General features: G+C 36.0%; 16 protein-coding genes and 2 pseudogenes across 25 annotated transcripts in view; 15 read left to right on the top strand and 3 right to left on the bottom strand.

Moving 5' to 3' along the window:
- The first annotated feature begins 2,725 nt into the window (after positions 1-2,725).
- On the top strand, positions 2,726-3,139 carry LOC125210389. Its single transcript, XM_048109948.1, has one exon. The coding sequence runs from the start codon at positions 2,726-2,728 to the stop codon at positions 3,137-3,139; it is 414 nt and encodes a 137-aa protein (XP_047965905.1).
- Positions 2,989-3,841, top strand: LOC125210798. The gene is made up of 2 exons (XM_048110393.1): positions 2,989-3,533; positions 3,641-3,841. Exons 1-2 carry the CDS (start codon positions 3,140-3,142, stop codon positions 3,667-3,669), a joined length of 423 nt encoding a protein of 140 aa, XP_047966350.1. The 5' UTR covers positions 2,989-3,139; the 3' UTR covers positions 3,670-3,841.
- A 4,542-nt stretch (positions 3,842-8,383) lies between these two features.
- On the top strand, positions 8,384-12,543 carry LOC125215931 (ABC transporter E family member 2-like). Its single transcript, XM_048117514.1, has 12 exons — positions 8,384-8,454; positions 8,560-8,679; positions 9,135-9,220; positions 9,291-9,388; positions 9,454-9,571; positions 9,665-9,754; positions 10,549-10,853; positions 10,929-11,124; positions 11,198-11,383; positions 11,461-11,730; positions 11,824-12,069; positions 12,138-12,543. Exons 2-12 carry the CDS (start codon positions 8,574-8,576, stop codon positions 12,255-12,257), a joined length of 1,821 nt encoding a protein of 606 aa, XP_047973471.1. The 5' UTR covers positions 8,384-8,454; positions 8,560-8,573; the 3' UTR covers positions 12,258-12,543.
- Positions 12,544-14,994: 2,451 nt separating this feature from the next.
- On the top strand, positions 14,995-16,732 carry LOC125216455. 2 transcript variants are annotated; one of them, XM_048118166.1, is made up of 2 exons: positions 14,995-15,113; positions 15,689-16,732. In XM_048118166.1, the coding sequence occupies exon 2, from the start codon at positions 15,703-15,705 to the stop codon at positions 16,495-16,497; it is 795 nt and encodes a 264-aa protein (XP_047974123.1). In that variant the 5' UTR covers positions 14,995-15,113; positions 15,689-15,702; the 3' UTR covers positions 16,498-16,732. The 2 variants fall into 2 exon arrangements, with proteins under 2 accessions (XP_047974123.1, XP_047974124.1); XM_048118167.1 differs by having other exon boundaries at positions 15,012-15,113; positions 15,748-16,732.
- Positions 16,733-18,627: 1,895 nt separating this feature from the next.
- Positions 18,628-21,964, top strand: LOC125214864 (bifunctional UDP-glucose 4-epimerase and UDP-xylose 4-epimerase 1-like). 6 transcript variants are annotated; one of them, XM_048116059.1, is made up of 10 exons: positions 18,645-18,988; positions 19,103-19,152; positions 19,246-19,381; positions 19,826-19,927; positions 20,027-20,254; positions 20,497-20,578; positions 20,693-20,775; positions 20,872-20,963; positions 21,048-21,160; positions 21,351-21,423. In XM_048116059.1, the coding sequence occupies exons 1-9, from the start codon at positions 18,797-18,799 to the stop codon at positions 21,130-21,132; spliced, it is 1,050 nt and encodes a 349-aa protein (XP_047972016.1). In that variant the 5' UTR covers positions 18,645-18,796; the 3' UTR covers positions 21,133-21,160; positions 21,351-21,423. The 6 variants fall into 6 exon arrangements, with proteins under 6 accessions (XP_047972018.1, XP_047972016.1, XP_047972015.1 ...); XM_048116058.1 differs by lacking the exon at positions 21,351-21,423 and adding an exon at positions 21,820-21,919 and having other exon boundaries at positions 18,646-18,988; XM_048116057.1 differs by lacking the exon at positions 21,351-21,423 and adding an exon at positions 21,826-21,964 and having other exon boundaries at positions 18,647-18,988.
- Positions 21,795-22,874, top strand: LOC125210388 (CASP-like protein 4A4). The gene is made up of 3 exons (XM_048109947.1): positions 21,795-22,030; positions 22,437-22,572; positions 22,678-22,874. The coding sequence occupies exons 1-3, from the start codon at positions 21,795-21,797 to the stop codon at positions 22,861-22,863; spliced, it is 558 nt and encodes a 185-aa protein (XP_047965904.1). The 3' UTR covers positions 22,864-22,874.
- A 283-nt stretch (positions 22,875-23,157) lies between these two features.
- LOC125214863 (pentatricopeptide repeat-containing protein At5g46580, chloroplastic) lies at positions 23,158-25,519 on the bottom strand. The gene has a single exon (XM_048116055.1). The coding sequence runs from the start codon at positions 25,443-25,445 to the stop codon at positions 23,307-23,309; it is 2,139 nt and encodes a 712-aa protein (XP_047972012.1). The 5' UTR covers positions 25,446-25,519; the 3' UTR covers positions 23,158-23,306.
- Positions 25,520-26,364: 845 nt separating this feature from the next.
- Positions 26,365-28,055, top strand: LOC125211121 (60S ribosomal protein L24-like). Its single transcript, XM_048110818.1, has 5 exons — positions 26,365-26,478; positions 27,094-27,169; positions 27,268-27,369; positions 27,462-27,610; positions 27,730-28,055. The coding sequence occupies exons 1-5, from the start codon at positions 26,468-26,470 to the stop codon at positions 27,881-27,883; spliced, it is 492 nt and encodes a 163-aa protein (XP_047966775.1). The 5' UTR covers positions 26,365-26,467; the 3' UTR covers positions 27,884-28,055.
- Positions 28,056-33,202: 5,147 nt separating this feature from the next.
- LOC125214544 (RHOMBOID-like protein 2) lies at positions 33,203-36,170 on the top strand. Its single transcript, XM_048115617.1, has 5 exons — positions 33,203-33,681; positions 34,807-34,970; positions 35,125-35,288; positions 35,476-35,726; positions 35,833-36,170. The coding sequence occupies exons 1-5, from the start codon at positions 33,389-33,391 to the stop codon at positions 35,942-35,944; spliced, it is 984 nt and encodes a 327-aa protein (XP_047971574.1). The 5' UTR covers positions 33,203-33,388; the 3' UTR covers positions 35,945-36,170.
- A 168-nt stretch (positions 36,171-36,338) lies between these two features.
- On the bottom strand, positions 36,339-41,175 carry LOC125214543 (ankyrin repeat-containing protein NPR4-like). 2 transcript variants are annotated; one of them, XM_048115615.1, is made up of 4 exons: positions 40,551-41,175; positions 37,570-37,965; positions 36,864-37,052; positions 36,339-36,802 (listed from the first exon to the last, which is right to left on the bottom strand). In XM_048115615.1, exons 1-4 carry the CDS (start codon positions 41,121-41,123, stop codon positions 36,524-36,526), a joined length of 1,437 nt encoding a protein of 478 aa, XP_047971572.1. In that variant the 5' UTR covers positions 41,124-41,175; the 3' UTR covers positions 36,339-36,523. The 2 variants fall into 2 exon arrangements, with proteins under 2 accessions (XP_047971572.1, XP_047971573.1); XM_048115616.1 differs by lacking the exons at positions 36,339-36,802; positions 36,864-37,052; positions 37,570-37,965 and adding an exon at positions 38,337-39,223.
- Positions 41,176-50,588: 9,413 nt separating this feature from the next.
- On the top strand, positions 50,589-52,829 carry LOC125216559 (annotated as a pseudogene).
- Positions 52,830-53,266: 437 nt separating this feature from the next.
- Positions 53,267-59,446, bottom strand: LOC125216408 (phosphatidylinositol glycan anchor biosynthesis class U protein-like). 2 transcript variants are annotated; one of them, XM_048118108.1, is made up of 15 exons: positions 59,244-59,446; positions 58,804-59,010; positions 58,656-58,703; positions 58,490-58,550; positions 58,350-58,382; positions 57,431-57,555; positions 57,196-57,330; positions 56,778-56,854; positions 56,426-56,682; positions 55,821-55,877; positions 55,556-55,724; positions 54,323-54,380; positions 54,142-54,227; positions 53,978-54,034; positions 53,267-53,548 (listed from the first exon to the last, which is right to left on the bottom strand). In XM_048118108.1, exons 2-15 carry the CDS (start codon positions 58,964-58,966, stop codon positions 53,471-53,473), a joined length of 1,404 nt encoding a protein of 467 aa, XP_047974065.1. In that variant the 5' UTR covers positions 58,967-59,010; positions 59,244-59,446; the 3' UTR covers positions 53,267-53,470. The 2 variants fall into 2 exon arrangements, with proteins under 2 accessions (XP_047974065.1, XP_047974066.1); XM_048118109.1 differs by lacking the exon at positions 59,244-59,446 and having other exon boundaries at positions 57,431-57,535; positions 58,804-58,897.
- A 148-nt stretch (positions 59,447-59,594) lies between these two features.
- LOC125211986 lies at positions 59,595-63,589 on the top strand (annotated as a pseudogene).
- A 5,185-nt stretch (positions 63,590-68,774) lies between these two features.
- LOC125213404 (scarecrow-like protein 28) lies at positions 68,775-92,739 on the top strand. Its single transcript, XM_048113930.1, has 2 exons — positions 68,775-68,859; positions 90,549-92,739. The coding sequence occupies exons 1-2, from the start codon at positions 68,850-68,852 to the stop codon at positions 92,444-92,446; spliced, it is 1,908 nt and encodes a 635-aa protein (XP_047969887.1). The 5' UTR covers positions 68,775-68,849; the 3' UTR covers positions 92,447-92,739.
- Positions 68,850-71,059, top strand: LOC125213407 (scarecrow-like protein 28). Its single transcript, XM_048113931.1, has one exon. It carries the CDS (start codon positions 68,850-68,852, stop codon positions 70,749-70,751), a length of 1,902 nt encoding a protein of 633 aa, XP_047969888.1. The 3' UTR covers positions 70,752-71,059.
- Positions 92,740-105,765: 13,026 nt separating the features above from the next.
- LOC125214942 (F-box protein PP2-A12-like) lies at positions 105,766-107,838 on the top strand. Its single transcript, XM_048116180.1, has 3 exons — positions 105,766-106,212; positions 106,359-106,477; positions 107,171-107,838. Exons 1-3 carry the CDS (start codon positions 105,892-105,894, stop codon positions 107,589-107,591), a joined length of 861 nt encoding a protein of 286 aa, XP_047972137.1. The 5' UTR covers positions 105,766-105,891; the 3' UTR covers positions 107,592-107,838.
- Positions 107,839-110,479: 2,641 nt separating this feature from the next.
- Positions 110,480-114,380, top strand: LOC125212344 (lysophospholipid acyltransferase 1-like). Of its 2 annotated transcripts, none has more exons than XR_007174652.1 (8): positions 110,480-110,810; positions 111,145-111,200; positions 112,056-112,276; positions 112,364-112,772; positions 113,166-113,251; positions 113,758-113,821; positions 113,916-114,018; positions 114,113-114,321. XR_007174652.1 is itself a non-coding variant. In XM_048112478.1 (8 exons), exons 1-8 carry the CDS (start codon positions 110,512-110,514, stop codon positions 114,251-114,253), a joined length of 1,389 nt encoding a protein of 462 aa, XP_047968435.1. In that variant the 5' UTR covers positions 110,480-110,511; the 3' UTR covers positions 114,254-114,380. The 2 variants fall into 2 exon arrangements, 1 of the variants encoding a protein (XP_047968435.1); XM_048112478.1 differs by having other exon boundaries at positions 113,906-114,018; positions 114,113-114,380.
- Positions 114,381-115,794: 1,414 nt separating this feature from the next.
- Positions 115,795-128,686, top strand: part of LOC125213889 (transportin-1-like) — a 13,821-nt gene continuing 929 nt past the window's right edge. Inside the window, exons 1-28 of the mRNA XM_048114674.1 lie at positions 115,795-116,174; positions 116,822-117,109; positions 117,578-117,667; positions 117,772-117,849; positions 117,947-118,027; positions 118,551-118,601; positions 118,774-118,859; positions 119,673-119,739; positions 119,826-119,882; positions 119,992-120,021; positions 120,103-120,162; positions 121,723-121,836; positions 122,402-122,515; positions 124,219-124,317; positions 124,696-124,821; positions 124,954-125,028; positions 125,209-125,280; positions 125,376-125,486; positions 125,620-125,703; positions 126,117-126,224; positions 126,616-126,717; positions 126,812-126,874; positions 126,962-127,036; positions 127,574-127,645; positions 127,788-127,912; positions 128,297-128,348; positions 128,437-128,505; positions 128,581-128,640. Of these exons, the coding sequence (XP_047970631.1) occupies positions 115,986-116,174; positions 116,822-117,109; positions 117,578-117,667; positions 117,772-117,849; positions 117,947-118,027; positions 118,551-118,601; positions 118,774-118,859; positions 119,673-119,739; positions 119,826-119,882; positions 119,992-120,021; positions 120,103-120,162; positions 121,723-121,836; positions 122,402-122,515; positions 124,219-124,317; positions 124,696-124,821; positions 124,954-125,028; positions 125,209-125,280; positions 125,376-125,486; positions 125,620-125,703; positions 126,117-126,224; positions 126,616-126,717; positions 126,812-126,874; positions 126,962-127,036; positions 127,574-127,645; positions 127,788-127,912; positions 128,297-128,348; positions 128,437-128,505; positions 128,581-128,640 (2,598 nt within the window). The 5' untranslated portion in view covers positions 115,795-115,985. The remainder of the gene's footprint in view (positions 116,175-116,821; positions 117,110-117,577; positions 117,668-117,771; positions 117,850-117,946; positions 118,028-118,550; positions 118,602-118,773; positions 118,860-119,672; positions 119,740-119,825; positions 119,883-119,991; positions 120,022-120,102; positions 120,163-121,722; positions 121,837-122,401; positions 122,516-124,218; positions 124,318-124,695; positions 124,822-124,953; positions 125,029-125,208; positions 125,281-125,375; positions 125,487-125,619; positions 125,704-126,116; positions 126,225-126,615; positions 126,718-126,811; positions 126,875-126,961; positions 127,037-127,573; positions 127,646-127,787; positions 127,913-128,296; positions 128,349-128,436; positions 128,506-128,580; positions 128,641-128,686) is intronic.

Below are 128,686 nucleotides of genomic sequence, written 5' to 3'. Positions count from 1 at the left end.
TTTGCGTTCTAGCATGCAATTATCTGTTTAACATGTGAATTGATTAATCGCATAATCGGTCAAATAGATCCGTATCTGATTTATTTGTTTTGTACAAGTCTTCCGCTGTGCAAGGGGCACCAAACCCCAGCAGGTTTCACATTCCACTAACTCACTTCCTCACATTTTATTATAATACCAATATAAAAAAAGTGGATTCCCTATTCCATTAATTTTTTCAATCTACTATTCTTTACATTTCTTATCTTAAAACCCGTAATCATAATAAGAGTAACTCTTATTATGGGACGAAGTGAGTATTTTTTATTATATCTAGCCAACCAAATAATGTTCCTATCTTGATTATTATCTTAAAGTTTTCCTTAGAAGTTTTCTTTTCTTCACTATCTCGTGTTATTTTATCATCTATATTCGATGTCATCCCTTCCTTGATTGCTTATGTTGCATGTCCACTATATCCGGTTGAACTGTTGTTGCTCTCAGAATACACAAATTCAGCTTTACACAATTTGAAAACAGTCGTTATGCGATTTGATTTTATTGGGATCGTGAGGCGCGGTCCCAAGGAATTGAGAGGTTGGGTGCAAAAAAAAATTGGACCAATAGGTCTTAACGCGGATTGTGGTGACTTTGAAATCATAGGTTCAAATCCCATCACCTGTTGAGAGACTTTCGGTCTTAATTTACAAGCTCAGTTGAGCAGATTCTGCCAAAGACGGGTTCAGTAACTTGTGAACAAACCAAAAAAATATTTATTGGATAAATAGTTTCTTAAAAAAATTATTTTTATGAAGAGTGAATATTTCCTTTATTCAATTTCAACAGAATAATAAACATTCCTGAGAAACAAAGCAACAGACAATTCGGATATTTTTACTCAAATTCTCACACTGACTCATCATCCACGCGACACGTTTTTTATTTAAATCCCAAATCCTGCAACATCACAAATTATACACACACTAAAAAGGCGCGAGCTTGTTTGATCATATCACAAAATGGGTACGAAAGAAAGGATTTTGGTGACTGGGGGCGCTGGCTTTATCGGCTCACACACGGTGGTGCAGCTGTTCAGAGAGGGCTTCAAGGTCTCTGTTTTAGACAACCTCGACAATGCCGTCGAAGAAGCACTTGACAGAGTCAGGCAGTTGGTCGGCCCCCAACTCTCCAAGAATCTCGATTTTCATTTGTTATATTCTAAGTTGCTTTTGAGAAAATAGAGTACTCCCTCCGTCCCAAGATATTAGACTCGTATACCATTTTGGGATGTCGCTGTTAGAATTTTTGGGCTTCCACATGACTAATTTAATGTGTATGGCTATCTTTCAGTTGCCCAATTAAAGTGATCCATTAAAGATTAAAGTTTGGGCTAAAGTGTATTTATTTTGTTATGGAAATAAGTGTTGATACCATATGGGATTTTCTATTTGATGAGGGACCGAATAGAAAATAAAGGGGTTTATATTTAATATAAATATAAGCTAGGATTATGGTCCCCAGACGTCAGAAGAACATTCGATATCTCTGTATTCTCTCGGCAGACTATCGCGAAGAACGTCTCTGATCGTTTGGAAGATCCATAGCCGCTGCAAAGCAATTCGGCCGTTCTATTCGCCGTTCTATACGATATGGATCAAGGTACGCTTCCGCTTTACAGTTTGTGCTCCTTCTCCGTTGTTCTCGGTTAATCATCATATAGAGCTTTAAGTAATTGTTCACTCGATTATTTTAACAAGTGGTATCAGAGTCACTCTATTGATGATTCTCTGAGAATTGGGAAAAGGGAATTATGGTTTTTTCGATTTTAAAATTAAAATCATGCGGCTGTTTTTATTGTTTCATTGTCTGTGATTCAATCTGTTTTTTCGTATGAGTCGAATTAATTTTGGATCAAGGTACAATGTTTCTGTTATCGTTGCACATTCTGAATCGTTAATTGTAAATTACATGTCGCAAATTTGGTTTTCATATTAGAGTTACGGAATTGAATTGTTGTTATTGTTTTGCTCGTGTTTCAAAGCATGTTTTGATTGTGGATTGCTATGGCCGAGAATCTTTTTCAATTATGTGCAACTCTGCCTTATTAAAATATTGCAACAAATTGATTCTTTCCTTTTGTTGTGTATTAAGAATATTGTCGTATCTTATGTTAAAGGAATTAAAAATAATAATAATAATAATAATAATAATTGATTCGGTTTCTCAATTTTTTGAATAACTAAATGGGAATTAAGAATTCTTTCGAGAGTTCGACTAAGGTTTCTTAATTCAAATTTGTTTTGGTGCATCTCATGTTCCTTTATGTATTTTACTAATATCCAAAATAGATTAGTCGAAACATGACGTTGCCAAAGTAACCTTTCTTGTCTAGACTTCCTTATTGCGAATATTAGGACGGTGAAGTGTGTGTGTATTTTCAATGCGGATATTAGTCGGCCCAAAGGAAGATCATTATTTGGCACGAGGTACACACATACCTGTGGTGGTAAATACGTGACAATTATCCGGTTTATCGTGTAAGTAGTGTGATGCCCAAAGGTGGACATTGCTTGACATGATTTTATTGTCAGTGTTTGATCACTACAAAGAGGTTGCCACTTACAAGTTTATATTACTGTCCAAAGACTTGATTTAAATGTTGTGCCGGTACCTCGAGATGTTACCTTCTTATTTGAATTTTATGATGTGAGCATGACGGTTAATTTGGTTTTGTTTCTCTGTAGTTATGACGTCTTCTGCTACTGTGTCTACCAACGTGCAAAACATACCTATGTTGAATGGGTCTAATTTCAAGGATTGGAAGGAAACCCTTCTGATCACTTTGGGCTGCATGGATCTTGACCTCGCGTTAAGGACTGAGAAACCCGCCCCTCTTACGGATGTAAGTACCGCTGATCTTAAGCGGGACTTTGAGAGGTGGGAACGCTCGAATCGCGTGAGTCTTATGATCATCAAGCGCAGCATCCCAAAGGCCTTTCGGGGCACGGCTTCTGAGGATATTGCTAATGCTAGTGAATACCTTGCCAAAATTGAGGAGCGTTTTGCTAAAAACGAAAAGTCCGAGACAAGTACGCTTCTGGCAAACTTGATCTCAATGAAGTATAAGGGCAAGGGCAACATAAGGGAGTACATCATGTAGATGTCTCATATTGCTTCAAACTTGAAGGCGCACAAACTTGAAGTCCCTGAGGACTTACTTGTGCATTTGGTGTTACTCTCTCTTCCTACACAATTCAGTCAATTTAAGGTCAGTTATAACTGTCAGAAGGAGAAGTGGTCTCTTAATGAGCTCATTTCATACTGTGTACAAGAAGAGGAGAGATTGAAGCAAGACAGAGTTGAGGTTGCTCAACTGGCTACTAGCTCAAGCAATAAGGGAAAGGGCTTAAAGAGAAAGCCTATTGAGAATGCTGCTGTGGACAAGGGACCATCACAAAAGAAGCAACATAAGGAAAGTGGTTGCTACTTCTGTGGGAAGTCTGATCATATGAAGAAGAATTGTGCCAAGTACACCGCCTGGCGTGCTAAGAAAGGTATGATTCTTGCTTTGGTCTGTTCTGAAGTTAATCTAGCTTCAGTCCCTAGTGATATTTGGTGGGTAGATTCTGGTGCTACTACTCACATAAGTTTATCAATGCAGGGCTGTCTGAGCTGCCGAAAGCCAACTGATGGTGAAAGATACATCTATGTGGGAGATGGCAAGTCGGTGGAAGTAGAAGCTATTGGGCATTTTAGATTGTTGTTAAAGACTGGAATTTTTCTGGATTTGAAAGATACTTTTATTGTACCGTCATTTAGACGGAATTTGGTTTCTATTTCTGCATTGGACAAATTTGGTTTTTCTTGTTCATTCGGGAATCTTAAGTTTACTCTTTCAAATAATTCAGGTATTATGGGCACTGGTTCTTTAAGTGCATATGACAATCTTTACATGCTTGATTCTGTTACTTCATATTCAGAAGCCTTACATGTTGAATCAAAGGGGACTAAGCGGAAATTAAATAATGAAAATTCGGCAAACTTATGGCACAAGCGCTTAGGTCATATCTCAAAATCAAGAATTGAGAGACTTGTGTCAGATGGTATATTAAACACACTAAATTTTTCAGATCTTGATGTGTGTGTTCAATGTATCAAAGGAAAACAGACCAAACATAAGAAATTAGGTGCCAATAGAGCTACAGACGTCTTAGAATTGATACATACGGATATTTGTGGTCCATTCCCTTCGGCTTCTTGGAATGGTCAACAATATTTTATATCATTCATAGACGACTATTCTCGTTATGGGTACCTATATTTAATTCATGAAAAGTCTGAGGCTCTTGACAAGTTCAAAATATTCAAGGCTGAAGTTGAGCTCCAACTCAACAAAAGCATTAAGAAAGTCAAATCTGATCGTGGTGGTGAATACTACGGCAGAAATGACGGCTCAGGTGAACAACGTCAAGGACCTTTTGCTCTCTATTTGGAAGAGTGTGGGATCGTCCCTCAGTACACTATGCCGGGGTCGCCTAGCATGAATGGTGTAGCTGAAAGACGAAATAGAACTCTTAAAGATATGGTGAGGAGTATGATTTCTCATTCCTCCTTACCCCAATCACTTTGGGGAGAAGCATTAAAGACTGCAGCATATATTCTCAATAGGGTACCAACTAAAGCAGCTGCTAAAACACCTTATGAGCTTTGGACTGGGCGAAAGCCTAGACTAAGTCACACTCACATTTGGGGATGTCCAACTGAAGCTAGGCCTTACAAGCCAAATGAAAAGAAATTGGACTCCAAAACAGTGAGCAGCTACTTTATTGGTTATTCAGAAAAGTCAAGGGGTTACAAATTTTATGATCCCACCACAAGAACAATTTTCGAGACGGGAAATGCGGTGTTCTTTGAGGATGTTGAGTTTGGGGGGAAAATGCAATAAGGGACATCACTTTTGAGGAGGAATCTATAACAATTCCTACCACTGCTTCTGACAATGCTCAGATTTCTATTCTTGACATTGAAGAAGAAGCAGATCAAGAACCTCAAGAAAATGATGTTATAAATGCACGACTCCAAGTTGATAATCTCAATGAGGACCAACATCATGTTGATGAGATTATTCAAGTTCAACCTCAACAACCTCAAGAACCAATGCCAATAAGGAGATCCACTAGAGAAAGGAGAAATGCCATTCCGGATGATTATGTGGTTTTTCTCACTGAAAATGAGGATAATATTGGTTTGAAAAACAATGACCCTGTCACTGTTGCTCAAGCAATGAAGGATCCTCAGTTTGAAAAGTGGACTCAAGCCTTAGATGAGGAATATAAGTCAATGCTATTTAATGACGTTTGGGATATTTACCCATTACCTGAAGGTGTGAAACCCATTGGTTGCAAATGGATTTTTAAGACCAAAAGAGATTCAAAAGGTAATGTGGATAAATATAAGGCACGTCTTGTAGCTAAAGGCTTTACTCAGAAGGAAGGTATTGATTATAAAGAGACTTTCTCTCCGGTTTCTTCGAAAGACTCATTTAGAATAATCATGGCATTAGTAGCACATTTTAATCTTGAGCTGCATCAGATGGATGTTAAGACAGCGTTTCTCAATGGTGAACTTGAGGAAACGATTTATATGGAGCAACCAGAAGGTTTTGTTGTCGGAGACCCAAAGAAAATGGTTTGCAGACTAAAGAAATCCATCTATGGGCTCAAGCAGGCCTCTCGTCAATGGTACCATAAATTTCATGAAGCGGTTCTCTCATTCGGTTTCGAGAAGAATGTTATTGATGATTGTGTGTATCACATGTTCAGTGGGAGCAGATGCATCTTCTTGGTATTATATGTCGATGACATATTGATTGCCACAAATGATAAGGAAATGTTGCACGATACCAAGAATTTTCTCTCAAAGAAATTTGAGATAGAAGATCTTGGGGAAGCCTTTTTTGTATTAGGGATCGAGATTCACCGAGATCGCTCTCGTGATATTCTACGATTGTCACAAAAGGGATATATTGAAAAAGTGCTAAAAAGGTTTGAGATGCATGGCTGCAAGCCTCTAGACACCCCTGTGGCTAAAGGAGACAAGTTTAGTCTTGCTCAATGCCCTAGAACAAGTCTTGAGATTAATGAGATGCAAAAGTTTCCATATGCTTCGGCTATTGGAAGTCTCATGTATGCCCAAGTATGTACTAGACTCGATTTGGCTTTTATTGTTAACATGTTGGGAAGGTATCTCAGTAACCCCGGAATGGATCATTGGAAAGCAGCAAAACGGGTTATGAGATATTTGCAGAGAACAAAAGATTGCATGCTCACATACAGAAAATCAGATCATTTGGAGATCATTGGGTATTCTGATTCTGATTTTGCTGGATGCCAAGATAGTAGGAGATCCACCTCGGGTTATGTATTTCTGCTGGCTGGAGGAGCCATATCGTGGAGAAGTGCTAAGCAGACACTTGTGGCACCTTCCACTATGGCAGCAGAATTCGTAGCTTGTTATGAGGCATCTTGTCATGGGTTATTGCTGCGAAATTTTGTCACTGGGCTGCGTATTATTCAAGGAGTTGAAAGACCACTTAAGTTGTATTGTGACAATAACTCAGCAGTGCAATACTCCAACAACAATAGGAGCTCTGCTAAGTCAAAGCATATTGAGATAAAGTTCCTAGTTGTAAAAGAAAGGGTTCAGAGTGGACAAATTTCTATAGAGCATATAGGAACAGATTTGATGATTGCAGATCCGCTTACTAAGGGACTACCACCTAAGGTCTTTCATGGGCATGTAGCCCGTATGGGTGTTTTATCATTTGAGGACACTTCCGTTTAGTGGGAGTAGTTAATTTTGTTAATGCTCTATATTGTGTTTAAACATGTTGTAGAACTCATGTTATTTTCTGCAGAAATAAAGTACTCCCTCCGTCCCGGCTAAGATGACACATTGCTTAGCCGGCACGGGGTTTTAGGAGTTATTGGTTAAAGTGTTTAATTGGAGAGAGGGAAGGTGGGTGTAAGTATTAAAGTAGAGAGATAAAGAAAGATGGATATTTTAATAGGAGTGAGAAAAAGTGGTTGAGTGTATTAATTGGAGAGAGAAAGTTACCAAAAAAGGAAATGTGTCATCTTAGTTGGGACAAACTAAAAAGGAAAACGTGTCATCTTAAGCGGGACGGAGGGAGTATTATGTTTTGTCCATTACTTGTGTAATTTGGTTTTAGTGTGATCTCACTTTGGGAGGACCAGTTGGAAATAGACATGTATGATCACCTTGCATGAAATTTCCATGCTACACTCCATAATTGATCTGTTGTTGATTATATTTGCATATGTGATTACTGATGGGTTTAATCATGAAAAAATATGGTGACTGCCCCTTTAGTCCTATGTCGATATGGTTGATAATGAGATTGTTCGGAAATACACTATGTGATAGCATTTTGAGCGCTCATTCGGTTTGTACACATTTATTTGGTGTCATGTGTTGCCCAAGTGGGAGATTGTTAGAATTTTTGGGCTTCCACATGACTAATTTAATGTGTATGGCTATCTTTCAGTTGTCCAATTAAAGTGATCCATTAAAGATTAAAATTTGGGCTAAAGTGTATTTATTTTGTTATGGAAATAAGTGTAGATACCATATGGGATTTTCTATTTGATGAGGGACCGAATAGAAAATAAAGGGGTTTATATTTAATATAAATATAAGCTAGGGTTATGGTCCCCAGACGTCAGAAGAACATTCGATATCTCTGTATTCTCTCGGCAGACTATCGCGAAGAACGTCTCTGATCGTTTGGAAGATCCATAGCCGCTGCAAAGCAATTCGGCCGTTCTATTCACCGTTCTATACGATATGGATCAAGGTACGCTTCCGCTTTACAGTTTGTGCTCCTTCTCCATTGTTCTCGGTTAATCATCATAGAGAGCTTTAAGTAATTGTTCACTCGATTATTCTAACAGTCGCAACATATTTGAGCTACTTCTATTTATGGTAAAAATTTACTTTATTACCAACTCCACTTACACCATAAACAACACATGCTAAATTATTGTGCCAAAAGAAGTGGGTCTAATATGTTGGAGGGAGTATGTTTTAATTTTTATTCAATGTCAAGATTTTTTCTGATAAAGATACTGCTTTTTGGATGATTTGTCTTGAATGCAGGGGATATTAAGGAATGTGGACGATTTGGAGAAATCAGGGTTATTTTGGTCTTGGCAGCCAATAATGAATTAAAAAAAAATCAGCCCAAATGCAAAACTGGGGTAACTCAAAAGGGACACAATTAGGTGGGCCATACCCATACCCATAACCATGCATATCAGGCAAGTTTCAATTCTCTTCGTTTCCCCCAAAGGTAACGGAAGACGTCCTCAGTTAGTAGGAGTAGTACAAAATAAAATCAAAGGAAAGGATTTCTCATTCCCTCTTGGAACCCTAGCGCCGCCTCCCGATTCGCAGGTGATGATGTTATACTTTTTTCTATGCCAATATATAATATATACGTACATGATCTTCCATTCATGTTTTTGTTTTATTTTAATTTGAAGTTTAAATCTCTACTAGTTGAATAAAGAGATATGGCCGATCAGAAATTGACGCGTATCGCCATAGTGAGCTCCGACAAGTGCAAGCCTAAGAAATGTCGTCAGGAGTGCAAAAAGAGCTGCCCTGTAGTCAAAACAGGTCAAAACCCCAAATCCTGTTTTTATGGAGGAGTTTATTTTGTAAAATTTTGATCGATTTGTGAAATACTGCTATATGGTTTATTTTGTCGTTAATTTGATCTCAAGTATTATTTGGTCATGAACTATGTTTGTTTGAGAAGAATAAAATTACTACTAATATGCATAACAAAATAATGCACCCATCGGAGATGTAGGCATGAACTGGTGTTTCTTATTCGTAGGATGAAATACTGTTGTGAATTGATACCAGTTGATTGCAGCGTGACTAAGTCTTACCATCAACCCCATTCTGCGTTGTTAATATCAGCAACCACTGAATTTCTTGTTTTCCAAACTTAGATACGTTGTATATTTTATATTGATTCACTGATTGTCCCATCATATGGAATTTTTTATTTTATTTTCTGTTTTAGGATTTTACAACTTTTTATACATACTGCTGTGTTCATCCAGGTAAACTTTGCATCGAAGTGACTTCTGCATCCAAGATAGCTTTCCTCTCAGAGGAGTTGTGTATTGGATGTGGTATCTGTGTGAAGGTTTGTCCAGTATCATAGAAATGAAATTCAAGTTTTTGTGTCTCATTAATTCTTGTGCATGCTCTTCCAGAAATGCCCATTTGAAGCAATTCAGATTATTAATCTACCAAAAGACTTGGACAAGGATACAACCCATCGTTATGGTCCTAACACCTTTAAATTGCATAGGTTGGTTCAACCACAATTTCATTGTGTGTTTTTGTTGCTTTCTAACTTTTACAACATTTTCACAGATTACCTGTACCGAGACCTGGGCAAGTTCTGGGCCTGGTGGGAACTAATGGCATTGGAAAATCTACTGCACTTAAAGTTTTGGCCGGGAAGTTGAAACCTAACTTGGGACGCTTTAATGTGACTATCTTTTGCAATTCAGCTAGCCTTGAATTTTCCTGAGGAGGTTAACATGTTCCTTGACTTTTCCTCTCTATGTCTATTTTTTTGCAGAATCCTCCTGATTGGCAAGAAATTTTAACTTATTTTAGAGGGTCTGAACTGCAAAATTACTTCACCCGTATTCTTGAAGATAATTTGAAGGTTTTAGCTCTGATAATGATGTTGCTAGAATGCTTGCATAGTGTTGGCTTCTTAATTCTTATTCATTCTTGCAATTCTTATAATTTTCAATGTTAAGGTATATTTCATCTAGATTTCAGCAGCTATAGTTCTCTTGATTAAGTGAACCACCAAGTTGCATGGCATTGATATCCCATTACTTCAATATAACTGTTAAAAGAGAATATTGTTGAGGTTCTTCTGATTGTTGGAGGTTTTTAGATCGTGACAACTTTTTGGCTTTAACATCATGCTCAAGTTCTGTCTGCATTTTATTAAATAAATATCTCTATATTCTTTTGTTGGGTGTTAATATATTTGGTTTAGAGGAAAGTGCTTTGTTATCATAAGCTTGAATACGAAATGACCTACATTGTATGCTTAGCTTATCTTAAATTTTAAGTCTTTAATCTTCATTTAATGACATAACAATGGAGATGGAATTTTATTTGCCTTAAGTAACTAAGGTAGCAGGGATTTTCTTATCATAAGATTGTGTATGAAATTATACATCGACCTAGCATTGTATCCTTAGCTCATCTTAAATTTTAATTTTTTAATCTCTTTTATTGACATATTTAGATATTTTTGTATGAAGTAACTGAGATAGCAGGTGATACTAATAAATGCAAATGCAATAATAGCTCGACTACCATGAAACTTAATCCATCTGTCCCACTCCCACTCTGTTTTTTATTTGTCAACCGTTGTTATTTTCCATGTTTTTACTTCTCTAGTTTATTCATCTGTCATATTTGTGATGCATTTATTCTCAGGCAATCATCAAGCCCCAGTATGTCGATCACATTCCTAAAATTGTTCAAGGAAACGTTGGGAAAGTTCTTTCTGAGAAAGACGAGAGGGATATGAAACAAGAACTTGCTGCTGACCTTAATTTGATTCAGGTTATGGACCGTAATGTGGGAGATCTATCAGGTGGAGAGCTTCAGAGGTTTGCAATAGCTGTTGCTGTTGTACAGAATGCAGATATTTACATGTTTGATGAGCCATCAAGTTATCTTGATGTTAAACAAAGACTAAAAGCTGCTCAAGTTATTAGATCATTGCTTCGACCTAATAGGTAGTGGTGTTCACTTTTTCTGTTAACTATCCAAGTATGAAAATTTTACTCAGTTACTATCATCTTTGTTTTCAGCTATGTGATCGTGGTAGAGCATGATCTTAGTGTGCTTGATTATTTGTCGGACTTCATATGCTGCCTTTATGGGAGACCTGGTGTATATGGGGTAGTTACTCTTCCATTCTCTGTTAGAGAAGGAATTAATATTTTCCTGGCTGGATTTGTTCCAACCGAAAATCTTAGGTTTAGAGATGAATCTCTTACATTTAAGGTAAGTCCTATATTTTTTTGCAGTATTTAGGCAACTGAGATGCCATTTTTCAAAAATGTACTTCTCCTTGCAGGTTGTAGAGACTCCACAAGAAAGTACGGAGGAAATTGAAACATATGCAAGATACAAGTATCCAACCATGACTAAGACTCAGGGAAACTTCAGGCTCAAGGCAGTGGAGGGTGAATTCACCGATTCACAAATTATCGTGATGCTCGGAGAAAATGGGACAGGAAAGACAACCTTCATACGGATGCTGGTACGTTTTTTGTATAGTTTATTTACTTTTAAAAAACATGTTCATTTATGCTGAACCGTTCTCCTTCCAAATGTTAGGCTGGCCACTTGAAGCCTGATTCAGTAGAAGGATCTGATGTTGAAATTCCTGAGTTCAATGTCTCTTACAAGCCACAGACAATCAGTCCTAAATTTAAGGGTAGCGTGAGAATGCTGTTGATTTCAAAAATTCGTGATTCTTACATGCATCCTCAGTTTGTATCGGATGTGATTAAACCTCTATTGATTGAACAATTGATGGATGAAGAGGTTGTGAATCTTTCTGGTGGAGAATTGCAGAGGGTTGCCCTCACTATTTGTCTTGGAAAGGTGAGGTCCTGTCTTATCCATATATTTACTTTGGATACTATTCTGGTGTGTTGCTTCTCATTTACCCTTGGTTTTGTTTTGGTACGGCTGCAGCCAGCTGATATATATTTGATAGATGAACCAAGTGCCTTTCTTGACTCAGAGCAGCGCATTGTTGCTTCAAAAGTCATAAAGAGATTCATACTTCATGCGAAGAAGACTGCATTTGTTGTGGAGCATGATTTCATCATGGCAACATACCTTGCTGATAGGGTGATTGTGTATGAGGGAAAGCCATCCATTGACTGTGTTGCCAATTCACCTCAATCACTGCTGACGGGAATGAACCTCTTCTTATCTGTAAGCCACATCACATCTATATTCACAAAATTCTTCCATAATGTAACCCAATTTCTTTCGTTATGTAGCACCTGGATATCACATTCAGAAGGGACCCCACAAATTTCCGGCCTAGAATCAACAAACTCGAGTCAACCAAGGATCGAGAGCAGAAGTCCGCTGGATCTTACTATTATTTGGATGACTAATTTGCAAAAATATGCTGGTTACCACATTCGAGCACCTGAGGAGTGGTGTATGCTTATACGGTTTTTTTTTCAAAAGTTACAGATTAACAAAAGTTCCAGATTAACAGTCAGAGGTTGTTTTAAGTCCAATATCGTGGGGAATAGATATGTTGCTGTTCTCGTCTTGATTTCAACTCTTTGGAAATAGTGTTTACTGTTTACTAAATACTAACTACCTATTTTCTTATACAAGCCAACAATTTGCTCATGCAAATTGGACTCCTCTAATAGTAGAAGAGATTTCACAGTTTTTGTTTGTGGTATCCAACTATATCGTTTGTTTTTAGTCATTAGTTTTTTTGGATTACTGTGTCAAATTGTGTTAGGGTTTAAGATGAACTAGTACTCTAATTAGCCAACTAGTGGTTTGAATGGAAGTAGGCATGTATTGTTGAACAATGGATATATAGTAGGAGTAAAAGAAATAAGCCTAGTTGGAGTAATAGGTTCTTGGACGTGCCAAGATGAATGAGATAATAAGTTATAGTAGTCTTATTTCTCAATGAATCAAACATTACACAGACTTCCAATTTATAGAATACATTACTAGACTCAATAAAGATAAAAATTGTATAAAGATAGCTAATGAAAATGCAGATACGCTAAATCAAATAAAATTAATAAGACATGTTGGAGATTATTATGATGTGATCTTGGGCGAGATTTAGTAGCTCGAGGGTCCTATCAACTTCACCATATTAAAAAAAACATCTTATCCTCAAGGTGGCATATATCGTTGTTGGATATTTGTGCTAATCCATCGAGTTGATCATGCAAAATGAGACCATCTTTTGACAGATGTAGAGTGTATGCTAAATTTAATTTCATGGTATGATATAATTGAACTTTCCATAGTTTGGGCATGTTTATGTTTTAATTTATTTCAAATAACAACGTTTAGGAAATTCGTTTGTGTTCGGTATGCTAGAATTACCACTCTCAATATCTTGAATGTCTTCAAAATAATGGTATGATTTTATTAATTCTGTCATAGTATGAGCATGCATGTTTAGGTTGAAATTAGAGTTTCCGTTTGGTTGTTAGTTTTATAAACATGACTAATGGTATTAGATACATTTATTTAGTAATACTGCCCCCGTTCCATTTTAGGAGTCTCATTTGAGTTCGGCACAAATTTTAAGAAATGTAAAGGAAAGTTGTGAAAAATATAGTAGAATGTGGGTCCTACTTTTATACATTAATTTTGTAATAAAATGTGAATGGAAAAATGTTATTGGAATGTGAGGCCTATTCCTATATATAGAATATTCTAACCGGGACTTCTAAAGTGGGATACCTAAAAATGGTAAACTGCGAATGCTAGAGTGGTACGAATGGAGTATTTGATATGTGTGTGTCTTGTTTGTATGAAAGAGTGGGCGAGAGATGCAATTGAATTGATTACAATTTAAAGGGTAATTTAGTAGTAATACAAATTAATTTCGTTCAATTCTTTTATTTTATTTATAGTTATTAAACATATGAATAAAATCAGTTATCTTGTGTATATCAAGCAAGAGAATTGTCTGTCCATTCTTATACATTTATTCCTACATTCAATCAATTCAACTCTTATTTGAATTATTTCATTTTATTATGCCAACTTTAGATTTAAATGTGGAAATGAAATTATAATAAACTAATACTATAATCTGAATTCAGTTTGCACAGCCGACCTAAAAATCTAAAATTTGTAGAAAATTCAAACTGATCCTAACCGAAAAATCCGACACATATTATGAATATTGATTTGGTTCGGACAGAATATTCAGATTTCAAGTATTTTACAAATTGTTTGCAATACAACATCATCTCCTTTCAACGTTCCAGCTAAAAGACCAAATTTTATATCGCGGCAGAAATGTGTTATAACTGAGAAATTACCGATTATCTCTATTTTAAAAAGTATCTAAAAAGACAAATAAACACCTTTGGTCCAATTTACCGATAGGGACCAAATCATTTTTAAAAAAAATCTAAAATTGAAATTGCCATTTTTCCCAAACACGCGTCAAAAAGAGATTATGGAGCGAAATTTCATCGAAAATTCTTCTATTGCCGACCAAGCAGATATTAATTAGATCAATTGACATTGATCACATTATATTCATTTACATAGAAATTACAATAGAAATTTCTGATGCACGCATATGTGTATACATTATACACTCTACAAATAAAGATAAAAGTAATAGTGTCTATCCAAATACGACTAGGATCAAAGTAGGCAACATATATCGTCTATTGTTTAAAACTCAATTAGGTACGATGAAATTGAGAGAAATGCTAATTTATTAAATTTATATAATGGGATGTGTTTTAATTATGGGTTATTTTGAATGTCTTGTTAAAATAGTATAAAAAATATTAAAACATGTTAACAAATTGGTAATTATTAAATTCAATAAAGATAAAATATTGATTTATATATAATGTGACTAAGATTAATTAAATCGGAAGTCATCAATCAAGTAGTACCAAACCACGCCATGGTATACGTATACATAAATCTGTTACCAAAGTCGTGGCTAATCTACAATTGACAATTGTTTTATAAATTTATTGGATTAAGTTAAGTCTTGCTAACCAAGTTTCATGAAATTAGTACATATAATTTGAGAAATTATGTAGTTGACAGTCTTTAATTTGACGCGTTTATATAAATCTATATAAACTCGAACACATTCTAAACTTTGATACAGCATTGGAGATTTAATTATGATCACAGATGTTATTTACAAATATAGTTCTTATCACCCAATACTCTACATTGAAGTAGGCTGACCTGCGCTGAGAAACATCTTCAAATCAACACAGGTAATTTAAAGTTTTTTTTTTTCCACATATTACTCAGTTTAATGTTTAATAGGAAAAGTTTGGCCTAATCTCAAATACTACATATTTTCCGTCTGTATCTTACAACCGTTGATTTCAATTAACTATGTAAATATCTATCTCCAGAAAAAAAAAATCGTTACCGGATGACAAGTTTGAGTAGGATGCGCTTATTGAAGAATATGTAATTGCAAATTTTAATTATAAAAAATCAAACACAAAGCAACATCTTTGAACTTTTTGGAATTAGGGAATATTTAAATTCACATGTATCTCCACGTCAAGCCATGTCCCTCAAATTCAGGAGAACCGTCTAAAAAATTATATAGATGTAAATATGTTTATTTGTCTTGTGTGTTTGGGATATAGGTATTATGTTTACAAATACTAGGTTGAATGTTTACTAAGCATTCTATTTGATCCAAATAAGAACTACTAGTAATTAACTAAATTGGATTTACCCACTTGATATTACTTATTTTGTTATCATTATCGTTACAATTTTATCCAAATAGTTTATTTAGTTTGATTGAGCAATCTATTTTTATGGTGTGTAGACCAAAGAAATCTGATGCAATCTAGTGGTATATTATACCATGAAATTTGTGTAAATCAGACGTATCACAATTGCAACATGTCGATTGTGAGAAGCAGCTATCACGACTGCTACGACCACTATGAGTTGAAAGACTACAACAAGTTATTCAAATGCGACGGCTGCAGGATGAAAGGCTTCGGCCCGCGATACCACTGCACTGCATGTGGTTGCGAGCTTCACAAAGAGTGCAGACACCCAAAGTCCACCATTCACCATGACTACTTCGGGGGCTCCACTTTCACCTTCCGTCGCGAACCCTACACCAAACTCGTCAGCCATAACCGTCGTGAATTTTCCAAATGTTGTGACGCTTGTGGAAAGGACGTATGCGGCTTCAGCTACCGCTGCGAGGAAAATGACAAAGACTTGCACCCCTGCTGTGCCAACCTTGAGGAGAAGCTGCTCATCGACAACACCATTTTCGATCTTCAGTCCGATGTTTCCTCAAAGTGCATCCGATGCAAGAAGAAGAAGATCACTGACGGAGCAAGAGACGTACGAGGGTGGTCATACGTCTCAAGCTGCGGTAAGTACCATTTCCATGTGTATTGCATGGCTGAATTGGTGCACGATGCATGCATGAGGTATGGCGTAGTTGGACCGGAAACTGGTGAGTTGGCTAGATCTAGCAGAGGCAGAGGGAGTCGTGCTCAAAAGATGCTTCAGATGATCAAATCGGTCGTCAAAATCATTTTGTCGGCTCTTTTGGGAGATCCTACCATGCTTATTTCCAATGTCATTGTTGAATTGGTGTCACGTAGTTTCTAGGGCTATTGATTCATCTGGCGTCGAGTAGTGGACAAAAAATGAGACATGATGGGTTTGAGTGATTACAACTATTTTTCTATGTTGTGTTATTTGAAATAGTTATCCAAGACTTTTAGATTTGGAGGCTTTTCTGATTTTCCTAAACTATTTTGCTTGTACAGTGGTGTGGATTGTAATGAACAATTATCATTCGTATTGTATAGTTTTTCAATAGAAGCCATATTTATGTAGAAGTTTATCTAATTATTGCATGTATTACATATATCAATCGTTGTGTTATACTTCAGCAGGGAGACTTTGTTCCAACTTAACAAGTGGCAATCACTAACACTGGGAAAATTTTCTTGCTCTGGCAAAGACTTCATAGCCTCAATTTAGGATGACATGGGAGGTGTTGTATACCATGGATCTTTTATAGGCATTGCAAATTTAAAAAAAGAAAAGAAAAGAACATAGTCTTTACATCGTGGGTAACAAACTCATACTGCTTATCGGTTATTGCCATTATGGATGCCAACGTCGCTAGAATTAGGAACAACAACAAAAAAGTGGATTTATTACAAGATGTGTAGATGTACTGTCAGGATTGTCAGCGTCGGCAGCAGTATTAATTTGATATTGTATTGTCCGCTTTGGGTCAAGCCCACACGGATTTGTTTTTAGGTTACTTCCCAAAAAGCCTCAAACTAATTGGGATTTGACAGAATTATATACACCTTCCAATTTCCCTCAAATTTCCGATGTGAGATATGTTTGTCTTCAACAGTAACAGAAAGAGAAACACCATCACGGAGAATGATAATGTTATTGGGAACATTATCGTCAACAGATTCTACACCCTCGAATAAATATTTTTTATTATCTAACTAACCAAACAACATCCGCATCTTGATTATTATCTTAAAGTTTTTCCTGAAAAGTTTTCTTTACTTTACTTGTGTTATTTTATCATCTATATTACTCCCTTCCTTGACTAATTATGTTGCACCTCCACTACATCCTGTTGAACTATTGTTTCTCTCACAATACACAAATTCAGCTTAACACACCATTTGGGTGCGGCAGCATGGTTGTCTGTACAGTGTTGAAAAGATAAGGGCAAACTGCCTTAAAAGTTATGAACTTTTGCCAAATTCCAATTTTTCCCACGAACTAAAAAATTGGCGTATAATGTCATGAACTTTATGCCCACCACCAGCTCCACCGCCGCCACCTAGCCCACTACCATAACCTCCCCCAAGTCCACCACCAGCTCAGCCCCCGCCACCTAGCCCTCCAGCAGCACCTCCCCCAAGCCCTCCGCCGCCACCAAACGTGTCTATCTCAAGCCTCCTACCATCAGCAAACAACCCCTCCATTTCTCAAGCCTCCTACCATCGGCAAAGCAAACAACCCCACCAACAATATCATAGCAAACACCCCTCCATTTCTCAAACTCCTCTCCATTGCCACCACAATTAAAAATGAAACGATTAACTATTGATGTGTTTGTTATGCTCCAATAAAAGCTTCCATTCTATTTATGAATTTGCCTTCTACTTGACCTTTCCTTTTTCCGACCCCCTCTTTCCCGTTTCTCACTTTCTTCAAATTCCGGCAGCGGAGCTTCCTCTGCCGGCGACAGAGGCGGCTTCGGAGTTGGGATTCATCAAACCCAAATCTTTGTAAAATCTCCTGCTCGATCTTCCGTCCCTCAAAGCTGCCACCGGTTCTACCGGAAAATTTTTACCACCACAATGGGTCTACACATAATACGATGTCGTTTTAGTTGTAGAAAACGACATCATTTTAAGAATTTTCGGCGATCTCCACATCATTTTCAGGCTTGCCACGTAAGCTAGTTTTCAACCGGAAAACTACAGGGTCGGGTCAAATGGGAAATACAAGCAACCCGGTAAAGTTCGTGACATTATACGTCAACTTTTTAGTTCGTAAGAAAAATCAGAATTTGGCAAAAGTTCATGATTTTTAAGACAGTTTGCCCAAAATATAAATAGTTTCTTAAAAAAAATATTTTTTTATGAAGAGTTGATATTTCCTTTATCAATTTCAACTTATTACTAATTGTGTCATATGATAGCTGATAAAGGACATTCCGGAGAAACAAAGCAACTATCGATTCGGTATAACTTTATCCGGAATTCCTCTTTTTACTCAAACTCTCATCTCTCTATCTTTTGATTGACGCTGACTCATCATCTACACGACACGCTTTTCTATTTAAATCCCAAATCCTGGAGCATCAAGATAGGCACGCACACACTAAAAAAGGCGCGAGCTTGTTTGATCATATCACAAAATGGGTACGAAAGAAAGGATTTTGGTGACTGGGGGCGCTGGCTTTATCGGCTCACACACGGTGGTGCAGCTGCTCAGAGAGGGCTTCAAGGTCTCTGTTTTAGACAACCTCGACAATGCCGTCGAAGAAGCACTTGACAGAGTCAGGCAGTTGGTCGGCCCCCAACTCTCCAAGAATCTCGATTTCCATTTGGTATATTCCAAGTTGCTTTTTAGAAAAATAATGTTTTATTTTATTCAGTATCAAGATTTTTTTTTTCTTTTCTGATTTTGATATTGGGTTTTGGATTATTTGTCTTGATTGCAGGGGGATATTAGGAATGTGGACGATTTGGAGAAATTGTTTTCTGAGAGCAAGTAATTATACATTTACTTGGTTTATTTACTTTTTTGTACTAGTATTTTCTAATGTGTTGTGTGTATGATTGGAAGTTTTAAACTTTATGGTAGATTAGATGCAGTGATCCATTTTGCTGGGCTTAAAGCTGTTGGTGAGAGTGTTGCTAATCCTATGAGATATTTCGACAACAATTTGGTTGGATCTATCAATTTATACAAAGTCATGGCAAAGTATAACTGTAAGAAGGTATGTTGTTCTTAAATCTTGTGAGATACTATTAGTTACAAAACTGGTGAAATAGTATTCCATCTTTAAAGAAGGTTTGGTGTAATGTCAGCTTCAAGTAAAGTACATGATTCATTAGCAGTTGTAATGTGCTTTGTTAGGCAAAGATATGGTGATCTGTCTATCTTGATAATGCTGACATGATCTACTTGGGGATTGTCAGTTTGGTGGATTAGACATGTAACATTACTTAGTCTTATGATATGTTGTTGGGTTAGATGGATTCGTCCCACTCGGGACAATGCCGCGTAGGATTGGTCATGTCTTATGAGTCTTGGTCTTTCCTGTGACAAAATCAACAATGGTCGTACTTACAAGTTTGCTTTCAGCATATAGCTATATGACTATGAATGAGCTTATCTTTTCTCATGCCACTGTTGACATAAGAAATGATCTTTTATGTAGTTGGTGTTCTCCTCGTCTGCAACAGTTTATGGTCAGCCTGAAAAAATTCCTTGTGTTGAAGACTTCGAGTTGAAGGCTATGAATCCTTATGGTCGCACAAAGGTTTGCCTCTTGAGACCACTAGTGATTTCACGATTAGGTCTTGAGAAAATGTTGTTTGAGTTGAGTCCTAAATGAAACATTTTCTTGTTTTTTCATTAGCTCTTTCTTGAAGAAATTGCTCGAGATCTACAGAAGGCAGACCAGAAATGGAGAATAATTTTACTCAGATACTTCAACCCGGTTGGGGCCCACGAGAGTGGCATGCTTGGAGAGGACCCTAAGGGAATCCCCAATAATCTTATGCCTTATATAACACAAGTGGCTGTTGGTAGATTGCCTGAGCTAAATGTTTATGGGCACGATTATCCCACACCTGATGGTAGCGCGGTATGTAGGATAATCTAATGTAGTATGGGATGTTAACTGCATTTCTTGATTTTAAAAGTTTTCGTATGTGATCCACCGCGTACATTTTTTAGTACAAAAAACTCAAACTCTTTAGAATATACTGTACATCTTTAGGGTATCTATGGAAGGTTGTAAAACTGCAGTGCCGCGTGTTTATTTTGACCTTCTGTTGCACTTATTTTGATTCCAAGATATTATGTTTGATAGTTTCTCCTTAACAGATCCGAGACTACATCCATGTTATGGATTTGGCAGACGGCCATGTGGTTGCACTCGAGAAGCTTCTGCAGAGCAATGGCATAGGTGAATACACTAGTTTATCCATATAACAAACAACCACATATTGCAAGATATATTTTGGCATTCAAAATTCCACTTCACCTTATTGATTCATCCAACACGTGTTTTATATTTGAGGTTGCGTTGCCTACAACTTGGGGACTGGCCGTGGCACATCCGTTCTTGAAATGGTGGCAGCTTTCGAGAGGGCATCGGGCAAGGTAAATGTATATCCTGCCCTTTCCTTTGGAAAACATGAAACATGCTATACGTGCTAGACTAGTTTATATACTCGGAACACTTTCCGCTTCTTACAGAAACTTCCTATTAAACTCTGTCCAAGACGACCGGGAGATGCAACAGCTGTTTATGCATCAACAGATAAAGCTGAGAAAGAGCTTGGTTGGAAGTAAGTACCTTCTCTTAGATGTTCACATATAAATTTGCTAGCCATTTTGATCTCTAATCCTATTTTTCTCCACGTATTTTTTAGGGCGAAATATGGCATCGATGAAATGTGTAGGGACCAATGGAAATGGGCAAGCCAGAATCCATGGGGATACAAATCCAAGCCTTGATCTGAAGCCAACAAGGAGGTTCTGCTAAGTAAGCTCTCGGCCTGCAGTCACGCGTCGTGTCTTTTGAAAAGATTCTCTACATTTTACTACGTCCAAGCTTATCGTATTTTGTATGTTGTATTTTATAATTTTGCATAAGATGAAAAGAAAAAATCCAAACTAATAAATAGTCATTCATTCGCACAATAAATTGTAACACCTTTTTCTTGATTTCTCAGGTTGATAGGTTGATTATTGTATTAATAATTAGTAATGCAACTGGGGGAATATTCTCTCTTTTTTAGTAGATTAGTCAAGCCTACTTTACTCTAAAATTTATAGCAGCAACTATTGATCACCAACTAGTAAAAAATGAACTACAAGCTAAAAATCATTTGTCACAGGTTTACATCAAGTCAATAATTTTAATTCCCTCAATACTTTGCACAGTACTCTAAATCAGCATATGGAAAATATAACCAATCTTTAAAATGTTTTGTATTTGCAGCGTTGACTGTGTTGTTAAACTAATGAGTCATGATTGCCAAATTGTGTAATACTAATAGAATAGGAAGTATGTTAGATAAGAAAGTCTGCTACAAAGCTTTGTTTAAGAAAAGAGCAGGTAAGCATAGGAAACAAAATGGAAGAAGGCATGGTGCAGTTATAGAGTGTGGGGATCAATGTCTGGTGTTACATTCTCTCCAGTTGCAGGCTACTCACCGGCACAGCCTCCTTTGCCAACCCCGTCTCCATTCTCATTCTCCGTGGCCTCAACCAGGTGGAGCTCCAGACCTCCAGTGCAGACCGCAAGTCTCCTCCTTAGGTTTCTCGCTCTCCTCTTCTCCTTTGGCTCTGCTTTTGCCCTGGTCGCACTGCCATCAACAAATTCAAAGCTCAAGAAATACCCTGAATTACTGTAAGTTGATTCAGGACACAGAGATACGAGGTTATTTGCCTCAAAATACATGAATTTTCGGCTGTTTTGGTTTCACACATGAATTGCGAAACTTGTCCGTGAACATACCAACCTAACTATACTTTGAATTTTTGGATTTTCAACACATCAAAATGAAAATCTTGATTTTTCCATGTTGCTGCTGTGTCTGTTTCGATTTGGAATTAAAAAAAAAATCGAAAGTATGAGTAATGTTTATAAGTTCATATGCAGAACCTAAAAATGTAGAATTTGTGTAAATTGGAACAAACTTTAAAGTTCATATGCAAAGCTAAACAGCCCAATATTCTTGTAGTTTGAAGTGATTATTGCCCTAATAGCTAAAGATATGGATTTTGACATGAATTATGTGGCTTACTGTGCATAGGTACTGCTTCACTGCAAACATTTTATCAGTGATATATGCAGCCTGTCAAATCTTCAAAAATATATGTGATATAGCTCACAGAGGCATATGCATCTCAGACAAGGCATCTGACTACATCAGCTTCTTTTTTGATCAGGTATCACTTTTATTAATATACTTGCAAAATAGAAATTGGTTGTGTATTTGAAGGCAACTATTCGTTGCTGTTGTTGTTATGAATGGTTGTAATGTGATGTATCAGTTGGCAGGATATGTGCTTGTTTCAGCATCTTCAGTTGCGGTGCCATCAATCAAACAGATGGAAATTGGAAGTTCAGTTTGGAATGCTTCGGTTGCCTCCGTGTGCTTGTCTTTCGCTTCTTTTATAGTTTATGTACTTGCTGCCTTCCTCTCAGGCTACAAGCTTTGTAAGAGAATTATGTGGTGAATCTTGATCTATTAAGAAGACCCACTAACAACATTCACCTAAATCCATAAAACAGTAACAAGACATGGTTTTATGAGCAAGACAAGTAGATTTCTGCCATAGGTATAGTTGAACTCCCCAAATTTCTCGACTTTTCTTTTGCTTCCATCCTCTATGATATGAACTCTACATTTCACAAATTAAAAAATGCTCATTTAGAAAGATATGCCATCATTTTGCTGCGGATATTACTCTCATGATAATAAGTTCTAACAGCAACAAAGGACTAGTATAGGCTCTAACAACAGTTGCAAGTAACAAAAACTAAAGTGAGACATGTAGTCTCAATATTACTTTCAAATATCAATTTGCCCCATGACAAAGGCCACAACAAAGTAAAGCCAGCTACAAAGAAAAGTATACAATGTCCAAAACTCTTGCAATTGGCGCCTAGGCAACTGCACTCATGCTGTGGTCGCAGACGAGGGTGCTCTTGATTGCAGCCACAACACCAAATCTTCCCGTGTAGCAGTGAACAAACCGGCCTTCCCCTCACTCTCTGTGAAAGGAGCCGCAAGCTTCTCCACATGGGAGGCGAAGGCGCTCCCCAAACCTTGAGAGAACTTGTGGTTCCCTGACCCCGTGTTGGCAGAGAACAACGCAGGCAAACTCTCCTTGCGCTGCACAATCTTAGCCAGACTACTCATCCACTCCTCCAACGCGGTGTGAGCAGCTCCAACTGACAGTGACCGAACATTCAACCGCCATTCATCCTCAGTCTTGGTGTGCAAACCGGGATACAAACCGTACAAAGTCCCTAAGTAGAGAAGCTCATGAGCTCTCTCATGGTGGTTCCTATTCCTACATATGTCAATCAAACAGTTGCAAAACGGCCTCCTCGCCTCAACAGCCGTGCTGCTCAATATCCGCTTGAACTCTTCCTTCAGAGCATCAAAGTCAGTGCTCTCATCGCCACTGAGCACCTTTACAAACGCAGACAACGTCTTGTTTGCTCGTTCCAAACAAGCAAGAACCTTACTGTCATCCTTGCCATCGCAGTAGGACACAACAGAGAGCAAGCAACCACACAACCTATCATCTGGCCTCACTCCATTCTCCACAGCAAACTCAAATACATTCACCAAGTCATCAATCCTCTTCGCCCGCCCCAAGCACTGGATCAAACAAGTGCACCCCATCACATTGAGCTGCACACCAGCCTCAGACATCTCCCTAAACAAGATCATGGCCTTATCAACATTGCCTCCACTCCCATATATGTTAAGCATGGCAGTGTAACTCCAGCTATCTGGCTTGCACTTCTCCAACCCTTTCATGTCCTCAAAAAGCTTCTCCGCCTCCTCCACGAGCCCGAGATCAGCACACATGCTTAGCAACGTGTTGTACAAGATGAAATCCACAGGCCATCCATTCAACCTCATCCTCTCCCAAAGCTGCAATGCATCCTTAGCCCACCTAGCCTTACCATATATCTTGATCAAGGCCGTAAGCGTCTTCTCGTTCGGGGAAACACCCGATTCAACCATCTCCTCAAACAAACTCCTGGCCAAACCAGGCTTGCCAGCCTTACCAAGAGCCTCGAGCAAAGAATTGTAAACAACCAAATTAGGTTGAATCCCTAGAGACTTCATCTCTTGCAGAACATACTTGATCCCATCATAATCCCCTGCCTCACCAAACATCTTCGCCAAAACAGCAAAAGCTATTTCATCAGGCTTCCACCCGCTAGCTCTACCTCGCTCATACAAGCTCATCACCTCCTCCACCTTCCCCAATTTAGCATACACATCCAACACAGCGGAATAAGTGACCTCATCAGGCATCAGCCCAGTTTTATACATTCTCTCAAACCACTCCACAGCTTTATCAAAAAGATTGCACCTTTTTGCACAAGTGATAATGGTGGAATACGTGATGTTGTCAAGAGGGATTTCCTTCTCAACCATCTCAAGAGCAAGACCCTCAATGTGCTGAAATTGGCGGCCAAACCTCAAAGATTTCATTGTGACATTGTAAAAGATGGTTTCCATTGGAAATGCGTTTTGAGCTTTTACCCAATCGAAGAAAAGTAGGGTCTTTTGCCATGGCCGCAAGCTGTTGAGCACTAATAGGGCGTTTTCTCTCGTGGGCGAATGAGGGATTCCCTCAATTACAGCGGAGAATTGGGATTCCTCGCAATCGTTCAATTTCTTGGCGAAGTTTCTGAGGTCCTTGATTTGGGGATTGTGCGAGTAAGGAGAGGAGCGTTTGTGGCGCTGGAGAGAGAGGACGGAGGGTCTGGACTTGGTGGGATTAACCCAAGTGGATTTGGGCTTGGATAGGAGCTGGGCTTCGTTGGGTTGGTCGGAGAGAATGGTGGTGGACAAAGGTTTGAGCTGGTCGGCTAGGGATGGGCTTTGCTGCTCGCCGGCGACGGCGGAGGGCGGCGGAGGAGCTCTCTTGGATGCGGCGCATGAAATGGGACATCTTTTCTTGGCGGGAAGACGAAGTGGGGAGGCGAAATGGAGCGGGCAGCGGCGGCGGTGGTGGTTATGGGAGGAGAGATATGGTGAGAGAGGTGGTGCTGAGAGATTAGTAGCCATTGAAATGGCTTCTCCTCCAACCTTATCTCAATTCTATAAACTATATGGAGTACTGGAGTAGTATTGTTTTGTTTTCGGCTAAGTTACCTTATAATCAAAACGCAATATTTAAAGTGGAACATACACACTAGTTTTAACAGTCAAAATCTCTTCTTACCGTCGGAGATGGAAATTGTTGGGCTCCAAATTGTTCAACAGCTCCCACTCGGCACTCCCTCCATCTATAGATACTCTCTCGTCCGCCGTTAGGAGGCACAAATTTTAAAAAATGTTAATAAAAATGGGTGGAAAAAAGTTAGTGAAATTGTAACTAAAAAAAAAAAATTTAGTGAAATAGGGGTCTCACTCGTATATATTAGCTTTAAATTAAATGTGAGTGGAATGAGTTAGTGGAAGGTGGAACTCTATTATCATTTATGGTAAAAATGAACCGAGACTCCTATTCGCGGACGGACTAAAATGGAAAAAAACGTAACTCTTATTCACGGACAGAGGGAGTATCTCATAATTGACCGAGTTTTAAAAAATTATTTATAAAAAAGTTTAATAGAAAAAATTAATGCAACGAGTGGATTTTATTTTTATAATTAAATTTTAAAAGAAAATGTGTTTGAAATGAATTAAAGGAATGGAGAATTTTTATAGTGAAACTGAAACGGAGGGTGTATATTTTAAAGATTGTTAGTAGATTAAAAAAAAATCGTAGCTTGTCGATTTAATTTAATTTAGGCAGCTTCTGTTGATTTGATTGGCTTCGAAATAAAGCCGTATCATTTCCGGCATGTAAAGATTATTATTGAAGTTGGACATAGCCAGGCCGATGGTTTGGGCTGGGGAAGATTGGTTTTACCGGTATTTTCCGAATGGGCCGTACAGATTATGATGCCTTGTTTTTGAAATGGGCTTTGCTTTTCGAGCCCATTTCGCTGCAACGCCTTATATTGCTGTTTGGCATTTAGGGTTTCTGGCATTTCTACAACACCCTAAACAAAACCTCCCGCGCCGAGCAACATTTTGCAGCCATGGTTCTCAAGTAAGTCGTAATTTTTGTATGATATCTGCTTCTTAGCTTTTCCTTGCATCCTTCACTCAATCCAAATCTGCTTCTCGAACTTATTCAACCTGTAGATGCTTTTAGGGATTGCTTCCGTTTAATTTTTTGTTTCTAGGGATTGCTTCTGTAACCTATTCAACCTGTAGATGCTTTTTAGCTTTCCATCGCCATTTCGGATGTAGATTTAGAAGTTTGTCAAATTTGGCTTCAGTGCTCTGTACATTTCAATTTCAATTTCAATTTGTATTTATTTTCCCACTGCTGGATAATTGCTGGTTAGTTACCTCTGGCTTTGAGAGTTGCAGGATCTAATTCAAGTATTTTACTCGTTTAACCTTAAAATATTGTTTCTGGCCATTTTGTTTGAGTTTGCCTTGGATATGTTGTTTACATTCTGCTGTATAACCTTGGTTCTGAGATAAATAGACTGCTGTGGGAGATTGAGGAATTTAACTATTTGACTCTCCAAATTTATTTGTGATGTCTTCTTTTTACCTTGCATATGATGCATTTGTTAGATGTGGCATTTTTCCACAGCATGCTGTATTATACCGGTTGAGTATTGATTTATTTACATCTGGTCTTGGTTGTTAGGACGGAGCTTTGCCGTTTTAGCGGTGCCAAGATATATCCTGGAAGGGGAATCAGGTTTATCCGATCGGATTCTCAGGTAGGATGACCTCATTGCTAGCGATTGCATTTTCCTGTGCCTTATTATTTACACCTCATCTTGTTAGGAATTGTGAGATGAGTTTGCTGTTGTTGTAGGTGTTCCTCTTTGTTAACTCAAAATGCAAGAGGTACTTCCACAATCGCCTGAGGCCTGCTAAGCTTTCTTGGACCGCTATGTACAGGAAACAACATAAAAAGGTGAATTACATTATTGATATACTATCTATCATTCAACAAAATTTTATTTGACAGTTTTTATTGATTTTATATTGTTTTTGTCATTGGCTTAGGATGCTGCTGCTGAAGCTGTGAAGAAGAGGCGTCGTACCAACAAGAAGCCCTACTCAAGGTCTATTGTTGGTGCCACCTTAGAGGTCATTCAGAAAAAACGAGCTGAGAAACCTGAGGTCCGTGATGCTGCACGTGAAGCTGCTCTACGGTATGAGATTCAATGGAATTCTGTAAATTTAAACCCGAATGCCAAAATATCACTCTACTTACCCTATTGTGAATAGGTTGATGTTTTTGGTTAATGATTAAGCCTGTTTGGTATATCAGTGAAATTAAGGAAAGAATCAAGAAAACCAAAGATGAGAAGAAGGCAAAGAAGGCTGAAGTTATGTCCAAGCAAAAGACTTCCGGAAAGGCCAACGTACCCAAGGGAGCAGCACCCAAGGGCCCAAAGATTGGAGGTGGCGGCGGCAAGCGTTGAAAAGTTTTTGCTGCTGATATGTTATAGGCATAACGAACACAAATGGTTATAAGCCGTTGCTGTTGTGTGCTGTTTTTTGTTTCGAGCTTACGAGTTATTGTACGCCCTTGAACATGATACTGTGAGGCTATTAGACTTTGTTTGCGTTATAAATAGCATTAATTTTTCTTAAGTTCGGTTACACATTTTACTTGTGTTTCAGAGGTTGCAAAATTAATTCAATTGCTATCAATATTCATTTGCGCATTGCTAGCCTTTTTCACATCGCAATTTATACCTCAAATTTTGATTAGGCTGCTCATTCTTGATAAATATTACTATTTCGCATTGAGTTGGATTTTGGTAGGTCATGGGTAGTAAGGCTGGGCTAATCAAAATAGTTTGGTTTTGATTGTTTGAAGATTGATGCAGTGAAAATCTACTTGGATGTATTTATAGCTAAATCAAGTTTGACTTTGATATTATTCTGTATATTAGTTTCTGGCATTCTTGATACTAGTATGTTTTTGTGTAGTACTATTAGTTATTGACGACAAAATTTAATTACTAAAATCTTGGTTTTAAAAAAAAGGATCTTCAGTAAATACTACTCCCCTCATATAGCAGTAGTGTCATTTTATCATTTTGGTACGTTCTATATTAGAGGAATCAATTATTTTTCTTAAAAGTCTAACACTTTTTCTTTTACTTACTTTACTCTTTCTTACTTTATTTTTATCTTCATCTCTCTACTTTTTTCATTTCCTACTTTATTTTTCAATTACTTAACTCCCTTAATACAATTTTTCTTAAATCGCATGTAAAAAAGAAATGTTACCATTACTATGGAATGAAGGGAGTATAATTCACCAGCGAGTAAGAACATTTAGTTTTTTGTTGAAAAAGAGGATATTTTACCAGAAAAGCCCTCTTTGTTAAAAAAAATGATATTTTGGCAAAATGCACAGCTAAGGAATGTTGTGCGGATCCACACCCTTTATTGATTTTCACATACTTGTATTATACTCCCTCCGTCCACGAATAGGAGTCCCATTTATTTTCGGCACGAGTTTTAAGAAATGTTAAGAAAAGTGAGTGAAAGAAAGTTAGTGGAATATGGACCCCACTTGTATATATTAGTTTTAAATGATATGTAAGTGGAATGAATTGGTAAAATGTGGGACCTTTTACCATTTATAGAAATAATGAACCGGGACTCCTATTCGCGGACGGACCAAAATGGCAAAACGAAACTCATATTCGCGTACAGAGGGAGTATTTTTTATATATAAAAATGAATAGTTTGGATCTAATAGCATCTCCTGTTATGCATTTTGCCATAAAATAATCCCAATCAGAAAGGGGTTACATATTTCACTGAATTAGTGACAGCCCAAGTCCATAAATTTTTAGAAGCACGCTATGAGCAATTAACTTTCTCATAAATTTTGACCAATTAACCTACAACTAATAAGGAGGCATGGTCAAACCATTGGTATATTATTTTAGTGCTTTGATGACTAATTCTTAGAGAGATAGTATTATATCCATCAGCAAAATTATCGCAAGAGGGATAAAAATAATAAATAAAACAAGTGATTGTAGAATACAATATCACAAACTAGCCACTAACGTATAATATTACTCCCTCCGTCCTATAATAGGAGCCATATTTAGTTATGACACGAATTTTAATCAATGTAGAGAAGAGTGGATTGAATAAGTTAGTGGAATATAAGTCTCACTTATATTTTACTAGTAGTTTTAGATTAAAATATGAGTGAAATAAATTGGTGGAATGTAGGGCCTACTTATAATTTATGGAAAAAGTGAAATAGAAATCTGAATGTAGGACGGACTGAAGTGACAATATAGGATTTTTATTATGGGATGGAGGGAGTAATATGTAGTAAAAAATTGTGGGTAAGCAAAATAAAATAAAGAGAATAACATACACCATTTGTTTTCTCAGCTAACAATAAGGTAAACTGTTACAGTTGAAGACAATGGCACACCAAATTCCACCTTTCCAACCGGAACACAATGTAAAACAAATAGTAAATCTGATGCAATATCGCAGTCATACACCCCATTATAGCTGTCCGCATTGAGCTGTTCAAACTTCCAAATCCATTTTAATTCTCTCTTAGATTACAAGAAAATATTAGTATAACAACGCAAGAAAACGTCCTCCTTTTTGGCAACCAGGCAACAAAAATAGCTATACGATGTGAGGTGTATATTGAGTAAATTGTGTTTGATTGAAAATATTGTGGTTATATCCATACTTAAAAACAGATGTATAAATTATTGTTGATGTGATGTAAACTTTAGATTAAATAATTACTATAAATCGCAATAGAAGTATAGAACACATCCATACATTTTGTTGTAAATTCTACTTCCTCCGTCCCATGATAAGTGACTTATATTCCTTTTTGGGGTGTCCCACTATAAGCGATCTATTTCCATTTTTAGCAAAAAGTCATCTCTCTTACTTTATTCTCCACCTACTTTATTCTCTCTTCTCTCCTCTACTTTTCCCTCTCTCATACTTTACTCTCTCCACTTTAACTTATTTAAATATCATTCCTTAAATCCTGTGCCCAAAAGAAGTAGGTCACTTATCTTGGGACGGAGGGAGTATTAAGTTTAGTAGTACTACTAGACTTAAATTTTGTTGTAAATTCTATATGTGATTATATGAACTCATTTTACTATATACATTTAGTAATTATGATTTTTTTTTCCACTAACCGTTAATATATAGAAAATAGGGGTGATTTTCTATTATTCTTAAACTATCGTCAAATTTTGATTTTGCATACCACCTTTAAATTACGCATATAAATAACTTCTAGACTATTAATTAGTTTTGATTTTGCAACAAATCAAAATTGTGGCTCTAATATGGCTTAATATAAATCATAATTCTAAATGAAATTATTTAATCTAATGTATTACAATGTCGTTCGTTGCTCAAAATGTGACATTATTTTGGTTGCATCCAATAGTACCATGTGTAAGTCATCGGGCTATGTTATTTTTTATTAGTTGCAAAACTAGAAGAAATTGATAGTTTGGTTGAAAAATTAAAACAAATCGACAGTTTTGTAATTTATAGGCGGCTTTAAAATGGATGTGCAAAATCAGAATATGATGAAAATGCAGTAAACTAACATGCAAATTACTCTAAAAATAAACTTAGCAATACTCCATAAGACCTGGTAATAAATTATAATCTATTAAAGTTTTGACCATGTGAACGCTAGTTGGATTCATTGTTGCCAATTGTTTCCTTATCAATTATCGATTTTTAAATATTGTTCTAAACTTACGCAGAGGTTACGATGAATACAATCAGGGCAACGACATACATTTAGATCCTAGTTTTTACAAAATTTGCAAATAAAACCCACAACCTTCCATTCCATATCCAATATCAATATATTTAAAACTTGATAGACTGCCTGATCTGGCTAAAATTGAGGTTTTGATTGCCGTCCAGGCAATTGTAACACATTCATATATATACACAAATAAAAAATACCCCCAATTGTCACTTTTGTAGACTTTGGTTTACCATTGCAAAATTACAGTTTTTTTATAAATACTTACTACTAGTATAATTTTGTTGTAATCCTCATAGACATATTGTGCTTACTAAATTCCAACAATAATTGGATAAAACTTTGTATAGTCATTGTTAGCTATCCGGATTATTGGTTACATGACTCTTTCACGATATTTATTTAGAAATGACTTGCCTTTTACTAATACTCCTACTTTACCATACACCAATTACGTGGATTAAAAAAATTCAATTTGATATTCTATTTACTGGGTTTGACAACACTTGGTATCATATATGATACTAAAGGATTATATACAATCGCATGTATCTTCTCATAAGATTTGAATATACAGATAAAAACAGCAATAATTAATACCTTGAAAGTTAATGTATTTACAAACAATTACTCCACATTTTTATTAAACCAATGAATTTTTGCCAACAAACAACTTTGATATAATTAGTACTAATAGAATATACTTAGTAGTGTTATTAAGCTATACCATACTGGTTGTATATTAGATGAATCACACCGAGTGGTTTGGTATAAATGTTGTCATAGATATTAGAATAAATATTATATCCACATTTTAATTAGCCGCCAAGAGATGGCTAATAAAAGTGTGCACTCAGCTGCATAACAATTGATTGCTTTAATATGTTGCTCGATGGTTTTTTTTTGCTCGAGATGATTTACTGATCCCACTTCTACGGTTATGATTGATTTATTATTAGATATAAGAGTACACTGCAAAATACTAGAATCAAACTTTAGTACTACTATGATGGAACAAGAAGAGAAGATGGTATGTGATTACTATTTTTTATTCTTTTTCTTTGTTTAGTAAGTAATAATGAATTTAAGATGCATATATCAATTATACAAAATGTGTTCAAGAATTACTAAAGCAAAATGAAAAATAATACTAGTAAAATTATCGAGGCATATTTTTCTTAATTTCAAATTTATCCTAATAAAAGAAAGGATAAAAATAATTGGGAACTTTTATTATGCTTTAATCGTTTTATCTCATTTTTTCACCAATAATATATACCCATACGTATTAAACAATATATTCATAGGATAAAAGTGTCTCACAAAATAAAATTTCTTTCAATTTTCGGCTGTCCCATAAAAATAACACAAAGCTTGAAGGCTAAGCAAATTATTTTTTGAATTTTCTTTTACAAATTAATTATTTTTCCCTCTACCAAATTAGGGTTTCCTTTTTATTAATTTCCTTGAAGTTTTATTTCCTTAAGTTTTATATTTTCATAAGTTTATGATTTTCCATTACCTATATAAAGGCTTCATTGTTGGAGTTTCTATACTGTGGAGTTAAACTCAATTAGAGTTCTTTATTACTACAGTTCAATCATTTACTACGCGTTTCTGCATCACTTCTATTTTTGGTAACTCATTTTTTGTGAAACTCATTTTTCACCAGCAATACTCCAATTATTTTTTCTTTTCCATTTCCATTTTATTTTACTAATTCTGCATTAAAAGTCATATCGTCCCAAAAGTTTTATATCCTTTTTAAATGTTTCACTTTAATTAATATATTTCTTAAAAAAAATTATAATATAAAAATTAGTGGGAAATTTAAAATGTGATAGATAAGTAAAACGAAACCGTGGAGAATGGGTAAATGAACAGTAGTTAAAAGAGGTAAATTCGCGTGTCTCTCTCTGGCAATCTCCATCAAACAATATTCAAATGATAACCAAACATCTGTTAAAGACAATGGCACCGTTCTCCACCTCAACTGCAATGCCTACGCGTTTTCAATCCAAAAACTCTTCCATAAGTAACACAGCCCCACCCACCTCTCTCTCCTCTCTCCAACACAAACTTCATTTATTGCAATTACAAGCTCCAATCCAATTGTGACATTTATAGCTGCAGGCCTTGGATTTACAGTAGATCAACTAGCTAGGGATAGAGAAGAATGATTGGGAATGGAGATCCAGAGAGGGGAGCGCCCAGGAAGCATCGCAACCAGAACTACTACGCTGGCGGAGTTGGAACCTACGACCTGGACTCTCACGACTCCTACTGGACTTCCTGGCTCGTTCCGCTGATCGTTCTGGCCAACGTCGCCATGTTCGTGGTGATCATGTTCGTCAATAATTGCCCCAAGAATCACGACGGCCTCCATGGAGATTGCGTTGCCAAGTTCCTCCGCCGCCTCTCCTTTCAGCCCCTCCGCCAAAACCCTCTCTTCGGCCCCTCTTCCTCTACGTAATCCCTCCTTTTCCCTCTTCTATTTCTTCTATTCTGTTTTCATTGCCTTTTTTTTAATTTGAATTTTTAGTGATTAATTTGTTGCCTTTCGTTTGATTTGGGATTAATTTGTGATCTCAATTTTGGTTGTGATGTGATATTTCCTTCATAGGTCCTCAATAATCAAGTTTCATTTGTGTGTGTTTATAATTCTGTGGCTATTAATTAGCGGATAAAGTTTTGAAGCTCATAAAATGGAGAACCTATCTTTAGCAATTTATGATTGTGATTGTGACAAGATTTTGATTCAAAAATTAGGATTAATATTATTTCTAATTCCGTCAACACAAGAGTTAGATTCTACTATGTCTTATATAAATAAGACAATATTAACAAAGAACTAACAATGGCTCAACCTCTGTCCATCTAAGAGTCCAAGTCGTCTAAACGTTCAGTTCCTGCCAGGATGATTATAGCTCAAGTTGTAAATCCTTGGGTGCCATTTTAGGATTGATGCTATTATGTGCCTGAGTTATGTCTGCTTTCTTCTTCTAGCTTTGCTGGCAACTAAGCTGATCGTTGGGACCTCAACGCCAAAGGTCTTAATTTTAGTACAGAAGGAAGATCTTTTTGTTCTTTTTTTTGGAAGAGCTAGTCCTTATAGGTATGACATACAGATGGTCTCCTTAAAGGGTCAATCGCTGGCATTTAAAGTAAATAAACACTGTCTATACTTTTGAATGTATACAGACACTCTGACCTAGCATCTTCATTAGCAAAATATCCTTTGTGTCCTCCTTTTAGGATGTCCTTGTTAATTTATACTAATATTTTCACATGAGCTATAAAATCTAGGAACTTTCTTTTCCATTGGTTTTCTTGCTAAGTTTTGTAATTGACATAAGAGAGCTCTCCGATGCATAATTATTGTAAAGATTCTTACTTTTCTTCTTTACGATATAAGGAGCTAATCGGTACTGTTAAAAATAGTTCCTTTAATATCTGAAAGTGCATGATTTTCATTGCAATCATTTAACTTGTAGTGATTCTCGTATATTATCATATAGCTTCTGTCTAAGTTTTTATGTGAAATTAGAGATGGATGTTTGAAAGCACTTTTTTAAATAACTGTCTCTTATGCAGACTGGAAAAACTTGGAGCGCTTGAGTGGGACAAGATAGTGCACCAGAATCAAGCATGGAGGCTCTTTACGTGCATCTGGCTGCATGCTGGTGTAATTCATTTACTTGCGAACATGCTGAGCTTGGTGTTCATTGGAATTCGCCTAGAGCAGCAATTTGGATTTTGTAAGAATTTAAGTTCATTCGTGGAAAAAAGTTCAAAATAGTTTTTCAGAATTCGTAAATCATGTTATTTGGATGTCCTTTTGTAAACATTCATTTTCTTTTCCTTCTCAATATCACAATCTCACATTTAGATTTCTCGCTCGTGTTTATGCAGTGCGTGTAGGGGTGATTTACCTGTTGTCAGGTATTGGTGGAAGCATTCTATCTTCCCTTTTCATCCGTAATAACATCTCCGTAGGAGCCTCCGGTGCTCTGTTTGGACTTCTTGGAGCAATGTTATCGGAGTTATTTACTAACTGGACTATATATACAAACAAGGTAAGTTCTGCTAACCATTATAAGTATATCATTTTCGAGAGACACCACACAAAGAAAAAAGACCATAATCTTATGATTGAATACTGAATGTCATATTTTATAAAGAAAACATTATTTATTCATGATAATCCTATAAGAGGGATTTTGAATTCCATAACAACTAAACAAAACCTATTTGTTTGAACAGGCTGCAGCTCTTTTTACTCTGATTGTCATCATTGCAATCAACTTGGCTGTTGGAATTCTTCCACATGTCGACAACTTTGCACATATTGGAGGCTTTCTTTCTGGTTTCCTCCTCGGGTTTATACTCCTTGCCCGTCCCCAGTTTGGTTGGTTGGAAGGCCGGAATCGCCCAGCTGATACCCGACTGAAGTCCAAATACACAGTCTACCAATATGTTTTCTGGATTATTGCTACTATTTTGTTGATTGTTGGGTGAGATTTCCCTCCATCTTATGCTTGATCTGCCTAGACATATACTTGCTGTATCATATGAAATAAAATGACTGATCTTTGCTGTTAATTCGCTCGAATTCTGTAGATTTACAGTGGGATTGGTGATGCTGTTCAAAGGTGAAAATGCGAACGACAAATGCAGCTGGTGTCATTACCTTAGCTGCGTGCCTACATCAAGATGGAGCTGCGACAACTGATCCGGATTTCTCAACCGGCTGCTTTTTTAATATATTTTTTGCCTTTATTCGACTCACTTCACTTCATAGTGTTCATCGTATAAAATTATGGTTTGTTTGTTTAATTTTATCCATTCATATTTGTTACATTTGTGTACATGCATAGTAGTAATTAACATCCACGAGACTAATGATATTACTCTTTTTGAACATATGGAGAATGTTAATGTTGTGTTTTTTTCCTTCATTTATTTAGTTCCTTGTTGAATCAAGAGAATGTTAATGTTAATAGAGGTTCGTTTTAGACTTGTAGTGATGTTTCTTTATTTCCTTTTGACTTCTCTGCTTTCAGTCCTAAATACAACTATAGGTCCTACAACAAACTCAACAACTAAATAGCAAAAACGTGAAATAAAATATGTTAACAATTTATGATAATGAGCCTTCAATCATTATCTTAAAGTTGTTGTGTTTGTTGAGTTGTTATCCCAAATGCTGCATTCTCCCAAGATTTCTACTTTTAGCCAAAATTTCAAAATCCTATCTTCTTGTCACCATTATTACCCATATCAATGTTCATATAACCTTGTAAGGCCCTGCTCAGGGAGCTCTTGGCAGGCGTGGACAGCGCCCTCTTGGAGCTCCCGTTCCGTTGGCATCTAGGCCTAATGTTAGGGAACGCAGGGATGTACTCGACCACGTGGTATGGTCGGAGCTGTGGCTTGGTTGAGACGAGTGGATGACTGTTCTGCCTACCGGGTTCGTGTTTGGCCTTCCTGTGTCAACTTGTACAACCTTGTCGCTCTGGTCCCATGGCGCCTTCTCGCCTTTTCTCCGCTGCATTTTGACACCGGCCAGCATTGCATGATCTGCTTTCTCCTGTTAGATAGATATTCAATACATTTGATAACTCAAAGGCAACTCTTATTAGATATCTCACTGTGTGGTTGAAGTGGGAGGGCTTTGTGCTTTCCTCAATGAGAAGTCGGCCAACCCGTGCCCTTGCTTGGGCGCGCACAAGGGCCTGCAGCTGTCGTAACTTGTCAACGTTCCGCTTCCGCAAAATGTGGCCTCTCACGACCGCTTGGAGCTTAACCAACGCTCTTAGCGCCCGTAGAGCTCTCCTCGACTGTGGATGTTCCAAAATTGGCTTGATTAGTAACAATATTTGGTGAAAAAGAGTGATAGATGTGAAATGGACCATGCTTGTATGATTATATTTGAGGTTGTTAAGAGTTAAAACACCAAATTCTAAATGTTTAACTAGACATTTCACCATTTGCAATTTACAATCCAGTGAAGATGGAGTCTCAAATAAGATGAGAAAAGCTATATGGAATTATAAAATTGACTGTTTCATGTGTCATTTTTCGACTCTCCAATAAACTAAATTCTGCTTTTGGAACTAATTAACTAGGCATTGAAAAAACTAGTAAATAGATGCATGCATTAAGAGAAGTACAACTAAAGCTATGAAAATAACTAGAAAAGCATCACAAAATTTACCATTTCTTCCTCTCTATTTAATTCCAAAAGGCAATGAAAATAGGGATATGGAAGATTATAACGATTCCAATCGACATTATGCTTCTTTGCAATAACATAAAACAAAATTACATACAACATGGAGAGAGAGAGGAGATTACGAGATAAGCACGAAAATGGGATTGAATCACAACAGCCGCTCTCTCCTCCGGGCACGAATAAGCGACGCCGTTTTGGGCACCATGCGCGGCGGTGGCACGGTCGAATCCTCCACCGCTGGTGAGCTGGGCTACTGCGGCGGCGGCATGGGCGGCAGCGACGGCAGCCTCGGCGACGGCGGCGGTGGCGGTGGCGAGGGCAATGACCTGCCTACTAGTCTCATCGTCGTCGACGTAGCCGCCGGGAACGACGGCGTGGTGGTGGGATCGGCGGCAGTGTTTCCCCTTGGGAAAGCTCCATTTCTTCTTGGAGGGCGGATTCTGAGATGGGGCGGCGGTGGGGTCGGGCTTCTTGAAGCTGAGTAGGCCTCGGAACCATTTGGAGGCTCTGCCCATTTTCTGTTAGAGATGGCGGAGGATGGTGAATCGGAGAGCGACGTGAATTAGTCAAGAAGTTTGATAGAAACATGGGATTAGCAAAGAATTTTATTTTATAGACTCATTTAATAATTTTGGATACTGAAAATAGGAGTTATAGTTTGTATCCTTCATTTTCGTAAAATTTAGTTTTCTCTTCATTTTCCCTATCTATTGATCTCTTCAATTTTTCCATTTAAGTCACTTAGTACATGATATGGTATATCACACTACTACATGTAGTGCCAAGGTGCCCACAAATTTGATATAGTTGATTCATCAATTAAAATTGTTATCTACAAACTTTTTTACATCTCAATTAGAACTTCCTATAACTCGTTTCGTCTATTTCATATAATCCAGCTCTCCTAATTCTCATGTCAACCACATCATCCAATAAGAATTCACTCATCGTTTGAATAAAGCATACATATTAATATCACACACATACACAGTCTACACAATGAGATCAAAAATTCTCCGGTGGTGGAGAAGCCGACCTCGGAAACCATCGGGGAATAAAATCTCCGGAGCGACGATCTGACAGCTCGAAAATCCAATAAAAGCCACGTAGAATGAAATTATCCGCCGTAAGATCTTGCTGCCGCCGCTTCTTACTCTTCCACGACAAATACATTTGCCGTACAACGCCATACATCGATATGAACCCATTGACACTGTTGGACACCGAATTAACTACGTTGATAACTTTGGCCAGAGACTGCGCTTTCCTATTGGAAGAAATCACCGTTATCGCAGCTCCATAGCTCACCGCAATCGAAGCCAACGACACCCACATCGCGTACAACACGATTATATACAGATAAATATTCTCCGACGGGAGTCCGGTGGTGATGAGGACGATTGTGACGAGAGATGAAATGAATGCGGTGGTGTTCGCACGCACGAAGTCTTTGTATACTTTGGGGTGAGTGGATGCCATCACGGCTTCCCCGGCTTTGTGCGATGGTGTGTCGCCCTGCCACACGCCGCCCGGGGGGCTGATGGCTGCCTGGAAGGCCATGGTGGCGATCAAGACCACCACCACCATCGTCGTGTCGGTGAGCTTTGGGAGGGCGTCGAGCAACGATTGAGTCGACAAGCTTGTGAGCATTTTCTTCATTTCCATGTAGTTGGTTGTGTCTCGAGGGCTCTCCTCCAAGATATCCAGTGCTGTTTTTCCCATGGAATTAAGTGTTAGCTTCTGAATTTTGTTGCTTCTCACCAAGTATTGTATTATCTGAGATTTTGGATAAAGTTAAGTAAGGCCAAGTATATAAATATTAGACATGCATAAACCGAATCGAATTGGCGATTCGATTCATAACCCGGAATTGGAACCCAAAGTGGCGGTTCAAACCGGGGGACAGTTCGGCGGTTCTGACGGTTCGATTCAGGTCAAGAATTTGAGAAACCGGAACCGGTGGTTCAACTGTTCAAGTAGGTTTTTCGGCTAGATCCTGGGCTTTTCAGGTGTAGTATTGCAAAAAAGTGGTCAGAAATTGCTGGTTTTCACTGAACCACCGGTTCAGCCTTAAACTGCCGGTTCCGGTGGTAAATATGATTTTTCCCAATTTTGTCTCCTATAAATACCCCATTCCGCATCATTTCTACTCACCCCATTCTTGTGTTGACAATGATTTTCTTCTCAATCTCTATTTTCTACTCTCATTCTCATCATACTTCAATTTCAATGTGTTCTTCTTGAAATTTACAAGTATATTTAAATTTATTGTTTAAGACTTCAAGTCTTTTGTAAATTGTAGTTGTTGTAACTTGTAGTATCGTTTAAATTTATATATAAAAAAATTACTTTCATCGTTATTGTTTGAATTTTATTTACGCACATTTCATAGATAAATAAAGACTAAAATGCAAAAAAAAAGGAATTGAACCGCTGCCAGAACCGGCGATTTTTTAAACTGGAACCGGAACCGCCTGAACCCTTGTCGGGCCGGTTCAAGTTCAACGATTTTCTGAACCGCGTTCGAAACCGGCGGGTTTTGAACTGTGTGCATGACTAATAAATAGTATGATCCAGTGTTTGATTAGTAATGTTTGGAGATTGAAGAAATTTGAATTACTATCCAAGCATTATTAAAATAATAGTATGTCAATGGATCAAATGTATCATATCCTTTAGACTAATTAAAACAACATATTAATACACTTGTCATATTACACATCAATATGTCAACTTTGTATTGAATCAATAATATTTTTTACATATTTTAATTTATCCATCTAAAAACAATACTCGTTCATGAACTGATCCAATAAAAAAAACTAAAAACACTTACTTCCTCGTTCCCCATTTTTAGTCAACGTTTGTCATTTTGCCATGTCCCCATTTATTGTACACTTTCATTTTTTACCATAAATATTAAGTAGATCACATTCCACTAAATCATTCGCTCACAATTTATTTGTATTATAAAATAAGTATAAAAGTGAAACTCACGTTCCACTAACTTTTCGATCAATTTTCTTTTATATTTTTTAAAATCCACACTCAACACAAAGGACTAAAAATGAAGAACGTAGGTAGTAGAATCAGTGAAAATTACCTCAAGTTGATTAGACCTAACAGCCAAATGCAAGAGTGTGTCCCCATCATCATCCTTTGCACAAACAAGATCTCCCAACTTGTCCGCCAAAACCTTCAACGCCTCAATCTGCCGATGCTTCACGCACAAATGCAACACGGTCTGCCCGCGGCGCACTCTCTCCATAGCCGGAAACGAGTCCACTCGAAGCAGCTCCTTCACCATCTCAACATGCCCTTTCACGGCAGCCACATGAACCGGGTTCATGCCTTGATCATCGCGCCACCAGCACATCTCCAGGGCCACCGTGATCAATCTTGCGGCGATCCCGAGGCTTCCCCGCGCTGCCGCCATGTGGAGAGGCGACGACTTTTGGGAGTCTGGATTTCGTGCTAGCTGTGGATATCGCCTTGTTATCTCTTCGACGATGGCTTCTTGTTCAGACATGGTGGCTATGTGAAGGAGATTTCTTGAATATGGAAATGAGAGTTGATGAATAAGGATTGGATCTTGCTGGAGTAATTCTCTTAGAGTTGTTATGTCGCCTTTTGATGCTGCTTCCTCGAGTTTCTTTTCTATTGATTCTTTAACCATTTTTTGTTTGATCTTCTTGTTTCAAAAGTTAAAACCAAACAAGCATGTATAATTTGTAAAAGACCAACATGATCTCTCTCTCTCAGGAAACTTGTTACGACAGATGAAATATTTAAACAAAAATTGATATGGCATGTTTCATCAAGAAAATTTAATTAAATAATAATTTTGACCGAAATTTGATAAATCAACTTAATTAATCTATTTGGAAATTACTGAGGTTTAAGTTCATTTGTATATTATTTTAATATGTTATCGAGATGGATTACGGCCCAAATGGCGATGTTAGAATTTGAGGTGATTCAATCCGCTAAAATCACTTACCAAAACGTCATTTTCGATTGTAATTGCAAAAAATTTTATTTGAATGTGAGACAAATTTAATCTGCTTAATACTTGGTTTCATAAGCAAATAATACAATTAAACTACAAGGTCATTCATTGTGACCACGCGGATATTTTGAGTTTATATCAAATGCATAATTATTTAGCTTCTTCTTCTTCTTTTTTTCTTATAATTCACCCCACAGTCTATAAATACTCTCCATAGTTTAATACTTCATTCCATCATCATCGATTCCATTAATTGAAATTTCTCTTTCCAAGAAATACACCATTCCATCATCATCGATTCCATTACTATTCAACTTGAAGTTTGGAGCAAGGCATGACTGAAAACGAAGACTTCAAGATTCACTCATTTGGAGTTCTTCTTATGATTGTTTTCATGTTTTCTTTCATTACTAAGGATTTTTGTTACTTTGTCTATTATCACTAGTACGTAGAATTCTAGGGATTTGAAAGTAACTATTTATGTTTATTTAATATTCCATCCGTCCTTTTATAAGTGAGATGTTTCTTTTCGGCTGTTGTTTTGCGAAAATAATAATAAATAGTTAGAGAGAAGAGAAAGTAAAGTAAGAGAATAATGTACATAGTATATATGACTTTCTTCTATATTATTCTCTCTCTTACTTTTTTTTGGTTTGGCCACAGATGTACTGAACACCATCTTTGATGGAATTCGACTAATCCTACTCGACTGGGCTTGCAGATTACTTTATCTCCACTTTAACTATTTATTAACATCTTCGCAAAACAACGGCCGAAAAGAAACGCCTCACTTATAGTGGGACAGAGGGAGTATTAGTTTTGGTATCCAAGACTTAATTGATTTCGTCCAATTCCGTATGTTAATGCTTCTATTGAGTGACACTACTTATGTATGATTTAATGGTATGTGGGGGAATCGAGAGAGTATTCATATGTTAAATTGGAATTTATGACACTATAGTTAATATCTCCAAAAGGGTATACCTAATAGTGGGGGCTTTTTTAAGAGTCTAATTAATATGTTGGGAGCTATTGGTTAAGATTGTCAACCTTAATGCTAGTAATCAACGTTGTTCGGTCAACGGCAGTAATTATGTGACTCGCACTAATAACCCAGAAATTATTATTTGGATATCATAACTATGTTATAAATAGATCAAAGTAATGAAATCATATCTATGGAATTCTCTTATCTCTTCTCAAACTCTTTTTATAACGGTTGTTACTTGAATTGTTTACTTGCTATTTACTTTCATTAGTTAAAACCAATCAAAACCTCATTTCTCCATATAGTAGATGATATTGAGCATTTGATAGCAAGTCTGTAATCTTATTCCTCGTATTCGATCACCCAACACTATCCTTTAATTGTACTAGATCAACACTATATACTTACATTTATTTTTTATACTAATAGAAAGTGCATCAAAGATTCAAGGTTAAGTACCGGCACCGCGTAGAGAAGGCACGAGCCACGTTGGTCCTTTGGAGGATCAAAAGGTATTCCTAATTGTCACATTAAATTTTCTTGAATTATGTGCATTATATGTAATGTACCTAGATCTATTAATTTACATGAAAACAGATTAAACTACATAATCACCTAATAGATCTGATCAGGGACCCGTTTGTTAATTCGCAATTCTTGTTGCGCAACCCAAACACATTCATCATTTATTACTGGATATTGGAGCATGTTAAGAGAAGCAAAGAGTCCAGTAGAGCTGCCCAAGGTTTACCGAACCGGCGGTTAAAACCGAAATCGTGAATTTTAGAACCGTGGTTCGGTTCAGGTTCCAAATTTTTCGAACCGAAACCGCGACCGAACCGGCGGTTTCACGGTTCCGAACCGCCAACGCAATGATAAATTTAAACATAGTTAATCCTTATATTAAAACTATACTCCATTAAATAAAACATTGCTGAATGATCCGGTTTATGAGTTTTATACTCTTATATAAATAACTTTCATTTTTAGATTTGGTAATATCCGTAGAAACAATAATGTGGGACAAAATTTTGTAGCAAAAATAACTTTATAATACTATTTGGTAAAATTGGATGGTAAAAACATAAGATAAAAGATAATAAAATAAAAATAACTAAATTACAAGATGGAGTCTATGTTGTATGGTTTATGGTAATAACTTTTAATACTATTTCCGATTTTATTAATTAACACATTTTTTTACGTATGGAATCTATGGAGTATGGATAATTATTAATAAATATTTATCCAACATTTTAAAATAAACTTAGAAGAATTGATTACTTTAAATAAAGTATAATAAATTAACATTGGTTAATGTTGTAGTCTTCAAAATTGATTAGTTGAGTCTTCAAAATTGATTGGTTGACGGTGGGCGATGGCTGCACTATTCAAAATTGATTGCATAAAACACCATTTCTTTTATTTTTATTTATTTATTTATTTATTCTTAAATGTTGATTTTAAATTCAAATTGGATCTCATTTCTCTCTATTTTTATCTATATTAAATACTCCTCTCTATCATTACTTACACTCACCTCATTTTAGTGTTAACAACTCAATTTAAACTATCCATTTCCTTGTTCCAATTTATTTTATAATTTCAAACTATATGGCAAAAAAAAATTAACGGAAAAAACCGTGAAACCGCGAAACCGAACCTAAACCGCTACGAACCGTCCAAAAACCGGCGGTTCCGAACCGAAACCGAAACCACCGGTTTTCGAACCGAAACCGAAACCGTGAAACAGCCTCACGGTTCGGTTCCGGTTCCATATTTCCCAAAACCGGAACCGGCGGTTCCGAACCGAAACCGTCGGTTTATGAACCGTGGGCAGGTCTAGAGTCCAGATTCATCCCTTCATATTTTGTATATAACTCTCCCGTCCCCAATTAACAGTCCACTTTTGTTATTTTCGTTCGTCCCCTATTAGTTGTCCACTTGTACTTTTATCATAAATGGTAAGTAGGCTCCACACCACTAACTTATTTCATTCACATTTTATTATAAAACCAATAAATAAAAGTGAGACTCTTATTCCACTAACTTTTTTAACATACTTTCCTTAAATTTCTGTAAACCTGTGCCGGAATGAAATTAGACAATTAATGGAGGACGGAGGAAGTAGTTGTTATTTTATCTAGACTTCTGAATTTGAATTTTGTTACTTTGTCTATAGGTTACTAATATATATAAATTTTAGGGATTGAGAGTAACTCATGTTTAAAATTCTGATTTTTGATATCCAAAGACTATATTTACTTTGTTTAATTATATGGGATAATGTTTATAGTTGTTGGACAAACAATATATGTATACTTAGATGACATGTGGGGAATCGATTATCGATCTACATATTAATCTTGAATTGACAACATTATAATTATTATTTAAAAAAAGATAGATCTAAGACCAGTGGCAATATAAGGATTCAACTAATTTATTTGAAGTTATTAGCTAAGATTAACGATAAGTTAGTAATCTACGTTCACATAATACACGTACGCATTATATTTCAAAGCTTGTTATATTTCGTGCTCTATTTATATGTGTGTTTGAAAAGTCGATGATATTTTGGCAATATTGTATGTTTGAAAAGTCGATGAAATTATATACAATCGCGTAACCTTTTAAATTACTATTTCTTTTTGATGATTGGTTAGTGGAATTGACATATGAAGCATCGCAAGTCATAGCATTTAAATAATAGTCCAACACATAGTTGACTTGATAGTTGCCAACTTGCCACGCACATCTGCTTAATTGTATATTTACTGGAGCAATATTAACACTAATAGTACTATTATTATCCATAGTTAAACTGATACTCTCTCCACTAATAGTACTATTATTATCCATAGTTAAACTATACACTCTCTACATAATAAAAGTTGAGTCATACTTTTTATACGGACTAGTACTATTAATGATGTGGAGTCATTCTCCTACCACTACTTATATTCTTTTATCTCTTTTATTTTACCAATTACTCCGTACTACTTATTAAAATTCGTGCCAAATCAAATGTTTATAATACCTTTTTAGCGTGGAGGGAGTAATTTTCTTTGTAACTGAATACCTCTGGTCAATAGACTTAAGATTGGTAGCTTCCTAACATGTGAGATTTTCAGATTTTTCATAAAGAACAAGAAATTGAAAAAAATTATTAAGTCAATATTCCAACGAAACTTAAGTGATCTTGTCGATAGTTTAAAATATCTTCTACAAATTGAATTTAAATATATACTTATAATATTTTTCCTTGATTAGATATTACTAACCATTAAAACGCTGAATGTGCAATGCCTAAACAAATCTTTGAAAAGGAATTCTCCAATTTTCAAAACTTCCAAATTCTGTTGTAATAACACTTTAGGTGCAACAACTTTTGTCTTGATTTTGTGCTTGTTCTAGGAGCGTTCTTGCATGAATTAATGTTTTAAAACGGTATAATTACTTTATAGATGTACTTAGATTACTAGCTTTAGCTTTCCTTAATCTATTATAGGGAAGATATAACCTTTATGTTTATTTAGATTTTGTGCGAGTATTGCATGGGGCCCCCACTCCAGTGTAAACACTGATATGGTACTCTCTCTGTTCCATTAGAAATGAAATTTTTTCCTTTTTAGTTTGTCCCATTATAAATGAAACGTTTCCTAAAATGAAAACATCTCTATCTCTAATTTTTCATATCTTACTTTACTCTCTCTTCATTAACTCACTAAACAACATTATATTAAAACTAGTGTCGATTCCCAAATGTTGCATATTTAATGGGACGGAGGGAGTATTTAATTATTGCCAATTTTCTTTAAATACACTACATTAGTTTCCCATTAAATATATTAATCCCTTCGTCTACCATTAAATATCTCAATTTACGAGTATTCACTATAAAGTACTCCCTCTATTCCTTAAATTTAGTCATATTTTTTTATTTCCGTCTGCCCTATAAAATTTGTCATATTTCATTTTTTACCATTTTTAGTAGTGAACTTCATATTCCACCAACTAATTTCAACTCACATTTTATTATAAACTAATATACTACCCCATCCCACAATAAGATTCATATTTTGTCATTTAGGTCCGTCTCATAATAAGAGTCTCATTTCACTTTTACCATAAATCCGCTAACTCACTTCACTCACATTCTATCAATATAAAAAAGTGGATCTTATGTCCCACTAATTTTTCTAACCCACTATTTTTTACGGTTCTTAAAACACATGTCCACATAAAAGGTGACTCCTAATGTGCGTGGGACGGAGATAGTATAAAAGTATGACCCACTCGCCACTAACTTTTTCAATTCACTTTCCATTACATTTCTTAAAATCTGTACTTGGTCAAAGAGCAACAAAAAGGAGGGAGTATTCAATTCAATTTTAGATAAATTTTCTCAATTAATAAAATTATTATTACAAAAGGCGAAATTCATATTCGATTGCCATAATTACTTATAACAAACTCAAATAATTTTTTCAAATTTACACGAATCCAAATAAAACCTATGGAGTACTGTATTGACGAGAGGAGTGAATATTAATTAACATGTTTTTGCTTAGCTTTAGTGGACCACTATATGCAATAATGCAATGACATTGCGATTGTGTGCTCTGAATATTTGAAGAAGTCAAATAAAAGTAGTACCGCCGCTACCTATTCCTTGTTCTATTATTCGTCAAATAAACCATTAAATTCGATTGAATTTTACTCGATTTTATATTTTCAAAATTGGAAAAGTACTCCATTGTCAAATTTGAACAATCTGATTCAATTTCATCCAAAATTTTCCAGTAGAATGTGTACAAAATTTAATTGCATGTCTACAAATTTTAAAGATGCGGTGGTGGTGTACATGTGTACTTACAGAAAAAAAAATCTCGCTAAGAACATTTTTTGTGCTATTAAAGACGCTAATTTGTGTGTCTATTTATACCACCAGTGCTTCATACAATATTGTACTAATTGTTGTGTCTCAGTTAAAATTATGGGACACAAATAGAAGTGTCCTAAAATAAACAAAAGATTAAGATAATTTACCCTTAACTTAAGAACGTTTTCTTTTGTATCCTAAATTATGGTTATTTTTAAAAAAAATTCAAATGCTAGTAATTAGGTCTCAATTTTTGTATCCATAAAAGATAAATTTTTGTAGTGATTAATTAATAGTCATTTAAATTATAAGGTATAATTAAATTTGGGTATGTTCCATAAGAATTTCAAATTATGGAAGATTAAATTACGATATTTAATTTTTTTTCCATTCTCTGAAATACTCAAAACAATGTTTTTCATTAAAATAAGTATATATTTTTTCTTTTACATTCTATTTTTCAAATAAAATATATAAACCTTTCCGTCCTTTCTCTCACTTGCCTCAAGGCTCAAAGTCTCAAACTATCTCCTCTAATTTGCCATCCAACACAATCAACAGAGAAGAAAGAGATGTGAAGGTGATAGATACAAATACAGATACATGCAGGCAAAGTAAGAAAAGAAAAGTCAAAGAAAATAAAATGAGAAAATAGCATTACTAGATGACGACGTTATGTACTCATAGATATTTGTGGTTACCCAATCTAAATATACAAGTTCTTACCAAGAAATTTGGTCTTGATACTTCTCATCGCAATTGGTACACATGTGAAGATCTTAAATCACTATGATTCTATGAATGCGTCGAAAACATTATTGTGTTGGTGATCTTGAAATGAATGACTCAAAAATATGATAATTTTAAAATATTTAAATATTTAATTACTCCAAATTAAGCGCGTGGTTGGGCTTCGGTTCGATATTATGGGTTTAAGTTAGAGCATAAATTTGGTTTGTTTTAATTACAGAGAAAATTAATAGCACTACAATTTGCTTTGAAAACGTACTGCAACGTCCAAAATGATCTACCCTATTTAATTGGCGTGGAATAATGATCTACCCTAAATCTTAGACTCTTAGGTGATACTTTATAGTATACTAGATAAGGGCATAATACTAGAAATATAAAAGCGTGAGAAAACCAAAACATCCAAAATGACGAAATAAAAGTAGTAGGACTGTAGGAGTATGTGTTAATATTAAAAAGCTAAAAATGAGTATGATTTTAATTTTTTTATCCCCCACAGGCCACACACCCTTCAAGTATTCTCAATTGCAAATTAATGACTTTCAGTTATTTACTTGCATGAAAGAATATTCCCACAAATTCGTGGTTTTAGTTATACTTACTATGAGTTTATGAATATGGTTAGTTATGAATTAATTGAACATATTAGCTATAATTCAAAACTTTAGTCTTTATATATTATCAATTGTGGATTAGTATTTCTTAGTTGTGAATTACTAATTCACAATTGAGAATGGCTCATAATTTTGAATACGCTCATTCGAAAATAAATTGTTTTTTTGTTTATAATTCACCATCCAAATATTTTCGGTTGGTACCTTGCACAATATTTTTATTTTATTTTTTTCATTTGTAGATAATTTTTACCTTTATTATATAATGAATAGATAGTTTTAGATTTTCATTTCTAGAAATACATATACTCCATACTAAAAGTTTTTCTTTATTGTTGATATCACAGTTAAAACTAGATTGACGCAAATGGAAGTACTAGTAAAACAAAAGGTTAAGAAAATTTGTCTCCAACTAAAGGACATTTTCTTTTACGTCATATATTGTAGTAGTTTTTCGAAATTTTTCAATGCAAATATTTGTGTTTCTCTTTTATATTATAGGATAAGTTTTTTTTAAGTGATAATATAAAATATACGTGACATTGATCTAAAATATACCTGTGAATTGTGATATCTCAAATTTGATTTCCTTCAAAATACAAGCCCAAGAGTATAAAACAAAGAACCAATACACATTATATTACATAAATATTTTTGTGTAATTTTATATAGTACCTCAGCTGATGAAATTACTGGACTACATTTACAATATTTATCAATTTACCAAATTTTAAAATGAAAGATATTTAGGAATATACTATATGGGTAGTGATAAAATGCAAACTTATATATTGTACAAACTCAAAACTCCTCAACACAGCTTCAACACAGTTTCAACACAATATCAACACAGCATCAATCATTGACTACCGTTGAAATTCTGTTGATATTTTCTTGTTGATGTTTTTTTATGATCTATTGATATTTTTTAATGATCTAGATCATAGTTTTGAGTTTGTACCATATTTAAAGTTTTCATATGATCACATTCCTATATTATAGAGTCACATTTTTCTAACTCTTATGTTGTAGTAACATATAAGTATATACGTACATCTGATATTAAATTTTCATTGTGCGTAGACGTAAGTAACACAGAAAAGTCTGACATGAAATGAAGTAAACCCAATCAATAGTTGTCCGACAAGTAAACCCAATTTGACTCGCCTATGAAACTGAAGCACATGTTTTAAATTTTTTTTTGTTCTTTTATACAGTAAGTCTTTTTATTATTTTAACAATAATTTAAAACAATATTAACCATACTATACTAGTTTAACACTTTTTAAAATATTGTACATAATTAATTTGTGGAATCTACTAAAGCTAAATAAATTACACAAAATAAACAACTAAACTAGCTACTCTTTGTTCACTTTTGTCATTTTCGTCTGTCACTCAATAATTATCCATTTTCACTTTTTACTATAAATAGAAATAGGTTGCACATTCTACTAACTAATTGCACCTATATTTTATTATATACAAAAGAGGGATCCATATTCCATTAACTTTTTCAACTCACTTCCCATTACATTTCTTAATCATATCAAAACCAAAGTGGACAATTATCAAGGGACGGAGGGAGTATACTTGTATAAAATAAAATTAAAGAGATTTCGCAAGGCTTTCTCCTCTCTTTTTATTGACTAAATTTTATTCTCAACTTAAAATTTCCATTCTTTTTCTAATTTCTCTGACTGCCTTACGTGGGGTCAAGAGGTGGAGTTGCCGTCCATCGGCATCCGATTATGGAGCTTCCCAGCAGCACTTGTGGACCGGCAGTAGGGTTGCCGACCCCACCTGGGTCCTTCGTCAACATACTAGCTTGCACAATTTTTTTTCTATTTAAGGAGGTTCTTCTTGCATATGATCACATAACCTCAACTCGCAAGCTTGTTTCTCCAACAAAATAGGATAAAAAATGGTATTCCTTCCTATATTCATATCCGTGGTGGTGATCCTCATTGCAAAGTGGGTTCACAGATGGTGCCATCCCAAATGCAACGGCACACTCCCACCGGGCTCAATGGGATGGCCGCTTCTCGGGGAGACTCTCCACTTCCTCACTTCAACCACCTCCCTCGACATCCCTCCCTTCATCCGTCAAAGGATGAAAAAGTAATCAATCATCCATAAACCTTTAATTAAATTATACATTATACTTTTTTTAGTTATGTGAACTTATACATGCATATAATAGGTATGGAGCTATATTCAAGACGAGTTTGGTTGGGGAGGGTGTGATCGTGTCGACCGACGCAGATCTCAACTACTTCATCTTTCAGAAAGAGGGAGTGTTGTTCGAGAGCTGGTATCCCTACACATTCACCCAAATCTTCGGAACAAAAGCCTAGCCAATCTGCATGGCTCCGTATTCAAGTACCTCAAGAACATGGTGCTCAGTTTAGTCGGCCCCGAAAGCCTCATGACCATGCTTCCAGAAGTCGAGGCAACCTCCAATCGCTACTTGAGAATGTGGTCAACCCAAGACACTGTTGATCTCAAGGAAACCACAGCTCAGGTACAGTCAATTTTGAGAATTACTATTCAAAAAGAGAGAATAAAATGTACACTAATAATTAATTTATTTTAATTTGCAGATGATATTTGATCTGACTGGGAAAAAGCTCATCAGTTATGACTCACAAAAATCGAGTGAAGACTTGAGGGGATACTTCGAAGCTTTCATAAAGGGATTGATCTCCTTTCCCCTCAACTTTCCTGGAACACCTTTCCACCGATGCTTACAAGTATATATACATATATATCATTTTTAATAATTTTATCTACTAATTTTGCAACACCTAATTAATTAAGCCATGTTCATAAATTTGATCAGGGAAGAAAGAAGGCGATGAAGATGCTGAAGGATATGCTTGAAGAAAGACGACAAAGGCCGCGACAAACACAGAGTGATTTCTTCGATTATGTGTTGAAAGAGGTGGAGCGAAAGGATACGATGCTTACAGAGGATATTGCTTTGGATTTGATGTTCGTGATGCTCTTCGCCAGCTATGAAACTACCTCGGTGGCGCTCACTTTAGCTATCAAATATCTATCCGAACATCCCTCTTTTCTACAACAATTAACGGTCACTACTAATTTCTTATTACATTTTTTTTATCCCTATAAATGCATAGTACTAATTTTAATTTGGGACGTCGCATTGCAGGAAGAACACGAGGCAATCATAAAAAGGAGAGAGAATCCAGATTCGGGACTAACATGGAGTGAATACAAATCAATGAAATTCACATTTCAGGTGAATATATATTTCAATCTATATATCATAAAATACCATTGAAATTGAATATTTGATGACGATGTGTAGTTTTGCTTGCATGCAGATCATTAATGAAACTGTGAGGCTGGCTAATATTGCTCCTGTGATTTTCAGAAAAGCATTGAAAGACATTAAATTTAAAGGTTAGAATTATAGTATTAATTGTGTGTAATTAAAAAGTTAGTAGTCCATTAAAATTGACCCTAACTATATATGATTTGCAGAGTATACAATACCGGCAGGTTGGGCTGTTATGGTATGCCCTCCAACCGTTCACTTAGACCCAAGCACATACAAACATCCACTCGAATTCAATCCATCGCGATGGGAGGCAAGTCGAGCAACTTCGTTTTCAAATTTCAACCATGCAAATTGTAACTATAAATTGAAGCATGTAGAGTGAGACGAAGGGAGTACTATAATATATTGTTTGAACGATGTAGGGAGTAGACACACACGTGGCATCGAGGAAGTTCATGGTGTTCGGAGGCGGGTTGAGAGTGTGCGTGGGAGCGGATTTCGCGAAGCTACAGATGGCCGTGTTTCTCCATTGCTTGGTCACAAAATACAAGTAATTAATACTAATTAATAAATCATTTCAATTAATTTGGTGAAATCGTATTAATGTATATATGATATGCAGGTGGAAAGCAATCAAAGGAGGGGAGATTGTTCGAAGTCCTGGTTTGCAGTTTCCAAATGGATATCACATCCAAGTCTCTCAAATTTAGATCATAAACAGAGGGCAATTCTATTTCTATGGAGTATTATAATACTAATCGAATAAGTAAAGTATAAGTGTGTGGTAAATGGGTGCTCTCATTAATTCGATCAGTTTATTTATTTTCTAAATAGTGGATTCAGAAAATGTAGTATGAGTGATTCATTCCGCTCAACGGAAGTCAAATGGTTTTTTTTTTTAAATTGGAAAAACACTCTTAGAAAAATATGGCTATAAAAGGAAATCATACATGTTCAAAAAAATGTGAGCATGTTGGCTTGATTTGGCTAGCTAAAACTTAAAAGTCAATAGTTTAGTTTAGGAACAAAGCGGAAAATAAAATGCTAATAATTCTTTATTATAAAAAATACAGAAAAATATTTAGTCAGAAAAATATTTAGTTGATGCTAGTTAACATTTTACAATTTTAATGTGAAAGAAATCCGTAGCAAGTAGTAGTAGTATTAGTATATTATGCCTTGTACCAAAAGACAAATTTTTATGTTAACAGAGTAAAAAAAAATAAAGAATATAACAAAAAATCACGTTAAGAATAAGATGCAATATAGAACACAAAAAATACTGTTAGTATTTTAGGATAAATAATATGAGCAACATCGCGTGCAGAACTATGATACAAGTAACCCACCTAACAGATTTAGCACTAGCAAACTTCCCGCAGTTGCACAAGTGAACATCTTCAAACCATCACAACATTTTAACCAATTACCTCGTTGTAAAAGTCCTTTTAACTAAAGCCGACAGCCATGTTAAACCTTGTTGCATAACTTTCTGATCTTCCTGTCATGGTTTAACATAGCACTCACACTCTCAACTACCAGAATGATCTGCAAAATGCAGAAACAAATAAATATAGGAGGGAGATGTGAATGTAGAAAATCTAATGATTTCATCTTAAATGGTTCTATGGAAATGGAACTTGTGAAAATTCCGTATTGTAAAATCCTAAGTAGATTTATACCAATGTAATCTTTCATTTATATTCATTAAGCCACTCTAATACATCACCAAAAGTGAAAAAGGTGAGACCAATTTGCAAGAATTGGCTAACTGGAGAAACTTAATCCACCAGTCATGTGATTCAAATATGGTTGTTTTTAAAAAGTGTATTACTCGTAAAATTGCTGCGGTAATCACTGAAAATTTTCCGAATGGATCAAGAGGAAAAAGAATATACAGATACATTTCTTCTCGTGTTCAAAAAATGATGTATGTTCATTAATCATTACCAAGAAACAATATTGATAAGTAATTACCTGGAAACAAGCATATCCGATTGCAGTCGCAAAGTAAAAGTTTGCATTCCCAGTCCCCTGCATTGTATAACAAGTTAATAACAAGCAGAGACACTTAATTTGCAAGTACATGATATTATGCCCAATTCCCAGGAAAAGGTTATGCAATATCCATCTGCACGTACCCTCCAAATCCATAGGTTGTGCATTACAGGGCTGAGAAGAGAGATCCCAACATATCCACAAAAGAGGAAGAACGTAAACTGCATCTCTGTGCCCAAATGATTTTTAGATGTCAGTTCATGGTAAGGAAGCTCACAATCAAACTTCACATGAAAGTGCATCCAGAGAAAGAGGGCAACTAACCTTCTAACTCATTAACAAATAGCACCAGTAAACTCAAATATAAAGCCGAGTCCCCAACCTAGATAAAGCAGAAGTAAAACAAGATATTAATATTAGTCAATAATTGTGACTCAAACGATAAATGAGGATTCCTAAGTATCAGTCGAACACATCAACAGAGAAACCAAAACAATGCTAGGTTTAAATTTAACCATCACTTAAGTCTTTAAATCCTTGTCCAACCAACTATTTCTCCTTGTTCATCCTTATTCAACTGACTGCAACTAATCTAAGATTAATTTTGCACCTCAATACCTAGTTTTCAGTCAGTAGCACAACTGAACTAAACTGCAGCAACGAGCAGTTGCACCAATTGAGATTGGGATTTACTAGTACCTGCTCCTTTAGATATTCTTTAAAACTAGAATTCAACTCAATGTATCATTAGCTGGTTCCAATCAACAAAATCTGTCATAAACTGATGGAGCATTCTAAACATGTAAACAGCAGAATTGCAAGAACGTTTGAATGCATGGCTTCAAGTACGGGAATTTCAGTCCTATCTGAATATCATTCTCTTATTCATACAATTTCTGGCACTATAAGTTTTTCCAAGAGTGAGGATCCTGCATCCTAGATAGTTCGCTTTTCTCCATGCTGTGTAGCAAGATTCATAAGAACATTTAACTCCTAACTCAATTAATGGACTGTATGAATATCTTATATGTCTAACTATATACATAAAAAAGAGTAGTCATCAATTATCGGGCATAATTCTTGTTTGGGCATGGAGAAAACTGGGAGTGGTTATTGGTTTTATTTTCCTTCAATAGTAACAAAAAGTAACAGATGCTGGTTCCATTTTCTTTTTGAAAACTCAGAAGTAAACACTAAATAAATAGTTGTTCAAACATCAAAGCATAATTTATACAAGCAAAAAAGATACTCCATCCCCAAAGAATATGCACTTTGGGTTCGGCACGGGTTTTAATGTAAAATTGGTAAAGTAAGAGAGAGGTAGAGAGAAAAAGTAATTAAAGTATTGTTAGTGGAGAATGAGTCCCACCACATTAGAGAGAAAAGAGTAACCAAAATTAGAAAGTGCATATTCTTATGGGATGGACTAAAGAGGAAAGAGTGCATAATCTTGTGGGACGGAGGGAGTAATAAACAGAGAATTGGTCATAAAATAATGTCCGCACTAAAAATAGAAACATTTAGATTCTATGAATTAGATAAAATGGGAAAGCTCACCGATGGATAAGATTTTAGCATTGAAGAGACTGCCAAGTAAAGAAAAGCCAAAAAACATGGCCTGTGATTTAGCCGTATAGCTAACGGCAATATCATGAATAGGATGTTCACATGAAAAACTATCAGGAAAAAATTCCTGAAAAAATCAAACACTTCCGCAAAGAAGTACCTGCAGTAAAGATGCAAATGTGTTATGGAAGTTTGGAAAAAAACAAACTGCTACGCAATGCACATTTGACAAACAAAACACTCACTCAGAACTCACCATAAGACACCAATATTTGGAGACAAATCCTCAATGGCAAGAATAAATCCATATGTCCTGCAAAATGGCACCGGCAGTAATCAATGAGTTCGAGAAAATAGATAGGCCAACATATCAAATCTTAGGTCTTCAGTGGACAATGATGAGAGAAAAAAAAAAAAGCAAATATATAACAAAGTATAATCAACAAAATCCAATAGGTAAAGCACATTCAATTAAATATTGCAAAGATCAAAGAAATTATTTCAACCACAGCTAAGCAAAGGGGGTAGGGAAGGGGTCAAATTCTGCCAATACTTCCAATACAGTTAGGTAAGAGTCCAAGTAAAAGTAACAAGTTGAGAAATCATAATATGTCATTCGCTATACTATCAGGAAACACATGGACCACAACAGAGATCCTGAATAGATATTCAGGTAGATGTTACATAAAGATGTGGGCTTCTTGGGGATGACCAGTTATCAGTTGATGCTTGTGTTGAGAACATTTGACGCGCATGCATGGCATAAAGCATAGCTACTATTTCATGTTGATACTCCTAAATAATGCTAAACCAAAACAAAAATTTTAACCATAATAATATGTATTTACATGCAATGTTTACCTCTTAAACATCTCCCCAAGACCACCATACTCTTTCATAGAGATGGCACACATAATTAACACATAGGAAGTCCATACAAATGCCCAGAAGAAGAAGATGACAACTCTCCACCAAGAGAAATTTGTTTTAGAGAATTTATCATTCAGTGACTTGAGTTCAGCATGATCGGCTGATCTCTTTTCTCCACCTTTTAGATTACTCTGCGCAAAAAGTTTTCTTGGGGGTGCATCAAGACCATAACCCAACAAAAAAACCACCTAAATGGGAGCAAAATCAGTGAACGTTCTTTAGCATTTGTCTGTGCTAAAAAATTACCGCTAGCTAAATAATAAATTTCTGCCCCAACACATACCGGAATCACTAGAACTATGGGATACAGAGACAAATGTGATGATACAACCCACCCAAAAGCTGCCAATGGTACTAATCCTGCATATATCAAAAGCAAACATATAATATAATCCACATTACGTCAAAACTTAATAATGGTGTTTATTTTTAAATTTTGGTTTATCGTACAACAATAGTAAATGTGAAGTGTACTGAATGAGGTCAACCAACGTAACACATACAAATTGAAATTTGGGACACAATCAAAGAGTTGTATAGTATTACTACTAAAGTGGAGTACTAATTAAGCCTTTCATGACAATATACATAAGACAGCCTCGAAAGCTTTACAGAAATCGCAAAATAAATGTGTAGCAGTTTAAAATTATTAATATCCTAGATCATGAATGCAGAAAGAAGACAGGTTGCTCACTTCATACCTGCAGATGCTCCATAAAGTGACATGACAACAAACATATTTTCTATAGCTGAAGTATTGAAACCAATGCAAGAGACGATTGTGAAAGGGTTCCACAAATACACAAGGGCAGCAACATCACCAGATGGCACAGCCTCTATAAACAAAATTTAAAAAATAAAGTAATTTTTATTAGTTTCTGGATGTGCTATTGAAAAAACTTAAATGATCAATACAATGGCAGCGTGTTCAGTTACCATCGCCTTTGAACAGCTTATCAAGGCCCAATGCTTTCCAATTGTGAAGATGTGATCTTACAAGACTGGTCCCAGTTGCACGAATAAGGATTGCGCTGATAAAATCTGCAACCACAGAAACCAGACTGTATCCAAAAGTGTGTTGATTTTTTACTGAGCTTAATGATATTCGCACAAAAAAATCCAAATACAGGATGTGAAATTGGCACAGTTTCGGTTGCGAAGAAAGAAGATGAAGACGTGCAGTACATGCTGCATGAATTCTACATCTGGTAGCCCAACCCCATCCACACAAGAAAAGGCAAACTAATTTGACATAGTTGTGTGGGTAATAATAGTTTTACATTACAATTGTCAGAGAGCCACTTCCGAGTGAAGGATCATGTGGCATTTTAAGTGATGAACCAGAAAGATGAAGGGTGGAGCATTGTAGCATGGTGTGACATAATTGTGTTGGCATGGAGAAATAACATACTCCCTCTGTACCACAAGAGTATGCAGTCTTTCCTTTTTAATCCGTCCTACAAGAGCATGCACTTTTAAATTTTGGAACACTTTTCTCTCTATTGAGTGGGACCATTCTCCATCAACAATACTTTAATTACTTTTTTTTACTTTTTATCTCTTTCTTACTTTACTAATTGTGCATCAACACCTATGCCCAACCAAAAGTGCATACTCTTGTGGGACGGAGGGAGTATCTATTCTATCACCAGTAAATAAAAGCTCCACTTGATTCCTCTGAAACTGCTCAGAAAGATGCAATGCATCAGAATCACCAATGATCCTAACTAGCATTCTAAGTATTTCTGATAGAATTAGAAAGTACAGGTTACAGCCATGTGTGACAAAACATGACTGCTTTACAGAGTGGACCATAAGCCAGAGAGAGAGAGAGAAATTGATAGGAAGCCAATACCTGCATAACAGTTCACTAGATAGCCCTCCAATTCTGCATCACGCAATTGAATAATCACTAAAATGACTCAACATTGATGATCAAGTCAAGCATGAAGTTATTCAAAGTCTGTTCAATACAAAAATTAAGGGGGTGATTACTTTTTAACAGTAAGAGGCCCAAGAATCGAGAGCAACAAAGGCGACCCATGGTACATTGAACCTGTTTATCACACCCATAAGAGTAGTCTTACCACAATAAAAATCCAAAACAAAACAAAATATAAGTTCATATACAAATGCAAGCACAAGATGAACTATCACAAACCAGAATAAGGAGACATTGACAATTGCTTTAGCCAGTAGCCTTCCGCCACTACAAGAAAAAAATAAATTTGAATCGAACTTATTACAGATATAGTAACATCACATACATGTAGGCAGCTAATACAGAGAGATAGTGAGAGAGGAAATACGGCGGCGGAGGCTGGTGAGCGGAGTGGAGACTTCGGGGCGTGAAGAGAGGTTGAGATTTTTGGAAAAATAAGTTAAAATTAGTCTGAATAATACAGAAGCAATCGCCCATTTCCAAAACCCTAATTTGTTTCTCCAACTTCCAGTTGTGCTTCTGTCCTCCATCGATTTATTCTTGGAAAAAGCTTCTACTTTCCTCAGATCAGGGCCTGCAACAGTGATTTCTGCTAATGTCGATAATTGTCGAATTGATTGAGAACCAGAGATATATAATTTTATATGTATGCAAAACTGGTGAACATAAATTTTGTGCCCAAAAAAGTGGAGCAAATCCTAAACTTCCAATTTTAGTCTTCTTAACAATTCAACCATGCCAGATTACATATTGCTAGATCGATCGAAGCTCACTATCTGTTTCCATATTGAAGAAATATAATTTTACCAAGCGGATGTTGTTCGACTGAAACGGAGAGAGGCGGCGGCCTCGCAGTCGCTGGTCTCCGTCGAAATGGAGAGGTGCGGCGTGAAATGGATGGGAGGGAGAGGGAGAGGGAGAGTGAAGTGGGATGGTCCGATTGGGAAGGAGAGTGAAGTGGGATGGTCCGATTGCAGAGGTGGCTGAGGCGGGCTCTCGCACCAAATCAATTCCAACAATTTGAATTTAATTTAATTTTTTCAGAGTGAAACAGAAGCGTACAGATGGACCTACAAGAAAATTTAATTCCCATATTACCCCTCGTTCTGTGCAAAAGGTCAGCTCAGTCTCCACAATTACACAATTGCTGAATATCTGCAGCATATTTCTACTAAAATTTGCCAAATAAATTAACTTATCACTCACAAAATTAATTCACTTCTCAGTTCTCACGCAAACTCCGATTCCATTCTCCTCGAATTTACAAGAAGTGATCGGGTAAATGGCTACTGATCAAGGAGCTATTGAAACGTTCATGAGCATTACCGGAGCCGATGAAACCACCGCTATGCAGAAGCTTGAGGTGGTTTTTAGCATAAATTAGTGCCATAATTTATTTTCTATTCTTCTGTTGATTCGATAATATTGTTTATGCTCTTCATTTTCTTTCTGAAAATGTTATGTGTGATCGCAATATGTGGCGTTGTTGGATTGCAAGCTACGGGAACATATATGTATGTGTGTAAATATATTGGTAGCATATTAGGGGCTTCTTGGTATGATGGAATGGAATGAGGAGGGAATGGAATGGAGATGGGAATGGAATGAAGATGGGAATATTCATGTGCTTGGTGAATGTAAGGTTTATAAATGGAATGGAATTGTTATTCCTTGATTGATTTCATTCCTATGTTGTACAAAATAATATATGAATGGAATGGAATGAAATATGAATAAAATTAAAATGTTGATTCTATAAAAAAAATATTTATTCAAAAATATTTTTGTCAATATTTTGGATCATATAAATTTGTACGACACACGTAATTGAGTGTGTGCATATGTGGTGTATGTATGTGTTGAAGTGTGTGTGTGTATGTGGTGGTGTGTGTGCGTGCGTGCGTATTTGTTGCTGTGTGTGTGTTGTTGTGTGTGTTGTGTGCTGTGTGTGTTGCTGCGTGTGTGTGTGTTGTGCGTGTTGTGTGTATGAGTTGCTCTGTGTGTGTGTGTGGTGTTGTGTGTTCTGTGTGTTTTGCTGTGTTGCTGTGTATGTGTTGTGTGTGAGTTGTTGTGTGAGTTGTTGTGTGTGTGTGTGTGTTTTGCTATGTGTTGCTGTGTGTGTGTTGCTGTGTGTGTGTGTACTTGTTGTTGTGTGTTGTTGGGAGGGAGGGGGGTGAAATAGAGTGGAATGGAATGGCCATTCCTTAGCTAAATGGAAGGAATGACTATTCCCATGTGGAATGGAATGGTGATTCCAAGTGGAATGGTCATTCTTATGGAAATAAAATACCAAGTAAAGGAATGGAATGGAGGTAGGAATGCCATTCCATTCCACCATACCAAGTAGCTCCTTAGGGTTTTCTTTTGTTCAGATTTTGTTTTGTGAAATTTAGTAAATGAGTTATAGGGAAACTCACGTGCTAAAATTTTGTTTCTGTGTCGGTGGGGGAGCAGTTTCGTATTGAGATTGGATTTTACTGACTAAAGATGTATTTTGTTCGAATTAATCAAACCTTTTGTACTCGCAAAGCCACGTTTTGGTGGTGGTGATGGTTTATGTGGGACGAAAAACATTGAATAAGGTTTGGCAGTGATGAGACTTTTATTTTGTTTTAAACTAATCATTATGAGATGATTTTGTGGAATAATTTAGACTCTTACACAAGGATTTGTAACTTGCTAGTTACTTATATGAAAACCAGCATTCTTCTTTTATGCTAAAGCATGGTGTGTTTGGTATGCATCATGCAGTGAAATAAACAAAGTTCTGAAATAAGTTCTTGATAGGAAATTAGCAAATAGTACCTCATTCGTTAAGTTTTTTTTGCTTGAACTAGTTTGTCTCATCACATAAATACTCTAGTAGTTTTAGACACCAAAACCTAGGAGTCAACAAGGCAATGAATTTAAGTTTATGGCATCTACTATGGAAAAATAATGGAGCAGTTGAAAAATCAGTGCAGATGATGCAGTTTATTTTTAAAGTTTGTTCCTATTCAGGAAGAAAATTCTGACGATGATGAAACCTAGAATACATGGATTAAGGACATGCGCATGTTGATAACGAGAAGATCCATCTCCTGACTCCCCCTTCTGCTCATGCGCGCCACAGACTGATAATATCTTGAAGCAACCATGTTTCTTAAACAATAGCTATTTCCTAATATATCATTTTAGTTTAGTCAAATGTCTGAGGGCTAAATGTCTAATTGCTTGGTTGATCAATGTCTCATCCTAGCTACTTCACCATCTCTGTTATTATATTTGGTGAAGCTTGATTCAGTTCTATAAAAGGCTCAGATGCTGGGGTTTGCCCCCTCCCCCATCAAACCCACCACATTAGCTAATGTGTATGTGATGGCCGATCAATATCCTCCTGGCCTCAAACTAGGAGATTAGTATTTTTCATTAGCTACTATCATGGGGAAGTTCAAATTATTGATCAAAAATCTATGTCTGATAGAAGGTATTCCCTCTACAGCCGAGCCATCAACCTACTATCTACTTCTTGGTAGAAAATAAGTTTTTTTTACATTTTTAATCTCCAATGATAAGTCGCCTCATCTTTCAAATCATTCTTTCAGAGTTTAAGTGAGTTATTTCATTTTTCCATAAAGGTTTAAATTATTTGTTCAAGGAAATTTTGTTTTTATATTTGGTTGTTTCTCACTTACAATATTGTTGGATGCCAATTATCTGACTGTTTGTTATTTCTAAGTCATTTTTGTTTCACTCTTCTATCTTGGTAGAGCAGGAGCATCTGGGCAACCTCAATGAAGCTGTCAATGCCCATTTTGCAGAAGGGGACAGAAACTTGTTAGTGGCTCCACCTTGGTTCGTTGTATCTCTTGTATTCTTTCGTTCTGTTTGGTTGAAGATACTTAAAAGCTAAAAGTTAGTATGGGTCATTATGGTCAAGGTAATTGCTTACTTTGTCTGCATACAGAACTCAACAGACATCTTTTACGTCTTCTCGAACTGAAGGCATGCATATTGATGCTCCTATGTCATTTGAGTCCAATAGACCTCGACCTTCCTTATTACCATTTGGGAGAGACTTAAATCCATTCTCACTCCTTGATCCCAACTTCAATAGAAATACTTATGACAGAGGTGATGCTTCAAATCGAACACCCTTTGTCTCACATCCAAGAGAGGTGAGGGAGATCCCAATCGAGGTGAAAGATGAGACTGGTGCTACTGGTCGTTCTGTTGGTGCTCCCACATTGAAGATGTAACTGGATCTACGCACGAACATATGCAGAAGTACGTGGAACAGTCATAATAGATGATGAAGATGATGACAAACCCTTTTCCAATTTTACCACCTACACATGCTACCACACATGGGATTGGATATAGCTCCAGGTTTTCTGAACCAAGTGCTCCAACAACTGTTTCCTCATTATGGAAATGATGTAGAGGAAGAAATGATACGTGCTTCCATTGAGGCTTCCAAGCAGGAAGCTGGATTGTCAAGTCAGGTAGGTACCTTATTATGAAATACTTTTAGTCAATGCTAGCCATCCATTCTGATACAGGATTCTAAAGACCCTGCTCCTGTGCTGACACAGTCCCACCCAGAAGATGCTGAGTTTGCAGATGTCGTTTCCTTACCATTGCTGGTTTTCTCTTCTTCTGTCTGCTATATTTTTCTAACCCTGTTGCTGCTCAGTTAATGGAAAATTGGTACTAGACTGCAGAGCGGGAAAAAGCTCTGAGGGAATGAGAGGGGAAGGCTTTACCCTCAAGAGAAGTTCAGATATCAGGGACGTCAGATAGGAGAGGGATATTATCTGCAAATGGGAGGTGAGCCTGTTCTGTGTCAATGTGGTTGACAAACTACAGTTTGCATGAGACCGACTACATGTTAAGATTTTGCTCATGATAAAAAATTTATTGCCTGGAGTCAGATAAGCTATTAGTATCTGCAGGCAATCTCAATTGGAGGTCAGAAGCACAACTTTGCCAGATGAAGCTGAGGATGTGGAAGATCTACCACTGGTCAGACCTAGGAGGAGATGTGTGTCTTCAGCCCGTATCGATACTGACGAACATAGTGAAGACGTTGACGATACACCACCTTCGAGTCCTCCACCAGAAAATAATGTTCTCGGCCCCACCAAATTAGAAGTGAATTCCCATCTGATGAGGTTACTTCTTTTTTAATAAAATTTATAACTCTTTAACTCATATCTTCATTTCATCTCCAATGGAATAGCATGTATATTAGGAATCCAGTACAAGGGGATTCATGTCTTATACCGGATTAAACTTTCAATTCATAAATACATAACCACGTTCTCTCAGTAAGTGGTGTAAATACTAAACTACACATAGCAACATAACACTGCTCTAATAAATTAAATTAGACAACATTGACAATTTGGTGGTATGAAGTGCTTATTTCCTGAAGGATGCATGTCTTCTTATTGTCCAGAAAAAAGAGAGACAATTAGCTGCAAAAGAGGCATCGATCCTTCCCGGGGAACCAACTCCGGATGATGAGAATGTCGTTACCCTCCTTGTGCGGATGCCTGATGGAAATAGGCGGGGGCGACGTTTTCTCAAGTCAGACAAGCTACAGGTAATACGTTAGTGGAAACGTATATCTGCTCTCCTAGGCTAAAATATATAAGTGTTAGATGCAGACACATTTCCACATCTTGATGTGTATATAAATAATATAACTACTCTTAAATATTTTAATTACCAAAAAGGAATTTTATCAGCATAAAATGAGGTTTAAATCCACTATTTATTGGTTTATATTTAAATTTAGGTTTGGGAGGTAGCAAACCACGTATTTAAATTGAAGTGGTCATTTTGGATTCGTGTAATCCATAATATTTGTTTACTCTTCTCTTGGTGTGCCTTACTTAAGGTCATGCATGGTGGGAATAAAATGGTTAAAACCACTACACATACCCATTCATGTGTATACGCTTCATTTTATTCAATGTTCTTTTCCCTTTCGGGAAAGTTTGTCGTATTCCTTTTCGGGTTGTATAAAAAAAATTAATTATTAATTTATAACATCAAAATAATAATATTAATATTGATTAATAATAATTGTATAAAGAGTGAGGAGAATGAGAGAAGATATTATAATACTATCACTTTTGATACTAGGTTTGTCAATGTCTAAAATATCATTTATGACACAAATGGAAAAATGAATTTGTTTAGAGGGTATTTCGGGGTGAAAATTGTATCAGGTACCAAATATGTGATTTATAGGTATCAAAAACGATATAAAATAAAGATCAGTTATCATTTATATGCGAAAGTAAAAGATCATGTACCATTTATGTAGTTCACTCTAGGATTTAACCACTCTATCACTAGATCGGCTCACACACACACACATGATTTCTACGTATGGGATGGGTATCAGTTTTGAGCCTTGTGGGCTCTTTCATTTCGTATCACCACTCATATCTTGGGCCACCTGTGGTTTTCTAAGTTGAGGCTGTCTCCCATCTCACTTGCTTGGAAATTTTGTTGTTGGAATAATGATCTTTTTTTAGGCACTCACTCTTTCTCTTTTTGTGCTTCCCATTTATGATTTCTTCTGAAATGCATGTTATCTAATGGAGTACTAAGATTTGCATTTGACATTTTAATTTTATTTCAATTCATTGGAAGGCTATAATTGTGGGCATCGATTTTTGACTTAATTAATCAATCATCCGATGTCTTGACTTTTTTTTAAATATTTATAACTTATGGGATGAATTTCAATATTCAAAAAATATGTCATAATATATGAAATAGAGTGAACTACAAATATGGTCCCTGGAGTATGGGTTTATCTCGCTCATAGTCTCTGGACTTTAAAAATATCACCAGACATCCCTGGACTAAGGGTTTATCTCGAAAATGGTCTTTTTTCACTATTTTCGGTTGAAAATACCCTTTTGCGGGGTTTTATGGGGTTTTGGTAATTTGATCTTTTTATACTTTTAACATTTTAAATCTAATATTATTTCAGTTATGTTAAATCTGATATTATTTCAAATTTATCATTCTTCTTCCTTTTTATCATCATTCACTTTGTTTCTTTATTTCAATATTAGATTTAATTTTACAAAATTAAATTTTAAATTTTAATTTTTAAATATCAATAAATTTTTTAAATTATAAAAATTATTACTCCGTAAATAACAAAAATTAATAGTCATAATCAATATTTAATAGTGTCTAATATTTAATCAATAAGGTATGATAACGCCTTAGTTTTAATCAATATTTAATAGCTTTAATCATAAACAGATCATATAACACAATTTATTCTGAAATAAATATGCATCTAATGTAAAACTAATATAATTTTTGTTTATTAATTTGAAAACAATCAAAATTTACTAGAAAATTTCAACAAAAATACTCCTATATAAAAATTTTAGTCAACTTCATAATATTCAATCACAAACAATTATAATAACCGTACGAAGGCTAAATAGAATAGCTCTTATTTTTGAGATAAACCCTTAGTCCAGGGATGTCTGACGATATTTTTAAAGTCTAGGAAGTTAATTCTTTTTATTATAATTATAAGCGGAAGAAGTGAAAGGTTTTGAAAGAAATTAACTTCTATTTTTCTACTAGAAATATATGTTATTTCATAGCTTATAATCATCACATTTCTTTCTTTTTCTCATAACATTCTTTGTTGAATATTTTGTAGAGATTTGATCTGATTTTAGATACTCTCTCAACTCTCTATCAATAATAGTTTAATATGAAATTTGTTTTTTATGTCATGATTTTTATTATATAATAATAATGTTTGTTTACATTCTCAATTTTTCATATTTAATTTTGTTACTTTAATACTATCTAAATCATTCAGTTATTTTTATTATTATTATTATTTATTTTGCATGCCTATTTTTAAAATTTGTTGTTATTAAGTGTGTTGTATATAACACAATAGTCATAAGTTTATCTGAATTGGTCTAATATTAATTTAAAATCTATTTATTTACATTATACAACTAATTCTAATATGAGTATTATTTTTTATTATTATGTTATGTTTATTTGAGCATTAAATTAATGTTATAACTATTATAATTGGAATCTTTAGTTATAGGCGGTGTAAGTTGATTCATTTTTTCTTCGTAGACCTTAATTAAATGATGTTTCAAATGTCCCTATTTATGTATTGTGAACCAGAGCTCTTCAAATTTTTAAAATTTGTTATTTTATTTATAATTTTTATATATTGATATAGTACTAAAACTAACTATTTTATACAACAATGAACTCAATATACTTATTAATTTATTAATATTAGAGCATAAAAATCTAAGTTGCACCAAACTTTATAGTTAGACTAATTATGCTAATATTAAACGAATATAAACACATTGACTCATTATAAAAAATCCCAAAAAAAAGTAAATGAAAACTAATAAAAACTAATGTAGGGACGTTGGGCCATGTGTCGGAGGATAAAGTAACAAAACTGAATAACCCAATTAGTAAGGTGAGACAAGAAAAAACAGTTAATAATAACATATTTAACCGTGGGAGTGCCAAATCAATCAAGAATTACATAAATAAAAAAGAGAACAAGAGTATAAAAAGGACGAAATCTAGGAGAAGATCCTCTGCTATGTCTCAACCACAGCAGAGGCTGCTGTGCACCAAATACGGCAGCGTTTCATTGCCAATTCATCTTCAATTTCATTTTTATTGTATAGGTTGGTCACTGTTCGCTGTCTTTTTTCATTTAGTTTTCTATTTTTTTTGTTTCTTTACTTATTTATTCCCTCAATAAGGTTATTATGTCATGGGAATAAAATTAGGTGTCGCGCCCAAAAATTAATTAAAATTCGAACTTTACTGTACCTTTATTTACTTGTAAAATAATTGGGAAAGTTCAAACTTTATAAATGAATACCTTTAAATGTCTACATTTATATAAATACAATTCAGAATAAAATATCTAATCCTAAATAATCAATTTAAAATTTTGAGTGATTATAATTTAAAAGATAGTGTTATACTAATAAGCTGCAAAATTAGAAGGAAAAAAACATGCGGTGATGAGCATAATATTCTTTATCCAATTGATCATTTATAGGAAGAATAGTTGCACCAATTTATTATTGTAGTCGATTATTGATGTCTGTGCAATAAAATGAAACAATGGGGAAAAAGGTGATAAGAAAAATAAGAAAAGAAATAAAAGAAGTTGCAACTAAATTTTTATAAGAACTTTATAACTTACTTGAAGAATATTTGAGAAGCAGATTTTAAACAATAAAAGTAGTAGTATATGATAATAATGGGAAAAGATGATTTATTCAATAAAAAAAGAAGAATTGGCAATGAAACGCTGCCGTATTTGGTGCACAGGTCAGATCCTCCCCCCGAAATCTGAACGGTCAAGTTCCCAAAAAGCGAGTGAGAGAGGGCGCACGTGTGACACCACCTGACTTCCCCCCAAAAACATTTTCAACGGTCATATTTCACCGACATCTTAACGGTCACATTTCTCACCCATTTCCCACCGTGGATCCAAGGTAAACGCAGCTGAGTTGAATAGTTGAGTATATAAAAGCTCAGTTGCGATTGGCTTTATGGCTTTTTGGGTAGTGGGTGGGGTCTTGATAAACCATTGATTTCTGCCAAGACATGATGACCCTTTTGTTTCTTTTCTTTCATGCTTGATTCAATTTATTTATGACTTCCTGAAAATTGCGGGGTTTCGTTTGAGGGGGGGCGGGTTGAATTGAAATTGGCATGGGCGGTTTGAAGGCCGTGTTTGGAAGCATTGATCATCATTCGTTCTCTGTGTTTCTCAGCTGCAAAATTGATTGGAGATGCGAATGCTGCGTTACTGCTTTCTTGCTTGGTCTCATGGAAAATCGCGTTTCATGCGAATGAGTTTTCAGCTTTGAATGTCGAGGAATCCGATTCTTATTTTTCTTTTCTTTTCCTAGATAGGATTGAATGTTGAATTCTTTGATTCTTTGATTTGGTTGTTTTTCTATTTGTTTATCAAAAATTCTTTCGATTCTTTGCTGCACATATCATTTAATCATCTTTCAGCATTCATATAGGACATATAAGGCATTTATAAACACACACACTGACACGATTTGTTTAGACATCGGATTCCCATTTTTTCCTTCTTTCTTGGTTTTTTTTAAATTTCCTTGAAACTCACACACACTCACTATAGCACACATTGTTCTGTTTCTCTTGATTTCTCCTCATATAATACAATTCTCTTGGCATATAAAATAGTGAATGTAAATTTTTCTCATAGTTTGGGAAGTATAGGATCATAGAGAAACATAGAGAGGAAATTTCTGATAAAAAGGGTGAGTGTATTAGGAGTTTAGACAAGGGAGAAAGGAAAAAAGCAAAGGAACTGGAGGTTTTAGGGTGTGAAGAATGTTGGCTGGTTGTTCTTCTACATTGTTGTCACCAAGGCATAGATTGAGGAGTGAAGCATCTGCACAGTTTCAAGCTTGCCATATCCCTGCCATGAGCACACAGAGGTTGGATTTGCCATGTAGCTTCGGGCGGAAAGAAGCGTCACGGCCACAGCCAGTTAGGCAGGTTGGGATTTCAGTTGATAAGGGTATTGAGTCCAAGAGTTCTCTGAGGCAGAACATCAAGCTCCCTCCTGTTGCAGCAGAGAGAGGGGGTGAGTTTTGGGGGAGGAGTAAGAAGAGATATGCAGCTACAGATGAAGGGAGTACTTACATGGGCAGAGTGAAGAAGAGGAAAAGTGGCAATGGGGAATCTGTGGAAGAATCAGGTCAGTTTATGAGCAGTGATGATTACTGGTTACATGTTGCTACACCTCAGGTGCCTTTCTCTCTCTCATGCTCAGGTGAGGAGAGAGACGAGAGGGGGTGCTTCGACCCGCCTCCTCTCCCGCCTTTGTCGAACATCCCTTGGTTTGATTCTGTTGTGACTGAGGTTACTGATTCAGGGATGTCTAAGGATGTGCATCCTCACAGGGAGGTCTCAGCCTCGGGTTCTTCGAGCACTTCATCGGGTAGTCACAGCCTGGCTCTTGGGTTGGGCAGTAGTAACCCCACGCTCGAGCGTGAGGCCGCTGGCAATGGCTCGTCTTCTCGCAATCCGAGCGAGGTTGTGGCGGGGCACAATGGGAGTAGCCAAAGGGAGCATGAGTGTGTCGAGTTGATCAACTTAGTTGTGGCTTGTGTTGAGCAAATAGGCTCCAAGAACATTGCTGCAGTCAGCCATTGCCTTGCTAGGCTCGGCGAGCTTGCCTCCCCGCGAGGATCCCCTCTACACCGCCTCATCGCCTACTTCACCGAGGCCTTGGCCCTGCGCGTTGCAAGGCTATGGCCTCAAGTGTTCCACATCACGCCTCCTCGTGAGCTTGAGCACGTAGATGATGATGCGTTGAGGGTCTTAAATCAAGTGAGCCCGATCACCAAATTCGTGCATTTTACTTGCAATGAGATCCTGCTGAGGGCGTTGGAAGGGAAGGACAGGGTTCACATCATTGATTTTGACATCAAGCAAGGGCTACAGTGGCCTAGTTTGTTCCAGAGCTTGGCTTCTAGAGCAAGCCCTCCGAGCCACGTGAGGATCACAGGCATTGGTGAGTCGAAGCAGGAGCTGATGGAGACAGGGGATAGGCTAGCCGGTTTTGCTGAGGCGTTTAATCTCCCCTTTCAGTTCCATCCAGTGGTTGATAGGCTAGAGGATGTGAGGCTTTGGATGCTTCATGTGAAGGAGAAGGAGACAGTGGTGGCGAACTGCGTGTTTCAGCTGCATAAGATGCTATACGAAGGCAGCGCGTTGAGAGAGTTTTTGGGGTTGATCAGAAGCAGCAATGCTCAAGTGGTTGTAATGGCAGAGCAGGAAGCAGCACACAATGAGGCAACTTTGGATGCGAGGCTTTTCAATTCACTCAAGTACTACTCGGCCGTGTTTGACTCCATTGATTCGAGCCTCCCCTTGGAGAGTCCGGCAAGGATGAAGATGGAAGAGATGTTCGGGCGGGAGATAAGGAACATCATAGGTTGTGAGGGGCGACAACGGTTTGAGAGGCACGAGAAGTTTGACAAGTGGCAGCAGCTGATGGAGCAAGGAGGGTTTCGTTGCGTTGGAGTTAGTGAAAGAGAGCTGCTTCAAGGGCAGATGATGTTGAAGATGTACTCTTCTAACCACAATTATAGGGTGGAAGTGCAGCAAGGGTCGTCCTCGTCCTTGTCTCTGACCCTGAGCTGGTCGGATCAGCCTCTTTACGCTGTGTCAGCGTGGGCTCCGGTTAATGGTGGTGGAGGCTCGTCGTCGTTGTTGCCTCGTTGATGGTGGTCGTTGCCATCAGTCATTATTTTGAACAGAAATAGATACGATCTATTCTTTGTAGGTAGAGAAGTGGTATTGATCATTCTTTCATTTGTTGCAGATATCATTTGTTTTGAGGTAGCCAAGAGATATACTATAATTTCATAAATAGGTTTGTAGTTGTCTTTTGGTTTATATTCTTTGATTCTTTTCTGTGTCTGTTGAGTTTAGTGATCGATGTATTTTCTTTCAAGATTATTGAAGCTGTCATAATGTATTATTAGCATGAGTTATTTGATTAATGAACAAGTTCTATGTTGGTTTCTTCATTTGAATACTTGATTGTTTTACCTTGTAGATTAATTACTTGCCTCTCGATATCCTTATTTATTGTGCAGTTTATATTTATTGTTAGTATAAATTTCTGATTTTACCTCTTAGGATATTATCAGGCGAATATTTCAGTAATTATAGGTACTAAAGCCTATCAATAATGAAGAAACATGGAGTGATGCTAATAGATAAAATATGAAAGTCTATAAGCCTATAAGCAAATAGCATGACATTAGTCATAGATTGCACCTTCCAAAATTACAGAATCCGTGTTCAAATGCGAAGTCAAGAATTTAATAACTGTGGACTTTTAGGTCGGTGTTGTCAAAAGTAATTATAGTATTTGCAGTAGGATTTACATGAGAGAGATAAATGAATTAGAAGAACGGTGATGAAAATTAGGGATAGATAAGTGATTGTTTAGTAAAGTAATATATCAGTGTCGAAAGAATTGACAAGAACGGTGATGAAAATTAGGGATAGATAAGTGATTGTTTAGTAAAGTAATATATCAGTGTCGAAAGAATTGACAATATCGAGAAAAATAAAAGTGAGGCTTCTATATTTTCTTTAGAATAAAGAATATAGCAGCTTTTAAAGAATTAAATAAAAAAGATTAGGACAAATTAACATAATTATAATTGTGGGCGTTCAAACGAGACACCAAAATATAAGTATCATTTCTCGCATTATATTCATTTGAGTCACATAATATGATATATCATGTCAAAATATGATGTAACAAAACTTCCATTATAAAATAACAAAGTCTTTTTTTTTTCATACATGTGTAGATAATGCATCAAAGATCAATTTGTGTCTTTTATCTAGTCAAATTGATAATTGGTGCGTTCTCATCGACACCTTCGTCGTCAACTATTTTATCATACTTATGTGTTGCATTGGATGCTGTAATAAGATAAGCTATTTATTATCTATGGAGTGAACTGGACATTGGACTATGGGTTTATCTCGCTCATAAGTCTTTGGACTTTAAAAATATCGCAAGACATCCTTGGACTATGGGTTTATCTCAAATTTGGTCATTTTGCTATTTTTTTATACGAAAATATTCTTTTGAGCATTTGGGCAATTTGGTCTTTTTACACTTTTAATATTTTAAATCTGATATTATTTCAGTGATGTACTATATCTAATATTATTTCAATTTTATCGTTCTTCTTCCCTTTTCTCATCTTTTACTTTGTTTCTTTATTTCAATATTAGATTTAATTTTATAAAATTAAATTTTAAATTTAGATTTTTAAATATCAATAAATTTGTTTAGTTAAAACTATTAATTCATGGACACTATAAATATTGATTAAAACTATTAATTTTTGTTATTTAATATAATATTCAGCTGAATTGAAGAAGCACAGAAAAATAATATTAATCATTATGAAAAAATAAGAGCTATTCTATTTAGCCTTCGTTCGATTGTTATAATTGCTTGTAATTAAATATTATGAAGTTGACTAAAAATTTGATACTACTAAAAATTTTATATATTAGTATTTTTGTTGAAATTTTCTAGGTAGTTTTGATTGTTTTCAAATAAACAAACGAAAATTATATTAGTCTTACCTTAGATGCATATTTATTTCAGAACAAATCGTGTTATATGATCTATTTATGATTAAAACTATTAAATATTGATTAAAACTAAGTTGGCGTCGGCATACCTTATTGATTAAATATTGGACATTATCAAATATTGATTAAAACTATTAGTTTTTTTTATTTAATAACTAATAAAAATTTATTGATATTTAAAAATTAAAATTTAAAATTTAATTTTATAAAATTAAATGTAATATTGAAATAAAGAAACAAAGTGAAGGATGACAAAAGGGAAAAAATGATAATTATGAAATAATATCGGATTTAGTACATCATTGAAATAATATCATATTTAAAATCTTAAAAGTGTAAAAAGACCAAATTGCCCAAATGCTCAAAAGGGTATTTTTCATATTAAAAAATAGCAAAAGGACCAAATTTGAGATAAATCCTTAGTCCAAGGATGTCTAGCGATATTTTTAAAGTCAAGGGACTATGGACGAGAGATAAATCCATAATCTATGGACCATTTCGTAGTTCAGTCTTATCTATAAAAAAATAGAAACAATGCAAAAGAATGGTATGAGTTAGTGCAACCAATTACCAAATAATTTTGAATTTCACTAATCATATTATAGAGGACCAATACACTCCGTACACACTTAGGGCCTATTTGATAAGCATGCAATGCCTAGATATAGATTTGTTTCTATACATTTCAAAGTGTTTGGTATTAAAGAAAAGCTTAACTCAAAGCCTAGTAAAACAGAAAGGCATGTCTCGGCCCGGCCATAAATACCTTGTTAGAGCATCTCCAGTGCACGGATGTCCCATTCGAACATCCACTAGGACTTCCCAAAAACACCTTCTGCCACGCCACAATGGCGGACGTCCGTCCGCCCGTCGCCAGGATATCTGAGGACGTCCGGTGTCCTAACGGGACGTCCGTGTCCGACTTATTTTGTTCCAATGGCGGACGTCCCGGTCGCCCGTAGCAGAAGTTCGACCGGACGTCCGCCATTGGAGATGCTCTTATGCTCATTTATGTAACCCACAAAATTGGTGGGTTATGTAACTATACTCTCGGGATTTCCGATGCTACCCTCCCTCTCCCACAGATTGATCCCCTCCTCCCACGATTCTCCCTCTTCTAGTCGATTAAGTTCTTACCACCGGCAAGATTACCCCATTCCTCTGTCACGACGATGTCCAGATACTCCTGTGACGGCGTTAACCACGACGGTAATGTTAACGATTTCGGTGGCCCTTCAATTTCTGGATTATATTTCATTCCGCAGCCTCCGTCGGAGCACAACCATCGACGCATCGCTGGCCACGCAGATTCATGGCATGAGTTTCTATCGTGGTTGACCAATTTTTCCATCTGATTTTTTCCGTTCAAATGGTTCAACCGATTCTTCTCTTTGATTCTCCAAGGCAGTGATGATGATTTGATTAATTTGAGCATATTTGATTTTTTAAAAAAAATTGCTTGAACTAGTTGAAGATATAACATCTGCCGTGTTTTTTTTTATTCTGGATTCTCAATTTTTGGGAGGTAGCTTTGTTCTTCGACGAAGGTGGGTATTATTTTATATTTTTATTCTTTGATGTGTTGGTAATTATTTACGTGAAGACTTGCCCCACTAATAAGTAATAGAGTGAACTTCAAAAATGGTCCCTGGACTATGGGTTTATCTCGCCCATAGTCCCTGGACTTTAAAAATATCGCCATTAGTCCTTAGACTAAGGGTTTATTTCGAAATTGGTTTTTTTGGCTTTTTTGGTACGAAAATGTCCTTTTGGGGGGTTTTGAGGGTTTTGGGCAATTTGGTCTTTTTACAGTTTTAACATTTTAAATCTGATATTATTTCAGTTATATACTAAATTTGATATTATTTCAAAATTATCATTCTTCTTCCATTTTGTCATCCTTCACTTTGTTTTTTTTATTTCAATATTATATTTAATTTTATAAATTTAAATTTTCAATTTTGATTTTTAAATATCAATAAAATTTTTAATTAAATTATTAATTCATGGACACTATAAATATTGATTAAAACTATTAAATTTTGTTATTTAATATAATATTCAACTGAATTGAAGAAGCACACACAAATAATATTAATCATGATGGAAAAATAAGAGCTATTCTATTTAGCCCCGTTCGGTTGTTATAATTGCTTGTGATTGAATATTATGAAGTTGACTAAAAATTTGATCCTACTAAAAATTTTATATAGGAGTATTTTTGTTGAAAATTACTAGTAAATTTTGATTGTTTTCAAATTAATAAACAAAAATTATATTAGTCTTACATTAGATGCATATTTATTTCAGAATAAATCGTGTTATATGATATATTTATGATTAAAGCTATTAAATATTGATTAAAACTAAGTCGTTCTCATATTGATTAAATATTATACACTTTCAAATATTGATTATGACTATTAATTTTTTTTATTTAATAATTTTTGTAATTAAAAAAATTTATTGATATTTAAAAATTAAAATTTAAAATTTTGTGAAATTAAATCTAATATTGAAATAAAGAAACAAAGTGAAGGATGACAAAAGGGAAGAAGAATGATAATTTTGAAATAATATCAAATTTAGTACATAACTCGAAATAATATCATATTTAAAATGTTAAAAGTGTAAAAAGACCAAATTGCCCAAACCCCCCAAAACCCCTCAAAGGGGCATTTTCGTACCAAAAAAAAGCCAAAAGGACCAATTTCGAGATAAACCCTTAGTCCAGGGACTACTGGCGATATTTTTAAAGTCCAGGGACTATGAGCGAGATAAACCCATAAACCCATAGTATGAAAAAGTAGAGGGTATTAATGTCAATTCCCTCTCATTAAAATCATCTTAAAATTTTAAATTTACGTAACTCTCCCGATTTAAATTAAAGATAATTTTATCAGGATTCCAACGAGAACTCAATTGCATATGTTCCAACGTCGTTCGGATGATGAAATTTGATATTTTTTATTTTAGTTTTCGTAAATGTTGATAACCAGATTTTTATCAACAAATACATCAAAAAATCTCAATAAAATTATTTAAAAATCTCAATAAAACCATGTAAAAATCTCAATAAATATGTGTTGATATTTTCTTATACTAAGTTGACATTCTTATGTCATATTTTTTATATTTGTAATACACTATGTTGATATACAAAAACATTCACGAAAATTATCATATGATAACATAATGACGATATTACCCTTTTGTTGATATTTTGTCTACTATTTATTGAGATTCGTAAGATTTAATTTCATTCACTCATTTTAAAATCTAAGAGTGACGATTTGGTCTTGATTTTAGATTAAAGTGCTATTAACATTAGAATATGACCAAAAAAGTAAATATATAAGCATTTCAAAATAAGGATATATATGTCATTTCATGTATTATCTAATAAAAAATCAAGATAATAAAAAATAAGAATATATACGAAGCTCACATTCGTTATCTTATTTTACATATCATCCCACCTTTGTTATTAAACGGGCCCTTAGAGTTATAATATCCTGCTTAAAAGAGTCGTTAGATGTAGAGATGTGTGGTGTTGATTTCATCAACTGGGTTGCATGCGAGAGTCTTTTTGTTGCATAGAAGGTTAATTTGGTTAGTTCATAAATCACACCTACTCATCTGAAATAGAAGGCGCTGGATTAAGCAATCACTCCGTACACGATCACCCATATTCATTTCAATTCCAATCTTTCAACTCTCTCTCAAATTCATCCAAAAACCTCTTCTCTCTGCAAAAACCCTAGCTTAAATCCGCCGATTCTGATAAGGTATGAGCTAACTCCGCCGTAAGAACACACGCACTCACACCCAGAAAACAGAGTAATGCGAGTAAATGTACGTAACTTGAGAATTTAAGGGGAATGAGCAGTATATTAATAAGAACTTAGAAATTAACAACGATACAAATGGAAGACGAAAGCTAAATCCCTTGGATCATAATCCTTAGGCCAATAACAATCACACAGCTAGCATGCTTAACAAAACGGTGGTCCCCTCTATTTATAGATCATCTTGCCGTCTGCTCCCCATCCTCTCTCCGTCCATAACGATCAACGCCGTCACCTTTCATCATAGCACACGCCTTACTCCTTCTCAGCACACGCCTCCCTCACTTTTCAGGCCCACACGTCCTTCTAGAATGCCAGCTCGGATGCTCCTTGTACCTATTATTCTCTTCACTTATTTTCCACGTACTCCTATAATCAAGATGCATGCGATCACACGTCCCCCTTTAGCAATGCATGCATCAATAATCCACCCTTTAAGGTTCCTTGTCCTCAAGGAACCAAGGGAAGCGAGCTTGATATCATCGGCAAATTCCCACGAGGCGTCCGCCGGAGAATGACCGACCCAATGGATGAGCCACTTTGTAGCTGCATGATTACGACGCTTAACCATTTTGCGCTCAAGTATTGCCTGCGGAACGCTCTCCTGAATCTGAGATGCTGGCGGGAGGTCGGAGCTGGGACCTGCAGGTGGCGCCGCCTCCTTCAATAAAGACACGTGGAAGACGTTATGGATGGTGGCAGTATCCGGCAGCTGCAGTTTGTAGGCTACCTTTCCTATCCTCTCCAAAACTTGATATGGCCCGTAGAATTTAGGCTCAAACTTCTGATGGTTCCCCTTAATTGATTTCTGTCTATAAGCCCTTAATTTCAACCAGACCCATTCTCCCACCTCAAACTCCTTGTCCACCCTGTGTTTGTCCGCCTCTCTTTTCATTCGATCCGCTGCCTTGTGCAAGTTTCGTTTGAGTACAACGATCATTTCCTCCCTATCCCTCAGCGCAACATCAACCGCCTCCACCCGCGAATCTCCAGGTAGATATGGAACGTGGAGAGGCGGAGGAAACCCATACAACGCCTCAAATGGCGTCATCCGAATCGAGGAGTGATACGATGTGTTGTACCAGAATTCTGCCAGCCCAAGCCAATGTACCCACGAATGAGGCCTCTCTCCAATCATACAACGAAGGTAGCACTGCAAACACCTATTAACCACTTCCGACTGCCCGTCGGTCTCGGGATGATAGGCCGTTGAGTAGAGTAACTCAATGCCCAATAGTCCAAAGAAGTCCTTCCAAAAGGCGCCCACAAAAATAGACCCTCTGTCACTGATTATTCTGATCGGCATCCCATGAAGCTTAAAAACAGAGTTTAGAAAGACATCAGCGACTTGCTTGGCCGAAAAAGGATGAGCTAGAGCCATGAAGTGGGCGTATTTGCTCATACGATCCACAACCACCAATATTGCATTTTTCCCTTGCGAAGTAGGTAAGGCTTCGATGAAATCCATTGTCAAATCAGTGAACAATGCCGTTGGTATCGGCAATGGTTGGAGCAGTCCGGACGGAGGAGAGTTTCCCGACTTATATTTCTGACATACTACACATACCCTCACAAATTCTCGCACGTCCCTCAACATCTTCGGCCAATAGAGCAGCGAGGAAAGGCGTTTGTAAGTGGCTAACCCTCCAGAATGCCCTCCTATTGCTGACGCATGAAACAAAGAAAGTACTTGAGCCCTTAGCTCCAAGTCATTTCCCACTACTAACCTTCCCGACCTCCTCAGTTCATTCTTCCGCCACTCGAATTTAGGATGAGATGTGGGATCCTTCTTTTTGTCCTCGATGACCTGCATAACCTGAGCGTCCCTAGACCACGAGGCACGAACCTTTGCAACGAGCTCGAGGGGAATAACGTAAGATGTGAGCGCATACAACTCTGTTTCTGGTACCCGAGATAATGCATCAGCCGCAGAGTTTTCAGCTCCCCTTTTGTAACAGATCTCATAGTCAAACTGCATAAGTTTCGTCATCCATGCCTGCTGCGTGGGGGTGGTTAACCTCTGCTCCAAAAGATACTTAAGACTATGATGGTCAGTTAGAATCACGAACTTCCGACATTGGAGGTAATGGCACCATTTCTTCACCGCGAGCAATATGGCCAATAACTCCTTCTCATAAACCGAGAGAGCTTGATACCTTGGAGACAACACCTTGCTAATATACGCAATGGGGTGTTTCTCTTGCATAAGGACAGCCCCAATCCCTACTCCGGAGGCGTCAGTTTCAACTATAAAATCACGTGAAAAATCGGGTAATGCCAAAACAGGGGCTGTGGTTAGAGCCACCTTGAGCCTCTCAAAGGCTTCCTGAGCCGTTGGAGTCCACTTGAACTCACTGCCCTTGACAACATCGATCAACGGTCTAGCTATCACACTGTACCCCTGCACAAAACGTCTATAGTACCCTGTTAGACCGAGGAAACTACGCACATGTTTCACGGTACGAGGCTGAGGCCATGCCAAAACCGCTTCAATCTTTCCTTGATCAGTAGCCACCCCTGCCTTGGAGATCACATGGCCGAGGTACTCCACCTCACTACACCCGAACGAACACTTGGAGCGTTTAGCTAGAAGGTTGTGCTTCCTCATCAGTTCCAGCACAAGCCTTAGGTGCTGCACATGTTCCTCTCGGCTGTCACTATACACCAATATGTCATCAAAGAAGACCAAGACAAACTTCCTCAAAAATTCGCGAAACACCGAATTCATAAGATTTTGAAACGTGGCCGGGGCGTTTGTCAATCCGAATGGCATGACTAGAAACTCGTAATGACCTGCGTGAGATTTGAAGGCCGTCTTGTGAATGTCCTCTGGAGCCATACGGACCTGCCAGTAGCCGGATCGGAGGTCGATCTTGGAGAAACAAGCCGCTGATCCTAATTCTTCCAAGAGTTCCTCAATCACCGGAATCGGGTACTTATCCTTGATGGTGATAGCATTGAGGGCGCGGTAGTCCACACACATACGCCACGTTTCGTCCTTCTTCTTTACTAGGACAATGGGACTTGCGAACGGGCTTTGGCTAGGGCGGATCACTCCTGTCTGCAGCATCTCTGCTATCATAGCTTCAATTGCATCCTTTTGTTGACTCGCGTATCTGTAGGGCCTTATATTTACTGCCTCAGCTCCAGTTCTGAGGGTGATACGATGATCATGTTCCCGTTGAGGTGGCAGGCCTTGGGGCTCCTCAAAAACTTCCTTAAACTCCAGCAAGACATCGCTTAAAGCCGGCCAAAGATCCTCCTGACTTACACTGAAACAGGACATCTTTTCCCCTTCAACCGCAGTCATTATCTTACTGATCTTAACCTCCTCCTCCTCTAACATTTGCTCACTCCACACCTGCAAACACTGTAATTGATTTTCCGGAGTAGTCCCCTTTTCCCCTGTCAATCGCACCTCCACACCGCCCAGCATAAAGACCATACTCATGTCACTAAAATCCCACCATATGCGACCCAAAGTTGCCAACCATTGAACTCCTAAAATCAAATCGTAAGTCTCAAGCCCAATGATAAAAACCTCCGTCGCAAACCGTGTCCCCTGCATCTCCCATGAAAACTCCACGCACCTGCGATTACACCTCAACACCTGACCATTCGCCACCTCTACAGCCTTGGGAGGGACTTCCTCGGTTTCGCATTGAAGTTTTTCTGACATCCGAGAGCTCAAGAAATTATGAGTGCTCCCGGTATCGACCAACACCTTCAAGGATTTTCCACGACTTGCTCCCCGAATGCGCATGATCTGTGGCGCCTTCGTCCCCCACATAGCATGGAGAGAGAGTTGTATTTCCTCCAGACTTGGCACCTCCTCTGGTTCCTCAACGAACGGCTCCTCTTTCTCTTCAATCTCCACCTCCCCTGCCATCTGCATTACAAACGCCCCTCTCCTAGAGCATACATGATTAGAAGTGAATTTCTCCGGGCACCAATAACACAACCCTTTCGCCCTCTTCTCGTCCATCTCTTTTGGGGTTAAACGGGGCCGCATACTCCCTCCACGACCCTGTTCTCGTGGTGCCGAATTTCCAGAAAACCCTCCCTATTTTGAAGTCGTGGGCGTCACTGCCAGTGACTTAGTACCAGAGTATGTCGCAGCTCCCGATGGTCCCCCAATCGAGCTCACCCTCGACTTTCCTCCCAATGCTCGCACCGTGAGTTCCTGAAGTTTGGCTAAGGAGAACGCCTCTGCCAGCCGCGCCGGTTTGAACATTCGAACGGGCATCTGCAGCTCATCAATCAGTCCGGATAAAAAGAAACTTAAGGCCTGATCTTCTCGAATACCGGTACGTGGATACAGCTCGTCGAACGCCTCCATATAGTCTTGGAGTGATCCCGATTGCCTCAAATTTCTCAGATCAGCCAGCGGATCTGCGTAGGCTTGTGCATCGAAACGAGCTCCCAACGCAGACACGTAACACTCCCAGTTGGTATACGCCGCCTCACCCTGCAAATTCATAAACCCCCTATGCCATTGCAAGGCTTTGCCCTCCATGTGGATCGCCGCTACACGAACTCTTCCCTTCTCCGGCACTTTCGCCACCTCAAAAAAGAACTCCGCACGCATCAGCCACCCCTCGAATCCGTCGCCGTCGAATTTGGGAAACTCGTAGCGGGTTGATCTTCCCCACTCCTCCTGTGGATCCTCCTTTCCCATACCACCCGGCCCCTCTCCTTCCTCCGCCTTCAACGGCAGCTTCCGGAACTGGCTGCTCATCACCGTGAATGCCTGCATCATCTCCGCGAACTGGCCATCCAACTTGTCCTGCCGTTCAATCAAGCGATCCATCACCTCATGCACCACCTCGGTCACCCTCCTATCCACCACGTCCATCAGCTTCCTCTCCGCTTCCGTCACAGATCTCGTGCTTGGCGTAGCCATGTCCGGAGACCGACAGCTCTGGATACCACTTGATAAGGTATGAGCTAACTCCGCCGTAAGAACACACGCACTCACACCCAGAAAACAGAGTAATGCGAGTAAATGTACGTAACTTGAGAATTTAAGGGGAATGAGCAGTATATTAATAAGAACTCAGAAATTAACAACGATACAAATGGAAGACGAAAGCTAAATCCCTTGGATCATAATCCTTAGGCCAATAACAATCACACAGCTAGCATGCTTAACAAAACGGTGGTCCCCTCTATTTATAGATCATCTTGCCGTCTGCTCCCCATCCTCTCTCCGTCCATAACGATCAACGCCGTCACCTTTCATCACAGCACACGCCTTACTCCTTCTCAGCACACGCCTCCCTCACTTTTCAGGCCCACACGTCCTTCTAGAATGCCAGCTCGGATGCTCCTTGTACCTATTATTCTCTTCACTTATTTTCCACGTACTCCTATAATCAAGATGCATGCGATCACACGTCCCCCTTCAGCAATGCATGCATCAGATTCTCACATCATCGGCGAGAACGAAGTCGCGTTTTTTATAACTGAATTTCGAACCCTTCCAGAGGCCGACGCCGGTGAAACATCATGAAAAGGTAAATTCCTGCCGTTTATTTGTTAGTAAACATCACGAAAAGGTAAACATCACGACGTTCACGCTTTTTGAATTCTTGGTTGATGGTAATCTTCTGTAAATTGTAGGGTTTATGCAATTTGTCTATATTGTATCTGCTTCTTGCGACTGATTATTTGCACGATCGATGCTTTTCTGACTGAATTCTACTATTTGAGACTCGTTTATTGTGAAAGATGTCTCATTTTTAGCATAATTTGTTTTGCTCTTGCTCGAGCTTTAGGTAAAATATGCTTAGTTCACCTTTAATGTCACTATTAGGAGGATTAAACTTGCTTATTGTGGTCAACTTTATGCGTTTGAGAATTTGATGAATTTCCTCTTTCTGCTCATCGGTGGTTTTATTTAAAGGGAATCAATTTGCGCGCATAAGTTTGTGTTCAGTACTCTTTGTCTGTTAAATATTTTGTTTCTTTAGATGGATGCATTGAGTTTGCTATAGACGAAATTATATTTGATAATGCTTAATATGTTGCTTAATTTTTCCTTTTGACTTGCTTATATGTTTAAACTTTAGCTTAGTTATTGCGATTGTGAACAACCAAAATGCATAATTATTCAATTACTATTGTGCTTAATTAATCATTTAATGTGTTTAATATGGTTTAACCGTTGCGTATTGCAATTTTTTGGATATTACTATTAGTTTTGCTTAATTTGGTTCAGAATGTGCTTAATTTGGTTCCGAATTTGCTTAATGTGGTTCAGAATGTGCATTACTTTTACAGAGAGTTCTTGTCCGAGAAATGCGATTCGGGCCACTGCTGCAGTTCTCATTTAACGACCTACATGGCACACTTGCGTACTGGATATTGGCCAATCTTCAGGTTGCGAGTAGCAGCATCACACTATCTGGAAACCATAGCTTGCATATTGATGCCAACGATGTCCATGTCACACACTTGGCTTCCCGAAAGGTTGTCTACAACTCATTGTAGACTAGGCTATAGTTACTGTTGAGACTGATTGTAGTTCACCTCGTGTAGCTAGATGTGTTGTGTTTTAACAAGTTTTTAAATTTTTTATTGATGTAGCCATTTTGTGATAGTACATTTTGTTTTGAACAGCTAATGTTAGAATTCTAAACTAGCTGCAAATGTTTTGGAATACACCACTTTGGTTTTTTTGCTTAAGTGTGTTAGCGTTGCTTAATTTCTTCTTCAGTGTGCTTAATTTGTTTAAAATTCGGCATAGATGTCTTTTTGACGTATAAAGTTGTATGCTTTGCTTAATTTCTTTTTCCTTTTGCTTAACTTTTTTTGAATGTGCAATTAATCGTGCATTCAATGCATTGAAATTTGAAGCTTCAAAACAAGGTCTTTTTTTGAAGAAATAAAGGTTCAGTAAAAGTAATGCACATATATGATGCAGTATGCTATATTGCATTCCGTATGGTATATGTTGAATATCGCGACACATATATTGTTGTGCATAATATAGCATTTTTCATGAAAAATGTGGCAGATTTCTGTCCAGAAGTTGCAAAGCAGAAATATATTGATGCACAACACAAACTGACGAATTCTCTAATTCCATTGACGCGATTTTTTGGATGGAAATCGAGATTCACAGTTCGAATTTTCCACAATATATAAAAAATAGAACTACGGTGGTGTGAATATGCGAAACATCTTTAGAAATAATCTATGTAAATAAGTTTTTTGTTGAGACGATAATCGAAGATTGGGAAAATCTTCTCCGGCCGTAAAATATAATTAAATCTTTGCAATCAACCATACAAAAAGGAATATTATAACTTACCATGTTTTACACCTCCATTATCGACAGTTTAGGAATTTACCATAACCGAATAAATAGTAACTCTCAATAATAACCTTTTTGATTTCAAATATGAATTTCAAATAAAGAGTCAACTACAAAAAATTTCACTGGACTATGAGGTTCTATAAAAAATGGTCCCTGAACTTTAAAAATATCACCAGCAGTCTCTGGACTAAGGGTTAATATCAAAAATGGTCCTTTTGCACTGTTTTGAGACGAAAATGCCCTTTTGAGGAGTTTTGGGGGGTTTGAGTATTTTGATCTTTTTACACTTTTAACATTTTAAATCTGATATTATTTCAGTTATGTACTCCCTCCGTCCCAGAAAAGTTGGCATACTTTGAAAATGGCACGGGATTTTAGGAGGTTTTGTTTTGTGTGTTAAATGGAGAGAGAAAATATAATTTTTATATTCATGTGAGAGAGAACTTTTTCCAAAAAGGGAAATGTGACATCTTTTGTGGGACAAACTAAAAAGAAAAGTGTGCCAACTTCTCTGGGACGGAGGGAGTACTATATATGATATTATTTCAAAATTATCATTCTTCTTCCCTTTTGTCATCCTTCACTTTGTTTCTTTATTTCAAATATTATATTTAATTTATAAAATTATATTTTAAATTTTGATTTTTAAATATCAATAAATTTTTTAATTAAAACTATTAATTCATGGACACTATAAATATTGATTAAAACTATTAATTTTTGTTATTTAATATAATATTCAACTGAATTGAAGAAGTACAAAAAAATAATATTAATCATGATGGAAAAATAAGAGCTATTCTATTCAGCTTCCGTTCGGTTGTTATAATTGTTTGTGATAGAATATTATGAAGTTGACTAAAATTTTTATGTAGGAGTATTTTTGTTGAAATTTTCTAGTAATTTTGATTGTTTTCAAATTAATATACGAAAATTATATTAGTCTTAGATTAGATGCATATTTATTTCAGAATAAATCGTGTTATATGATCTATTTATGTTTAAAGCTATTAAATATTGATTAAAACTAAGGTGTTGTCATATCTTATTGATTAAATATTAGCCACTATCAAATATTGATTATGCTATTAATTTTTGTTATTTAATCATTTTTATAATAAAAAAATTTATTGATATTTAAAAATTGAAATTTAAATTTTAATTTTGTAAAATTAAATCTAATATTGAAATAAAGAAACAAAGTGAAAGATGACAACAGGGAAGAAGAATGATAATTTTGAAATAATATCAAAGTTAGTACGTAAATAATATCATATTTAAAATGTTAAAAGTGTAAAAAGACCAAATTGTCCAACCCCCAAAACCCTTCAAAAAGGCATTTTCATCTCGAAATAATGCAAAAGGATCGTTTTTGGTATTAACCCTTAGTCTAGGGACTGCTGGTGATATTTAAAATCCAGGGACCATTTATAAGATAATCTCATAATCCAGGGACCATTTTTATAGTTCAATCTCAAATAGAAAATTGATAGTGATGTGGAATATTAGCAGGCATCCGTCCCCAAAATTGAATGGCCTATATTGGTTGTAAGTCGTAAGCTTGAAATGTGATATTTTTAAAGTGCAACCTCATATTACATCATTATTTCCATCACACAAACATATTATTTCCATCATGCACAAATATTAGTTATAAATATTATAGTACGAGTATTTTTTTTTGTCTTACGTATTGCTATATGCCCTTAACGACCTCACGCCTTTCCAAATTACACTAGTAGATATAAAAGAAATAAATAATTTTTTCCAAAAAATATGATATACTGTTAAAACTCACTATTTTTTACAACAATGTATCAATTTAAAACGCAATGTACTTCTTAATTTATTACTATAAAAGCATGAAAATATAAGTTGCACCAAAGTGAAAATAATTTACATAGTTATATAAAATCCTTAAAACGAGACATCTGGCCATGCGTTGGAGAATAAAGAAACAAAATTGAATAAACCAATTAGTACGGTGAGACAACTAATGGTAAGTGGTAACACTGAGAAAACTTACTCCAAACTTACTCGTTCAGTAACTTTGTCTAATTTTACTATTTTCAACACACAGAATTTATCCCAATTAGAATCTTTCAAAAAATAGACATTAAATAAACACTTTATGAAGTGTTGGTGGTGTAATTAGACACACAAATTAAAGTTCTTAATAGCATTAAAAGTGTCCTTATCCAATTTTTTTTTTGTGTAGTGTAAATAAAGAGTAAAATGATTAAAAATTTGATAAGAAGTATTATATTTTTCTTTTTAGTTTGTTCATAAAATATATAGTAGCATATTCTTCCGTCTTTTAAATTAAAATATTTTAAAATAATATGAATTTTAATATATAATTGATAAAGTAGAGAAAGATAAAAAATAATAAAGTCTTATTATCGAATAATGGGTCTCTAAAATAAAATAAAAAAATCTACTTTTGAGAGTCGGAAAGGAAAGTTTCTCTTAGAGCATCCACAATAGCGGCTAGCCGATTCGCGTCGCTAGCCAGTCGGCTAGCCGAACCATTGCAACTGGCCAGCCGAGAATCGGCGAGAAAATCGGCGTGGGCTAGCCGATTCGCGTGCGCTGGCCGCCATTGTGGCGTGCCGATCGGCCAGTGCCAATTTTCGTTTTTTTTTTAAAAAAATATGAAAACCTATGTATACGCGATTTTAGTTTCATTTTCATTTGCACCACTTGTTTTAACGAGTTTTCTCTCTCTCTAAATTTACGTACAAGAGCAACATCGAGCGATTAGTAGCGCGGGTGGTAGCAGATGGTGGTAGTGGCGGTGATAGTAGTGGGGATACTGAGGAGTACGAACGGCGGATGAACGAGGCTATGGAGGCCTACATGAACCGCCGGCTAGAGCGGTACATGGGAAGGGTCGAACAGCAAGCGGTACCTCGCCCTCCACCGGTTGTCCACCGCCGAGCGTGATTGATCGGAATCACGTAGCTGCACATCGGCGGCTATATGACGACTACTTCGTTCCGGACCTGCGGTTTCCAAAGCAACCATGTTCGAGCGACGTTTTAGAATGCGCGGGAGTTGTTTATGCGTATCGTTGACGTTTTGGAGCGTCGATATCTTTATTTCCACTTCAGGCACAATGCGGCTAGCAGACCCGGCCACACCCCTATCCAAAAGTGCACGACGGCAATCGGGCAGTTGGCCTACGGAGGCGCGTCGAGACATGTGGGATGAGTACCTCCATATCGGTGAGACGACTTCTCTGCAATGTCTGAAGTTTTTCTGTCAGGGCGTGATTCAAATTTTCGGTGAAGCGGTACCTTCGAAGCCCTACCCCCAAGATTGTCGGGAATCTGATGCAGATGCACGGGGAGCGGCATGGGTTCCCCGGGATGTTAGGCAGCATAGATTATATGCATTGGGAGTGGAAGAACTGTCCAACTGCCTGGAAAGGGGCCTACACGACCGGCTACAAGGGAAAGAATCCCACGATGATCCTCGAGGCCGTAGCTGATTATCGGCTGTGGATCTGGCATGCGTACTTTGGGGTAGCCGGGTCGAACAACGACCTCAACGTCCTCAACTCGTCGCCCCTCTTCAACGAGAAGTGTCGGGGCATCGGTCCGGCCGTCTCATTTGTGGCCAACGGCAACCGGCATGATATGGGCTACTACTTGGCGGATAGGATATACCCTAGGTGGCCTGTCTTTGTGAAGACGATCAGGCACGCGGCGGATGACAAGAAGGCCTACTTTGCGGAACGGCGAGAAGTCGGCGCGCGGGGACGTGGAGCGCGCATTTGGTGTGCTCCGGTCTCGATGGGCGGCAATTAAGGGTCCAACACGTTTGTGGGATGACAAATGCGTTGCTTTGATATAATGTACGCCTGCATTATCACGCACAACATGATCGTCGAAGACGAAGGCGTACAACTGACTAGTTGGGCCAATGACGATGAAGCCGGTCCAAGCCACGGAACGGCCACCCCTAGCGTACGACGTGGGGTACCTCACGATGAAGTCGGCCGCCTCCAGGAATATGCCGACATGCGCTAAGTGGATGCTCATATTCAACTCCAAAAAGATATAATTGAAGAGTTGTGGGCACGGAAGACTGCACGACGATAATTTTTATTTATTTTTTTAAATGAATGTACTTTTTTTTAATGAAATGAATGGATTTTCCCGTATATGTCTCGTAAATTTAATTCACTAATTTAATCGTAAATTTAATTCTGTAAATGTAGTTGTTTTTTAATTATTTTTATTGCGGCTGGCCTATGGCTGGCCTATTTGAGAAAATGCTGACGTGACGGTGGATTTTTAGTGTTGGCTGACGTGGCAGTGAGAGAGAGTGGTTGGCCTATGGCTGACCTATAGCTGCTTATTCTTATTGTGGATGCTCTTATATTAGTAGTATAAAAGTCTCTTTATTTTATTAAGAGTGAACTACAAAAATAATCCCTAAACTATGCGTTTATCTCGCCAATGAACCCTGAACTTTAAAAATATCCCCAGACAACCCTTGACTAAGCGTTTATCTCGAAAATGATCATTTTTCACTGTTTCGTGACGAAAATACCCTTTGGGGAGTTCGGGGGGGGTTGGGCAATTTGGTCTTTTTACATTTTAAATCTGATATTATTTCAGTTATGTACTAAATCTGATATTATTTCAAAATTATCATTCTTCTTCCCTTTTGGCATCCTTCACTTTGTTTCTTTATTTCAATATTAGATTTAATTTTATAAAATTAAATTTTAAATTTTGATTTTTAAATATCAATAAATTTTTTTAAATTATTAAATTAGTATTAAATAACAAATTAATAGTTTTAATCAATATTTGATAGTGTCTAATATTTAATCAATAAGGTACGACGACGCCTTAGTTTTAATCAATATTTAATAGTTTTAATCATAAATAGATCATATAACACGATTTAGTCAACTTCATAATATTTTTAGTCAAATTCTCCTAAACATTAGATGCATATTTATTTTGGAATAAATCATGTTATATGATCTATTTGTGATTAAAACTATTAAATATTGATTAAATCTAAGGTGTCGTCGTAATTTATTGATTAAATATTAGACATTATCAAATATTGATTAAAACTATTAATTTGCTATTTAATAGTAATTTTAATAATTAACAAAATTTATTGATATTTAAAAATTGAAATTTAAAATTTAATTTTATAAAATTAAATCTAATATTGATATAAAGAAACAAAGTGAAGATGGCAAAAGGGAAGAAGAATGATAATTTTGAAATAATATCAGATTTAGTACATAACTGAAATAATATCAGATTTAAAATGTAAAAAGACCAAATTGCCCAAACCCTCTTAAACCCCCTAAAATGGTATTTTCGTCACGAAACAGTGAAAAATGACCATTTTCGAGATAAACGCTTAGTCCAGGGGTGTCTGGGGATATTTTTAAAGTCCATGCTCATTGGCGAGATAAACGCATAGTCCATGAATTATTTTTGTAGTTCACTCTTTTATTAAAAATAAAATATTTTTATTCTTGAATCGTTCGTACTTTCACTTTTCATTCACTAACAAAAATATTGTACAAAATCTCATTACGAAAATATAGAGTTTATATTCAATGACAGAGAAATAGTACTACTCCAAAACAATATAAAAGAGTTAAAAAATACCCAAACGGTCAAGTCCCCAGAAAGCGAGGGCGAGAGGCGCACGTCTCTGCAGTTTCCCTTCCAACGGTCATATTTCACCGACATCTTAACGGTCACATTCCTCAGTCTCACTCATTTTCCCACCGTAGATCTTCATCCAACGCCCAAAAACCCGCCCTCACTCCCCCCGATCTTCACTGTAATCCAAGGTAAAAAACCAACGCCGCTATGTAGAACAGTTCAGTATATAAAAGCTCAGTTGCATTTGGCATTATAGCTTTTTGGGTGGTGGGGCTCTTGATTTCTGCCAAGAGATGATGACCCTTTTGTTTGTTTTCGTCATGCTTGATTGAATTTATGACCTCTTGAAAATTGCGGGGTTTCTTTTGGGGGGCGGGGGAATTAGAATTAGCATGGGCGGTTTGAAGGCCGTGTTTGGAAGTATTGATCATCATTCGTTTTCTGTGTTTCTCAGCTGCAAAATTGATTGGAGATGCGAATGCAATGCTGCATTACTGCTTTCTTGCTTGCTTTGATGGCAAATCGCGTTTCTTGCGAATGATTTTTCAGCTTTGAATGTCGAGGAATCCGAATGTCATTTTTCTTTTTCTAGATAGGTTTGAATGTTAAATTCTTTGATTTTTTGATTTGGTGGCGTTGCTGTTTTCAATTTGTTCATCATAAATTCTTTGCTGCACATATCATATAAGCATCTCTGAGCATTCATATAGGACACACACACACACACTGAGAGAGGAGAGGTTTGTTCCATTTGTTTGGACATCGGATTCCCATTTTCTTTCATTCTTTCTTGGTTTTTTCATTTCCTTGAAACTCACACACACTCACTGTAGCACAAATTGTTCCGTTTTTCTTGATTTCTCCTCATATAATACAATTTCTTGGCATATATAATTGTAAGTGTAAATTGTCACATAGTTTGGGAAGTACAGAATCATAGAGAACCTGGAGTGGAAATTTCTTATAGAAAAGGGTGAGTGCATTTGGAGTTTTAGAGAAGGAAGAAGGAAAAAAAAAAGTGAAGGAACAACACTATTTGGGGGTTTTAGGGTGTGAAGAATGTTGGCTGGTTGTTCTTCTACATTGTTGTCACCAAGGCATAGATTGAGGAGTGAAGCATCTGCACAGTTTCAAGCTTGCCATATCCCTGCCATGAGCACACAGAGGTTGGATTTGCCATGTAGCTTCGGTCGGAAAGAGGCGTCGCGGCGGCAGCCAGTTAGGCAGGTTGGGATTTCAGTTGATAAGGGTAATGAGTCCAAGAGTTCTCTGAGGCAGAACATCAAGCTCCCTCCTGTTGCAGCAGAGAGAGGGGGTGAGTTTTGGGGGAGGAGTAAGAAGAGATATGCAGCTACAGATGAAGGGAGTACTTACATGGGCAGAGTGAAGAAGAGGAAAAATGGCAATGGGAAATGTGCAGAGGAAACGGGTCAGTTTATGAGCAGTGAAGATTTCTGGTACCATGCTAATGCACCTCAGGTGCCTTTCTCTGTCTCATGCTCAGGTGAGGAGGAAGGGGAAAGAGGGTGCTTTGACCCACCTCCTCTCCCGCCGTTGTCTAGCATCCCTTGGTTTGATTCTGTTGTTACTGAGGTTACTGATACAGGGAAGTCTAAGGATGTGCATCCTCAAAAGGAGGTCTCAGCCTCGGGTTCTTCGAGCACTTCCTCGGGTAGTCATGGCCTAGCTCTTGGGTTGGGCAGTAGTAACCCCACGGTCGAGCGTGAGGCTGCTGGCAATGGCTCGTCTTCTCGCAATCCGAGCGAGGTTGTGGCGGGGCACAATGGGAGTAGCCAAAGGGAGCATGAGTGTGTCGAGTTGATCAACTTAGTTGTGGCTTGTGTTGAGCAAATAGGATCCAAGAACATTGCTGCAGTCAGCCATTGCCTCGCTAGGCTAGGCGAGCTTGCCTCGCCACAAGGCTCCCCTCTACACCGCCTCATCGCCTACTTCACCGAGGCCTTGGCCCTGCGCGTTGCAAGGCTATGGCCTCAAGTGTTCCACATCACGCCTCCTCGTGAGCTTGAGCACGTAGATGATGATGCATTGAGGGTCTTAAATCAAGTGAGCCCGATCACCAAGTTCGTGCATTTTACCTGCAACGAGATCCTGCTGAGGGCGTTGGAAGGGAAGGACAGGGTTCACATCATTGATTTTGACATCAAGCAAGGGCTACAGTGGCCTAGTTTGTTCCAGAGCTTGGCCTCTAGAGCAAGCCCACCGAGCCACGTGAGGATCACAGGCATTGGTGAGTCGAAGCAGGAGCTGATGGAGACAGGGGATAGGCTAGCTGGTTTTGCTGAGGCGTTTAATCTCCCCTTTCAGTTCCATCCAGTGGTTGATAGGCTAGAGGATGTGAGGCTTTGGATGCTTCATGTGAAGGAGAAGGAGACAGTGGTGGCGAACTGCGTGTTTCAGCTGCATAAGATGCTATACGAAGGCAGCGCGTTGAGAGAGTTTTTGGGGTTGATCAGAAGCAGCAATGCTCAAGTGGTTGTAATGGCAGAGCAGGAAGCAGCACACAATGAGGCCACTCTGGATGCGAGGCTTTTCAATTCACTCAAGTACTACTCGGCCGTGTTTGACTCCATTGATTCGAGCCTCCCCTTGGAGAGTCCGGCAAGGATGAAGATGGAAGAGATGTTCGGGCGGGAGATAAGGAACATCATAGGTTGTGAGGGGCGACAACGGTTTGAGAGGCATGAGAAGTTTGACAAGTGGCAGCAGCTAATGGAGCAAGGAGGGTTTCGTTGCGTTGGTGTTAGTGAAAGAGAGCTGCTTCAAGGGCAGATGATGTTGAAGATGTACTCTTCTAACCACAATTATAGGGTGGAAGTGCAGCAAGGGTCGTCCTCGTCCTCATCCGCGTCACTGACCCTGAGCTGGTCGGATCAGCCTCTTTACGCAGTGTCAGCATGGGCTCCGGTTAATGGTGGTGGAGGCTCATCGTCGTCGTTGCCTCGTTGATGGTGGTGGTGGTCGTCGTCAGTCATTCTTTTAAACAGAAACAGATACAATTGATTCTTTGTAGGTAGAAAAATGATATTGATCATTCTTTCATTCGTTGCAGATATCATTTGCTTTGAGGTAGTCATGAGATATAATTTAATGCTACATAGGTTTGTAGTTTTGTTTGGTTTATATTCTTTGATTCGTTTCTATGTATTTGTTGCATTTAGTGATCAATGTATTTTTTTTCAAGATTATAGAGGCTGTCATATGTAATAACATGATTAATGGAAAAGTTGAATGTTGGTTTTTGCGTTGGAATACTTACTTGCCTTTCGAAAATTTTCTTCTCCGTTGTGAAGGCTCAAGCAAAGCATAACTTATCAACAAAGGACTCAAGCGAAACAATGCTAAACTCAAGTGATAAACTCACGAATATAAACGGAGTATCTGAAATTGTATTATTGTATAAGTCAAGTGATAAGCTCATAGAGTCATAGGAAGATAAGCTGTTAACGAAGAATTAAGTAAAATGAATACTCCATAGTACTCCTAATTTAAATTCGTAACATGAGTATACCGTATCCTTAAATTCAAATTCAAATTGAAGGTCAATACAAGTTAATTATCAAAATTCCAAGTACAAATCTAAGCTCCAAATATATTCCTCCTATCTCAGTTATGGACCTTACAAAGGATCGCGCTCTCGAGGCTTTTTTTTTTTTTTCTCGTTTTCAAGCACATGTTTGTCTTCAAGGTTCAAGCTCTGGTTTTCTTAAACGATGTTATTTGTTGAACTCCATAGGTGATTTGTAATCAATTTGGGAAAGACTTCCAGAAACTTAAATAAGTATTTTTTATTCTTTTTTAAAAATTTCATCGACATTTATCTTAGTTTGCTCTGATAAGTTACTACTAATATTTTTAAAATTTAATTTATGAGTACTCCGTCCGTCCACGAATAGTAATCTCGTTTTTTTATTTTAGTCCGTCGCAAATAGGAGTCCCGATTCATTTTAACTATAAATGATAAATGAGTTGTCATGACCGCATTTTGTTAAGAATAGCAAATGCAGGTAAACCGTGACTAATAAGGGAGATTAAAGAAGCGGAGAATGAAAAAGGGGTAGAACTTAAGAATACGCACGAATGCCAAGTCAAGTGACATCATAAAATAAGAGTCAAGTATTCAATTACAAGGACTTAGAAGTACAATAAGCAATCTTATACAAATAAATCAGAGTTTCGATGATGATAGAGAGTAAATTCTTCTCTTAGCAAAATATAACGGAAAAAGTCCTTACTAAACGACCTCGTATAAGAAGACATGATTCGTTGAAAGATCCACTTGATTATTCAATTAACATCGACTTCGATCGTAACTCTTTCACCTTGACGTTCAACCTACACATTTAGAAATACATGCAGGGCTGAGTACAAGAGTACTCAGTGGACACGTGTCGAAAATCAAAACATACAATATATAAGTTGTCAAACCATCAACAGGAACACACGGGGGGTTTTCTTAAAAGGCTCGTGCTTACTAAATTCTTTGTGGGCTTAAAGTTCGTCTGCAGACCAAGTTCTTCAAATTCATACCATATCTGAGAGTTTTGTATTGAGAAGGTGGCCACCTTCCACGGACACCATAGCCGGCCAACCCTCTTGGATGGCTTACAACCCTCGGGCACATTATTCCGAATAGGATTTGCAGTCCTATTGGGAACCGAATTCGTTATAAAGTTTTGGGGTCGCCAAAACCAACAGGCATACAACCCCACAGATAGGCCTAAAAAACAAACATTTTATGGCATGATAACAACTTGAAAATAATAACAGCTCCATTTTGAGAAAATATGATATTCCATAATTTCACAAGTATTTGATTTATAACCACACTAATGTGTTGGATATTAAAAGAAAGTCCACATGATACATTTATTCCTCAATTAAATTTCTCTCGCGTTGGCCTCACTTTGCCCTCGAGCAAAATTCCCTTTAAAAATAAATAGTGTAGCACGCTAATTAGTACTTGAAATATTTCTCTTGAGAAAAGAATGTATGCATCCTACTGGATAACACCTACTATATCTTAGTCTTGTCTCATAGAATCTCTAATCCTTTCTCGGGCTTTACTAAGTTTAATTATTCACTTAACTAAATCCGGAGAAATTCTATTTTCTCGAAATAATTGCTTGGGTAATTATTTAATAAAATACGGATCTTGAAAATCCCTTCTATTTCTTTCTTCGAATTTTCTTAAGGCCGCCCAAGGCATCGCAGTGCAATGCATGTCGGCTCCTCACTTCCCCAAATTCATCACTTTCCATCTTCAGAAACTTAATAACTTATCCAGGAATTAAATCAATAATCAAGCTCCAAACCGGATTTTACAATTAGTTCCAACCCTAAGTAAATCAATTAGGCTCAGTCTATTAATTAAATGAGGCAGTCCAACTCCTAAATTTTTCGGCCCAACTGCTAAGTAATTAGAGCCTCTCCTTACTAGCTCAATGTAAAAAACTAGGGATGTCAATCTAGCCCGAAACCCATGGGTTGACCCGAATTATCCGGTAAAATCATAAGGTTAGAGCCGGAAAATCACAATCCATATTCAGAAGCGGGCTACACGGGCTAACCCGTTCGGGTCGGCGGATTATGCGGGCTAGCCCGGGTGGGTTGCGAGTTAGCCCACGGGTTGAGCATTTAATTTAAAAATATAATTATAATTTTGGATTATATACTTATATGAAGTATATTTGGTAATATCAATATTAAATACAACATTGATATGAAGAATATATGGTAATTATATCTTCTCTATCAAATTGAAAGTTATGGCTATATGAAATGCACGATTTCCATTTAATTGTAGTCAGATTTATGTGCGCTATTAATTGAACGATATGTTTATCTATTTTTGTTTCAATTTTCAATTGCTATTATTTTCTTTCTCTCGATCACTTTGATAATATTTTACTATTTGCGACAATCTGCTTTTTAATAATTTAGAATAATGGATTGGATAGAAAGTAAGTAACATATAAGATTACTATTGACCCGAATAGCCTGTGGGTTAGTTCGAAACCCGAAGATTTAGGGTTAGGGCCGAAAATTTATAACCAAAAAAATTCACAGCCCGAATTACCCGCACCCAAATAGCCCGACAACCCGAGTAAATTGGCCCGAACCCGAGCGGGTTAGCCCAATTGACATCCCTATCAAAAACTAATACTTGGCCCAACAATTAAATAAAATCAGCCCCAAATTGTCAACTAACATACTAATGGAATAGGCCCAAAAGAAAAACCCTAATATACTCCTTCCCCATCGGTTCTTCTCCCTTCTCAATCTTCCCATGTATCTATCTATCTATACATATATAAAGCCACGGTTTTAACTAGCTCACTTTTCCCTCGAATTTTAATAAAATTTAGATTGATCATATCATATAATTTTTACTACATATTTTATAAACATTTATTACATGTTTTCATTGTTTTAATACATGAAAAATAATTTCAGATCATCAAAACAACTTTAAAGACTGATGTAAATGAACATGTAAGATCCGATAGATATATTAATAAGTCAGTGTATGAAATAGTTTTTAAAAATTACTTTTTAGCTATTAAGCCAAACGATCTGAAATAGTATAAAGTAAACTTGTGCAAAATGAATGACATAAGTAAAGCTGACAGATTCTTGATTCAATTACAAGCAAAGGAATATCCACCATGAAAAAGGAGTGTACATTTCACATTCATTTATACATCTATCATTAACAATAGGATATCTTCAGATTTGGTCTTTAACCATTCAATCCACTGAAGTCCTACAGAGAAACAAAAGTGAAGTGAATACCAGCAATTACCAAGCAAACATTCTTATACAATTAGAGGGTCAAAGGCAAATATAAACTCCAATATTAACTTCTGGAGCACATAATTGGTAGGGAGTAATTAGAAATATACTGACCTGATTTTAATTGACTAATTCAAGCATATATTTAAAATTAAATCTCATCTATCTATCTATACATATATAAAGCCACAGTTTTGGCTGGCCCACTTTCCCTCCAACTTTAATAAAATTTGGATTGATCATATCATATATTTTTTACTCATATTGTATAAACATTTATTACATGTTTTCATTGTTTTAATACATGAAAAATAATTTCAGATCATCAAAATAGCTTTAAAGACTGATGTAAATGAACATGTAAGATCCAATAGATATATTAATAAGTCAGTGTGTGAAATAGTTTTTAAAAATTACTTTTTAGCTAATAAGTCAAATGATCTAAAATAGTGTAAAGTAAACTTGCGCAAGATGAATGAAATAAATAAAGCTGACAAATTCTCGATTCAATTACAGGCGAAGGAATATCCACTATGAAAAAGGAGCGTACATTTCACATTCCATTATACATCTATCATCTACAATAGGATAATTCCAGCTTTGGTCTTTAACCGTTCAATCCATTGAAGTCCTACAGAAAAACAAATGTGAAGTGAATACCAACAATTACCAAGCAAACATTCTCATACAATTAGAGTGTCAAAGGCAAATATAAACTCCAATATTAACTTCTGGAGCACACAATTGGTAGGGAGTAATTAGAAATATACAGACCTGATTTTAACTGACTAATACAATCATATATTTAAAAGTAAATCTCAAGAAATATAAGTTGGCAGTTACACACCTTAACAATTTGATAAGTACATACTTATTGTATATAGTCCAATACTAAGTTTTACATGACAAATAATAAGGCCACAAGTTGCAGCAAAACCAAGATATTCATCCTACTAGTGTTGGGAGCAATGAAGACAAACTAGCCACACATGCTAAAGAAGAAAAACCGTAAGATTAATGGTGTTCTCCGATAGTCGGTGATAGTCCGTCTCTGAGATGATGAAGATTGGATGTCGGATCCTCCTCCCTTCTTCTTCCTTCTTTTCTCTCTAATTTCCGTCCAAAACCATCACCCCAGAATGCTCAATATATGGGCATTAAATACTCAAATTAAACTTCCCTCTACTACTTTGTAAACTACCACGTGTGTGGCTCTCTCAATTGCCCAATTTCATCCTCATATTTGTTTCCCAGAATTGTTATGTCTCTCTCTCATTTATATACAAATTTTGCAGTTCAACTGTGGGAAAGGAAACCGCCGCAAGAAACTGTTGATTTGCAGTTAGAGTTGCTACGCCCAACCAGGCAGAATGATGACAAAAATTGCCTGACCGGGCGAAATACTTCTGGACCTTCTATGCATTAAGAGATAGAACCCAATCGTGTGGTTGGTCAGTACTGTAACAGACGTCTCCAAGCATGTTTCCAGCTCCATTTTACACTCCATTCCACTTCCTACAGCAAAAAATACACTTTTGCGAGCATCAAACCACGTTAAAACAAATAAAGCTATAGGAATAAAAATGAACATTTTGACTCACATCACAAAGCTAGGTGTGTTAGAGCATATGAAATTTCTAGAGCAAGCAACAAGATAATATAAGCTCCCTTGATTATGTTCTTGAAGATAAGGAGATATGCATTTAAATTTACAGTTTTATTATCATAATAAGATAGTCTAAAGTTTTACTTATTTTGTTGCAGGGGACTCGGATTCATACAAGTTTCCTACATGATATAATGCATAAATTCAAAGACCAAATCAAAGAAAACAAAGTTTATGTATTCGCAATTTCTTTGCGAATAAAAACCGTGTAACAAACATAATCACTAAAACAATAACCGCCTATTTATGAACTCAAAAACTGAAGTTTGTGAAGTGGAAGACTTAAAATTAATAGAACATGTCTTCCAGTTCAAAACTTTCAACGAGGTGGCAGAGATAAAAAGAATTGTAAGGAGCCACTATTCGGTAGAATTTCTTTTTCCTTTAGTGATTTTTGTTAAAGCTTTATACAAAACATATAGAAATTTAATTTATTTATTGTCACAAATATAATGGGTGTTGTGGTGGATACTGGAAATGTGGTGACACAAGGAAACTATAAACTCATAGAGTTGCATAATGGATAAGTAAGACATGTTGTGCTTTTATATATGTTTTAACCACCTACTGAGTAACATGTGAATTTTTTTTTAACTAGGCATAAGAAAATTTCATGCACATTGTGGGGGGACTATATAGACAAGGTGGATTTCAACCGGCGGGAAATTGAGATGAGCATAAATCTACAAGCATATCTCTCATATCTTATTATTTAGTCTATTATTAATTCATCATATCTTCCCATATATTATTTTCTTGTTTAGTAAGTTAGGGTACTTCTATTATAAATAGGAGGTATTTTTATCGTTGAGAATCAATGAATGAATAGCAGAATTTACGTCTCTTTTTTTTTTATAAAAGAGGCTCAAACCAAAAGATGGTGAGCAAGAGTTCAACAACAATTCCCAGCAAAAAACAAACCTACCAAGACCAACAAAAAAACTAAGCACCAACGTAAAACCAAAAGTAAAAACAAACAACCGACCAAAGCTCACACCACAAGCAAAAGCCACCAAGCAAGCAAGGCCAACAAAGCAATACATCAAATTGAGGGCAAGACGAACCTCATTATTGGTCTTTGATTGCAACCTTAGCCTTATGCTTGATGTCAGTCCATCTTCTAACCCGGCTCTCAACTCCTCAAAAATTTGCTACGGTAAAAATGGAAACTCTGGACACCATCCTTTAGCCATGAACCTAGCCTCCACAGTAAGAGTCTCTTCTTAGTTTCCCAACTTGGGACAATCTTCTCGGAAATAATTTTGTTCCTAAGCCATCAAATGGACCATGCTCTCACATAGAAGAGGGAACACCACAGTTTTTTTTTTTTTATCAAATTTGATGAAAGGAGCGTCCATCCAGCTGAGAAAGCACGAGACCGGGTCTTTGGAAAAACAAAGAGATAAATTCCAACAGCTACACCATAAATACCACAACCTACTAGAACACTTGCATCCGAAAATGACATGATCAACAGTCTCAGACTCTTCTTTGCAAATGATACATAAGTTATCTTCAATCCCAGGGAGCCCAAATCTGAATAATCTCTCCTTTGTGTTGAGCCGTCCTTGGACACTATAAACACACTAGGAGTTGTGCACGTGGTGGAGCAACTTTCTTCCATGCTAGTCTTCCATGACCTACCCGATTGATTGCTCACGATCCCGCTCAAACGGGTAACCTGCAAATAAAAGTCAGAAACAAAGAAAGGCTTAGAATTATCAAAGGCCCAAACTCTCTTATCGCTCACTCTCACTGAAGGAAGTGTGATCCACGGCTAAGTATAGGCTATTGACCAATTCTTCCTCCCAGACAAACAACCTTCTTCTCCAAATAATCTTCCACACCCATTTAGTATTCTCCCATAGCCCCATGTCTCCATTGAAGCTTGAGTTGTCGACGGGATTCTATCTCTCATGACTTCTTGTTTTTCGTTTTCCTCATCGTGATAAGGAAAACCCTTATCACTTTTTTTAACATTTCTTAAAACTCGTGTTGTTAAGAAATAGAGTGAACTACAAAAATGGTCCCTGGACTATGGGTTTATCTCGCCCATAGTCCCTGGACTTTAAAAATATCGCCAATAGTCCCTCGACTAAGGGTTTATCTCGAAATTGGTCCTTTTGACTTTTTTTGGTACGAAAATACCCTTTGATATTATTTTGGGGGGTTTGGGCAATTTGGTCTTTTTACACTTTTAACATTTTAAATCTGATATTATTTCAGTTATGTACTAACTTTGATATTATTTCAAATTTATCATCCTTTTTCCCTTTTGTCATCCTTCACTTTGTTTCTTTATTTCAATATTAGATTTAATTTTACAAAATTTTAAATTTTAATTTTTAAATATCAATAAATTTTTTTAATTATAAAAATTATTAAATAGCAAAAATTAATAGTTATAATCAATATTTGATAGTGTATAGTACTATGTAATCAATAAGGTATGACAACGCCTTAGTTTTAATCAATATTTAATACAGTAGCTTTAATCATGATGGAAAAATAAGAGTTATTCTATTTAGCCTCCGTTCGGTTGTTATAATTGCTTGTGATTAAATATTATGAAGTTGACTAAAAATTTGATCCTACTAAAAATTTTATATAGGAGTATTTTTGTTGAAATTTTCTAGTAAATTTTGATTGTTTTCAAATTAATAAACGAAAATTATATTAGTCTTACATTAGATGCATATTTATTTCAGAATAAATTGTGTTATATAATCTATTTATAATTAAAGCTACTGTATTAAATATTGATTAAAACTAAGGCGTTGTCATACCTTATTAATTACATAGTACTAAACACTATCAAATATTGATTATAACTATTAATTTTTGCTATTTAATAATTTTTATAATTAAAAAAATTTATTGATATTTAAAAATTAAAATTTAAAATTTTGTAAACTTAAATCTAATATTGAAATAAAGAAACAAAGTGAAGGATGACAAAAGGGAAAAAAGATGATAAATTTGAAATAATATCAAAGTTAGTACATAAATTAAATAATATCAGATTTAAAATGTTAAAAGTGTAAAAAGACCAAATTGCCCAAACCCTCCAAAATAATATCAAAGGGTATTTTCGTACCAAAAAAAGCTAAAAAGACCAATTTCGAGATATACCCTTAGTACAGGGACTAATGGCGATATTTTTAAAGTCCAGGGACTATGAGCGAGATAAATCCATAGTCCATGGACCATTTTTATAGTTCACTCCAAGAAATAAGATTCCTAATAGCGGACGGATGGAATGGAGTAATTATTTTCGTCGACTTATATAGAAATCAAATTAAATAAAGAAAGGAGAAGTAGGTTCGAGAACTGTAGAAAGTTACCTAGACCTGTTTGAACTAGGACAGTTGTACTGAAAGTTAATGGAGTATCAATTATTTAAGCTTGTGTTGATGAGCTGTATACCATTGTCGTTTTGCAGTTTAAAGAAGGAAAACGACAACGAAGTTTCAATAAGCCGTTCTTCATGTTTGGCAAGTTTAGGTAAACTTCAGGCCTTCAGCCTTATCACTTGCTAGATACATTATTAAAACAATTTATATTTCTTCCTTTTTCACCAACAATAATGCATATCTATTTTTTTAACTACATAGTATATCACTGTTTACATAAGAGTATAACCAAATTCAAATGTTTAATCTTGTTATTCGATGTGACACAGAAATAAAAATACAAACACAATTTGTTGGAAGATCTGTGAAAGTTCACACAAATAAAAACATGAGACGAACATGAAATGCTACACAATTTTCACACAACACGTATAATTTAAACCTTAATTAGAAAATATAATAGCGGTAATAACTAGAATATATAGGGTGCATTTTAGATTCTTCACCGAATTGCACCGTGTATATATGCATAATTACCTAATCTCCTACGAAATGAAAGTTTTGCTCTTTTAGGATCCAAACCAGATAATTTTCATTTTTTAAGTCCAGTAAATTTCAGATGATTCACTCCATATAAGTAAGTATAGAAACATGACACTATCCTATCAAACTACACAGATTGAATAAATCAGACTACAGCTTATGTCATTATGTCACACACTCATATCAATGGATAGAGTACTACAGTTTAATGCTTATATATGTTTATTGCAACATGTAATATCACAATCTCATCACACCTACCGTATCAAACTAGTATACAGGCATAGAAAGTGACGTTGATTTAACTATGTGATTCTATGCACTTACTCATATGATTATCATTTTGAATCATAATTTTACACTGCACTAAGATATTAATGAAGAATGCCGTATTATAAAGTACAGTAGTAGATTGTTATATACATGTAGCAAAACTAAAATAAACTGTACGAAGCTGTTTGTCTCCCTTGATCATGTATAAATTATACTACTCACGAAAAGTTCAAAAGTATCTCAACTAAAATTGAATTGACGAATTTGAATTTGGAATATTTCAATAATGAGATTGTTTCATTTCCAGTATTATTTGAATGTCTATTCATATAGTATACTATAATATTCTTGTTTTGCAATTATCATATACTCGGTTTGCAATTTCAACTAAATGATCAATGTTGGTGCAATAATTTTTCTATGCATATTTTTCACTCCCTTTGTTCCTTCTTCATAAATGTCATTTTGATTTTTAAAGAATGAGACAAGTTATCAGTGTCCCACATGTTCTTATCAATCGAAGATAATGTACCAAATACAATGTCACTATATAAAAGAGATGATAAGCTGTCATGTTGAGAACTTATCAAACCTTCATATAATTGCCGCACCTTTAATTTTCTAATTTAATTAAATTCTTGCCTTTTGATCAATGCATGTGCAACTTCGTATCGAACTAAGCTAACAACTAATTAGCATTAATTAATTAACAAGTAGTGCATCATCATTGCACATATTAGCAACAGATGCGGACATATATAGTGCTGGACCCACTCCTCTAATAATTTAGCATTATTTTATTTATTTAATTCACTTTAATGAGTTTATATTAAGTAAGCTTTATTAAGTTAATCATTACTCCACATTTTAACTAAGAAATTGTTCCTATATTTTAACTGAGGGTTGGTCACGTTCTGTGCACAATTTTTTGCCCAAACTGAACATATTTAATAATTTTATTACTGGGAATATTAATATGGAGTACTATAATTTATACTTACGTTTATGACTTAATTTGTTTATAGCTTTTTATTTCCACAAATAATGTAGCTAGGCTCAGCTAGCGGGTGTGCATTAATTAACTTGCGTTTCATTATATTCGATGCTTATTCAATTTATATATTCATCATTAATAAAAATATTTAGAATTAACAATAGACAATTACTCCGACAAAGATTTTAAATTGGTGAATAGATTAAGATTGTGACGCACACTTACGTGGCATTTTTAATAGGAAATTATCTAATCATTTACTTTATAAATAATAAAAATGTATGCTAAAAGAGATGGATAATGTGGGCTGTGTATGCGGCTCTGATTATTATAATTTCATTGGTTTTAGACTAATTGTCAATACCATGTAGCTGAAAAATAATAACACTAATAAATTATAAAAGTGCCATGTTGCCGAAAGTTGCCCAACCAATTTAGTATAATTGCTGAAGATTGTTACGCTGCACATTTGTGAATACTACTATAATTCAAGTTTAATTGCTACAATTCGGTGCAAAAATAAAAATTATTTACTTACTTAAATTTGCATCCAAATTGAATGTTAACTTACCATTCAAATTTTTATGTATTTCGGAAGATTCTAGAGTACTCCAATCCCTCTTAATAAGAATGAGGTCGAGACACTGAAACTTATAAACAAAATGTCAATTTTTAATACTAAGGTAAACATCAATACGTCATTTTATTTGATTTTTCGTGAAAATTTGTCATTTATCTCGTTGTTCCTTAAGTTTATAGAAAAATGACTTGAACAATCAAATTACAACTTTTAAAAATAATTATATGTCAACTCATAACTATATCATTATCTATGTTCTTGAAAAATTTGTCATTTAATTTAATTTTCAATCATCCCACAAAATTAGTAGTATGGCACACATTTTATTAACTCTTTTTTTTTCACATTGTATTATAAAATTATGAAAATAGAACTTACATTCCACTAACTTTCTCAACTCATTTTCCACTATACTCCCTCCGTCCACGAATAGGAGTCTCATTTCTATTCGGCACGGGTTTTAAGAAATATTAAGAAAAGTGGGTGGAAGAAAGTTAGTGGAATAGGGGTCCCACTTGTATATATTAGTATTAAATGATATGTGAGTGGAATGAGTTAGTGGAATGTGGGGTCTCTTTACCATTTATAGTAATTATGAATCGGGACTTTTATTCGTGGACGGACCAAAATGGAAAAACGGGACCCCTATTCGTGTACGGAGGGAGTATTTCTTAAAATCCGTACCGGGTTAACACATGATAAATTTTAAGAGAGACGAAGAGAGTATCTTATAAATTTGGCCCTCAAATTATGCTTAGTGTATACATTCATGATGAGATAATTAAGTTATAAAACATCTCTATTATTCTGAAATTTGTTAAACTACTATACTAACATAAATACGTAATAGAGGTCACTCGACAATAGAAGTTTCTAACACTCGATTCTCAAATAAACGTTTATTCATAAATTGATAAGATTATAGGAAAAATGATATTAAAAATAAATTAGCATCTCATTATAAATAATTTTGAAATTCTTTTATTAATATATTACTCCTGTATTCCCCAAGTTCCACTATAAATTAATCATTATATAATTAGTACTATTTGATTTATGTACTGATAATTTATGTTCAACGGAATCACACAAGAAAAAGAAAAGGATAGTGATTTAATAATACCAGTATTAATTAAATTTGAGCAATAATGATATGACTAATTTTGGAAGGTAAAATAAATATAATAGTAATAAATAAGGCTCAACCTCAACCCTCGATGATATTCAATTTATTTAAATTTGATTTAATGTAATAAAAACATTTGAATAATTGGATAATAGAAATAAAATTGAAATTAATAGGAATATATGTGCAATTTTTTAATATTTATAAAAAAAAATCATTTTTAACATTTACAGAATTATTATACTAATAAATTGTGAAAATTTTCTTCTTATTATTATGATAATTTAAAAAAGAAAACAAATAAAGTTAATTAAAATATCAGGCATGAATTTGTATTTAAAACTTTGATACGTAGATAATATGTGAAGAATAATTATACTAGTGAGTTTTTAATGATCAAATCGATGATATATTTTTTAATGTAAATTATAGAAAGGTGAATCAACAAACTCATATATTATATAAACTACAAACTTTTGAATACGGTATCAATAGAATGTGAAATTTTAAAATTTTGATGTCAACACAATGTTAACACAGTATCAACCGTTGACATTGTGCTGACATTTTTTTATTACTATTATTTTATATCTGTTGATATTTTCTAACGATTTAAATTATAATTTAGAATTATAAAATATTTAGAATTTATATTTAATTAGATTCATATATTTATTTTTTATCAAGAAGATCTTTAAGCTGTCTAAGGATAAAGTTTTCCCTCTTTATTTAAGAAATAAGGATAAGTTTGACCAAATCTGTAAAGAAGGATTATAAGAAATATAATCCTATGGATTCTTAACCCAACCAAAACAAAAAATAATAGTACTTTTTTTGCTAATATTTTGACGGACCAAACACACGCAGAAACACACACAAGGACAGAGTTACATTCACACCGTACGCGTCCACCTCCTTCATATATATCCATCCAACTGGCTCTCCTTCTCTCTTCATTCATTCTTCCCTCTCTCTTATTCTCATTTGCATAAACCACATCATCTTCCTCCTCCCTTCCAATTACGCCCACGGCCTATTCAATTCGGTTCCTTGATTGCAATCACATGGGCTTATTGTTTTCGTTGCCGGCGGCGACCGCCATAGCCCCGTCGCCGGAGCCGGGGCTGGGCGACTTGCCGGAGAGCTGTGTGGCGTCGGTTATTGGCCACCTCGAGCCGATGCAGATCTGCCAGCTTGCAAAGCTGAACCGGGCTTTCCGGGGAGCCTCGTCGGCCGATTTCGTTTGGGAGTCGAAATTGCCGGTGAATTACGAAGATCTTATCGGTAGGGTATTCGAAAATGATGCCTCTTTCTGCAAGGGTCTCTGCAAGAGGGATATCTATGCGAGGCTTTGTAGGGCGAATTCGTTCGATGGTGGCTCTAAGGTTCGTTTTTTGTGCCCTAAATTCGATTGAATTCGTTATTGTCGCGATTTGTTAAGGTTTTGGATATTATTTCTATTGAATTGTTTTGGAATAGGGTTTAATTGAGATTTGGGTGATTGATTGATCGATTCTGGGTGATTTTGCAGAAAGTATGGTTGGATAAGAGGACAGCCAACATTTGCATGTCGGTGTCTTCAAATGGACTGGCGATAACGGGGATTGATGATAGGAGATATTGGAGCCGTATTCCAACTGAGGAATCAAGGTGAGGATTAATTTTGTTAATATTTTTAACTTTATAGGGGCGTAATTATAAATTGAGATTTGAAGAATTTAATTATGAAATGAGCTAAAAATGTTCAATCCATCAAAGTATTTGTCGTATTAGCCTATGTCATTCTTCTTAGTCCAAGCTTCCACACAAATTAAACGCAAGAAAGTAGTTACATTTTAGGTGTGTTGTTACAATATTATGCAACAGAATGATTTTGTATTGATTGGTCTTTCTATGGGATTTGCTGAAATAATTGCCAAAATCTTGAAAGATACTTTGCTTACCGAACATGGTAACTGTTAGGAATGAACTAATGGCTGTAAGACTATATCTTGCTATTCCTTTCATAGTTATGAATCAGAAAACCTTTCCTACTATTGGAAAAGGAACCAATTTTAAAAGTAAATTTGTTGGATTTCACAAAGGAAGAAAGTATGCTAACTTGTGTACGATGATCAATTGGATTGTTGGTGAGTGGTGACTAATTTACAAAAGTTTCTTGAATCCTGCAGTAGAAATAGTGAATCTTGATAATGACCTCAAACTCAGTATTTATGTTTTACATCCAAATATGAAATATTTATGCACTTGTCTCCCTCCCTGTGTTCTTTTAGAAGCAATACATGTGCATTTCATAGCCAGTAAAGGTTAACTAAAACTGATGAAATTTATTCTTGTGTGTAGGTTTGCATTAGTTGCATATCTCCAGCAAATATGGTGGTTTGAGGTCGATGGGGAGATTGAGTTCCCCTTTCCGGCAGGGTCGTACAGTATATTCTTCAGATTACAACTAGGACGTGCCCATAAGAGGTTTGGGCGTAGGGTTTGCAACTCGGAGCACGTTCATGGCTGGGATAAAAAGCCTGTGCGGTTCCAGCTTTCGACCTCAGATGGTCAGCAAGCAACAAAACAGTGCTACTTGAAGGAGCAAGGGAGGTGGATCCATTATCATGCCGGAGATTTTGTTGTCTCCAGCTCGTGCAAGTCGATCAAAGTCAAATATTCAATGACACAGATTGATTGCACTCACACCAAAGGTGGGCTGTGTGTGGATTCTGTACAAATACTCCCTGCGGAGTTCAAAGGGAGGTTGCAGCATTTTTAATTGCAACCCTTCTCTCTGTTGGAAATCAACAATCTTTGTAGAAAAAATGAGGTGTAAAGGTCTTCATAATTCAGAGTGTAGGTTTTGTAGGCCTCATGGTAATGAGGTATCTGGTAAAGATCTATATTTGGGATCTTTTATTGTAAAATAATGTGCATCCTTATTGTAAAATGGTTCTCCTTTATGTTTTTTGTAGTACTAAATATATGACCCACATGTACTAATCATGGTGGTTATGTTCCTTGTATGCATGTGGAGTTTATTGGTGCAATGAACATGAGGTGAGATATCATTTTGCAGTAGGAAACCAGACTTTTACCAGAAATGTTACAGTCATAAGACCTAATTTTCTGGATATTTGTTTCTGCCTTTTATTTTATGATTTTTGGCTGATGCAGCTATTTTGGAACAATTTGTCCAATTATTGTTTATGTTACTCCCACTTTTTCATAAGGAGAAACGAAATATCGAAGTTGCTATCATAGTTTGTTTGTACTCTCATGTGAGCTTGTAATCAGAAATAATTACTCCTATTCTTTTATTTATTTGGTGGGTAGTATTGAAATGTTGAATTATGAAAATGTTATGCGATTTTCTGGTAATATCAGTGGATCTCTTAAGGCCACACGTAGCTGTCTAGATATTCTTTTTAGTACTACTACATAAAAATATCTTTATTTGAGACATTCATGACGGTGAAGCTTTTCTAAGGAAGTAGGGAATTTAATTTATATCTTAAATGAAGTACTTTTTTTACAAGTATGGAGAAATTTAGTGATCAAACTTCCTTTTTTTTTGTAGTAAAAGCGAGTATTAAATTGTACATTCACCAATTTTTTAAACCATCAAACTAGCCATCCCTTTAGAAAGAGTTCATTTTACAGTAAATGTGAAACTAAACAATCTTTATTTGTTTATTATACCTTAATGTAAGGTATTTCATCTTCACAAAAACTTTTATGTGGATGTTATGCATCTGTGGTCCCATCCACGTAACCCAATAATATCATTTACTTTTATAATTTTATTAATATCATGTTCGGTTACAAAAAGCATCCTTTATAATGTAATATTGTCTAGTTTCATATATTGGCTTCTACGAATAGATATCAATCGTCATGTATCAATTGCATTTATTAAAATTATTATTATTTGATAGCGTTGGTCATGTATCAGAGTAAAAATTCCATAGTCCTTCCACACCATAGTGGCATAGTGATATGGTGTGTCTCATTAATAAAATTTTGACAAATAAAAATAAATATTACCCACATGCCACATCAATTACACATATCTTATAAATAACGGACACCAAAAGGCGTCTACATGCTCATTTTATGGTAAGTCTCTAATAGTATTAAATGTATGGAAATTCCCATATGTAATTATTGGTGTTCCATATACTCATTCCATATACTACTACAATATAAATACATATAATACTTATAATATTATATATACGCATAAAAATTATTATACATATAAAAAATATTCATATTGTGTCACTTTTCACGTCAAGGAAAACAAATCATATTAAACTCTTTGATGATGGTACTATTTAAATATTTTTGGGTAAAACTTATATGCATATTTGAAAATTTTAAACAAATAAAAATTATAACTATTTATACTATTTTGTTAGCATAATAAATTATAATATGTATTTTTACTATCTTTTTATTAGCTTATAAAAATTCAAGATCTTAAAACAATGAAAATAGAAAATCAAAAATGAAATATTCTTATATTATTTCAAATAAAAGTATAATGAGAGAGAAATGTTGTATATGGCACGTCAATATGAATATTGATTTTTATATGTATTAATATTATTATATTATGAGATGAATGCACATATATAAATATTGTAGTAGTATATGGATGCCAATAATTATATATGGCAATTTTCATATTTAATAATATTAGGAGACTTTCCATAAAAATAAGTAAATGGACTTCTCTTGTCCGTCAGTTTATAAAATATATATGTACAATTGACGTGGCATGTGAGCATATTTATTTGTATTTATCAAAAATTAATTGGTGAGACACACCACATCACTATGCCACCATGGTATGGAAAGACCATGGAATTTTTACTTGTATAAACTGTATGGAGGGAAAAGTAGGGTCAATGTTATTTTTCATGTAGCATCCATTTTTTTTAAAATATTATAAATTGAAAACAGTGATAATTAGAGGATTAAGTTCTTATATAAGTTCTTATTTTCAATTATAGTTCAGATATATAATACTATTCAACTATTTAAGTTACATGAAATATTATAGTCCTACTAATAGTTACAGATATACATATTCAAATTTATCTTATTACAATTATTTTTAAGAAAAACTGGATTGAATTATGGAAGAATTGGGAAAATATAATGACGTAGGCATAACTAAACTAGAAGTACTAACATTGCCGATTGAAGGTCTGAGTAACTGAATATATTTCTATGGCTCTAGGCCTAGCTTGGGCTTCGGTTGAAAACCAATCAAATTAGAGTTCATTTCAATCGATTAGCCCAATCCAATCAAAATCCCTCTACATTTTAATGAGTTTTTTTTATGATTGGCTCAACTCAAAATAGAGAATATTAGCTGCAAATTTCTATTTTCTCTGTAAACTAGATTTAATTGGACTAAACTCCCAAGCATATAATGATGGAGATATTCGCACAAAAACCTAGCATACATTGATTGTTTCACAAAAAATTGCATGATGGAAAACGACATTTGTTGTAATTCCCGATCTACCTCCAAAAATTGATAGTAGTTCAGTGTTTTAATTATTTAAATAATTTAAGATTGTTTAATATCCAAAAATGGTTTACAATAAATAGACAGAGTGTTTTAGTTGACGAGCCATGAGAGCAAACATAACAGAGCTCTCTCATCTCAGATTCACTCTTCCAATATGGAGTTGGATTCCATGGCTTCCTCCATAGGAGTATCGGTTCCGGTGCTCCGCTTTCTGCTCTGCTTCGCCGCCACCATCCCCGTCAGCTTCTTCCACCGCTTCGTTCCCGGTGGACCGGTGCCGCGCCACTTCTACGCCGCCGCCACGGGAGCCTTCCTTTCCTATCTCTCCTTTGGATTCTCCTCCAATTTGCATTTCATTGTGCCGATGCTCTTAGGATACGCCTCCATGCTGCTCTGCCGGCACTATTGTGGAATCATTACCTTCTTCCTCGCCTTCGGTTACCTCATTGGCTGGTCAGTTGGAACTTTTCATTGTTCTCGATTTTGTCGATTTCTTTTGATTTCAATTTTCAAGCATTGTATCTATCGCCTCAACTGTGCTAAGTCAAATATTTGGAATGCCCCTATTTGGCATCTTAGAGCTCTTTTGCCTATTACTCGTTATTTGTGAGCTATATTCAATTTACTTCTACTGTTTTCTGAAATTGGAGTAGGATTAGTTGTTCATTTGAAGTTATTTGGATAAACGTTTTTATTTGTTATGGTAGCAAATCATATACGGTTCAAGTTAAGCGTGGGGGACTATAAAATCAGTTTCTTACTGTTTGAATAATGTTGATGTGTGCAGCCATGTGTATTACATGAGTGGTGATGCATGGAAGGAAGGGGGCATTGATGCTACAGGTGAGCACCTTCTCATTACTTCCAACTTAAATTTGTTTCATTCTTGAGCATGCTCATCTTTGGTTGTTGATTAGTATCAAAAGCCTAACTCTGTTGAACACGTACAGTACTAGCATGGTTATGACATGCTGTAGCATTTATTTACTGATGTGAGTATCTTAACTTTATTAAAGCAATTTTCTTATTATGGTATGCTAAAGTGTGTGTAGAGCTGCTTTAAAAACTTATTGGTACAACTACTATGTTAGGCATTAGGATTATTATGCTTCTGTATAGTGATATAGACTATGTATTAATGTCTATATATCTATGAATGGAATAACATGCTTTTTTCTTATGCTGCATATCTTTATTTTATATTCTGTAATGGTAGTAAAACCAATAGTTCTCTCAGTTTTTCTATCTGTAGATTCTTTGGTCAAACCATTTTGTTCTCTCAAATTCTGCGCTTGTGAGCATTTAAAAGTAATGTTGATAAAATCTGCTTCCACATATAAACTGCATATATCTCTTAGCAAAGCACCAACTATTGTCCTCTAGTTCTTTTTCGATTACTAGACCAGAACATTGGATGAAAAGTGTAATTTATCATAAATATTGCGGTTCACAAAATGTCTAAAACAAACTGAAGATGCCTCTGCATAATGAAATGGGATTCAAATGTAAATAATGCAAATCTGCTCCTTTTAGAGTAACCATGTGGACTGTTCAAGCTTGCTCACGTAAAATGAAATGATTCACAACATATCAGCCTCTTTCTACTGAATTCTGTAGTTAATCATGATTCATGCCTATGAAGAAATATCATGATTTCACTGAAATTTCTTATATATCCTTGGCGTTCCCTATGTATAGGTTCTCTGATGGTGATAACACTAAAAATCATATCATGTGTGATCAATTACAATGACGGAGTTCTAAAAGAGGAAGATTTGCGTGAGGCTCAAAAGCGGAACCGGTTGAAAAAGCTGCCATCTTTGCTTGAGTACTTTGGTTACTGTCTGTGTTGTGGAAGTCACTTTGCTGGTCCAGTGTATGAAATGAAGGATTATTTGGACTGGACTGAGAGGAAAGGGGTATTGGTTCTATATTCTTATAAATGCTTCAACATGTATCCCTACTTTTGATCTTGTTTTTGATTCAGCCATTATCATCTGTGATAGATTTGGCAACCTACAAAGCAGGGGTCATCCCCCTCTCCTTATTTGGCAACTTGCAAAGCTGTTCTTCAAGCCGTTGTCTGTATGGGATTATATCTCTATCTTGTAGCACATTTCCCACTTTCTCGATTCACAGAACCAGTATACCAAGACTATGGCTTCTGGAAACGACTAAGCTACCAGTACATGTCAGGCTTCACTGCTCGTTGGAAATATTATTTCATTTGGTCCATATCAGAAGCTTCTATTATTATATCTGGTTTTGGATTTTCTGGCTGGACTGATTCGAATCCATCCAAACCACGATGGGACCGTGCAAAGAACGTTGATATATTAGGTGTTGAGCTGGCAAAGAGTTCCGTGCAGTTACCCCTTGTATGGAATATTCAAGTTAGCACCTGGCTCAGGCACTGTAAGTTAACTATTTTTTAAAAATGCATAGCTGCTAGCTGCTCGTATTGTTACCTCCAAAGTATCATGGGAGTAGTCCAAGTGCAGCATGGCCTTTATATTGGTTCCTTGCTCTGCCATAGCTTCAGAAGCTAAATTCTGAAACGGTTTCTCATCAAAAACAATCAATTGTAGTTGATCTTAGATGCGCAGCTGAAATTATTACTATGCGTACCTTTTCTATTGTGCTTGCATATTTTGAGCTTAGAGTTAGGAATATGATTGTATGATAGTTTTGTACACATTCACTTTGAATTATGCTATTTTTTACATTTGCTTATCTAATATCTGTAAAATGAATCATAAAACTATAATCTACATCTTCATCTAATCTAATTTTTGTTACATTGTTTAGATGTCTATGAGAGGCTGATTCAGAATGGAAGGAAACCAGGCTTCTTCCAGTTGCTGGCCACCCAAACTGTCAGTGCAGTCTGGCATGTAAGTGTTAATACTTATCTTCTCACCCTAATAGATTTTTTTAGCCCCTTATTCTGCTTTCTTCATCAATAGTTACTATTAGTTCCTGGAATTATCTTCTCCCTATAGTAAACTGTCAAAGAGTACATGTTGTTAGTCATTTTGATTTCTGCAAAATGTGGATACAGCATATGAAGAATGTCTATAGGACTAAGGTTGAGTTGTTAATTCTGAGATAGGCAAGATGTTTCAAATTGTGTGGCCATGCTTTTAAGGCCTGGTGTCTTTGTAGGATAACATATGCGTAATTTCTGAAACAAATTGCATAATTTTGTCTGTCAATGTGAATGTACACAATATGATGGTCACAGAAGGCTTAGTTTTGTTAGTGCTTTTCTTTCTTTCTGTTTAAACACTCTCATTTGAACTGCTTGTTTCTTTTTCTTAGGGATTTGAATGGGTGAGTTAACCAAGATAGTTAAATGTCCTGATTAATATAAGTTTTTTACTGATTCATTGGTTGACAGGGATTATATCCGGGGTACATCATCTTCTTCATTCAATCTGCTACTATGATTGCTGGTTCAAGAGGTAAGCATCAATCTATGCCAACACTACTTTCAGGCAGCGTTTGAATCATTTCTTCACATCCGACTTAGCTTGGTCTATGAGCAGTTCTTTACAGATGGCAGCAAGCTTGTCAATCATCTCTGGTTAAGAACCTCCTAGTGTTCGTAAACTTTGCTTACACACTTCTCATTCTGAACTACTCCTGCATTGGTTTCATGGTTCGTATGTCTCTCCACAATTAAATTTCGACTAAAGATATCAACAGTAATGTGTAGCTGATTGACCATGGTGTTGTGCTTGTGCCTTAAACAGGTGCTCAGCCTTCACGAAACAGTCAGCGCCTACGGAAGTGTTTACTATATTGGAACGATTGTTCCAATAGTTCTAATCCTGCTTGGCAAATTCATCAAGCCGGCGAGGCCAGCAAGAGGCAAAGCTCTTAAAAACCAGTAATGGGATTCAAATAGCATTTTTGGAACTCTATTTGTGATTCGAAGTAATGGAATTGTAATTTATCTGCATCTTTTTGTATTTGTACCTTGCGTACATCCAATCTAATAACAAAGGTGTTGAAAGTTAAGTATTGATCGCAGTTTAATGCATTTTAAATGAAATGTCAAATCTGCAACAAAAGTTGGATAAGAAGATAGATGACTTAATTCTAAATGAGATGTCAAATTTGCATCAACAGCCAGAGTATGCAGAAGATTGTCGTCTCTCTCATCACAAATAGAATAAAATGCCCTTTGAGGGCTTCATGGTATTTTGGAGCATAAAAGTGTTCAAAAAATAAGTCTCTCCAAAGATATTACATCAAGGTTCAGAAACTTGTGTAGATATGTTTAAAGATTGAGGGTTGCGTTTGATATTGTGACAAAGTTTAGGTTAAAAAATGTAGGTCACTTTTTTAAAACTATGGTAGATTTTAGAGGTTTGCATATTCAAATTTGCAAACTGAATCAGTATGTCATCCGAAATTTAAATTTAGAGGTATGTCAACTGAAATTTAAATTCAAAATTTAGGTTAAAATATAGTTTAGGTTAAAATATGGCGCGTGGTATATACAAAATCAGATTTCACATAAGACAAAAAAAATTCAAATTTCCAACGTGGTATTTAATTAAGTTGCGGTATACAGAATCAGATTGCACGTAAAAAAAACGGATTTACCATAATTGTTCCATTGTAAAAATGACCAATAAGCCACTGTCTTTTTAGTTTGGGTGCAACACGAGCGACACATGGCAAAATTCCAACATCCCGATTTTAAAATCATGCAGTATATCGATGGATTATTCGTTAACATATAAGATGCTGTTATTATCTTAATACATATATTTATATATTTGTTACAATATTTTAATCATGAACTAGTAATTTTCTCGGTTGACATACAAATTCAGTTTCCAGAATATTGAAAAACTATCACTAATAAGTTATTTAATATTAAAAAAAACTATTAATATTACAAGAGATACCTTATGAAAATATATAACTATGGGATGTACTCGATTTTTCAAAATTATTAACAAAATATATAATTATGAATGCAAATGATTTGAGAATATCATAAACAAAATTTCAAGCTTAATACTGCTAATCATGAATATTATGTCTCATATAAACAAAATTAGTATGAAACACAGTGTATTTAATACAAAAAATTCGAAAAAAATACTATATGGATTTGTGTAATTATGCATACTCCAAGGACAATTTAAATTATAACATCATCTGATTGTTTGAAAAATAATGATTAGATTATTATTCTTGCAAAGAAAATATGAACATCGTGTGAGACTTTATTCCAAAAAGTAAGCCAACTGTGGCTGGTTTTTTTGTTCCCCGTTATTCACCGCCCACTTGCTCTCGGGCCCACTTTCAAATCGACAAATTTCCCCTATTGGTTCTCTCTACAGTATCCCCAACACCCGCCCGCACTCGATCCAGGCTCTTCAAAGCCAAAAAAAAAAAAAGAAGAAAGAAAAACGCAAATCTTTCTCAGTCTTCTCCTTCTTCTTCTTCATCTGAGAACAGAGCCTTCAAAATTCATCGTTGGTTCTGCTTCTCGTCTTTCTCTCTCTTTCTTATTCTCCAAATATCGTGTCGATCACTTTTATCCGTTTTTTGATTCAGTCTTTTCTTTGGTAAACGGGATTAGTTTTTGTGTTGAAGTAGTAAGGGATGGCGTCCGGTGGCGAAGCAGCGGCGTGGGTGCCGCAGGAGGAGGGACTGAGGGAGATCTGTGGGCTTCTACAGCAGCAGATGGCTCCCACCGCCGATGACAAGTCTGCGATTTGGCAGAAGCTGGAGCACTACTCTCAGTTCCCCGATTTCAATAATTATCTCGCCTTCATTTTCGCGCGAGCGGAGGTTGATTTGCGTCTTAACTCTCAACATTGACTTTGCTTTTAAACTATGGCTGGAATTGTGCTTACGACTGCTGTTACTTGCTCGGTCCAGTTATACATGGAATTGATTAGGTTTGGGGTCACATTATTAAAAAGGCTGTTTTTTGGAATTCTACCAGTTAGGGCTTTATGGATTCATCGGTTGTAGGATAATGCTAAAACTTCGCCTGTTGTGGCGTTTCATTGTTTTGTTTTAGTTAGTACTGACTTCATATTCTGGTGGGGATTTAGAATGAGCGTAATAACTTAATGTTAGTTTGTTGTAATTTATCCTCGTTCATTTTTTCAGAAAGTTGTGCTACTAAATCAAACAAAATACCATTAATTTTAACTGAAAATGCAATCAATGGAAGATGTTGTGGAAGCAAGTCATCTCTTTTGAACTGACATGGTAATAATGTATAAAAAACAACTGCTTTCGTGTGAGGTCCAAATTTGGTTAGGATAAGCGTAGTTGCTTGAACTATATAACTCCTGGATAGTTATAACTTTTGATTAGCTGGTGTTGGTTGAGAAGCTGCTAATAATAAAGTATTGTGTCCAATAGCTGTTGGTGTTGAACTTGTGTTGCCTCAGTCAATGTACTCATACATAAATGTAATATAACAGGGAATCTCAGTTGAGGTTAGGCAAGCAGCTGGCCTGCTTCTGAAAAACAACCTTAGAAGTGCACTCAAAACCATGCCACCTGCAAATCAACAATATATAAAGTTGGAGTTGTTACCTTGTGTGGGAGCAGCTGATAAACAAATTAGGTCTACAGCTGGGACCATTATTAGTACTTTTGTTCAGATTGGGGGAGTTGCTGAGTGGCCTGAATTGCTTCATGCGCTTGTAAAGTGTTTGGATAGTAATGATGTCAATCATATGGAAGGTGCTATGGATGCTTTGTCTAAGGTATAATTTCTTGATTTGCCAGTATCTCTGACACTTGTCTTTGTTTCATTTTTGTTCCTTCTATCATTTTTTTATGTCATAAGTTCATTCTGCTTTGTTGGATTATCTGAATTATCACACTTTACCATTCTGTATCTCTTTGCCCCAATAAGATGTAAAACGGAATGATGCAAGATATTATGTTGGAATTTTCTTTCCTGGTATCTTTTGCAGTGGTAGTAATACTTTTCATGCTGGTTTCCTTTGTCTGTTCTCAAACTATTCTTCTTGCATTGGAAGAATAAAGAGCTGAACATATTTTGTAAAATTGCGTATAATCTTTCTGTAATCTTCAGCATTCTTGTTTTGGGAATTGGGATGAGAGACCTCACCCTTTTGACTCAGTGACTTGTTTTGAGAAAATAATCCTGAAGCTGAATATGTAGCTCTGTACATACAAATGCTCTAATTTAATGTCTTTCAATGCAGATTTGTGAAGATGTTCCCCAAGTGCTAGATTCTGATATTTCTGGATTATCTGAACGGCCCATTAATGCTTTTATTCCTAGATTTCTTCAGGTTCGCCTGATGTGCTTTTCTTGCTGTCCCTCCCTTCCTATGTCCATCGACACTTTAACCTATGATATCAAGGTTCATTTTGTATGTCATTTGTGCAAAAACAGCTCTTCCAGTCACCACATGCTACACTACGGAAGCTTGCTTTGGGTTCGGTGAATCAGTATGTTATGCTAATGCCTACTGTGAGTGCAGTTGAATTTGGATTCGGAAAAATTAGTTTCTTATGTCTCTTTAGCTACTGTTCAAATGTTATAAAAAGCTGTTGTGACCAATGTGCAGGTTCTATCTGTGTCTATGGATAAATATTTACAAGGTTTGTTTCTTCTTGCTAATGATCCAACTCCGGAGGTGCGGAAGCTGGTAAGATTCTTTGCTTATTTATTTATTTTTTATTTCTAACTTGTTGTAATTCAATGCTAATAATGTGTGGATATGTGGCAAACAATGTAATAAAACAGTCGTACAGACATTGGTTGTTTATACATTTGTTTCACTTCTATTTCCTCTATAAAGTTTTGTTGTTTATACATTTGTTTCACTTCTATTTCCTCTATAAAGTTTTGTTGTTTATGCATTTGTTTCTGATTTAGCTGATGGGATCTGTCAATTGTTGCCTGTTGCCTTTCTTTCTCTTGTTCCATGTCTTAACTTTTGCATCTCATGTTCGACAATCTAGACATTTTTTCTTTTGTATTTATTCACATTAACTGAGCATAGGATTTGTTGAGGTGAAAGATCCTTTCTGTATTGTATGGTTTCTTGGAAAAATGTGTGCCATGTTGCCCCAATTATTTGTAGCTCATACATTATTATGAGACTATCCAGGTTTTAACCAATATCTACTATCTAATAACTGGATTTTTGACGCACATTTGCTACACAGGTGTGTGCTGCGTTTGTTCAGCTAATTGAAGTTCGTTCTTCTGTATTGGAGGTGTGTAATTCAATTAATACATTTCAAATGTGTATAGATATGTATAGTTTAAAATGTCCTTAATCTTTAAATTTAAGTTGCTAATACTTTTTGATTTTGACTAATATATCTGTTGTATTCACAAAAATGTTTATGCTGATGTTCTGGATACCATTTCAAACTTATACTGCAGCCACATTTAAGGAACGTCATCGAGTATATGTTGGTAGTCAACAAAGACCAAGATGACGAAGTGGCTCTAGAAGCCTGTGAATTTTGGTATATAGTTGCTCTCAAGATATATTTTATAGCTCTAACCATTTAGAAATCTATGATGTGCTATGTTGTCATTTTATTTGTTACCAAGTTTGGCTTTTTTTTCTGTGGAATATTGAGCTATTCTATATCTCAACTAAAGAGTTCTGCAACTTCAATGAATGATTGCTTTATATGACTTCTTCGATCATGAATCCAAATTCCAATCTTCTGAAAAGCTCATGTCCTGATTTAGTTTGGATGTTTTGTTAGATTACTTTATTTCACTGTAAAACAGTATTTCTGTATGGTTAGAAAGGGAAAAGCAAGATGAAGTTGATATATATTTAATATTTGAGTCACCTCTTTACCCTATGAATAGGTGGTCATGCAATCCATGTTCTTGTTTTTCTCGCTTCCTTTCTAGCGGGGATTCTCTCTGGTGGCTGAAGTTTTAGTTCTATCACACCAAGAAGGGCCTTAGTGTATATAGATCAGAAATTTTCATAAAATCTTATTAAATGGTTTTGAAGGTTTTGAAGTTGCACTGACTATATATTTGCTTTAGCTTCCGGGATTATTTTCTGCTGCATGACAAAATTATCTGTAGTGCATACGACATAGTAAATCACGTTAATGGTGTGAGCTATAAGTTTAGCAGTATATATCTCTTGCATATAATTACAGGAACTAGAGTTTTTCCATCTGTTTCCTATGCATATGCTGTTTTTGATCTTCCTTATTTTCACTATCTTTTTGTCTCCTCTGAGAATTAACTCGTGGATGTTGAGATCTATCTTTGTTTTTGTACTTATTTTCCTTATTTTCATTGGACAGGTCTGCTTATTGCGAAGCAGAATTGCCTCCTGAAAACTTGAGAGAGTTTTTACCACGTCTTCTTCCAGTACGATTCATGCTTGATGCAGTCCTCTCTATTGAATAGCTTGCTTTACCAATTCATTTCATTAATATGCCACCCTACTTCTACAGATTTTGCTTTCAAACATGGCATATTCTGATGATGATGAATCTATTGTTGAAGCTGAGGTTCGCTTATTATTCTTATTGTTTTTTTTTGTAAATATTCTTTCAACCCTTTATTGATTTATTGAAATTAATTCTGTTTGTTTTCTCTTCACTCTTTCTCTTTTTGAAGGAGGATGGATCTCTTCCAGACAGAGAGCAGGTTATATTGCAATTCCTACTGTTCCATTTGGATGTAGCATTTTGATATGCGACATGTTCCTGAGGAAATTAATAAATGCAGGATCTGAAGCCTCGCTTTCATGCATCTCGCTTTCATGGATCAGAGGATGTGGAAGATGAGGTAATTATGACATTTCTCATTGGTTTTGGTGGTAGAAACAGAGTCTAAAATTTATAGGTGCATAAGTAGCCTGTCCAAGAAAGTTGCCAAAATAACTTTTAGAAATAGGCCACCCACCCTGTTAAAACACCTTATAAGGGGAGGGTTATCCACTCTTTTATACAGGAGTCGAGATTACCAATTTGTCGATGTGGGACAAGAGAGAAGGGGGGGGGGGAGAGAGGGGTTTCAATACGGCCCCGCAATGTGTGGGCCGGAATGGTCATCGGACTCCCACACTTGCAACAAAGAAACCCATCACTGACTTGGGCCCGCTTCGATACCATGTTAGAAATGGGCTACTCCCCCCCCACCCCCCTAAAAGGCCTAATAAGGGGAGGGTTATCCACTCATTAATAGATGAGTGAAGACCACAAATTTGTCGATGTGGACAAAAAGGGTTTCAATAATAACAAATTTTTGGTTTCCGGAGGGGAATGTAAATTGCTCCAACCTTCCCACTTAGATAATAAGGAAAACTAAAATCACACATGCAGGGCCTAACTCCTAGCAATAGCTAAGCACCCATTGACCCCCTTGTAGGGAGATGCCATCCATTGCAATTAAGGGTAGGCCTACGTGAACGTTTGAATTGTCTAGGAAAATCGACTCTGGGCCCTGTGTCCACTTTCAGGCCTTGCCATGGAGAACAGACATGATAAGTTGTTCAAGACGTCAGTCTTGTTCAACTAATTGATTTTGCTGAGCTACTTAGTAGAGTGCAATCTCAGCCAACAAATCCTTGATGCAGCCCATTTGAATCATAAATGTGGTGGAAGGGCAAGTTGGACTGAATTGGTAAATTCAAATGACAACTGAGAGAAAAGAAGAAATCAAACAAATTAATGTACTGTGCTGAACGGAACTTGTAGAAAGAGAAAAATATTCACATCGTAGCCTCCCAAAAAATCTGTCGTCTCAAAGTTCTCTGAGATGATCATAAATGTTGACTCCAACCCTATACTTACATAAGTAGGAAACCAAAACACAAATGCATGACTTCAAACACAACCCAACACACCATGCTTATACAACTACTAACTACTAACAAGTAAGAAAAATATGGAAAATAAACATTGAAGTAACTTTAGGAGTGGTCATCTAGTAGGCTCAAGTCTGGGGTTGCGATCATTTAGTACCAATTGAACATTTTGACTGGCATTGGCTTGCTAACCCTTCTACTCTAAATAATACTCCCTCTATCCCCACTCTTAAGTGACACATTTTCCTTTTGAGATATCTGCTCTAAGTGGCACATTCCTTAAATTAGAAACATCACCCTCTACTTTATTCTCTCTCTTAAATCTTAATTTATACTCTCTCCACTGAACTCACAAAACAACACCACGTAAAATCCCATGTCGAATAAGAAATGCTTCACTTAGAGTGGGACGGAGGGAGTAATACATATACAGATTCATAATTCATTAAGTTGTTTTATTTCTTCATATTTTTACTTGTGCCCCTTTCAAGTCTTTTGTTTAGTATATTCAACAGGTGCTTTCTTTCTTGTGATTTCAGGATGATGATATTGTAAATGTGTGGAACTTACGTAAATGCAGTGCAGCTGCTCTGGACTTCATTTCCAATGTGTTTGGAGATGAGATCTTGCCCACCTTGATGCCCATTGTGCAGGTAATGATGTTTGGTGAAAGATTTTCTGTATTCCTGTTATTTTTCTTTTTTTTTTTCCTTTTTGGTTACTTTCCCTTTCATCATTGATGGTTGAGATTGTTGTTATTTCTTTTTAAAATTTTATTTCAAATCCTGATGGAGTTTTCTATATGTAATTCTTTGCTAAATGATGTTTAAATGGTGGAGGCTTTCAAAAAATGTTGTACTGATACACTAAATAACATTCTCAACTGTATAAAGCTGTAAAAGTTCATGAAGATTCAAGTGTTTCAGTTGCTTTTTTTTAGTTGCTGGACATGAAAGGTTCCAAAAACAACAATTAGCAGGACACATAGGTGGACTCACTCTGACAATTTTAATTTATTGATCCTTTGATTGCACAAATGTTATATTGAATTATAAAGTCCAATATTATTCTGTATCCATTATGGGAGCTGATGAGAAACATAACGTGGCATGAGAATAAAACAGTGGATACATACTGCTGCCATATTTTTTTTCTATTGATGTTTACATATTTGCTGTTGCTCAATTTTGTCGAAATTGTGGTTGGCTTTCTTTGCAGGCAAAGTTGTCTGCTACTGGTGATGAAGCCTGGAAAGATAGGGAAGCTGCCGTTTTAGCCTTTGGTGCCATAGGCGAGGGATGCATTAATGGCCTCTATCCACATTTATCTGAGGTAATTTTCATTGACACGCATTAATAACTAATTATGTTTCTAACACATGGCTGCGTTTTGTGCGCCTGGAAGTTCTTTGATATTTGTTCTCTTTTAAGTTTCATCCAGAGTTTAACTTGTTTGTTGCGTCTGTTGTTGTATGCGTCATGCTTTGTCTATCAAGAGTTGCTTGTTGTTTATCGACTAACATAAAGCTGAATTGGTTGGAGCCCCTCTTGCAGTAGCACTTATATTCCTCCTTTTATGTTTCTACTACCCTGCCAGCATAAGCTGGATAACACTTCAAGCCTGCTCTAGCTGCTTTCCGTTATAAATTTGATTCATTTGCATTATGTTTGTTAAAGTTCTTAATTGCATGCATAACTTCCAATTCGTCCATTGGTGAATAAATATATATGACTCATGCCCTGAATAGAAAATATATATGTTTCTTTTACTTACCACTACCTCTGTCCAAAAAAAATAGTCTTGGTTGTGTACGGCATGGGTTTTAATGCCAAATGGGTAAAGTAAGAGAGAGATAGAGAGAAAAACTTGTTGAAGTGTTGTTAGTGGAAAATGGACCCACTTCATTACAGAAAAAAAAACTTGGACTGCCCAAAATTGAAAAACAAGAATTTCCGTGGACGGAGGTATTAGTAAAGTAAGCTCATTAGAAACCTGGCCAAATGCAGTTGGATTCTTCATATTGATGACTTTGCTGTTTCTTCTCTGCCCCAAGAAGGTAAACAGATGAGGCATGTTTCAACCTTTCTCTAATGTCTGTCTCCTCCCTAAAGCTCCTAGCATTCATGTTCCACCCGAGCATATTCGCTGGTTATTTGGTGCTAGTAACATCTCATTTTCTGGAGATATAGTGCCGAACCTCAGTAGATTACATTTCCTGTAGAATGTTTCATATTCTAATGTTATCTTTCATTTTTTTTGTTGCGATTGCATGCATAGTACATAAGTGCAACTTTTGGTAGTGTGGATATCTGTGGTACTGGGTTGCTAGAACAGCGAGGGAAGAAAGTAAATGTACTGAGGTTTATATTTAATAGAAATAATTTGCAATGTACATCTTAATCTTAGAAGGAAACTGGATCACAGTAGACTTCTAAGGCTTTGGCATGATGCTTCAGCATTCAGGTCCAGAGGGCTCGAATGTATGTTATTACCACTCCCACAAGGAGTTTAAATATCCAACCTTTTAATTGCAAGATGTTTTTGCAATGAAAGGCTTAACAGATGTACTGTTGTGAATGGAAGTCATATCCCTTGGATTCGTAAGAGTAGTTTCATTTTATCAGGGTGATCTTGCAAATTAGCTACATAATCTAATCTCTCATGGTGTCACTGAGATAGATATCTATACTTACTTCAAAAGGCTTCTGTAGTTGATAGTTGAATTTTTTTGGTTCCTGCTTGTAATTTCAATCATATCCTCCTCTCCCTCCTATCATGCCAATTTCAGTGCATGCTGTCTATCTGTCTATTTCTTCATTTGATATAAGCTCTTTCCTAATGGGCCTTGCATGTGTATAATGATCCTGGTTTGTTGTGTTGTTTACTTTGTTTTTTTAAGGAATTGATACCTTTAATGTGGTTTTGGTTCATTAATTTTGTTTTATTCAAAAGTTCAATCCATGATGAATAGTATACCTTTGTATTTTCCCCCAATCTAATTTTCCTTGATACATCCGTGTCTAATTCTTTTGCAGATTATTGCATTTCTTGTTCCTCTCTTAGATGACAAGTATCCTCTGATAAGGAGCATCTCTTGTTGGACACTATCACGTTTCAGCAAATATATTGTTCAGGTAAGTTATTGTAATTTCTTGCTTTTCACATCCAGTCAAGAAGCATCTTGGAGTTGGTGTGCTTTTGTATTAGGGATATTTCTCTGCTTTCCTGGAATGGATATTGTTTTGGGAAGGTGTTTTAATTGGGGAAAAATATTTCCATGTGAGGCTATTCACTTTGCTCACCTCTCGTCATCTGATCAGCCTTGTATTGGAGACATATAGTCGATTTGCTCAAGATTATCAGTGTTCTATTGTTTTTTCAATATGTTTTGTGGCTTTCTGTTTCGTCTTAATTGGTTTTATGTTCATTTGGTGCCCATGATGAGATTATTGAGTTTATCAATCTCTCTTCTTTCCATTATGTAAACTGAACTCTATTGGAAATTGTTGTAGGGTACTGCACATCGAGAAGGTCATGATCAGTTTGAGAAAGTTTTGACGGGTTTCCTACGAAGATTATTGGATGATAATAAGAGGGTACAAGAAGCTGCTTGTTCAGCGTTTGCGACACTTGAAGAGGTCTCTTTTGCCTACATTTGTCTTTTAAGAAGCTTTTAGTAAATGGAGTCATATTGAAGTTACTATTGATTCATATACTCCACTGTTTTTTCTTTCTTCCCTGTAATGTTCTTTTTTCTCTTCAAATTTCAGGAAGCTGCGGAAGAGTTGGTACCACGACTGGATGTCATTCTGCAACACTTAATGTGTGCCTTTGGGAAATATCAGGTTCATTGTGCTCCTCCTCTGAATGTTCTTTATTCCAGTTATGTGGTTATTGGGTAGAAAGCTTCATAACTTCTTATTAGTCAAATACGTGTTTGTAACTTTACCAGTGCATATTTAACTCCTTTTTTCTGCTACTTTCTTTCTTCTTTTTCTTTTTCATGAGCGCCTTTTTGTTCACAGAGGAGGAATCTCAGAATTGTGTATGATGCCATTGGAACATTAGCAGATGCTGTTGGAGGGGAACTGAATCAGGTCTGTGCTGTGCATGATTGTTCACTACAATTGTATTATTTACGTCTTCCCCCTTGTTCAGCATTATAAGGAAAAATGTGTTCACTCTAATGCAGCCTAAATATCTTGAAATCTTGATGCCCCCATTGATTACAAAGTGGCAGCAGCTTTCAAACTCTGACAAAGATCTTTTCCCACTGCTGGAATGCTTTACATCAATAGCACAGGTAAACTGTAATCTCTTTGGAAAATATATTTAAATTTTTGCAATTATTGCTGTGCAAATAGGGAAAACTATATGAATTGAGTATATCTGGGACAATATACTCAAGAGAAACTGAATAGCATGGTCTCTTTCAGGCACTGGGTACTGGATTTTTGCAGTTTGCTCAACCAGTGTATCAGAGGTGTATAAGCATCATCCAGACTCAACAACTGGCAAAGGTTTGAATTAGTAATATATACCTGCTTACTGAGTCCTTAGCTCATGTAACTTGTTACTTAGGGAGTATTTACTTGAATATTGGCCCCTGATCCTCATGTAGTGGTTTCATTAGATTTAGTGTTTCTTTCCGCTTTGTTCTATTATGCACGAGATCAAACTTATACAAATCATCTGTAGAGTAAGGGATTGAACTATATGGTTCTTTTGCTTTGAAAATGTGCAAATATAATAGTTAGAAAGTGCCTGATGCATTTCAGTTTAATAGAGTGGGTACCTTTGAATCAACTTGACTTTTTTTACAATTGATTATTTCTCCCGTAATCTCTTGCTACACTAAGGTTATTGACGAAAATTTTGTACTTATTTTTTCTTCTTGCAATGAATACTCTAAAAGTTGCACTTCTCCATTCAGGCTGATCCTATTTCAGCTGGCTCACCATATGATAAAGAGTTCATAGTTTGCTGTTTGGATCTTCTCTCTGGACTTACTGAGGGTCTTGGTCCTGGCATAGAGAGTTTGGTAATTTTCCTCCTGCCTGATAATGCCTAATGTTGTGATACTGCACCGCGTACTCATCTTGTTTTACAATTTTTTTTTGGGAATTATTCATTGTGTGGAGCCCCTTGCACTTGAGTGATATAGCGTTATATTCTTCCCATTGATTTTTTATTGGATACGCGTTTTTTTGAATGGCAACTACTTTGAGTTGTTCTTTGTTGAACTCTGTTATTGCTGTGGCAAACTTCAGCTTTTACTTGCTACGTTACAAGTTCTGAAATCTAACGTGAAAAAAATAGCATAAAAGTATGTGAATGAGTTCTTCATAACATCTGTTTTCTTGTATATTTTTTGTTGTGGGGCTCAAAATTTCATATTATCATTTTTACTAATTATGTTTTTATCTCTTTAGGTTTCACAAAGTAATTTACGAGACTTGCTGCTGCAATGCTGTATGGATGATGCCTATGATGTCAGGCAAAGTGCTTTTGCACTGCTGGGGGACCTTGCTAGAGTAAGTTGAGAATGATTCTTTTTTTGTGCTGGTCCAACTAGCTACCCTAGCTGGGGCGTTCATTCAACGGGGTTTTCTTTGATGATATGATTAGGTCTGTCCAGTTCATTTACATCCACGATTAGCTGAATTCCTTGATGTTTCTGCTAAGCAATTGGTAAGTAGAATAATTTATCTGTTACGTTGGCTATTGTTTTATTAGACCTTCCTTTCTAATGATTCAATTTACCTTCACTCTCATCAGAACCCCCCAAAGTTGAAGGAAACAGTATCTGTTGCCAACAATGCATGCTGGGCAATCGGAGAACTAGCAATAAAGGTATCGTCCTTCTTGCATAGTGTCAAGCCTTGTCTTGTGTATACTGTAAAAAGTTGAGAAATGTGAATAATCTCCTAGGTATGATGCAGAATCTCTTAATTTATTCGTAAACATTCCTGATATAATATTTTGTCATATAAAAAAAGGAATATGAGATGACATCATATTCATGCGAAAAATGATTGCCGATAACTATTGACAACGAAGTGATTCGTGAAGCCTTGCAGTGCGACTCTGCTATTCTAGAGGAAGTACTTGCACTAGCATGTATCTGCATGTTTACTGTGGGTGCATTTAGATCCTTCACCTCCTGATTGTAATTTTCTTCCCATCTTGATGCATTTGGTGTTCTTCAGCATTTTGTTCCAGTGCTTTCTCAATTTCACTGAATCTCTTGTGGTCTAGTCTGTGAGCCTGTTCTTAACAAGTCTCTGTGAATACCAAAAAGGACCCCATTATTTTGAATGGCAGAAAGAACTCTCTCCTCATATCTTTAATGAGCCTTGACATTTTTTAGTTGAAACTTTTTAACTTCAGGTTCGCAAGGAGATGTCTCCAGTTGTTCTGACTGTGGTATCAGCCTTGGTCTTAATACTTCAACATCCTGAGGTAACCACCGTTCCTTGATTCTTTCTTTCGTTGGGCGCACAGTTGGCCAGTCCATTCAATTTTAATGCCCTGGAATCAGTGATATTATAGTGGGAGAGCATGTCTAATTGCTCTTCTCATGCTGTTTATGCTAATATTCCAGGGCCTCAACAAATCACTCATTGAAAATACAGCAATTACACTTGGAAGACTTGCATGGGTGTGCCCCGAGCTTGTCTCACCTCACATGGAGCATTTCATGCAGTCTTGGTGTATTGCTTTGTCCATGTAAGTTCTCTTCATTTGTATCAAATTTTTTTTATTTTTTTTTGACTACTTGAATTTTCTCTATCAAGGTGTGACTTGGCATTTCAATGTATTAAGAACAGTAAGGGTTAAGTTAATTGCATCTAATGCATCACCAGAGAAGGTGATGTAAAGGCCAATAATATATTTGCAAATGAGAGTTTGAACATCTTGTTGGAAAAACTGCAGGAAATACATCTCCTTTTATTTTGGCAGACAGTTTTAACTTAAAATACTTGTCTGTCTTGTACACTCGTAAACTATGCAGTATAAAAGTTCATTAATTTTAATCGGTTTCATGATTATTTCAAATTTCTTCATTTCGAAGCTAGTTTGATAACCTTTGTTTCTGTGGAATTAAATTAGGATACGAGATGACATAGAGAAGGAAGATGCTTTCAGAGGTTTGTGTGCAATGGTAAGAGGATTATGTTCTCATATGCCCATGGTATTTTAACAGTGACTTACTTTGTAGCATGATTTGACATGTTATTGATTGGTTTCAGGTTAGAGCAAATCCATCAGGGGCCTTAAATTCACTGGTTTTCATGTGCAAGGCAATTGCTAGTTGGCATGTAAGTGATGCTTCACTAGTTCTTTGTGTGGTATATGCAACAAGTCCCTTTTCTTATTTTATGTTATGTTCCCAGGAAATAAGAAGCGAGGACCTACACAATGAAGTATGCCAGGTGTTGCATGGGTATAAACAAGTAAGTGGAGTAGTTCTTTTTATGGATACTTTCAATTCCTATGCTA

This window comes from Salvia hispanica, chromosome 3 (genome assembly GCF_023119035.1).
Source record: "Salvia hispanica cultivar TCC Black 2014 chromosome 3, UniMelb_Shisp_WGS_1.0, whole genome shotgun sequence".
NCBI classification, from domain to species: domain Eukaryota; kingdom Viridiplantae; phylum Streptophyta; class Magnoliopsida; order Lamiales; family Lamiaceae; genus Salvia; species Salvia hispanica.
This window is presented reverse-complemented; position numbering and strand designations above follow the sequence as displayed.

Coding starts and splice junctions, on each gene's coding strand:
- LOC125210389 (XM_048109948.1), top strand. CDS start 2,726: ATGACGTCTTCTGCTACTGTGTCTACCAACGTGCAAAACATACCTATG.
- LOC125210798 (XM_048110393.1), top strand. CDS start 3,140: ATGTCTCATATTGCTTCAAACTTGAAGGCGCACAAACTTGAAGTCCCT. Junction 3,534..3,640: donor CGCCTGGCGTGCTAAGAAAG/GTATGATTCTTG, acceptor TTATCAATGCAG/GGCTGTCTGAGCTGCCGAAA.
- LOC125215931 (XM_048117514.1), top strand. CDS start 8,574: ATGGCCGATCAGAAATTGACGCGTATCGCCATAGTGAGCTCCGACAAG. Junction 8,680..9,134: donor CTGCCCTGTAGTCAAAACAG/GTCAAAACCCCA, acceptor GTGTTCATCCAG/GTAAACTTTGCATCGAAGTG. Junction 12,070..12,137: donor GAATGAACCTCTTCTTATCT/GTAAGCCACATC, acceptor TTCGTTATGTAG/CACCTGGATATCACATTCAG.
- LOC125216455 (XM_048118166.1), top strand. CDS start 15,703: ATGCAATCTAGTGGTATATTATACCATGAAATTTGTGTAAATCAGACG.
- LOC125214864 (XM_048116057.1), top strand. CDS start 18,797: ATGGGTACGAAAGAAAGGATTTTGGTGACTGGGGGCGCTGGCTTTATC. Junction 20,579..20,692: donor TCTGCAGAGCAATGGCATAG/GTGAATACACTA, acceptor TTTATATTTGAG/GTTGCGTTGCCTACAACTTG. Junction 20,964..21,047: donor GAGAAAGAGCTTGGTTGGAA/GTAAGTACCTTC, acceptor CGTATTTTTTAG/GGCGAAATATGGCATCGATG.
- LOC125210388 (XM_048109947.1), top strand. CDS start 21,795: ATGTCTGGTGTTACATTCTCTCCAGTTGCAGGCTACTCACCGGCACAG. Junction 22,031..22,436: donor AAGAAATACCCTGAATTACT/GTAAGTTGATTC, acceptor TACTGTGCATAG/GTACTGCTTCACTGCAAACA. Junction 22,573..22,677: donor TCAGCTTCTTTTTTGATCAG/GTATCACTTTTA, acceptor GTGATGTATCAG/TTGGCAGGATATGTGCTTGT.
- LOC125214863 (XM_048116055.1), bottom strand. CDS start 25,445: ATGGCTACTAATCTCTCAGCACCACCTCTCTCACCATATCTCTCCTCC.
- LOC125211121 (XM_048110818.1), top strand. Junction 27,370..27,461: donor ACAGGAAACAACATAAAAAG/GTGAATTACATT, acceptor TCATTGGCTTAG/GATGCTGCTGCTGAAGCTGT. Junction 27,611..27,729: donor GCACGTGAAGCTGCTCTACG/GTATGAGATTCA, acceptor TTGGTATATCAG/TGAAATTAAGGAAAGAATCA.
- LOC125214544 (XM_048115617.1), top strand. CDS start 33,389: ATGATTGGGAATGGAGATCCAGAGAGGGGAGCGCCCAGGAAGCATCGC. Junction 34,971..35,124: donor AGAGCAGCAATTTGGATTTT/GTAAGAATTTAA, acceptor GTGTTTATGCAG/TGCGTGTAGGGGTGATTTAC. Junction 35,289..35,475: donor GGACTATATATACAAACAAG/GTAAGTTCTGCT, acceptor TTGTTTGAACAG/GCTGCAGCTCTTTTTACTCT.
- LOC125214543 (XM_048115615.1), bottom strand. CDS start 41,123: ATGGTTAAAGAATCAATAGAAAAGAAACTCGAGGAAGCAGCATCAAAA. Junction 37,053..37,569: donor CCCATTTTCGTGCTTATCTC/GTAATCTCCTCT, acceptor GAACATCCACAG/TCGAGGAGAGCTCTACGGGC. Junction 36,803..36,863: donor CCTCCCACTTCAACCACACA/GTGAGATATCTA, acceptor TCTATCTAACAG/GAGAAAGCAGATCATGCAAT.
- LOC125216408 (XM_048118108.1), bottom strand. CDS start 58,966: ATGGAGGACAGAAGCACAACTGGAAGTTGGAGAAACAAATTAGGGTTT. Junction 57,331..57,430: donor TAAGCTGTTCAAAGGCGATG/GTAACTGAACAC, acceptor TTTTGTTTATAG/AGGCTGTGCCATCTGGTGAT. Junction 55,878..56,425: donor CTTGGGGAGATGTTTAAGAG/GTAAACATTGCA, acceptor GCCATTTTGCAG/GACATATGGATTTATTCTTG.
- LOC125213407 (XM_048113931.1), top strand. CDS start 68,850: ATGTTGGCTGGTTGTTCTTCTACATTGTTGTCACCAAGGCATAGATTG.
- LOC125214942 (XM_048116180.1), top strand. CDS start 105,892: ATGGGCTTATTGTTTTCGTTGCCGGCGGCGACCGCCATAGCCCCGTCG. Junction 106,213..106,358: donor CGTTCGATGGTGGCTCTAAG/GTTCGTTTTTTG, acceptor GTGATTTTGCAG/AAAGTATGGTTGGATAAGAG. Junction 106,478..107,170: donor ATTCCAACTGAGGAATCAAG/GTGAGGATTAAT, acceptor TCTTGTGTGTAG/GTTTGCATTAGTTGCATATC.
- LOC125212344 (XM_048112478.1), top strand. CDS start 110,512: ATGGAGTTGGATTCCATGGCTTCCTCCATAGGAGTATCGGTTCCGGTG. Junction 113,252..113,757: donor CTGTCAGTGCAGTCTGGCAT/GTAAGTGTTAAT, acceptor ATTGGTTGACAG/GGATTATATCCGGGGTACAT. Junction 113,822..113,905: donor TATGATTGCTGGTTCAAGAG/GTAAGCATCAAT, acceptor GTCTATGAGCAG/TTCTTTACAGATGGCAGCAA.